The following is a 144,179-nucleotide window of genomic DNA, read 5'->3' on the forward strand; positions in this document are numbered from 1 at the left end:
TGGCAGCTCAGAGCATAGGTTTTTGAGACAGACCTCAGGTCGCTCACCACTAAAAGTCTTTTGGTTTCTCTTTTGGTCTCAAAAGAGACCAAAAGTCTGAGCCTTTTGTTTTCTCACCTGAAAATGAGATGATATTGAAACTCTTCTGAGAAAGTGAGCAAATGGACACCATGGGACATGCATGCTTTACAAAGCATCTGCTACATCGGCAAGTGCTTGTCTCGGTTATCCATGCTGCTAAATAAACCACTACAGAGCTTCCTGGATTACAACAATGATTTATGATTTATGATTTCTCACAGTTCTCTGAGTCAGAAATACAGGAAGGGTCTTTCTGCTACACATAGTATCAGTTGGGGTCACTCACTTGGCTGCATTCAGCTGGTAGCTAAGCTGGGTTGGAAGGTCCCAAAGGGCTTTATGCATGCGCCTGGGCCTCTCTGCTCCTGCACCCATCATGACCTGCCTACCTTGCTCTTCCTCACAGCATGGTGGGCTCAAGGCAGTAGGCTTTCATCTGTGACCACTGGTTTCTGAGAGCAAAAGAGGAATTGGCCAGCCCTCCTTAAGGCTAAGCCCCAAATTGCACAGGGTCACTCTACCAACAGTCTGTTGGACAAAGCAGGTCACGAAGCCAGCTCTGATTTAAGGGGAGGGGAAAGAGCCTCCTCCTAGAATGGAAGAGTGGCCTGTGCCTACAGGTGAGTAAGAATTGTGGCTGCCATCTTTGGAGACAACCACAGTGCTCAAATTCTTTCTTTCCTGTGAATTTGTTTGTCATCTTGCCTAACAGGCTTCCTTCTATCTTCTACAGCTAAATGGCATGCTGCAAGGCAGACAGAGGTAGTCTAGTTGCTGTGGGAACTAAAGTATGGGTGTGGCCAAGGCACTGTTCTAACTTGGCCACTGTATTTCCTTGTTATGCCAAAGAGGGCTCAAGACATTTTTAGTATTGTTCTGTCAATACTATGTCCTCACTTAAGCATATTATCTACTGTGTATTTTATTTTCTGTCATGAGATTATTTTGAGACTTTTTAAATAAGAGATCACTAACACAAACATAGACATTATTTGAACGTGACATTTTACATTTTTGGTAATACCATAGAAAACCTACTATTTTTCCCCCCAAGATTTATTAACTTATTTCTGAGAGACACAGACTGAGAGATTGAGGAAGAGACCCAGGTAGAGGGAGAAGCAGGTTCCTCGCAGGAAGCCCGATGTGGGACTCGACCCCAGATCTTGGGATCATGACCTGAGCCCAAGGCAGGCACCAACTGCTGAGCCACCCAGGCATCCCGAAAACCTACTACTAACACCACAGAAGAAGAAAAGTTGAAGCCACACTGGCTTCTGTATTTGAGTTTTTGTTGTTTCTCCTTTTGACTAGTATGTCCTTTTCCCCTCCTTGCCTCCTGCCTTCTGTGGGCAAAAGAGCACTTATCTTTCAAAACCGTTTATATGTCACTTCCTTAATGAAGCCCCTATTGACACACCTGCCACCAAGTAAACTTGATCACTCCCTCTTTTTTGTTGGTCCCACTGCACCCTGAAAGCTTCTATCTTGGTAATCATAATTTTTATTGCACTAATATATTTATAAAGGCTAATCAGGTCGCCATATGGCTGCTGGCACAGGGAAACTAATTCCTAAGTGCCTACCATGTGTTATGTGGGGGATACAAAGAGGGATAAGAGGAATCCTTTGCTCATTGTCGATTGGAGGGGATGACTATAAAATGCATTTTCAAACACGGTCTTAATTTTGGCACTAGAGATCTGTACCTGGTATGTGGAAGCACTTTAATCACTTGAGAGTGGGTTTCATTTGTCAGAATACTAGGAGGGTCCTCTAGAGGTTTTGCTTCCTAATAAAAGTAGATTTAAGAAGCCTCACTATAATGATCCCATGTTCCAATGGTAGCCTTTGTCATTTTGGTGCTAGAAGTAGGGCCCCGTACATAAGTGGTATGATCTCAGAGAAGTGAAGAGTTTTGGCACGTGTTTACTTAGAGCAGACGGGGATTTCTGATGGATAAGGGCTTTCTCGCCCTGTGGTAAGGCTGTGAGGATCCTACCTAGCACAAGGGCTTCTAAAAACTTCACGAGGTAGGATAAGGGCCCTGCCTAAGACTCTTCATTTCCTTGCAGGCCAGAGAGGTACTTTTAAGCTGAAGAAAAAGATGAAAAAAGCACTTGAGGAAATGAAAATTACCCTTGAACTGGCCTTTACCTGATGAGCTACTGTAACAGCGAGGTTGTACTAGGTTATGCTGCTTAGCAGACGATCCCAAAATTTCAGCGGCTTATAAAACAAAGCCTTACTGGGCAGCCCGGGTGGCTCAGCGGTTTAGCGCCGCCTTCGGCCCAGGGCTTGATCCTGGAGTCCCGGGGTCGAGTCCCAAGTCAGGCTCCCTGCATGGAGCCTGCTTCTCCTCTGTCTGTGTCTCTGCCTCTCTCTGTGTGTGTCTCTATGAATAAATAAATTAAAACAAACAAACAAAACCAAACTTCTCATTGACATAACATGTCAACTCCTGGTTGCCTGATGGCTCTGATCAAGGAGTCTTCTTCATGCCAGGATCCACACTGACTGAAGAAGCAGTGCTTTTCTTGGACTGTGTAATCTGGGGACAGAGGAACAAATAATGATGGCAGAACCACATGACAACTCCTGAGGCTTCTATTAGAAGTGGCTTGTGTTGGGGGGAGATGCCTGGGTGGCTCAGCAGTTGGGCCTTCGGCTCAGGTCGTGATCCTGGAGTCCGGGATCAAGTCCTGCATCTGGCTCCTGCAAGGAGCCTGCTTCTCCCTCTGCCTATGTCTCTGCCTCTCTCTCTCTCTCTCTCTCTCTCTGTCTCTTATGTATAAATAAATAAATCTTTTTTTTTTTTTTTTAAAGAAGTGGCTTGTGCATAGCTACCCATATTTAGTTGATCATAGTGGGTCCTATGGTCAGTCAGTGAAGTATGATCTCGAAGAGAGGGGTAGCAAATGGCAGGAACATAAAACCAATCTGTTACAGCTGTACCAAGCCTGAAAACTAAAAGCTGGTGTTCGGAAGACAAAGCCCGAGAAGAGGTCAAACCAAAGTAGATTCATAAACAAAACTTTAAGCAGGCAAAGTATGAGACCAGATCATCTGATAAGAAAAAAAATACAAAAGAATCAGAATGTCTTGCCTTATAAGCAAAGCTTGAAAGTTTCAGAAATCAAAATGTACATAATGAAAATTTTGACATCGTGAAATTTAATAAAGGGAAACCTCACTCAGATGGAGTTGGGAGGCCAGAGGGGGAGACAGCAGAGGGAGCCTAATCTCTCAAACCTCTGTAATAGGAAGAATTGTCAGCAGCAAAGAATTATTAATTAATCCCCTCCCAATAGAGAATGACGTCCATTGTATCTCCTACAAAAAATAAGCCACCCCTGCAACTCTGCTAATGAGAAACCATTATCACCCTGAACTCTTGCTCTTCTCTGATGAACGACCCCTTCCAACCTCCTTCTTCTCTATAAAATAATATCCCTCTCCTTTATGTGTTGGATTTGTCTATGGTTTGCTGTAGTTTACATGTTCTGAATTGCAGTTCTCTGATATTCCTGAGTAATTCTATTTTTTCCTGTAAAAATTGCTGACTGCTTTGTTTTTAAGGTTAACAATGTGTTTACTGACAAAACAAAAATCAGACTAACAAACAAAACCAAAGAAATGTCTTAGTTCAGACATAATCCTACTGAAGCCCATGTTTTTTTGAGTAATCTAGGTTAGTCTTGGCAGGTCATGGAGGTACTTTGTGGAGAAATGGATCCACAGTGAGCACACTTCCATGTATTTGGCATCATTACTTGTGCTCGAAATGCTGTTTGCTCATTCACTGGCCTCTAAATCCTACTCATCCTTTTGCATTTGCCTTAAAAGTCATCTTTTCCAAGAAACTTTTCTTGATTATTCCCATCTGTATGAACTGCATCTTCCTTAGACATAATGGTGCTTGCATCTCTATTAACTACATTGCCTTTATTATAGTTACTTATTCACTCCCCCCTTCCCAATCCCAAGAGAAATGTGAATTCCTTGCAGCCAGAAGGGGTGTTGTTCATTTTGGGGGGGTCTCCCACAGTGCACAATGCAGAGCACTGCATGTGAAGGAATATAGTTCATTGTTGAAATTTAGAAATTTGCAATCTGGTTAGAAGCCGTTTGACATACATATATTAGCTCTGTCCTTGAGGTCCTCCCAGAGCATAAGATGCACACAAGAAGAAAATAATAATTGTTCATGACTACTGTAGGGCCGAAACTCACCAACACAAGAAAGCCTTCATAAGGTTGGGAAAAGATGGGGAAAGATTGGGAGGAGAGAGATGTGTAAGTTAGGGATGCTGGGGAGCAATCTTAGTGTCTCTTCGTCCCTGTGACATCTAGATCAGTCTGTCCCTTTTAGGTATTTCTATTTTCTTAGTATCCCTCTGCTGATGTGGTTTGACCTCAGGCAAACACTAAAAGTGAGCAATATAAAGTGAATTTAAGGAATTGAATATGATATTAGGTTGAAATATCTTAAAAATTACATACAGGGATATGTGGAGTACTTGTGTTCATAATATAGAGCACAGATATTTTTAGATTCTCTGATATTAGATTTAGGTGTGCTTGTTCTAGTTTATAAATCAAAGAATTGGCCTATATCTTCGGTCTGTGTGTTTAGGTTTTATAGTGACAGATATCTTATAATAACTAGAAATAGAAATTCCATCTTTAGTGATAATATAGTACAGGGACCTGAGAAGAGAAGGTCTTAAGGTGCTGTTAATTAGCAGAAATCTGAAGCACACAGTCTCAAAGCAATTAAGGCTGTTAATTGAATACTTGGATGCATAGTGGAATGGTTCATATGTTGCTGGGTAGGCTATCCTAGCCTTACAGTGGGGAGCTACATTATACACATGATGGCGAATAATTTAGAAAGAACAAATATGGGTAAACATATGTTTGTCTAGTAGTTAACTGAATTTATGAATAGTGATATATTGTTGGCTATATACAAAATGGCCCATTAGCTGCAAAATTCAATATTGATAATTCAATCTTTCTGCCTGTCTGCTATAAATATGGCACACCATTTACTCATGGAACGTTGAGTTTTTCTGCCAGGGTAATTTTGCTGTCCTCTGGTTTGGTAAACATCTCTATAATTCATGTGATATTTTAAACGAAATTGGTGGTCACACAATGGCTGCAGTTTGGCACCTATGCATGTTTGGGCAGAGCGGAATGGACATTGCTTATGAGCTCAGGGTGGCAAAATGATTTTATTATTTTCTACAGATTCCATTAGCTGCAGCATTTGATTCATGTGTGAATATCCTTCTAGAAGGAGACTTTAATGAAAACTTCAAGATTGTGAAAAAGTTTTCAGCAATGGGAAAAGTGAAATGTTCCTTTTAGAAGAACTTCAATAAAAATGGTTAATACTTTGGGTAGTGCTTATTACTTTTAAAAATGATAGCTTTAGGGTAGACTTACCCTTCTGTCAATCTCAGGCTTATTAGGGAGCAGAGGAGAGAGGGTATCCACTAAACAACACCCAAAAGGCAGTGAGTGAAGAATGAATTTCATCTCCCTTAGACTGTGGCTCAAGTCCTCATAATGGTAGACTTTCTAGTCTCTATCTTAAGGGGAAACATTTTTTTTTTTTTTTTTTAGTGAATGCTTAGAACCCTCAAAGCTAAAGCTGACCAATAGTTTTCATCTATTTTGTCGAATGTTCCAGAAAGTGTCAGAATTGAGTGATTTGAGCTGCCTGCCCCCCCCCCCCCCCCCCTTCAATCCCAACTCTCTTTCTGGGCTAATTTCTAACAACCTGTTAGGTGGCTTTTTTAAAAAGTGGAGGGCTGAGCAGGCAGTGAAGATTAGGAGCACAGAACCTAAAAATCCCCAGGAGGAGAATCTCCATCCCTCTCTAAGGATTTAAGCATTCATACAGATGGTGTGATTTAGGAACTGGCTATTCGAACTGCTAACAGACATTTTGGTGCGTGCACGGAGCATATAAAAACAAATTTCGCTTAAGGTCCAAATCTGAGTTTATTACGTATATACACCTTCTAAAAATGCAGAGTAAACTTGCTCAGGGGTTTTCAGCTTGGGGCTTTTCAAACGCATTGAAACGGGGGGGCAGAAGGCATTAAGTCACTGGGTACATGTTTAAGAGGTAACAATGCGACCTCTTTGATCGGGAAAGTTCCTGTTTGTTATGCAATGTGTGCATTTCATTATTTACACGATTTCACTAGGCCTTTGGGAACTGTGTACACAGCAAGCTGTGCCTGCAGCAGCACCCAGGCTCCGCAGCTAAAACCAAACGCCCTTTCTGTTTTGCTTTCCACTCCTCTTGCTTTTCAGGTAAAAAAAAAAAAAAAAAAAAAAAAAAAATTTTAATGGGAAAAAAAAAAATCCAAAAAGCCAAAACCCAAATAGTATCTACTTCTCCAAAACAATTTTGTCTTACGTGTTTTAGGAAGAGCAAGTTTCTCGGGAATTTTTCCATGCTCCTTTCCACTGTCCTCTAAGGACGAACTGTAAAGTAAATAGCCGGTGATAAAAATCCAGAGTGGAAAACTTGCGCGGTCCTTCCAGCCCTCTCTTTTCTCTTACCGGTGGCAATGAATCTCTCTCCTCCCGGACCTGCCCGTCGGCTTTTTTTTTTCTTTTTTTCTTTTTTCTTTCTTTTTTTTTTTTTTGTATTTCCTGCAGTAAAGCCGAAAGCAGATAAGGTGGCAAGCCCCGGGTCGAGGGCCCGCGCACTGGGGTCCCGGGGGCAGGTGAGCCCGGGCGGGGGGTCCCCGCAGGCAGGGCGCGGCGGCTCGCGCGGCTCCAGGGCCGGGGTACCCGGGAGCCCGGGGCCGCTCCCCCCGGTGCAGCCCCGCGCGGGGGCCGCGGAGCGCAGGGGCGGGTCCTCCCGCGCCAGACACGCCCCGGCCGGGTTTATAAGCCGCGGGAGCCGCTGCCCGCGCCGCGGTCCGCTCGCGCTCCCCGGGTGTCGGGACGCGCCCCCCGCGCACTCCCGCCCCAGCACCTTCCCCGCGGGGGCGCCCCGGGGACCCTCGGCCTGCCCATGGCTGACCTGAGCTTCATCGAGGATTCCGTCGCCTTCCCGGAGAAGGAGGAGGATGAAGAGGAGGAGGAGGAGGGGGTGGAGTGGGGCTACGAGGAAGGTAACCGGCCGCGGCGGGCGGGTGGCCGGGGTCCCCGCGGCTGCCCCGCTCCGTGCGCCGCCGCGCGCCTGCTCCCCACGCGCGCCCCCCCCAGCCCGGTCCCCCCGCCCCAGCCCGGCCCGGCCCTTTGGGGATCGCGGGCGGCGGTTCGCCCCGGGAGCCCGGCCTCGCCTCGCCTCTCCTCGCCGCGCCCGCCGGGGGCCTCCTGCCGCGGCCCTGGGCGGAGGATGCTGGCGACGCCCCGCGCGGAGGGGTCCTGCATCGCCAGCGGAATCAGCGGGTTTGGCCCGGAGGGGGTGGGTGGACTTTTCAAAAAGTTGTGTCGGCTACGTGGACCCCGGGCCATGCAGGACTCTCAAGAGGTCTGGCCCCTGGGGGTGCTGCCGCCGACACAAATGTGGAATTGATGACTCTGATCATGAAATATGGCAAGAGGATGTAGGTACCTGCTTTGAGGACGTGTCGTGTGCGCGTATATGCATATGCCCGCTCCAAATGCGCACTTCTGATAAGAGGTGTTCGTTCATTCACTAGCCCCAGATTCACGGTTTTTGGCTCCTATCAAGCAAAGTCAGAGTTTCAGCTATTTCCCAGTAGGTGAACGAACGGGCAGAGGAAATTGTTGTGGAACTATTAATTCTTTTTCGATCCCTTAAAGATGACCTAAACTTCCCAGGGTCATAAATTATTATTACGTCCACGTGGACACATACAAATGGAATATTTTGTTAGCACACGATTCTGTATGTGGTATTAGGTCGCTGGAAATATGAATGCAGAAATTCACACCCATTTGGCACGTTTCACCTACAAACAGACAATAGTCACGACTTTAACGATGTCAAGGATCATAGACAGTGTCTAAACTAGCTTTTCCATGTTAAATCTTACTGCAACTTTCTAAAACCTGTTCTAAATTTGCTTCATTTTGTGCTTAGGTGTTGAGTGGGGCTTGGTGTTTCCTGATGCTAATGGGGAATACCAGTCTCCCATCAACTTAAACTCAAGAGAAGCTAGATATGACCCCTCGCTGCTGGATGTCCGCCTTTCCCCAAATTATGTGGTCTGCCGAGACTGCGAAGTCACCAACGATGGACATACCATTCAGGTTATCCTGAAGTCAAAATCAGGTATATTAGAAGATGCTTTTGCATGCTTTGTAAATTCGAAGTCCTCCTGGAGCTGTTGAATTGATTTGGCTTGTATGACTTTAAAGGTAGAATAAACATGGTACCGTTATCAGGATAGCTTAATGTACTATAAGATGCATTTTTTGGAATTAATTTCTAAAACATTTTTGAAAGGATAGAAGGATGAAATTATGACGGTGGTAGTTTGGTGGTTCTGTGTTATATGATGTTGTTGGAACAACCTTAGTTGATCAACTTAAACTTTGTGGGATTTGAGGAAAAGTATATGCAAGTGTACTAATCTGTATTTTGTCCTAAACTGTTTATTAGTTTAATTCATTCAGAAAATGATAATGTTCTGTTTCACTACTTTGTAAAACTAAAGATCAGGATTTACGGACATAATCTGGCATTCCAGATAGACTTCTCAAATTAATTTTCTCTACGATATTAACGTGGCAAGAAGAATTTTAACTAAGAGCAATCAAAAATCTCCTCTAAACTTGGTTAAAGATTGAAATGGCCAACAGAACTCATATTAGTATTTATTTATTTTTAGCTCTCCTCTCCTTTGAGCCTGTTTGACATGGATTTGAAATGTTTTGTGGAAAAGGTGTTGGAAATTGGCATAAATGTAGAGGAGAAGAAAGAAGAATTTTTTGAAAATTAGAATTAATGTTATACTTAGTGAATTGTTGGATTTCTCTCTTGGACAGAATATAAAATTAGAGTATGTTGAAATACTAGAAAGTACTAATTGAACAGAGATCACCTATGCTTAAATTAATTCTGAATCAATGACTTGATATTTCAAACCATAAAATCTTTAGGTTTATTATTTGAAACAGACTAGTCATTGATTTCCAACTATGGAATTTTTCTTTTAAAATTCATTGTGAATGTTCCTGAACTTTAATTTAGAATCCACGAGCTAGTCATAGAATCATGTAATCTTCCCTGATGTTCTGACTGTATTCAAAGTATGAGCATCATCCAAAACAGATTCTAGGTGTTACTCTACGGAGTCAAAGAGAGACCCGTTCAGTTGTAAATTTGAACTCAAATAAGATTTTTTTTTTGTGGGGGAGCTATCAGTCAGGGACATTATGCTTTATTTTTATTTTTAAACTATATAGTTAAATTATTAAATATTGGCTGTCTTGGCTTATAAAAAGCATATTAACGTAATATATGTGTACTGTTGTGTTGACATGCCTTTGTATTTCTGGAAATAAACATTTATGTATCTATAAAACAAAAATGCATTTCACATCAGGCACCATGGTGAGTGGGTATTGGTTGCATACAAATGCGTAAGACTATTCTTGAGGAGTCATAGTTTAGTGAGAATACAATCCTTTAAAATACTAGTGTAAAATGTTATGAAAATGTTATGAAATATGGAAGCATGGAGGAATGACTGAGTACAAATACTCTCCGCACTAGGATCCAATTAACTCGACCAACTTGAATTTAACATTTCCTTCTGGTACCTTCTCAAACATTCATGATTTTCCTCGGCCCCCTCTCTCATCCCCAAAACAGACTATCTAGCAGTGCCTCGACTCTCTGATCATATGGTTTTCCCTTGCAGTCTCCTCTGTCCTCCACCCCTGACCAGTAGGGAAGAGGTCTCTTGTCTGTCTCAGCCTAACTTGGATACACATGTTCCAGACCCCTTACTCCTGCCTCCTTAGACAGCTTGCCCCTTTAGATGTCCTGTCTCCCTCATGCTGCTGGAATAATTTCTTCTTTGTTGTTTCCGCCTTTTCAGTATTTCTCAAACTTAAAAAATGAGTAACAAAAAATACCGTGCCTGGACCATTTATTTTCCTAGGATATTTAAGCTTCTCAAAGGAGTAGTCTGCAAGCCCTGAACATCCTGCCCTTCATTTATTTAATTCAAGTGTTAATTTTATCAAAATAGAATATAAACACAATTTAAATAGTTGACTGGTAAGTACTATATGTTTCTCTCTATCCTGGTTAGGTCCCACCCCCCATCTCCTACCACTCCCCCCCCCCGCAAAAAACTTTTTGCACTGGTGACAACCACTTTCAACTCTGAGCTGTTTCTCCTGTCTCCATCCCTTATGGATATGTTCATACTGTCATGTCTGACATATAGGGTATCTAAATGTCATAACTCCTTGCTATGGAAAATTAGGCTGGTTCTCTTATTACCTTCCCCCATTGTGGTTTTGCCTCTCTCGTCCCTGTATACTTAAATGATAATTTTTATTTAAATTAATCGTACTTTTATCATTATGATGACATAGCTGTTGTTTCCAGCTGGGACTATATTCTACTACCTTTATTAAAAGACATGGAGTTTTTCTTCTCTGGAGTGAATGCATTTTTATTTAATTTCTTATTTATCTATCATGATTTTATTTCCAGACTCTGACAGATGGCAGAGCTACGTGGAGAAGCCCTTCCCTTCCTTCGCTTGGTCCTTCCCACCTCCCTCTGGAGGCCTCTCCCTTTGATCTCTAGGCCTGCCCTATAGCCCTATCACCTGCAGCTCCCTGGACCTTATGCCTGGGAAGTCCCTTTACTTGTCTCTCGAGTCCAATCACATGTTTCCTGGATGCTGTGCAGCCACTATTGAGGTTAATCCCTCATTTCAGGGAATTTCTTGGTTTATTCCCTCCTAAAATTCATCTTGAAGTAATTCACTGAGAAGAAAGGCATGTGAGGGCTAATGTTTGGATACCCAATATGGCTCTGTGCTGGGTGATTAGTGGGCCTTTTCCTCAGGAAAATTGTGTCTTCCATCTCTTAGAAATTTTCTAGCATTATTTAATTGATAGTTTTCTGTTTTTCCTTTTTTTTCTTCTTTTATAGCTCCTATTTTTGTCTTTTTGTTCTACTTCCTGGTAGATTTCCTTAGCTTCTTTCTATTAAACTTTTATTTTCTGCTTTTACATTTTTAACTTCTAAAAAAGTTGTGCTTATTCTGTGGTTTTTTTTTTCTTTTTTTTAGTTTTTCAAGTACAGCTTCTGGTATTTACTTCATAAATGCAGACTCTTTCTCCATTCTTTTCTGTATTGCTTTTTTTCTTTTCTCTTTATGTCTCGGTTTATTCTGGGTTTTTCCTTCTATTCTTTTCAAATGTCTACTTATCTTTGGCTCTTTGTTCATATTTAGGAATGGGTCTAAAAATTGGATTAGAGGCTCTGTGCACCTGGGCAGGGATTGAGGTCTGGTGGATGTCACAGTAACATGATTATGTAATCTGGCCATGTTGTAGAAGGAGCTTTTGTAGGTTTATCCATTTTTCTGGAGAAAGGGATATGGTGCCTCACACCTGGCTCTCAGCATTCTGATTGTTGAGCCACAGGCAAAAGAGTCTAATCAGAGTGGTACATTTGTTACAGCTGATGAACCTGTGTTGACTCATCATTGTCACCTAAAACTTACAGTTTACATCAGTGTTCACTCTTGGTGTTGTACATCCTATGGGCTTCAACAAATGGGTAATGACATGTCTTCACCATTATACTGTCCTACAGAATAGTTTCATCATCTTAAAAATTCTCTGTGCTCATCGGTTCTTCTTTCCTCTCCATCTCCTGGCAATCACTGATCTGTTTACTATCACCATAGTTTCATATTTTTCAGAATGTCATATAGTTGGAAGCTTACATTGACTTCTTTCACTTAGAAATGCCCATTGGCTCTTTTTACTGGTTTTCTTTGGCTTGCAAGATTCAGTTGGCAATCTTTGTTTTACCTCCTGCAAGGTGTTACTGGCTTTGGAATCAGGTAAATAGAAATCAGGCCCACAACCTGCCCTCAAGAAGGTTACAGTGGTGTGCTATGAAAGATAAGTGTACAGGAAGAGATTATTTTTGGGTGACATTATTAGGGGAGGATTGACAGAGGAAGTAGCATTTGCAGTCATCACCGAAGAGTGAAGAGTATTTGGATTGGAAATATTGGAATATATGGGAAGAGAGGGCAATAAGCAAGAAAGACACAGATATGGGAAGGTCTAAACATTGGATGAGGAAAAGTGAATCCTGAGGTATATCTGGAAGAAAAGATTGATTCATGTTACACAAGGTTTAAATGGAGAGGTTGTGTTGGAGCAAACTCATGAGGGATCTTGAATCAAGTCTGAAAGGTATAACCTTTCTTTTTTCCTCCTATAAAATATGTTGTTTTAGGAAAATTAACCTGGCTTTACTGAATAAGGCGGGATCTGGGAGAGAGTGGGAGCTGTTGTGTTGGCAGTGCTGTGGAAAGGCAGGGATGACACAGTGAGATTTCTGAGATGCTATCCACAGGAAGTCAGTGATTGGTTATGTGGAACAGGGGAGAGGAGGAAACCATTGGAGGGATGCACTGGGGTGGAGACCCTGTGACCGGACCCATCCTGTCACTGTGCTTCACCCTCTGCTCTGAACATATTTCAAGGTGAAGGATGCCTCTTAACATGGAGTTGAGCCAAGCATCACATTCCAGGTGCTGGTGTCTCCTTGAGTATGGAGAAATGTTATGAGGGCTGCCAAATTATTTAATTTCTCTGCAAGATGTGAATCGCTGTACCACTGCAATCTCAACATTAAGTATTCAAATAAAAATCAAACATACTGGGATCCCTGGGTGGCACAGTGGTTTGGCGCCTGCCTTTGGCCCAGGGCGCGATCCTGGAGACCCGGGATCGAGTCCCACGTCGGGCTCCCGGTGCATGGAGCCTGCTTCTCCCTCTGCCTGTGTCTCTGCCTCTCTCTCTCTCTCTCTGTGACTATCATAAAAAAAAAAAAAATCAAACATTATTACAGTGGTATAAAGAATAGCTTAAATATAAAGATATAACTATAGATTTCTGGTCTAAGTGGTTTCGATACTTAAGTCATGAGAAAGTGTGAGACTGGCCAAGCTTCTGCGATGGAATGTCATTCCATATGACTACCATCAGGGTGTTAAGGGTAATGCCATTTTTAATGGACCCATCAGAATGGGAGAAATTGCTAATCAGGATAGGTCATTTGTGCCCTTCACTGTAACTTATTATAGAAACCCTAATTAGACAATTTTATTTCTGGGTCTTTTATAATTCTCAATATTAAATTTAGGCTAGATTACTTTTATTATTAATCATACCTTTTTTTTTTCCCAAAACGTGACAACTTTTTATAGTGCTTCTTAATAGCTTTGCTGATTTTAAGATGAAGTCAAAAATATCTTAAAATTATTTTCACTTAGGAAGTAGCTCGGTATTGCTTATTTATATGAGATATCAGGGTTGAATTTCTTTATGATTGTCCTTATTATTAGCTAACTTTGGGGGTCTTGCATTCCTTGGACAAGTGCCTTAATCTGCTTCACTTTGTGTATATAGACTCAGGCTAACTGGCCTCCTCCCCATACTCTTGGGGAGGAGTTGATGATATTTGTTCTTCAATATGAAATGAAACCGTATGTTAAAAACTAAAGACAGTAAAATAATTGATTTCGGCTTTTAAGATCTCAAATGCTTTTTTAGAAGGACTAATTTATACTACTTTTAGAATGTTTTATGAATACATTTTGGATTCCTTAAAAGTTAAACTGAGGTTATAAAATCTTTAGATCCATCAAGAATGACCTGTTTGGGTCTTTAGATCATTTAGGGGACACATCAGACCAGTAACAGTTTCCCTCCATGTCGGAGACATGGCTCTGGAGGACTCTTGTCTCCTGGCCTTAACCATCCATGCCTGGGTTATGACAGCCAACCAGTTAGGCTTGCCCTTTGATGGTCCACCGTCCATGAAGATATGGGAGTAATATTTTAAAATGCAAAAAATATCAGTTGTCTGATTAAAAGCTATTGGTGATTCCCTGTGTAATAAACTCCAGCTTTTAGGCATAGCCTGCAAGTCCTTTATCTTGGTGCTCACATCTCAAAGCCTACCTTTATTTTCCTGAAGCACACTCAGGCCTTTCTCAGCCCCTTCTTTCTGTGATGATTGTACTTAATCACTTCTCTTAGCTTACTTTTCCAAGTTCTGCTTAGTTATCTCCTCCCGGAAAGTCCTCTCTGACTTTCCAATGCCCCCTTGGTTTTGGCATGGCCCTTGCTGGGTGCCCTCCTGGTTCCTTGGCACTTTCCCTTACTGCTCCCAATGTAATCTGTTTAAACTACAGTATTAAGTTTCTTAAGCACTGAGAATGCCCTGCCGACACTGAGACTGTGTCCTTCTTTTTACAAAAATCCTTGGTGGACAGCACAGGGCTGGGCATGGAGTCTATCTTAAAATAAGTGTTGGACTCAAATGAAATGAGGGGAATAAGCCTTGATCAGCAGCCTTCGAACTACCTGGCAAATTTGTTTTCGGCAAAGGCTTGTGGAAGCTTAGCTAGATTTAGGTAAATGCCTGTATTTTGTGTCTTTATGGGGTTCTCAGATTTTTCAGAGGCTTTTGAAAGGAGCTCTTTTTATATGTACAAGCATAATAGCCATGCCTCTTAAAGAACATTAAAGAAAATGCAGGCAGTGGCAGTGGCATCAGTTTATTTTATATTCTTTTCACAAGTGTGTTATTCTAAGGAAATGTGGCGTTGTCATCAGTGGGAGTTTCATTGTAATTTTATTGAACACAATGACATCACAACTAATAAACCTGCCACATGGTGACAAAATATCACTCAGCAAAATTTGATACTCATAAATGTAGGAAAAGTTGTACCCCTTTTAGTATTAGTTGTTTCCCTATAAAAAAAATAAGCTGTGAAAAGGGAGAATAATACTTTAAGAGGATGTTGCCAAAAGGGTAAAACAGAGCTGCTATTTATTTTAGGTCTATAAATGCAATCATTCTTGGGAGATGAACAGGTAATGCTTTTAGCTGGCACCTCATAAAATTTTGAATTCAGTATTTTGTTATTTTTTTATGGCTTTGTACAGCCTTGCGATTTCGGTGTGGTTTAACTTTGGAGTGTTCATCTGCAGCAAAGGGAAAGGTACCTAGAGCCTTGATTGCTGGCTGCATCTTTGTCACCTCTCCCTGGGGACCAGGCCTGGGCAAAATGCTTGCCTTCTTTGTGTTTATTTTCAACCCGACAGAGGGTAAGACCCGTGAGGATCTTATTTCATTATAATTTTATTAAACATAATGGCATCATGGCTGACAAATCTGCCAGGTAGTGACCAAATACCACTCAGCAAAACCTTGATCTTCATAAATGTGCGAATTTTCATTTCACTCTAATAGAATGTAAGATCCATAAGGCTAGTGAATTTTGTTGGTTTTATCAAATTCAGTGTATCTTACGCATTTAATACGGTACCTGGTATAAAAATATTAGTTGAAAGGATGAGTACAGGAAACCCAGTGGGCCTGGCACTGCTTCCTGTCAACACAAAGATCAGCAAACTCAACACACAGTTTGAGTTTCTAGGGCAGTTAATATATCAGCTCGGTCCTCAAGTTCTATACTAAAGGCTTCATTCCTAGGAAAGAAATATTGGGCATCAGTCAGATGGGAGTTGTATTTTGGTTTCCTGAAATCACTGTCAAGGTCATTTTCCTCCATCTCTATAGGAAGGTATTGGTAGACAGCTCTCTAACAGCTCAGAAATACTGTGTGCTTGTGTGTGTGTGTGCACCCTACAAAGAGGTTTGGGGCAAAGATTTTTCAAATCCTCTTTCCCATTTAACACGTGCTTCATTTCACAATGCTCTCCTTTCTCTTTCCCCAGTAATGTGGAGCTCAGCCTCCTCTAAGACAGTTTCCAACTTCTTTTGAAAGTAGAGTGTTGGACAACCGGCCCCCAAGCCCCAGGTCAGGCCTGGCTGCCATGGGGAGGGGTGTGTTTTCGAGTTTTGATGATGCAGGCTGGGGTGTGGCATGGGATGTATAAGAAGCTTTTTCCCATTTATTCTTTTTGGTTTGGGAGGTGGGATACATTCCACCTTTGGGAGTGGGAACAGTCCGGACTTCCTTCCTGGTTTTTCTTTTTTTTTTTTTATTTTTATTTTTTTCTTCCTGGTTTTTCTTAAGACCAGCATTGGGCAGCCAGGGGAAAGGAGTGATTTTTGAGGTTATTCACAAACTGTGGCATGTTGGTTGAAATAAAAGCATTTTACCCACCGTATGGATGATTATTGGAGAAGATGCAGTGCCTTTGCTCTGCAATTTGGGATATCTGTAAACCTGTGTGATCCATGTATTTACTTTTTTTTTTCTTTATTGTTTTGGGAAGTAGGATGAAGTGTAGTACTCAAAGGAGGGACTGTAATTTAGAAATCCAGGCTTAAAGAACTCACTGTTTTTTATCTGCTCACGGATACGGAGATCTGAACTTCCATGTCCTGTCTAAGTGTGAGATGTGGGTCAGAAGATTGGAGTTCCAGGCTCCTGAAGTCCATCCTAGCCCATCCCAGCCACATTTCCTCCCCTTTCTGTGGTAATGGCGACTGACTGACCCCTCCAATTTTTTTTTGAAGATTTATTTATTTATTAGAGAGAGACTGAGCATACAAGCGGAAGGGGCAGGGAGAGGAACAATCTCAAGCAGACTCTGCACTGAGCACCAAGCCTGATGCAGAGCTCGAAGTTAAGACCCTGAGATCAACTACTTGAGCTGAAACCAAGAGTTGGGTGTTTAACCGACTGTGCCACCCAGGTGCCCCTGACCCCTCTGATTTGTTGTATAACTTAAAATAAGACCAAGCATTAAGAAAACATAAAAATCGTGTGAGATAGTATTACCCTAAAAGTCACGTGTCTCACTACCTTTCTGCTTAGATGTGAGGTTTACACCCTTGGAAAATTTTAATTGTGTTTTGCTGCTGGTACTATTTTTCTTCTTTGGGCTGATAGAAAGCTTCAAACCAAACTTTTGGAGGGTACTTTTTGTAAGGACTTCACTTTTCCATCTGTTTCTGTCTCTTGTCTGCCTTTTCCCTCTGCTTTTCTAATTTATGTCTTCTGGCTGTATGACAGGTACTTGATAGAAGAAACCTTAAATTCTTTTTGCAACAAGGAATGAGATGAAGAACCAGGCAAACAAATAAATTTTGCTGCACCAATTTCCAATCCTCTCAGGTTTAGAATAGGGATGGACAAGCGGACTGTCCCTCTGGGTAGTGCTCGGCTTGGGGTACCACTGCCTCCTCCACACTGGTGGCCCAAGTGCGAATGCTAATCTCTTTCAGAGACTGATTCTTGGGGGAGGAGATAAATTTTGTCAGCTCCTTGGCTAAAAAGAACTTACAATTCTTAGCTGGTGCCATTTGGAATGAAGTTTTTGTAGGAAGAACACAAACAACGTTTATTTGTGTCAAAGTGGATCATCTGTCATAAAGGAGGTTTTTCTCCTTGACATCGGCAAGTGTTTAACTTAGGAAAGTGTTTTATTGCTTCAAGACGGGTTCTTACACAAATGTATTTTTCATCCTCCTTTAGAGTTATTCTTGTTTGGGACAAAGTTCTGGGTCATATCCGGAATTGAGAAATAGAGACAGGGCCCTGTCGGACAAAATGTTAACATTTTTTCCCCCAAAGGTTAACATTTTAAGTATTGTTAATATTTTACTGTAATTTTATTCCATTTGCATTTCTGGGGTACTAAGTGGGAAATCGCTAAGTGTGATTTCTTTGTCTAAAAATCGTATTGGTGTAAGCATTCTTGTCATGGGTGACTTTGTTAGCTTACACTTATTCTCTAAACTGAGAGTATGGTACACATGGGGGATCTATAAACAAAATTTAATTTATTGATAGGTCGATAGCAAATTACCAGACCCTGTTCTTGTCTCCTGAGCAGTGCTAAGTGTAAGCCTCAGGGAGAATTAAGTGCTGTGTGTTTTCTGACCACTCCTTTACCTGTAACACACAGGAGGTTGATGGTATGCAATATTAGCAAGTATTTCAGAGCTTTTAAACTTCTACTGTATCAATAGGACAATGTAAACGCATCCCACAGTTAGAATATATTTCTTATTTGGGCACATAAATGTAATCTATAGAGCTCACGAGATCTTTCTGGCCGAAAATGTGCTCCGTGTTGAGAATGCTGTACTGCTGAATATGTTTTCTCTTAATTAAACAGAACTTACTTTCTTTTTTCAGTTCTATCAGGAGGTCCATTGCCTCAAGGGCATGAATTTGAACTGTATGAAGTTAGATTTCATTGGGGGAGAGAAAACCAGCGTGGTTCTGAGCACACAGTTAATTTCAAAGCTTTTCCCATGGAGGTAAGAATAACAAATCATCTTGTGAAAATCTTATTGTTCATGTACAGTATTCAGCGATCTGCTGAGAACGGTTTAGTTTAGAAGTAGAAGCACAGCATTTAAATTTTACCAGTTTATATTAAAATAACAAATGCTTAAGGAAATGTATGCTTGGGCAGCAAATGACACTGCCCATTGACTTTGTTGAGTTTGGAGAATGCACAAGGGTGATTGGTCATAAAGGTAATCTACACTATTTTCATTTCAGTATTGTTACTGTTCTAAAATTTTGCCTTTGCAAATTCAGTAGGTCATTTTTGTAGATGCTATGAATAGATGATAAACTGCAAACCGGTTGTCAACATTAGTGAAAAGTCTAGTTTAGTTCTGATTAAAATTGGTAAGTTGGTTTGAATCGCCCCAGGCAATTAGAGGGAGAGGGACAGGAAGAGGGAGAGAGGAGGAGAGAGAGAGAAGGAGAGGGAGAGAGGAGGAGGAGGAGGAGAGAGAGAAAGAGAGAGATTGATTTTGAGAGAGAGAGAGAAAGAAACAGAAATTTTAAGAGAGTCATTCTTTTGTCTAAGAATTCACTGCTTGCTTACCTTCTTAGTCAATTCCTGTTCTTTCTTCGATACCTACCTGAAGTATCATTTCTTCTGTGGGGCTTTTCCTGAGTCCTTTCCCCTAAGCAGAATTAATTTCTCTCTCTTCTTTGTGCCCAGTCTGCTTGACAGATTGTTGCCTTGGCACTCATGGATTGTAACTTTTAGTGTCCCCAGTGTCTTTCTCACTGATCCTCTGGGTTCCTGTTATGGACCAGAGTGTTAGTACCCCTCCCTCCATGCATATGTTGAATATGATGGTATTAAGAGGGTGGGGCCTTTGGGATGTAATTAGGGTTAGATGAGGTCACGGGGTGGAATCCTTGTGAATGGAATTAGTGCCCTTATAAGAGTCCCAATAGAGCTTGCTCCTCCCTGCTCATTGCATGTGAGGACTCAACCAAGAAGGTGACTCCCTACCATGCAGGAAGTGGGTCCTCACCAGACATCAGTTGTGCCAGCATCAGATCTTGGGTCGCCCAACCTCCAGAACTGTGAGAAATAAATGTCTGTATAAGCCACTCCATCTGTGGTAGTTTATTATAGCGGTTGACGTTGACTAAAACAGCTCCTTAAGATGAGTCTCCCTCCCGTTCTTCTCTTTACACCCATCATTTAGTCCATAGCTGGGTACCTCAGAGACTATCCATGTTGGTGAACTTCAGACAATGTTGCTGTTGGTCCAGGCTATGTTGATACCTCTTTCTGTAAGGACCTGCAGTTCTCTCCAGGAAACAGCACTTTGGTGACACTTGACAGTGTATTTTGGGGGGATGCTGGAGTGCCTGTCTTCCTTCCCAGTTCTCAAGTACCCATATCCTTAATGAAGCGTGGGATTGAGCATGGCTAGGTACCGTGCCCAGTTCCATTTCAGTAACTGGAAATCACTGTGTAGTTCACAGGAGTGATACATATACTTCGCAGAACGAAGATAGAGGAAGTATTTCTCTATGTTACTTTAATTACACTTTAAGAAAATCCCTTTGAAATCTCAGGATATCCCTTTTATTAAAAAGACTCGAGTCTGTTTTTGTCTTTGTTTTTAAGATTCTGTTTATTTATTTGAGAGAGAGCACGTGCAAACACAAATGGGGGGCCAGGGCAGAGGGAGAGAGAGAGAAGCAGACTCCCTGCTGAGCAGGGAGCCCAGGACCATGAGATCATGACCTGAGCTGAAAGTAGATGCTTAACTGACTGAGCCGCTCAGGCTGCCTCAAGACTAGAGTCTTAAAAGTGAAATATTAAATGTCTTTTATAGGAGGGCGAAGGAGGGGAAACTGCATTAAGTTGAGGAGCACCCGAGTATGTGATTGTGGCCTTGTGATTGGGATTGAGGTCTTGTTGGGGAAGGTTGGGCCTTCACATGTTACCACCCTGGGGGCATTTTTTCTCAGTGCCTATAGGCATCGTCTTACTTGCACTGACTTAAAACACCTCTATGCCATCTCTGTGTCACCTCTGGCGACTGTGCCATCCCCACCAGCACGAGAAGGAAAAGTGCACACCAGGACGTGTCAGAAAGGAGAGAGGACACAAAACAGTCCCAAACCGTTCAACTTGCAGGGTAGTGGAGGGCAAGGTGTGGGGGAGGAGGACACTGAGTGGGCAGGGCTGCTTTGGATTTGAAAGATCTTTCATCATCTCTTCTAAACTGGTCTTCAAAGACCTACTATAACATAAAAAAATTTACGGAGAGATGGGAGTAATCGTGTAGGCAACAACTTCCGGATGAGACTTTAGTGGCTTTGCTTGCAACACACAGAATTTACAGCCTTGGGAAAGCTTAATTAGATTACGTGAGTCAGTGGTGTGTGCTCTTTGCTCTGTGGTTGAATAGAGTTTCCAGACCACATGCTCAGGCTGGTCCTGTTATTTGGTGGCGTTTTGCCTGCTCTGGTCCATTAAACACAGGTAATGGTTTGTTTTGAGTGAAGATTAGACTCTGATAGGCTTTGTTTCTGTAGAAATATTTATATTTAGGATAATGGAATTACTGGCTGTAATTTTTCCAAAATAAGTGATGAATAATATTTGTGGTCTTCGTTATCCCAGATCATCCCTGATTCAGTCCTAGAGAAAATGCTTGTATCATCATCCCAGGTTTGTTTAGTGCCGTACTGAGTGCATAAATGTGGGGCTTTGCAGAAGTACAAGGAGAGATCTATAGGCACGTGTTTTCTGTTTATTTTGTTTTGTTTTAATGGATGCTGTGAATACTGAACTGGGTTTTATTTTACTTTATTTTAGAGATTTTATTTATTAATTTGAGAGAGAGGGCTAGAGGGAGAGCATGAGTGGTGGGGAGGAGAAGAGACAGAAGGAGAAGCAGACTCTTGGCTGAGCAGGGAGTCCCACATGGGGGTTGATTGCAGGATCCTGAGGTCAAGGCCTGAGCCAAAGGCAGACACTTAACTGACAGAGCCACTTGGGTGCCCCTGGGCTGGGTTTTAGGGAGGAGATGGTTCATGTGGTGTGCTGACAGAAGAGAGACTCTCCGTAGCATAGTCCAGGAGGGAATGAGATTGCTGACATGGAGCTAAGTAGGGAACTTGCCACTGGTCCCCTGGTCTGAACTGCCCTCGAGGGTCACACTGAACACAGGGACATTGCCAACAGAATAGTGGAGAGTGAGGGGAATCAAGTAGGTACCTCCTTGGGAATGTGATTAAAAATTTTTTTTAAGACTCTTTCCATATTGTATTTACATTTTAACTCTATTATTTCCAATCTCATATGTATACATGTTTCCTTTTTGTTTTTAAAGATTTATTTACTCCTTTGGTGGGAGATGGGCAGAAGGAGAGAAAGTCTTAAGCAGACTCCCTGGAGAGTGCGGAGCCCATCGTGGGGCTCCATCCCACGTTCCTAAGATCAGGACCTGAGCCAAAACCAAAAGATAGAAGCTTTAACTGTGCCACCCAGGTGCCTCTACGTATTTCACTTGATTTCACCTAAACTTAAATGAATGGCTTACTAAACTCTGCAGAGAAATAATTACCATGTCTGTTATATGTGGCACAGGAATGGCTATTGGTAGTAATTCATGAGCCTCCCTCAACTTTTTAAAACTGTAAATACAGTAAAAGCAATCCTGAATATAATTTTGATACTGCTAGTAGTCAGCACCCACATCATTTAAAAAATTAACACAGTTTATGACTTTAAACAGTTTAAACTGCTGCTCTTTTGCTAAGCAAGATGGATTAGATGTGCCATTTCTGTTTTTTCTTCCTGCGATTTTTAGTTTTGAGAAACGCACAAGCTTTCACGGCATCTGACATTCTCACTGTGCTTTCATCTTGTAAACCTGAATCCTATTATTAATATTCCGGGTTTATGCTTACATGACAGTGCCTTAGCAAGAGAAGAATAAATTGTGCTGCATTTTTCTTCCTGTTAACCTGAAAACCTAATGGGTTTGCATGTATTAACTATATTCTTACAAATGTCTGAGTCATGTCTACCGGCTGGAATTCTCTTATTTAACATGCAGATATTTTGCATTGAGCTATTTAATCAAGATGGCAAGAGGAGTAGAAGGTTGTTGATTTAAGATAAGACTGAGATCCAGTCAAATTAATTCCTGTGTCTTGGTCCTTCTGGGGGCTGCAGAAGCTTCATATTTTCTTTGGACATCATTAGATACCATAGCTCATGACGTCCAACTTTAATGCTCTCTGAATTTTGTCATTTTGCTCACAGTAGTGTGCTGCATGCATCTGCCATCCCACTGGATTTATTCCATTCATATTGATTTTTATTACAAACCTAACTGATAGAGGAACTTCTAAGTATTTAGGTTCGCATTGAGCTTTCAGGCTGTATATTTTGTTTTTGTCACTTGTCTCAGAAGACTGTCAGCTTCTTTGCTGCTTCGAGGTAGCCTTACTCTGTGGTCTGTATAACTCTCAGAAATTATGATTAATCTCTACACTTGAATTGCTACTTCCATACTTCTATGGCAGAGTGCTTCCCAGGCATTCAGATTTTATGCTGGCGCAGTAAAATTAAAAAAAAAATTAGAAGGGTGCCTGGGTGGCTTGGTCAGTTAAGTGTCTGACTCTTGATTTTAACTCAGGTCATGATCTTGAGGGATTGAGCTCCACATCTGGCTCCATGCTCAGCACTGAATCTGTTTGAGTTTCTCTCCCTCTGCCCATCCCTCTACTCTCTGTCTCTCAAATAAATAAATAACTCTTTAAAAAAGGTTAGAGGATGAGGAAACCAATAGTGTGGCCAAGTTTTACTTTTTCTATCAATAAGAACACATTAACTATGCTGACCCCATCATTTTATAGAGAGAGCATCTTTTACTAGCTAAATGTAGGAAGGATACAGTCTGAGAATAAACATAAAGTTGTAAGTTGAACAGATTTTAGTATTTAAAAAACTCACTACATTACTTCTGTTTTCTTAGATGAATGATAGTCTTGTCAGGATGGACACTGATCCTGCCCACAGACCAGCAGGAGAACATGCATGGTGGATCTGGCTTTCTTGCCCTTTGGGGCTAAAAGTTTATAATTTTCGAGTGAATGACCCAGAAGGAGCCTGTCATAGGACACATTCTTATCTTTATATTGTTATTGAAAGAGCAGCTATTGCTCTGTATACTCTGAAAGGGCTCAGCGGTAACCGAGCCACATACCAGCTGTTTGTGGGAAGTTGAGTGCATTAGGTAAATATTTAAAAAAAGAAAAAGTAAGTTTGATTGTGCAGAGCAGGATTCTTCAGTTGTGAAGAATCTAGGCCTTGGTTGCAAAATAGGCCAACAGAACACTTGTGAAGAATGTATCTCATGATGCTGTGCCAGTTTCGAATATCCCATTCCCCACACTCCAAATCTCAGGTCTTCCAAGTTATGCTAGATTTCCCTCTCCTTTTCAGGCAAATACTAGTGTCTACCACTTAAATTTTCTTTTAGTGAAAATGATCTGGCCTTTTGCTTCACTGCCTCCCAAGTCATTTGCATATTTAACTCACTGAAGGACATTTATTGTGTATTCATTTGTTTTACTATGGGGAGATACCAGGAAGAGTTTGCCTGGTTAACAGTGAAATGAGGATCTTTTCAAGTTACTTTATTTCCACAGGTATCTCAAGTAGAGCGTCATGTTTGTGAATGGCTCCCAAAGTAGAGACTTCCTTTGACTTTCCTTGACTTTGGTGTGAGAATGTGATGAGATTAGATCTGTAAGATACATAATCATCATCATTATTATGTTTTATAAGATAGATGATTAAATCATTTATTTTCAAAAGGAGCTTTAGAGCTCACCCAGCAGAAACTTCTGTTTAACAGAGGACAGATCTGAAGCTCCAAAAGGTTAAGGGTCACAGGGAAACTTCAAGGAAGCCATAATGTATATGGCCTGGGTAGAGAAGGGTTTTTTTTGCTTAATTAAATATTACATTTAAGAAAGAATTATCCTTTAATATTGGTCTTTTCCCTAATGAGTTAGATTGAAAGAGATAATACAACAGTCTTTGTCTCCCTACCTCCCCCGACCCCCACACCCCTGTGAGGAGCTTTTCAGTCTGCTTGCACCCCCATCCAGAGATGGGCAAGCTGTAGCCTTTGTGGAGGATGGTAGGGACGCTGTGGCATAGTGCCCTGTCTTTACAGGCTGTGAAGACAAAGCTCAGTGGCTTTGTGAAGATAACAGGAGTGTGATGTCACGAAGGTAGAATTCCTGCTGCCCCCTGGGAAGTGGGGTGGATTTAATGGATTCTGTAGTCTCCCCCCACTTTACTGGGGTGCTCACCATGGTCTGGAATTGGAGACTAGCTGAGGGTCGTACACCTAGGAAGTATCAGGGGCCATACAAGACCTGTGAACTGACTTCTCCAAGGAGAGCTTTGTTTTTCACGTTCCAAAGCTAATTCTTAGCAGGACAATCAATGATAATGTTGAGATTTTATTTGCAGTGATGGTTACCACTGTGGATAGAGGTAGCTTGAGGAGAAAAAGAAGAGGAGTTAAGACTGATACTAAAGGAAATGATTTGAAATTTGAATGTTCAGCTTCTCTGGGAGGTTTTATTATTTTGATCAGAAAAAGGAACAAATTGTCAATAAAATGATTATTATGATTACAGTTTGGCATCCTGGAATCCTCCACAGGGCTAGCAGATTGAGCCTCATAGATAAACAGATGAAGGAGTTAGAATCTTTGCTATGGCCTTGCTGTGGTCATAATTGCGGAAACTCCCTCTCTGGGTTAAAAAAACAAAAAAAACAAAAAAAACAAATTTTATGTTTCCTGAGTTCTGATGAACACTTGCATTTTTACTTCATAAAAATCACAGTTCCTGCTTTGAATTAGCATGTTTATTTTCTCATTTGTGAAAATGTATTTAGTGTAGAAACTTCACAGTTTACTGAGTAGGAAATAAATTACAGTGTTGAACAAACAGAAGTGTTCTTTTAGCTGGTACCACATGATGTGGCAATCTGCCATTCCCACTTAGAAATAGAAGTGTATAAAGCCAACTTGACCTTTGAGTAGTCTTTGAACCTACCTTTGATTTTATATTTGTAAGTTTTTGTTGTTGTTGTTGTTGATTATTCTTTGTTGTTTGAAGATGTATAAAATGTTTTTGGCAAACTAAATTTTGAAAGGATCATTTATATGTTTTTTTATAGTTTAAGGCAAATTTGTATGAAATGAAAAATTGTTTCTATAAATGTGCATGATGTGTAATTAATTTGTAGGTGATTAAAAAAATTTATAGGTGATTATAGACTTGCAGGTAGAAAATATTTTAAATTGGGTTCTAACAGATCTAAAGTCTACAATAAAATATATCTCCTCTTAATATGTCTTTAGATAGGGGCACCTGGGTGGCTTAGTCGGTTAGGCATCTGACTTGATTTTGGCTGAGGTCGTGATCTCAGGTTTGTGAGATGAGCCCGTTGTCAGGCTCCATGCTGGGTATGGAACCTGCTGAAGATTCTCTCTCTCCCTCTATTGCTTACCTACCCTCTAGAAAAAAAAATATATGTCTTCAGATAAAAGATAGACTCTGATTTAAATATATAGTCCATAACCAAGTGGCTGTCTTATTTATTTATTCATAAAGATTTTATTTATTTATTTGAAAGACAGCATATGCAAATAAGAACACGAGTAGTGGGGAGAGGGAGAAGCAGGCTTCCCGCTGAGCAGGGAGCCTGACTCCATGTGGAGCTCTATCCCAGGACCTTGGGATAGTGACCTGAGCTGAAGGCAGAAACTTAACCCTCTGAGTGCCCTGAAGTGGTCATCTTTAAAATAACTCTTCATCTATTCATCCATTTTTCCATCTGTTGTTTGTTCATCCATGTGTCCATCCATCCAGGCATCCATGCATCTGATCAAGTATTTCTTGGGGAATCCACTGTTCAGACTCTGGGCTAATAGCGATACAACAATGAGTGGGAAAGACAACCAGTGGGGCGTATTACATTGAGGGAGTACAAATGCACTGTAAGTTGTCAACTCCCAGCTTTTCCCCTAAATTGATGAGCATTTAAATAGAGTGTTTCCATGGCAGTTAAAGGCCTCATCCCCTCTATCCTGTCTATGTAGTATTCAAGCTCTGGCTGTCAGAAGCTAATTAGAGTAAGGTTTTGAAGATGCTTACTAGAAAGCAAATACATTATTTAAGATGTAAATGATTGTCAACCAAAAAAAAATATTTATTAACTAGTATGTAGAAGGTTCTGTGTCAGGTGTAACTCTGCTACAGGGTGAATTTAACTTTAACAACTTAAAACCAAACTCAGTGAGACACAGGATAGGAAAATTTTTATGATTATGGTGTGTGGACACACAGCAGAATTTATACTTATTTTGCAGTGAAAATCAAATAGCTATATCCTGTATAAGATAGTTGAGTGACATGATAAAACTTCTAATCAAACAGAAGAGGATTAAGAGATTTTTAACTCTGTAAGATCTTGATTAGTATAAAAACTATGTGAGCATGTTTCATTCTGTTTTTTTTAAGATTATTTATTTAATTTTTAAAAAAGATTTTATTTATTTATTCATTCATGAGAGACACAGGCTCCATGCAGAGAGCCTGACATGGGACTCGATCCTGGGTCTCCTGGATCAGGCCCTGGGCTGAAGGCAGCGCTAAACCGCTGAGCCACCCAGGCTGCCCTTATTTCTTATTTATTTATTCATGAGAGACACATGAGAGAGGCGGAGACCTAAGCAGAGGCTCCCCACAGGGAGCCTGATGTGGGACTCGATCCCTGGACACTGGGATCATGACCTGAGCCAAAGGCACTCAACCACTGAGCCACCCAGGTGCCCCTTGTTCTGTTTTTTTTTTTTTTTTTTTTTTTTAATATATTTAAGAATGACAGCTTGAAATGGCACAGTGATGTTGGTAAGATAATTGTGCCCTGGTCACAGCTTTGCTGTGCTTGGATGCATTTTTTTCTTTCAGCTTCTTAGGGTTGCACACAGTAGGTGCTTACTGTGGAAACTGAGAACCACATGCCTGCAACCCTAGGGGAAACTGGAGTTTTGCATGCCATGGTTTTCCAGGAGGAAGCCTGTCCTGGTGACAGGCAGGCACGGTTGGTCAGGGGGAGCCACTCTGATTTCACTTCACTGTCGTATTTGCTGTGGGACTTAACATGTAGCCATTTAAGCTTAATTCCTTCGCTGGTACGTAAGGAGAATACTTTTGTACCTACCCTTATGAAACTTAGGGAGAGGCCATAAAAATTAATGGTGTAATATTGGAGACACCATGCACTAAGTGTTTCCTATGGTGGTTTAAACACAATCTGGTGTTCACTTAAAGTACTTTGTAAAAGCATTTTAAGGGCATAATTAGCTGCATTGGGTGTAAATCTTGCAATTTATGGCCATGTAGTTGTTTTGTTTTTGTTTTTTTAGAAGCCTTGAATAGAAAGGAAATCCTGATTTTAAACTGTTGAATATCAACATTATAAATAGAAGGAAGACATTTATGCTTCTAAGACCTGATGGATGAAAGAGGGACCTTTTTTTCATCAATTAGTGTTTTCTCTTGGGGACCCTGAAGCAGTACGTTCTCTAAACCCATCTTAACAAGTCACTTAGAGCTCCAGATGATAGAGCTTATTCAGTGGAACCGATTGATTGGGCCTCAGAGTTAATGCATTTCTCCCGAACATTCCTTGATAAGTTCTCTAAATTGATGAGTTCTCTGAGATCCATAAAAGGATCCCTTTCTCCAGCCTGAATTTTGAGCAAATGAGGAAATAGGGCATTATTGGAGTCATCACACATCACATAGAGAACAAAAACATCACCTCTGTTGTGACTAGAACTACACAGCAGCTTTGTGGGAGAGAGAAAAGGCTCTGCCCACTTAGTTATAGGCAGGGGGGTAGGGCAAGGGGGAGGACCCAGCTGATCTCCGTAGGGAGGTCCAGGTAGGGTTGGTTAGCCAGCTGTCTAAGGGTAGCTCAGATTTCAAAAGAGGAAAAAAAAAAAAAGAGGAGTTAGTTGACAGAGTATAGAGGAACGCCAGTCTTGTTTAGGGAAAATCCCTCTTTATAGGAACTGGGAACAGGGAAGAGGCATTTCCCGTTAATAAGATACACTCTTCAAAAAATTCTCCCACGTACCCTTAAAAATTCGATGGCACTAGATGCTTGCCTGAGACCAACTATGTTTGGGAATCAGTGGAGGAAGTTCTGTTTCCTTTTATTGCAGGTTTGCTCATTTTAACCATCTGGGACCAAATCCCTTTTTGCTTGCTGCTCCTTTGTGCTGAAGATAGTCACACAGTTTCCCACTTTCTAGAAGGAGCTAGGTGATGGAGTGAGCAAGGATTCTGATGCATGTGCAGGCTTTAATTTTTTTTTTCTCCTTTCTAATTTACTTGGCTGGGTTTTTGTCCAGTGCAGCATCTCAGCTTGGGCCACTCATTGTTTCACACGAAGATATAATTGTGTTTATATGTATAAATAACTGTTGCACTTTGCAAAAATTGTGAGCTGAGTCCAGGGCTTAAATGATTAATCCTGGGATTGTGCTGAAACTATTTTGCAATAATTTTTAAGAACAAATGTCACTTAGCCACCTTGTCATGGAGAACAAATATCACAGATTTTTATCAGCAGGCATTGTTTCTGATTACCTTATTCGCCCTGACGTGCTGTAACTATACTCCCAATCTTGCTGTTTTCCAGAAGATCCAGAGCTTGCCTGTGTCAGTCAGTGGCTTGGGTCTAGTGGAAGAAAGGCTGTACCAGTAGTAATGTGTGCTGTGCTACCTTTTCCTTAGCTGAGCTCCAGTGGGTTACCTCCTATGAGGCTTTCCCTTCTAGAGGCTGTTTGCCCCATGAGCAAGTGAAAAGAAAGCTACAACTGGATTTTGAGTCTCTCAGGAAGGCAAGATAAGATGGTGGAGGGGTATATACTGTTCAGTGAACAAACGTTTGTTAAGTATTTGTATTTAAAGCCCAAGCCTGTGAGATACACAACCCATAAGACAATGGTATTTGTGTTTAATGACTCTGGAATGTGGTTGGAAGAAGTGGGATTAAGTGACGAGATAACAATTGGAGGGTTAGTTGTAAGATGATTCAAAAACCACACTTAGGGAGCAACTACTGTGTGTTTGCTGTTGTGTGTGGTGCCGATACATGACAATAAATGAAAAATAATCCAGATCTAGAAGAAGTTTGTATTCCCAATAGGGTGGCAGACCTATTAAAAATGGCTATTAGGGGGTGCCTGGTGGGTCATTTGGTTGGGTGGCTGACTCTGGATTTTGGCTCAGGTCATGATCTCAGGGTGGTGAGATGGAGCCCCACGTCATGTTCCACACTCAGTGGGGAGTCTGCTTGAGATTCTCTCTCCCTCTGCCCCTCCCACCATGTGCTCGAGCTTTCTTTTTCTTCCTCTCTCAAATAAATAAATAAATTCTTTTAAAAATTGGCTATAATATGAAAAAAGCTTTAGGGGATGATATATAAAAAGGGAACATGTATCACAGAATAGTGGATTTCTGCTAAGCTTGGAGAAAGCTGTGGAAAGAATGGATTTTGGAGCTGGGACTTGACAACTGGGTAGGAATTTTGCTGGAAAAAGTGATATAGAAAAAGAAAGGTGGATGCAAGGCCTGTCATAAAGGACAAGTGGGATAGGGCTTGATGAGTGATTCTAAAAGGCCAATATGATACTGAGAAATGGAATGTGAGTAATTGAATTAGTCATGGGACGATTAGTAGGACAATGAGGGAGTCAGAAAGTGAGATACCATGGTGGGGAGAGGCTGATGAATTTGGGTTAATAAATGATACTCTTTTTTTTTCTTTTTAAAAGATTCCATTTATTTATTCATGAGAAACACAGAGAGGAAAGAGAGAGAGGCCGAGACACAGGCAGAGGGAGAAGCAGGCTCCACGCAGGGAGCCGGATGCGGGACTTGATCCCGGGTCCCCAGGATGACACTCTGGGCCGAAGGCAGCGCTAAACCGCTGAGCCACCCCGGCTGCCCAATGAATGATACTATTTTAAGAAGTGTCACTTTACTTCCATCCATACTGTTTTAAATCCCAGAACACTCTCAAATTAGGTAAAAAACAGCATGAGTTGGGGTTGCCGTACCTTGAAACGTTGTAAAGATGCTCTCAGCTGTAGGTAAGGTGAAGAGAGAAAGATATTTGAAGTTCTCCTAAGCCTTGTACAATTAGAATCTGAGTGAAAGCAGCGCTAATCTTTCTCCACACAACAGGAAAGTGCATTAAATGGAGGATTGTCAGATTTTAGTTTGCATTTATTGTTAATTGGAGGTGATTTGTTTTCTCAGGAAAATAATTTTCAGCTTTGGGATTTTCATCCCCTCTTTTTAGTTTGATGATCTGAATGTATTGATCTTCGCAAGGTAACATGTATTTCTGCCTTGGGTTTCCTAGGCAACACCCTAGCAGAACCTCTCCTTTCTGGTGGTGTTTTTGAAGAGACTCTCTTGATATCAGTGCTCCTTGGAATTGCTACAGCTTGTCATTTTCAGTTGCTGTTTCTGGAGTGTCTCCTCATCCTACCTTTCCTCTGGCCATGTTATTTGTTAACATGGATATCCATGCCTTGTCAGTGCACCTGATGGCTCTAGAAGTTTCTGTATTTTAAAAAGTAAAGTGGTAGAAATAGAAAGGATGAGTGAAATAAGTCAATCGGAGAAGGACAAACATTATATGGTCTCATTCATTTGGGGAATATAAATAATAGTGAAAGGGAATAGAGGGGAAGGGAGAAGAAATGGGTAGGAAATATCAGAAAGGGAGACAGAACATGAGAGACTCCTAACTCTGGGAAATGAACTAGGGGTGGTGGAAGGGGAGGAGGGCAGGGGGTGGGGGTGACTGGGTGGCAGGCACTTAGGGGGGCACTTGACGGGATGAGCACTGGGTGTTATTCTGTATGTCGGTAAATTGAACACCAATAAAAAATAAATTTATTATTAAAAAAAAAAGAAAGGATAGTGATTGGGAATAGCATAAATGAAGGTGCATCAAGTTACGCTGATATTTACATTTCCATATGTCTAAATTTTATTAGAGACTATTTTGAATTCGGTGTGAAAACCATATTTGCATAAACAACACAGAATTTTGTTTTTGGTTATTAGGGTTTGCGTTGCTGGCATTACTGCTCTGGTGAGTCAGAAGGCTCTAGAGAACTAGACTTTGTGCTGCTAAATTCTGGTCAAGTTTGAACTGCCTTTACAGGAATAATTATCCTTGGTTATTTGAGTCTAATGCCAAAAACATCTTGGTTGCATCTCATTGAATAAATATTGAATCCTGTAGGGACAAAGATTTGAGATAATGGCTTTGCCTTTCTCTTCCCAGCCTTCTTTTTTTGGGGTGGAGTTGGGGAAGATGGTATAAAATTGGCTGCCCAAATACTATAATTGGGGAGGGGGGCGGAAAATCTTCAGTAAGCGCGTACATAGTATCATGTTTGTCAAAAAGAAAGTGACATTTTGAGCAGGGCGGAGGGGGGCGGCTTGGGAGCACTGTGCGTTGTGAGATGACATAGGGATGCCTGAAGGAAGAGGGAATTTTGGAGGAAAGTTGTCAGGGACGACTGAAGTCATGCTGAATCTGAGATTGGTTGAGATTTGTATACAATTAAACTAAAAGATAAATTCTAGGAATTTTCACATTGGGAAGTTTGATTTCTAATAGAAATCTGATTCAGTTCCTGGTTTAGTGAGGGCTGTATATAAATATAGACAAGTGAGTGTGAAAGAATATATGGGAAAGTTCTAGGCCATCTGAGGATATATGGGAAAGTTCTAGGCCATCTGAGGATGTAAATAGGACAGTTCTAGGCCATCTGAGAATATATGGGAAAGTTCTAGGCCAGATTCTGAGGATGTAAATAGGACAGTTATGACCCTCTCCCACTTGGAGGACTTTGTCCTTGCAGTCCCCCAGTCTGGAATATTCTCCTACTGCAGAGCCATGTAGCTTGCTCCTTCAGCACCTTCGCCTCTCTATTCCAATGTCATGGAATCAGTGAGGCTAACTTTAGCTTTCCTTAGCCTGCTGTGTTTTTCTCCATTGTATTTCACAGTGACTTAGTAGTATATATAATTATTTGTGTGTGTGTGTGTGTGTGTATGCCATATGTATAAACATATAACTACAGTGATTTTGCAGTCATCTCTTGCAGCTGGAGTTTAGGGGATCTAGAAATTAAGTCGCTGGAGATAAATTTTGAATGTCAGGTTAATATTGATAAGCTCTTCTTTGGTCAGGTGTATGATGTCCATGTGGCAGTTCACTAAAGGATCGCTGTTCTACATTTTCACAGTTATACATTTTTTTCATGTACTCCCTAAATATTTATTGAGCACCGACTATGCATGTGGCAGGCTGTCTTAGCGAGTAGGAACACACCAACGGCAAAGTATGCAAAAATCGCTTCCGTGATAAAACTATACATGTAATCGTTTTCATTGATCAGAAAGTTGATTTGGGGAGCTCGTTTTAAACACCAGATGTGATACAACTGGGACGATGGCCTTGATAGGAAAAAGGAGGAAGTGTGAGGAACAATGTGGAGAAAGAACATTCAGAGCTTACTGATGGCTTTGATAGCTTTTCTGGAGATCAGTTGAAACGAGGGGAGTCTGATTCCTTGAAGATTTGAGCCTCGGGGCACCTGGTGGCTCAGTGGTTGAGCGTCTGTCTTTGGCTCAGGTTGTGATCCTGGGGTCCTTGGATGAGTCTCGCACCTGGCTCCCTGCGGGGAGCCGGATTCTCCCTGTGCCTATGTTTCTGCCTCTCTGTGTCTCTCCTGAATAAATGGATAAAATCTTTAAAAAAAAAAAAAAAGTTTTGAGCCTCAGTAACTGGAAAAATGATGGGCATCTTAAGGAATGTCAGAAAAGAGGACTATTGTGGTGGGCAGTTGTGGTGCATACTTTGTTGTGTGTTGAATTTGACATCTGGGGGGATTGTTGTGGTGGAAAATCGTGGTGTATACTTTGATAGGTCTTGAATTGACAGCTGCCTTTCCTCCAAGTGGGGATGCCCAGGAAGGGGCTGGAAATGCAGATTTGAAACTCAGGAGAGAGGTCACCAACCAGGATTTATTGCAGCAGCTGATATTATTTACTTTATGTATCTATTTGAATCTGGCTCTAGGTAAATGAGTTAATATAAGAACACACTGTATCTTTTCTTCTTGCAATGTCATGGGAAAACAGTTGCAATTTTAATTTGGTATCCTATCACTACTGCTTATTGGTATCACAGGAGTATGTAGTGCTCCTGAGTAAGCCTAATGATACTTTACCAAGGGGAAATTATATTCTTAATCCTGGTAATGGCTATTTATGCCCTTAGTTTACATATTATGATTGTAGCTGCCGTAGTAGCATATGTTGTCTTCATCCACATCAATAATTAATCCATTCTTGAAACTCACTAAGCTACTCACCTCAATAATAAACTAGTGATAAAATCCAGTGCTTTTATTAAGAAATACCAATGTAAGCATAAGAGATTTAAGACTAGATTTATACTCCTAAAATTGCTTCAGCTGATGATACATTTTCTGCTCACTGATAACTGGTTTACATTTTTCATGTCTTTATTTTGCAAGGTATTAAAAATGATGGTATAGAAAATGCCTCTTGGAATATTTTTGTGAAAAGCTCTATGTCAGAGCAAAAAGCTCAATCCACTTCTGTCCGTTTTTAGACCTAACTTTATTTTCAGGAAATATTGCATTTTGTCTACCAGAAGACCAAATTTGCATTGTAATAAAATTTCTCTTTTATTTATTGAGTTATTATGCTACACATGCATCGAAGAGATTTGATGTGAGAAAGCAACAGAGTGCTTTCATTTAGCATCCTGCAGTTCTTTTAGATGAGTGCCTTAGTTTCAGGCAAGTAATAGGAGACATAACTAAGAAATGATCAGATGCTTTTCCTTCCACATTACAGAAGGTCCCAAAGGGCAGCTCCAGGGTTGGTAATTGAATGGCTAAGCCATGTTTCTAAGGGCCAGTTGCTTTGTTTTCTGCTAAGTCATTTTAGGAGTCTGGCTTTTCACCTTTGTTGATTCATGGTTGCAAGATGGCCATATCACCTCTAAGTGTCACGTCCTCACAAATTAATGATTTAAAGTTGTATTTTCTTGCATCAGAAAATAGTTTTACTGAGAGAAAATTTCCATACCATAAAATTTACCCATCTAAAGTGTACAGGTCAATGGCATGAGCATATTTACTGTGTCGCATAGCCATTAACCATGGTCTGGTTTCACAACACTTCAATCACCCCAAAAAGAAAGAAACTATTCCCCATCCCCTACCCTCAGCCCCTCGTCCTAGGCCACCACTGATTGGCTTTCTGTCTATAGACTTTCTGATTCTAGACATTTCATGTATATGGAACCGCTCAAAGTTTTCAAGGTTCATTTATTCATGTTGTGACCTGAATCAGTACTTTATAACTTTTATTGCTGGAGAGTGTTCCATTGTATGGATATACCACATGCTGCCAGTTGATGGATCCTTCATTTGTATCCACTTTTTGGCTGTTGTGAGTAAAGTAGCTATGGACAATTGCATACAGGTTATGTGGAGACTTATGTTTTCATTTCTTTTGGGCATATACCTAGGTGTGAGGCTACTGGGTCATATGGTAGCTCTGGGTTTAACATTTTAGGATTGCTAACTTGTTTTCCAAAGGGGCTGCAACATTTTACTAGTCCCACTGGCACTGTGTGAGGGTGTCGGTTTTTCCACAACACTTATTATTGTCTGCCTTTTTATGTAGCCATTCCAGTGGGTTTGAAGTGCATCTCATTGTGGTTTGATTTGCGCTTCCCTGATGATTAGTGATGTTGAGCATCTTTTCATGTGGTTGCTGGCCCACAAATACAAATATGAATATGTATCATGTTTCATTCTGTTGAAGGTGTTGCTTGATGTCCAAAACTTTTTTATTTGGATGAAATCTAATTCATCAATTTTTTCTCTCACCTTTGTGCTTTTGGTCCCATTTCTATTTTTTTTTTACAGCAAAAGTATTTTTATAGGTAAATAACATATGCACAGAAAGGTACCCAAACTACAAATAGACAATTCGTTAGATTTTCAGAAAGTAAACATACTTCTGAAAAACTGGCACTGAGATTAATAAACAGAAATAACCAGTATCCCAGAGGCTCCCTTCATGGTTCCTCCAAGGTTAACCATATTCTTGACTTCTAGCATCATAGAGAAGTTTTACCTGTTTGGGGACTTTATATAAATTGAGTCATATAGTGGTTGTTATTTTGTGTCTCAGATTTTTTAAATTCTGCATTGTTTGTAGAGTATTATGCCATGTTGTGTACTTTTTGTTTGTCTACTTTATCTTCGTGCATAGTATTTCATTATATTAATTCTCCAAAGTTTATTTTTCTACTGTTGATAGACATTTGGATCACATTCAGATCTGGTCTGTTAGAATGGAGCTTCTGTGAATATTCTAGCCTTTTGCTATGCATAGTTAGAGGGGTAGCATGAGTAGTAGGAAGGGCATAGTTTGGCTATAGTGGATGATGCCAAGTAATTAACCAAAATATTTGCCCTATTGAATATCATTACCAGTCTTATGAATCTCTTTTTAATAACCAGGAGATGTTTTTCCAGAAGTCATCCTCACCCCTACCATTCAGCCGAATTCACCTCGTGTATCATTGTCCAGAATTTCTGGACATGCAGGTTCCATTCCCTTGAATGACAAGGCTGTAGGTTTCATTAGGTACACCCTGTGGGGCTGAGGAGGGATGTAGCCTTCCCATAAGCCTTTGGCCTCCTGATAACATAAATACAATTGAGGTTCTGTCCTCATGGAGGCAAGGGGAGGGGAACGGATGGCAAGTGGAAGTCATCTGTGTCTGCCAAAAGTAGGAACATCTAGTCAAACCAATTAGATGCATCAGTAAAGTGGCTTTTTGCTCCAGAAGATAGCTCTTCTGGAATTACTTTCAAAATTTAACAGGCCTTTTGGTTCAGGGTAGCTCAGTACAGCAAGTCTCAATAAGTATTTTCCATAGTGGTTGTGCTTTTCTCATTTTAATTTGTATTTTTCTAACATTACATTTTCATTAGGCCTGCTATAATAAATTGAAGTCGACCTTTGCACAGGGTAGTGAGTCCTCTTATCTTCATCTCAGAGCCTTACTGAAAATGTGCTGAGAAGTGCTCACTGTAAACCCACAGAAACAGGATTGCCATTAAGTTTTCATTACTGTTTAAGGCTTAACTGCAAATTAATTAAAAATATCACATACGGTATTATATAAAGGCAAAAATAATAAAGTACCTGTACACCTGTCAAATAATTTTAGATAGCAAAATTATCTTCTGAGATATTTTACTGTGGAGCATGGAGGGTCTTTGCTTTTCTAAGGGGCCCATCTCTATGACTGCATATACGCACAAAATAGTTTTACTCACATATTTCAGTTGTCTAAGACAAATACGCTACCTATAATAAAGACTTCTAGAAAAAACTATTTTGTTTCTATTTGAAATTATATAGGTTTTTTTGAGAATGTTTTTGGATGGCCAAGATGATAAAGGCACTGAGTCGTCCAGTAAAAGTAGGAGTTTGACGACTGTGATTGTGCACATCAGTGGAATAAATGTAAAACAGAGACTCTGGTCAGTACTGGAGAGACAGGTCCCACTGGTAGGCAAATTCAGGCATAGGCAAGGTTTCTCGTTTTTTTTTTTTTTATTTTTATTTTTTTAAAGATTTTATTTATTTGTTTATTCATGAGAGACACAGAGAGGCAGAGACACAGGCAGAGGGAGAGGCAGGCTCCCTGTAGGGAGCCTGATGAGGGACTCCATCCAGGGACTCCAGGATCATGCCCTAGGCTGAAGGGAGGCTCTCAACCACTGAGCCACCCAGGTGTCCCAGTTTTTCCTTTTCTGATTGGTGTTCCCCTCTCTGCCATATCTGCCTTCTGACCACTTAAAGCACTGTGGTCATTGGTGATTATTCAGTTTGGATTATGTACAAAGTGTAATCATCTTGTTTTAGAAATGTTTTTCCCCTAAGTCAGTGTGAGCTGTACAAAATTGAAGTGCACTGCCATACAAACGTAGGTTAAATTTCCTATCTGAATTGTTGTGCTTTTTCTGGTTCACACCCATTCATGCCTTTCCTGTTCCTAGTTGACCTTTTTTTAAAATTTTTTTATTTTTAATTTTTTACCCGAGGTGCTTTGGTACAAGTTCCATCTCAGTCAAACAGAGTGATACTTTACCTTGTCACAGCATTGAAAAGAAACTTGGACTCCATAGTTTAGGTCAGTAGTAGGCTAAAAGCCACTTTTTGAAATGCCCTTTAAGATAATTTGATCCACATTTGGTTCCCTGTAGCGTTGTTCCTGTGTTAACGGGAGAGTCTTAACACATTTCAGGGAAACATGGTCCCCTTTCATTAGCACTAGAAGTGATGTGGTTTACAGTGAGTTTCTTGAAGAATGGTTCTTTGTGCTCTCTTGAGCAACAAGTGAGTTGGATTAGTTTGTTATAATATTAAAGTGAATTAAAAACTTACATAAATAAGGAAGTACTCTGTGGGAAAAGCCTAGGTGCAGATTTTTGCAGAGCATTTTGTCTTAAGGATGGCAGCAGTCCTCAGTTTTCATTTAGCTGTAGAGCCACATTCCTGTATCGGGGGGAGTGTTTTGCTGAAAATCTGTGACTTGCGTTTCTGTGTATACATTTATTTCTTCAGCCTGTTGAAGTTCACTTTCCTCAAAGTATTTCGAAGACACAGATGTTTTTATTGGAAAGTTTTATGTCCCTTGCATCATCTCACGTCCATGGAGTTAATGCAGGATTCGTTTTACTGCAGTCCTCAGGGAATTGTGGAGATGGCATTAAGGCTTGTGAAGACCATCCATGTGTCAGGCATATGCTATGTCTTATTTAATCATTAAAATATCCCTTAGAGGAAGATGTTATGTGTATTTTTCAACTGAATGATCTGGTCAAGAGGCGTTAAATAAGTTGCCCCAGGTATGTCGGTAATGGCTAAGACTCAGACCAAGTAGCATTCTTTACCTTCTACCATATATGCCTTCTCATATTTCTAATAGAATGGTTCTGATTTTTGCTCTAGATAATTGCAATTCAAAAGTAAAAGTGAAAGCCTCTGAATATGCTGTGTTAATAGACAAGTACCTTTTGAGGATTAGAGTGGATTTTCTTTAACGTTTTCAGATAAATGCACTTTATTGTGAATTGGAATATTTTAATTGGATTTAAAATATATTTCCTGAAAATTAGGTTAATAGGCAATGTAGTAGGTATATAAAGTTGGAATATGAAATTGGCAGGTATTTTACAGAGAAATGAAATAGTGTGAGTTTTAAGCCTAATTAAAATCATTTTATGTTCATTCTTATTACTAAAAAGAGCTTAATACTGTAATTGTTACCACCAACATACGTGAACAATTAATATATAATAAACAAAGTTGGCACACTTTGAAGATTATAGAAAGACCTCCTTGTAGTGCACTATGTTTTAAAGAGTGTGGGCTATATGCTGGGGGCAGTTAGAAAACTTAGATGAGCTTTCCTAAGGAGGATGACATCACATTTGCACCTTATAACTGCAAGGTGGGGAATGAATTTGAAATGCCAACTTTGGAGGCATGGAGATTAATTAAGAGACCTGGGCCATAATTCTAGCAATAGATTATGGATATCTTAAACTAAAGTAGCTTGGGAATAAGTCAAGTGGATGGATTTTAAGGAAGTAGAAAATGGCAGGACATAGCTCTTGGTTATTTGTAAGGGAAGAAGATGATGAAAGAGATTTCTGGCGTGGGTCCATTAACAGAGCTAGAAGCAAAGAGAGGGTGACATAGCTCTAAGGAATGGTGGAGGGACTTCAATGATAAAATGCTAATTTTATAATATTTCAGTAGGCCGTTTAGTAAAGGAATCTAGACTTGGGACAGATTTTGGCGAAATATGTTGATTGTGGAATCATGGGCATCTAGATGGCCAGTGAAGACCTGGGAGTGTATAGAATTACCCAACAACAATATGCTCAATGGGGAGAGAAGAGACAAGAGGATATTTTTTCTAGCTCTCTCTCCCTGTTCATCACATGCTTTCTCTCATTGATTAGCCTGCTTCCTGGAAGCATTTGAATTTGTAACCCTGATAGAAGTGACCCAGCTTTCTATAATGGAAAATAAATAGATGAGTTCAGCAGCATAATGAGAAAATAACCAAAAGGAAGGTAGATGAGCATCCCTTTGTTTTCCAAGACTTTTTTTTTTTTTAAGATTTTATTTATTTGAGAGAGAGAGAGCATTAGTGGGGGAGTGGGGTGTCAGGGAAGGGAGAAGCCAGCTCCTCGCTGAGCAAAGATCCCCATGGGCTCGATCCAGGATCCTGGGATCATGACCTGAACCAAAGGCAAATGCTCAATTGATTGAGTCACCCAGGCACCCCTTCTAAGACTTTTAATACAATTTTAATACAATATCTTTCTCTTGGCCCCTCCTCTTTCTCCCCAGTCTCATTGGCTCTGGCCAGCACTTGATATTTTCCAGGAGCTTTCCAGGTAATATCTCTTGTTCTTGTAATGGCCTTAAGAGGTAATAGTATGATCTCTCTTTTATAGCAGAGACTCCGAGAGCTCAGATAAGTTCCCCAGGAGCTCAGAGTGAGTGAGAGTGTTCATTCACACTGGGTGTGCACCTTGGCACTGTGTGCGCTGTTGGCATCAGGCACAGCCCAGCAAACCATTTCTTGGTTTGTACACTCTTCCTTCTTTCTCCTTGGTTTCCCTTGTCTCAGGAGAGCAGGGGAAGTGTCATTCTTCCACGCACTGTGTGAGGACTTATGCTGTGACAGCTACCCTGACCAGTGTTGTTCTACCCTCCCTCTTTGGAGCACAGAGCTGCCCTAGAGGTCGTGGAGCCCAGCCACCCTGGCCACATCCTGGCTCTGTCACTGGTTAGCTGTGTGCCCTTGGGCAGGCTACTTTACCTTCTGTGCCTCCATTCCCTTCTCATTAAGATGGGGTGTTGGTGACAGTCATAGCATCTGTCATGATAAAGATGATGGCAAGGACTGGAGTGAGGTCATGTTCGTAACGAACAGCGCCTGGTGCAGAATGTCCCGGTAGTACATATTAAATAAATACGGATACCCAAAGCCTCCTCCATAATTTATATTGCAGCTGCCCCTTTTCACTCATCCTTTTCTTCTGTTGAATTAGAAATTTTATATTTTTATTTATTCATACCCTAATGTATTATAAAAAGATTTGAGGTCTTTTGTGCTTCCAGTGTTGAAAGCAGTGAACGCTAAAACCCAGGTATTACTGGTGCTCAGTAAACGTTTTGTTGAATGCTGCCGTGACTTCAGAACTCTTTGGTCAAATGTGTTTTTTATTCGGGGCTCTGGGGAAAGAACACAGACATTATTTACTGATTCACCATACAGAGCGAACAGATGCAAGTATTAAATGACTTCTGTTCTGTAACACCAAGACCCTTTGACAGCTCCTTGCCTTCTTTATTTTATAGAATAACAAATGAAATATAGAGGTTTAGTTACAGCAATTTAATTGCAGCCATAACCCACAGTTCAGATTTTTTTCCCTTGTAAAATAAAAGGGAAATTAAAAAAAAAAAAGATGGGATATTTCTTGGAAAACAAAGAGACTAATGTCAAAGAATCAATTTTAATTGCTTCTCATCTTTTGTTAAATAGAAATTATTTCAAAATGATGTGTTTGATTTCTTTGATTTGTATGACTGCCCCAACAAGCCTTTTCCAACCTTTCCTAGTGATTTTCCTGAAGGAAGCTTCCATTTTTAAGAGCCCTCACAGCATCAAGATACCCTCTTCCAAAGAGGACAGCAGTATCAAAGCAAACAAAAGGAAATTAGCATTCAAAGAGGAGGTCATTCTGTTTAAAAAAAAAAAAAAAATCTTTTTAGAAACTACAGAGAATTCCAGTGCCTTTTGAATTGAGAATTCTGAATATGAAGAACACTATAAATAGCTTTTGATATTAATATATTAATAGATGAAGTTGCCCTGAAATGTTTTAACAGACCCTCCTATTTTTCTTCTACCTATGTAAGAGGATACATAATTAAGTTTAGGCAAACAGAATAAGTAAGTGACAGTCAGAGATGGAATTTGAAATAATTTATTTTCCATTTCATGCTTTACAGCGCTTTGTCACTATTATATCTGTCTGCACCTTGGATGTCCTCTGAATAATCGCTGCATAATATATTGAGAGTGACATCTTAAAGTGCAGCAGCACCTGAAAATAATACACATTAAATCTCAGTTTATCTGCAGATGAATGGCCGCTTCAAATAAGGAGGAGTGGATCTGGAGAGAGGGGCTGCTTTCTTGCTCTTCAGTTAATTACTGCTCCAGTTTTGTTACTTAAAACATTTCACTTCCAATTTCCCTGTTGTTTTTAAAATTTGAGTACTTAACGTCAGTCTTTGGTTCAACCCTCTCAGTATAAGTGTAGCTGGAACATTGTCTTTTCTTTAACTTTTTCTCATTTCATGGCTCTTCCTGAGTGCTCTGGAAATGGATGTTCAGAGTGCAGTAGAGCACTGGTGAGGTGACATTCTTGGCTTCTGAAACTAGCAGCATCTAGTGGGAAATGGGCTACAACTCTTCACGGTTACATTTCTTTGGGACCAAGGAAAGCAGTTAAGCAAAATCAGGACACAGAAACCAGGATCCTTTCTTGATGAATCTACAATAGGTAGTGGCCCAGCTCAGAGGACAGACTTGGTGACTATGGTTTGGCAGAAAATGGTTTTCAGGTACAATTGCATCTGAGTTCATAGATGCACTGATTTGTCAAAACTTACAGCAGCTTGTGATTCTCTCAGGTTTACTTTTGCCCATTGCAAGAATGGATTAAAAGAATATTAAAGGCGCAATATGACTTTGATTTAAATTCGAGCACACTGTGTCTCCTTGTTTAAAATAAAGGAATCATTGAGCGCTCACTTCAGCTACCTTTTGATTTTGATTTGTTTTCTGATACTCCCTGCTCACCTTCTTGGATGAGTGGCCTTGCCTGACTGGTTTTATCCTAATGTCTTTATATTCTCTTTCTGCTTCTTTTCTCTATTTCCACCGCCTTCTCAATAATCTTTAAAGAGAAAGAAATCCCAAATCTCTTCCTTCCCTCATTTTATTTTGTTTCTTTGTAGCTTTGTTGGGAGCAGAGCTTTGACACTGTGGACCACACTTTCTTCTAGAAAGCTTTTTCTCTTTTGTCCAAACAGGACTTTGAAATTTCCTGGGTTTCCTCTTGCATATTTGATGTTCCTCCTTTTCTCATCTCGCCATTTCTGAAAGCTCAGTCTTCATACTTTTGTCACTCTGTTTTGTGACTGGATCTATGGGTGAATGGACTCTGTAGGTCTAGCTCTCTAGATATCTAAGGCTATCTGCACTCAGTACCAGCAGCCCCTCTTTTTAAGGCAGTTCTTCATTCTGCATCACTTACTCAAGGGAAACCAGTTGGACCACTGTGATGTAACTTTCAACTCTTCTCTACTACTGAACCCCTCTTTCTTTTGGTAGGTGGTCCAAGATGGAAACCCAGTTCTTCCTTTCCCTTTGTATCTGTTGGTTCAAGTTGTATCTATTTCCATCTCCATCATCTGCGTCTTCAGCCTATCAAATGCCTGTCGAGGCCCAGGAGGATAGGTAGAGTTTGGCTAAGTCTCAGGATAGGATAGGGAATGGCATTCCAATTGAATGGAACATAAAGTAGGGAGGCTGTTGTGAATGGTCAGGAGTCATATTTGAGTATTTTGGAGATAGGATGGGGAGGGATGGGGTAAGAGAAATGTAATTTTGTGTGGGCAGGAAATAAAGCAAATTAGACATTTTGGAACAGAGGAAATGTGGTGGAAGCTGCATGAAATAGACCTCAGTTGAGCTTTATAATGCAAACAATTAGGAGCCAGGAAAGGCGTTGGTGAGTTGGAGATAAAGGGGTGAGTGGGGGGGGTTCAAGGTCTCAAGCCCAGGAGGTTGGGGCTCCGCGGTGAGACAGTAAGAGGGCACCTCTGAAAGGAGCTGATGTCGGCTCTTAGAGATACGTAGCTTGAGCTGACAGGAAGCCATCTGAAAGGGATTGTCCATCAAACATCTGAGGGTAGGAGATTTCACAGAACTTGGGTGAGCGAGTGCATAGGGCTGGAGAACGAACTTTGTGAGTCATAAGTGCCTTTTCTGCTTTTTCCATTCCTTGTGATTCATTCTTTTGTACTTTAATGCTGTCGTGTTATTTATGTTAATAATAAACCTCATTTATCTTGAAGATAGCTTTCTGTTAGGCTGCCATGAAATCTTCAAACTTATTTTTCTCGGTGACAAATAAGTGATTATAAGGCTATGGCTTGTCACAGTTTCATAACTTTGGACAAATTTATCTGTTGCTGTGAGTTAAGTACATTAAGATTAACGTTTCACGGGTACTAATGGCATAGTGGCATAATCAATTGCAGGAAATTTGAATTTGTGAGCCCTATAGCAAAAGCTTAAAGATTTTTCTCTGAAACTATAAAAGAATGCTTTACAGTTATCATATGGTTAGGTTTTTTTTTTTTTTTAATAGGAAGGAATGATAGTCATGATGCTGATAAGAGTAATAATGTCTCTTTGTTTTTTTTATTTCTCTATAATATGCACATTGTTAACTCACATGAGGCCACATACATGGGCAGTGGTGAGGGCTGGGGGGAGAACAGTAAGAAGTGAGGAAAGACTCGGCTTTGATAGAGAAAGCCATTTCTACTTGGACATACCCAAATTGGGAGAAAGCCAACACCTTTTGTCCTTTGAGGGAGAGTCTCTGAAGGGAGAGCTGAGAACTGCCCTGTTGCCCTGTTGTTTCGGTTGAAGAATTCTCCTCTCTTTTTCAACTACTGTCTTCAGGAGCCGTAGCAGGAGTTGGGGTTCAAAGGGCAGGAGGCAGGCTATCTGCCACCTGCCGTGCTGTGTGTTTAGGCCTCAGAAGGCCATAGTGAGGCTGAGGTCTGCAGTCCCCTTCAGTGCCATGGACCCTGATGGAGCAAGGCAGGCCTGCAGAGTGGGCCTGTCCTGAGTCCAGGCAGCAGATGTAGTGATAATGCTGCCCAACCCCTACTATACTCCTTGGAAACGCTAAGGGGCATTTATATACTTGAGCTTCACTATCAAGTAAGCTGCTCTCCATTCTCAGAATTCCTCACCCTGCTTCTCTGCATTTGCTGCCTGCATATAATTAATGCTAATGAGCACAAAACGTGCTAGAAATCTAGGAATAGTGAGAGTACTCGGGGCGGGCAGAGAGAGGTGTGAAGAAGCCAAGCTGGGAAGATCCAGCTCTCCTTATGTTACAGATCCTGATGCTCAGACGAGTTAGTGACTTGTGAAGTTTGCAGAGCTAAAGAGCTATGAACTGAACCAAGAGTCTAATAAGACTTGGGATTGCTGGCTCAGAGACCTTTTAGGAAAGCATGTTGCCTCTAAGAATTTATCAGTAGGGTTGCCAAAGTGCCCTGTGTCCCTGCCTCTGCACTCTGTAAAGTCCTGTGGACCAGACACAGCCCCCAGAGCCTGTCTCGACTGTCACACTTGGAAACTAGCTTCCGAGTTCCCTTCAGTGGTAACAATTATCTGCTTGGACTTCTACTAAAGCTTCCCTTTGGCTTGTTGGGTGGCTTCATCATTTTCTAAAACCATGTTCTTTAGTGTCAGAAGGCTTTCCCTTCAGACTCATTTGTCCCTCAGCAAATTTTGGAATATATAATTTTACTCCTGTGCATGTATAGTATATCATGCACTAATACTTATTTTATCTTCTGTCTTTTTCTGTATATATAATTATTTTGTGAAGCATAGGGAAACTGAAATTTTTAAAAGGATAAAGAAAAAAAGAGTAGAAGTTCTGCTATGTATTTTCTGAGCATCTGTGAATTGTTTTGTATCTCCATTCCCCTTCCCTACAGGAACCATGCTTAGGCTTAGGAGGGTAAATTCCAAATACTGTCACTTTGTTAGAGTTCCTTGTCTTTATTCCTGTTGCTACTAGTCTTGTTCATATTTCAACCTCCATTTGTCTTCACACTTTTGGTTTGTTCATTTGTTTGTACATCCTGTTTATTGGTCAAGATTCTCTAGTGAAACAAAATATATATTGAAAATACACATGTGAGACACACACAGAGAGAAAGAGACAGAGAAACTAAGATTTGTTTTAAGGAACTGGCTCAAGTGATCATGGGAACTGGCCAGTCCAAAACCTGCAGGGCAGGCCAAAGATTGGAAACTCAGGTAGAGTTTGTAAATGTCATAATCTGGAAGTATTATTTCTTCTTCTTCAGAGGACCTCAATCTTTGCTCATAGGCCTTCACCTCATTGGATGAGGCCCACCCACATTATGGGGATTAATCTGACTTAAATGTTAGCACATCTTTAAAAACTACCTTCCCAGCCATCTAGACTGTTTGACAAAACAACTGGGCACCATAGCCTAGCCATGTTGACCCATAAAATTAACCGTCATGTACATCTGGCATGATTTTACAGCTAGAGCTTTTGTAATGTCCTCCTGGCTTATCTTCCAGCCTCCTATGCCTGTCTTCCACTTCTTTTCCACCCTCATACTGCCACAGGACCTTAGAAGGACAGACAGTGGCATGGGTGAATTTGATTCTAAGCAGAAAAAATAATAATATTATTGGCTAATGTATTCTTTAGTATTCCCCAAAATACAGTTAGGAAAAAATTTAAAGTTATGTGCCACCTGAACCTCTCTAGCTTCTAGCTTCATCTTTCTCGTCACAGTCAGATACCCATATACTCTAGCTACCCTCCGAGGAAGAGGTACTTTTAGTTCTTTGTATACACTGATAATTTCCCATCTCAATGGCTTTGCTTTATGAAATAAAATCAAGATTAATATGAGGCAAAATATAAGATGATAGGAATAAGGAGGGGGTATGGGAGAATCAATATGAATAATTCAAAATTTTGAGATCTGAAAAAACTTTTTTGAGGTCAGGGGAGAGGAAACAACGCGATAGAGGGTGTTATGGGCTGAATTATGCCCTCCTTCCCTGTATATGTTGAAGTCTTCACTCCCGCTACACCAGGAAGTAATATTTGGAGACAGGATCTTTATCGAGGTAATTAGTCTAAAATGAGGTTGTTCGGGTGGGCCATCATCCAGTATGGCCGGTGTCTTTATATAAGAGGAGGATATTTGGACACGGCCACACACAGGGGAAAGATGATGTGAGGACACAGGGAGAAGGTGGCCATCCACAAGCTAAGGAAAGAGGCCTCAGAAGAAACCAAACCTGCTGCACTTTGATCTTGGACTTAACAGCCTCCAGAACTGTGAGAAGATAAGTTTCTGTTGTTTGCACTGCCTGGTCTGTGGTGCTTTGTTACTGTGGCCCTAGCAAACCAATACAGATGGAGTGGGGGCTTGGGGAGCACAGAGTGAACTGGAGCGGAGAGGCCCCAGAAATGTGGAGTGTTAGGTTAGTGGATTGTGCCTCTCAGTTACTACTACTAGGTTACAGCTGATTTCCAAACGTGTTGGAAATTTGCCTGGTCCTTGAGTAGACCCCATTCTAATGGTGTGGAAAGGGGATTTCTAATGATATTTGGCCTTTTTAAAGTGAGAGCAAGAGCCTCCACACGAAGAGGGTTTCCAGTAAGTAGGAGAACAGAGCTGTGTTTCCAAATTTTGGGTCCCTTGTTGATTGTGAGGCAGGGGGGGGATCTCTTCTGCCACTGAACTGCCAAGTCCCAGGTGATCATTTAAGACCCAGATGGTAGAAGGAAAACAGGTGGTAGAGGACCTCTATTTCGTTTTGTGTTATGTGCTAGTCACACAAGAGTCTTAGTGATCTTCCAATTATCCTTTTTTAGCTGAGTGCCAGCATTTCCTTTTTTTTTTTTTAATAGAATGTTTCTTTAGAATACTTTTAACTTTATAGGAAGATCATGGAAATAGTACAGAAAGTTCCCATATAACCCATACCTGGTTCCCTTGTTATTGACATCTTACCTTGGCATGTTACATTTGTTATAATTAGTGGACCAAAAATTATACATAAAGCTTTAATTTTATTTAATTTTCTTGGTTTTAAACTAACTTATTTTCCAAAAGCTCCCCATGATACTGTTACATTTAGTTCTTATGTCTCCTTAGGCTCCTTTTGTCAGTGACATTTTCTCAGGCTTTCTCGGTTTTTGTTGACCTTGACAGTTTTGAGAAGTACTGGTCAGGTATTTTGTAGAATGTCCCTCTTCTGAGATCTGTGTGATGTTTTTTCATAATTAGGCTGGGGTTATAGGTTGTTGGGGGGGAAGACTACAGGGATAAAATGTCATTTTCACCACATCATGTCAAGGGTGCACTCGATCAACACGACTTAGGGCTGTTGACGCCGATTTTGCACACCCGGCCCAGGGAGTGTTTGTCTGGTTTTTTTCCCACTGTGAATCTACTCTCTCAGACAAAGTTACCATGTGCAGCATCCACTTAAGGAGTGAGGACCCTCAGTTTTTTAAACACAAAAAAATCATGAAGCAGGTTTTGAAGATTGGGTGTGAGTAATGATGCTGCTGAATTCTAAGGAGTGGCAAGGCAAAGCACAAAAACAAATCATGGGTATTTTTGGGTTGTTTCGTTTCAGAAAAAATACTCCATAATGTTGCTATGAGAAGTAAGAAAAATGTTGATTTGAACTTTGCGATTTGTCAAATAAAAATAGATTTCAACCTTGGGCCTCCTTTGTTTATTTAATTAAGGCAATCAGTTCTTATCTGTACACTGTACACTTATCTCTACCACTGGGACTCCGAGCTATTGTTGCAGCCAGAAGAGGAAAGATTAAAATTGGTCTGTCTTTCGTTATTAATTGAAATGTTATAGAGCATTGTTTTCTCAAAGGCAGTGCCTTGACAGTTACATTTAGTGGGTGGTCACGGTCCATGTGGGTTTTTCATAGCCTGTCCTAGCTTGGCCTTGAATGTGGTCTTTTTCTAGGTTAGGGTTTCTGTTACAGGCAGAGGACTTCATTACCTCCCTCTAGCGGTCAGCTTTGCAATTTTGAGTTCTAATTGGAGAAATTCAGTAGTAGAAGAATCAAATTAGTGACTATTCTCATAATGATTTTCCTCCACGTTTTAATACGGATGCTAAAATGACATGGTGATTGAATTTTAGCTATGTCCTTTTGGATTAGAACTAATTTTTAAATGAGGCAGTGTTTTGGAGTGGTAAGTAATTATAACTTGATTAAAAGCTATAGTGATGAAGATAGCATTCTAGGCAGAAGGTTTACCTAGCTACTGTTTTACTAAGAACCTCAGTGGGCATTTGATTTTAACCAGGGAATTGAATTTGCCTTCTTGCAAGTGTTTTATCAGTGCTGTAGGAGCAAGTGCATATTCTAGATAAACTTGAAAGCTACGAAGCTTTATGAAGCTAGGAGTGAGGGAGTCCTCTAGAGCATTGTTTGTCATTCCTTCACAGATAAAATTTTATCTCCGGTGCAGGAAATGGCCTTCTTTTAGGGCTCTACATCAACATTCATTATATTACCATGACTTTAAGAAGATGCAGCATTATAGGGAGCTATCTCTGTATATCCTTAGAGAACTGAAATAATTTACCAGAATTTGAGGCTGGCTTTGTCTTATTTTTGATGGAAATACTGGGTGACACAGTATTCAATTTTGCAGGTACTAATCCCTGGCACTCATGGTGTTTATGCCCAAACCCAGAGTTTTGTTCTATTGAGAGCCAGATGGGATAGTATTTAAGGAAAGGCAACTAAATCAATGTGAAATCTGCCAGTCGCGTTAGTTATGCTCCTGATTAGGCCCTAAAGCAAGAAGCAGCGGTCCCCTGAGCATCACCTCTGTTCAGAAATAAGGAAAAAACCTCATACAGAGAACCTGTGTTAAAGCAGTGGTCTGGGGGATCCCTGGGTGGCTCAGCGGTTTGGCGCCTGCCTTCGGCCTAGGGAGTGATCCTGGGGTCCCGGGGTCTAGTCCTGCATCGGGCTTCCTGCGTGGAGCCTGCTTCTCCCTCTGTCTGTGTCTCTGCCTCTCTCTGTGTCTCTCATGAATAAATAAGTAAAATCTTAAAAAAAAAAAAAAAAAAGAAAAGCAGTGGTCTGTTTGTGTCGACTTGGGATACTTTTGTTGTATGTGATACCATAGAGATGTAATAGATACAATTAAGGAGAATTAATCTATCTTTGTTTTTCTAACTGGAAATACATTAATAATGAGGTGACCTGTGTGTTTACTCAGCTCCATCTTATCCACTGGAACTCGACCCTGTTTGGCAGTATCGATGAGGCCGTGGGGAAGCCGCATGGCATTGCCATCATTGCTTTGTTTGTTCAGGTAAATGGTCTCCTCCTGTGGTTATTGTATTGTTCAGAGATGCTTATTTCTAATTCCTTTGCACAATATTTTCTGTTCTCTCTCCATTTTATTACTTTTTAAACTCCTGTACAGAGAACACAGATAATTTAAAAAGAGAAAACTTGATTTTTCTGGCTTGTGAGAGAGCAGCCATATTCATTGGTAGAAGATGGTTTATTTAGTTAGTAGAAATTTTCTTCATGCTGGCCTTTAGGGTCTTTGGAAAAATGATGTCGAAAATGTCTCCTGAAGGTAGGAGTTCATTTTATTAATGAAAAAGAATTTTTGAAAATGTTTTTGGACTCTGGCTTACTGCAAAATTGAAGAAAAATCAATGATGTAATCATGTAGCAGATTCTTTTGCCTCTTTGTTATTAATAATTTTCACTCTTAGGATGATTTGAAGTGTCCAATAGAAAACACTGATAAAATAAGACTGGCAAAGATCTTGGTGGGTATAGTCAATTTAAAGTTTAGATTTGAGCTCTGTGCTGGGCAGAGGATATTAATTAAATTTTGTGAAACATACAAAAACAGACCACATACTTTCAAAAGTAAAAATTTAATCTAGTTCCTCGCCACCCCCCCACCGCCCACCGTGAATCTCTTTACCTTTGTCTTATCATCTGTTGGATGTCCTAAAAGATGAAGCGATGGAAGAGACCCTGCTTTCCCCCTGCCTTCCCTATCCAACAGGAGAGAAACCAGGGGCCAGAGAGGTCAGTCACTGTTCACAGTCCCACACAGTCACTGTCAAGGGTCAGAAACCATTGCTGTAACTCTGTAACTCTGTGTGGTTCCAGGCTGCTTCCTGGAAAACGTGGCCCTGGAGTAGTAATATTAGCATAGTGATCATTAGTAACTTAATTTTCCAAAGAGAATTGGGCCTTTGCAAACCTGCTTTCTTTTGTGTGGTACATATTTCAATAGTATTATTAAGTACAACAATTTTCCATTATAAATTTCTTTCTCAGGTATTTGTCTATTGATGGTTGGAAGCAGTCACCTGGTTTTAGCCTTTTAATATTTTACAACCGGTATCTTGAAAGTATGACAGGTCATAGAATTTCAAAGCAAATTCTTAGAGTTTTAAATGAAACTTCTTAATGTTCACTTCATGGCTTTTATTTATTTATTTTTTAAGCAAGGGCCTATATTCCTTCTACATTATATAAATAGAGTGGAATCACAGTATCAAGGTATTGGTAAAAATGTTTTAAAATATACACATACATTTTGATAATCTTTAGTGCACAAAAGTAGTAACTGCTGAAGTCCATTTTTGTGACCTGAAGAAGTTAATAAAGTACCCAAAATTGAGAAGTTGAGGCTATAGAAGTAGAAGGCAATGTCTTGTTATTAAAAAATAATAAAATAAGAATAAAATAGTACAAATAACTGAGCAGTCGTATCTAGAACGAACACAAACATGTTAGTTTCATCTCTGGAGTTGGTATTCAATAAATATTTGTGGATGGAATTAAGTATTAGAATATTTTCACTTAGTGATCCTTAGCCTATTACAGGTGGGGACTGATGGAGCACTAGATTGGAAAGCCAGGATTCTGGAGACTTGCATCACTAGTCCAGGAAGAAGCACATCGTTGTAGGCAAGGGGAAGCCTGAGAGCATGCACACTTGTTCTAATTGGCCCCAGGTTTGCTGTGAGGAGACGTTCCGGTAATCTAGGAGAGAGGAAGGTTTCAGAAACTCTGAGAGTGGAAGTTCATGAAGGAAAGGAGGACTGATAAGGAGGGTCCACTGAAGCAGAGCGGAGTGGGTCTGACGTCCATCTGGGGCTCCCACACTTGGGCAGGAGAAGGGGAATGGGAGCGGGGAGGCAGAGGCGATGTGCACAGGTTTCCCTTTTGAGAAGTGTGGCTCAAGAAAAGAAACACAGATGGGGTAATAACTCGTGCTGATGTACAGGAATGTCCTCTTTGTTTCTTTTAAAAATCTGAGATCTGCCTGTATTTTTATTCTGAGCAAAAAGCACTAGTGCAGACTCAGAGTTTAAAAATACTGGGGGGAAATAGGGATAGTTGATGTGAAAGAGTCCTAGAGGAGACAGGAGGATGCTGAATGGAGAGTTTTGTGGCTAGCCTAATCCTGGATAGGAGGGGGCACCCACCCTTTCTCCAAAATAGAGGGTCAGGAAGAAAACATGGGTAGAAATGGGATGAATTTAAAGGTGAAGAAAGGCAGGAAATTAGAAGAGCTCATGCCTAATGGCCTTATCTCTGAGACCTACAAAGCAAAATTATTTATAGTGTAAGGGGGAAGCATGGGTGGATGATTGGGTTTTGAAATAGCCCAGGAAGGGAACGATGATAGACTTGACAGTCAGTGTGGGAGACCCACTTGGGACTGAACAACATAGACTGTACAGAACAGGATACTGTAGATTGTTCTCTATCCAAGTTAAAGAGTAGAAGATTCTAGCAAATTGTTGCATTGATCTCTTGCAGAGCAGATGATTTGGGAAGACACAGGGTTAGAGACTTGAGGGTGGTTGGAGAGGTGTCGTTCAGGTAGGTGGGAAGGGAAGAAGACAAAGCCCAGATGCTCCTGAACCGTGGCTCCTTAGATCAGTGAGTGGAGAGAGAGAAAAGAGGGTAAGAGCTGATGCATGAGAAGCTGTGCTCAGAGGGAACGGTCTTCGGAGCTGAAGTTTTCAGAGTGAAAACAAATTCAGGGTGTGTTCCCAGGTTGGGTGCTGAGGTGGAATGGAGCTGAAAGCCACGAACTGAGGGGCGGTCAAGCTGCATTCCAGGGTGTTGAAGTCCTCTATAGTAGCAGCGGGAGGTGATGACTATCAGGGAGTGGCCAGCAGGTCATTTTTTAAAAACTTGGTGACAACATTATTTTGCAACAAGTAGAGCGTGGTGGTATCTGAGGAGGATGGTCCACCCAGAGAAGGACGGCCTTGTGCCCGTGGGGCAGAGTATCCACCAGTGGGTGACAGCAGGCCACTGACCACAGCCTTCAGCCCTGTCCCTGGAGGAAATGGCCCAGTGTCCGCTCTTAAGGCCCGGGAGAGCTGTGCCTTGAGCAGACATGAGGGGTTCGCGCAGACCAACAGGTGGTGGTAGAGCTTGGCAGAGATGGGCAGCATCCTGTTCCAGAGGGCACAGCGGAATGAGGTGAGATAGAGTGAGAAGTTGAAAAACACAGGGCCAGGGCTGGGCAGGGCTGATGGTTTGTGTTTTGGATGGCAGCGAAGGATGGCCAAGGTGAGAGGGAAGGAGGTGTTGGTCTCATGGTTGTTGGCACATGCTTGCCTCCAGGCTGTTATCACCTGGACTGCTCTAGAATTCTGGGGACTGGGCTCTACAGAGTTTCATCTGTACTTGCTCTTCGGTGTTTATAACCTCTTCCTAAAGCAATCTGGCAAAGAAGGAAAGAGAAGAGATGGAACAATAGCTGGAGTTTGTTGCAGGTTTAAAACTCTTGCCCACAAAGTATGGAATCTTTATAGAAGGAGGAGCCAGTGGTAGTTAAGTGTTACTCTATGTAAAAACTGTACCTGATGCTGTTTGGCATGCCAAGTAAGGATAATAATGGATGATATTAATTGAATTAGGAAGGTCCATGCCCTCTTCTAAGGTCCTTGTTAGAGTCTTACCTTCAACCCCTGTCACTTTACCCGCCTGCCTGCTCTCCCCCACTGTATAGATGAGGAAGCAGAAGGACATAGAAGTTAACTTGCTTAAGGCTAAAAACTTGAGTCCAGATCAGAACCCTGGGCATCCAGTGTAAGTGGCCTTGCCCCCAAACTACTACAGTATGTGGCCTTACAACATTCAGATAAGGATTCTTCAAAGAGCTGTAATCTGACAGAAGATACATGAAAGGAAAACAGATGCCAACTGAGGCGTCATCCTCCAAATGCTACATCATGGTTAAAGCAGTACAATGAAGAGAGGTCCATTGCCCTTGCAGATTGGCAGAGGCTTCTGCTAATGCCTAGGCTTCTGCACTCAAGAGTACATTTGCCTCACATGTTACTTTTTTAACTTCAGAGAATTCATTTTCCATCTTTAACGCCAGTCTGAGGGATTGCAGACACTTGAGAAACAGTAGAAGTCTTGACTGTTTTTGAATTGCTTATCTTAGATTATGTAAGTTTCTTGTCTCTTTTCCTTCCTCTCTGCTGCCCCTTCGGCTGGCACATTTCACATTTGGTGCATGTGGAGAGAAACTGAGAGTGTGGACACGTTGGCAGCTTTTCTAGCTCCTATAGGTCATCCTGCACTATAGGATGCCTATAGGCATCCTTCCAATTTATATGGAAGAGAAAAAGCAAATGATAACATTGTTTCTCTAAGATTTTAAAATATTTCTTATTATTGTCCTCCATTGTCAGGGACCATTGAAACCTGGTTGAAACATAGAAATCAGGTGGCCTTTAGAATTTTCACAGTTAAAGTCAAGAATACTTAGTGTCAAATTTCTTTGAAGTCTCACACACTTTGGAGCATTTTATACGCTAAAAATATGTAATGATATATAGTATTTTAAAATAGAAGGCTATGAACAGCATATTCTGATGTATTTAAGAATAAAATTATACAGTTATATCCAGTAGTAATCAAGAGATGTCCTGATGTTGGTGACTTTGACATATGAAATCACAATCTTTTCTGAATTATTAAATATTTCAGCATAGATACAGTCTTTATAACAATGGTCTAGAAATGCCAAAGGTAAAAATGAAAGGGTTTGGAATGTGGTGAGCAATTTTAATTCAGAAATATCCTTGAAATGTTTATATCACAGTATTATATCATCTGATACACAATTGACCCTTGAACAAACATGGCTTTGAACTGCATGGATCCACTTACACATGAATTTTTTTTACAGTAGTGTAAATGTATTTTCTCCTTCTTCTGACTTTCCTAATAACATTTTTTTTCTATCTCACTTTTTTGTAAGAACGTGGCCTATGATACATAATAATATTCAAAATATGTGTTAATTGACTAGTGTTATCAGTAAGGCATTCGGTCAACAATAAGCTATCAGTAGTTAAGTTTTTGGGAATCAGACATTATATATATGTAATTTTCTTTCTTTCTCTTTTTTTAGGTTTTATTTATTTATTTATGAGAGACACAGAGAGAGAGAGGCAGAGACATAGGCAGAGGGAGAAGCAGGCTCCCTGTAAGGAGCCTGATGTGGGACTTGATCCCGGATCCTGGGATCACTCCCTGAGCTGAAGGCAGACACTCAACCGCTGCGCCACCCAGGCATCCCTATATATGTGATTTTCAATGGCACAGAAGTCAGTGCCCCTAACTCCCTCATTGGTCAGGGGTTACCTGTATATAGCACAGTGGGTGATAATCTATACACAGCAAGGTGTATTTAGAATGAATTCTTAAAGCTGTCTAAGAACTAATACGTTCTTATATTAGCCTCTCTTACACCTTCAATTGCCTTATGTAGCTATTGATGTGGTTATTAATAAAATGGTCATTTACTTATTCCCTGAGAAGGCAATTCAGGAAGACTTGAGCTTCACTTTCTGTTAGTTATTTTGAATGAAAGCTAAGTATTTAAAAATTGTTGTGGTATGGTTTATACTTTATGCATTTCAGATAGGAAAAGAACACGTAGGCTTGAAGGCTGTGACGGAAATCCTCCAGGATATTCAGTACAAGGTAAGTTACTGTTTAAAAGCAAATAGAAACACTGGTCTTGAAAGAGGTCCCCAAGATCACTCTCAGATATGATGATTCACTCAGAGGGTAGCTATTCTCATGGTTGTACTTTATTCCAGAGGAAGGACCCACGTGTAAAAATGAGGTCAGTGCAAAAGTACGTGGGGTAAAGTCCAAGAGAAGCCAGGCAGGAGCTTCCAGCTGTCTCCTCCCAGTGGAATCACACGGGGATGAACCTCAGTCTTTTGGCAGTGATAATGCCACGATATGTGTGAAATGTTACCAACCAGAGAAGCCTTGCTTCGTGTACAGGGATTTTATTAGGGGTCAGCTATAAGAGCACGCAGTGTCTGTGTAATGACCCTCAGCTGCTCTGACACCATCCCTCCTACTCCCAGCCCCAGCAAAACCAAGCTGTCATCATAAGTCACATTGTCAGGATAAACCAATCTGGTCCAACATAGCCCAAGCATAGCCCAAGGCCTTAGGATACAAAAACACTCTTGTCAGACAGAATGTTGTGAGACCTCGGAGCCAGTCCTCAAGACAGACATCTTTTTGAACAACCCAAGCCTGCTGAGTTAATCCTTCCTGCCCACTGGTTATAGGAAAGTTGTGTAAATGAAACAAATTAAAATTATGGCAGCTATACTTCAAAGCATTTATGTTAAAAAAAGAAAAAAAGACAAATATATGTAGGCTGTAAGCTCCTATATCTCAGAGAAAGTGATTTGGTTTGATGCGACTCTGGTGTGATTCAGCCCAACTTTGCCTGGAAGCCCAGTTCTGTTACAACCAGTACTTTCTATGCTTATATTGGATGGATTGAATCAGAGAGTCCTTGGGGGGCAGTAGTTTAATCCTGAATGGCTACGAGAGATACAGTGCAGAGATCCAAAGACCCAAGGCCGATCCAAAAATCAATGAGAATGAAGTTTGATTAGCTCTAAGCCAGAACAAGCCCAGGGCGTCTTGGACCAGGCAAGAACATCCACCATAGATTTCCCAGGCAGGCTTAGAATAAATCCAGCTACCAAGAGAAGGCACAGACTAGTCAAAAACCTGGTAAGGAGGGGGAAGGGTACATTTTGACTGACATTTGTCTTAATGGCCTGAGAAACGTTCTTTTATTCCTTTAGCTCATACAACATTCTTTTTTATGGAATATAGGGGGCTGGTGGGAAGCAAGTGAGCTGGATTCTTTAATGTGTCAAGTGGAAGTAAGAAAGAGACTGAGGTTACACATTCACTTGCCCTGTTATGTCTGCATTGATAGAGTAATCTTAAAAGAGATCTCCAACTACCGTGACAAATCTTTTTTGTCTCAAGGGCCTGAGCAATTTAAGTGGCACTATTTAAAATAGTGATTGCAAATGTGAACTGTTGAGTAATGGCACAAATATTTTATTGAAGTTATTTTTATTTTTTAAGATATTATTTCTAGAGATATTATCTCTAAGAGAGACATAGCACAAGCAGGAGGAGTAGCAGGCAGAGGAAGAGGGCGAAGCAGGCCCTCTGAGGAGCAGGGAGCCTGATGTGGGGCCCAATCCCAGGATCCCGGGGCATGACCTGAGCCGAAGGCAGACACTTAACTGAGCCACCCAGGTGCCCCTGGAGTTATTTATTTTAATTTTATTGAAGTTTAAATGCAGCTTTGATAAAAGTTGATTAGAATTGAATTTTTTTTTTTAAAGGTTTCTTTATTTACATGAGAGAGAGAGAGTGCAGGCTGGAGGCGCAGAGAGAGGGAGAGAGAATCTCAAGCTGACTCCATGCCCAGTGCACAGTGCAGCGTGGGCTGAACCAAATACAAGAGTCAGACACTTAAGCGACTGCACCACCCAGGCGCCCATAGAATGGAATGTTTTCATTCAGGTGTTAGTTTTCACTCTCTGGAGGACAGGACATCTAGAACATAGAGACAAGTTATCAAATGCAAATGAAACAAAATGCAAATTTAGGAGACAAGTTGTGATGCCAAGAAGGTTAGGAGTGGAGGTCAGAGTAGCAGGAGGAAGGTCATTTCAAAAGAATTCTCTGAACCAGGGTTCAGGCATTTTACACCAAAAGCCCAAGTTTCTGGTGTGGATGAGCTCAGAGCAGGAAAAGTAGCTGGCGTGGGCCAGATAGACACTAGGCAGACAACTGGAAGTTTTACTCCAGGAATTATAGGGAAAATCAAACTGTAGTAGCAAAGAAATAGCCACAGACTCAGAACAGGAGTGTCTTGTTGGAACCAGGTGCTTTGGCTCTGGTGAGAGGACAGAGTGAGGTACCTACAGACCCATCTGGTCCAGGATGTTACTCAGAAACGGCATCAATCTGGGTTTTTAGTGCTAGTAATTTTTTTTATTCTAAAATTAAGAAATTTTATGTTAACATAGGGTGATTTTTTTTTTCTTTTTCAGGGGAAGTCCAAAACAATACCCTGCTTTAATCCTAACACTTTATTACCAGGTTCGTGTTATCTTTATCGCATAAGATGAATTGTAATTGGGTGAATATGATTGCATTGTTTCCCTCAAAATGCATGTAATGATATATTATTAGTTAATAAAGTTTCTTTACAATTTGCCTTCTCTGTAGTAGGTATCAGTTTCTGATTGGTCTAAACATGAGAGTAAACATTTTGAAGTAATAAATGTTTTGTCACTTTTGCCATTATTCTCTGAAGAGTTTCCTTTGGATTTTCATTTGCAAAAATCGCTACCTCTGTGTAGAGCATGAGTGTAATAACAATACTTTGATATACTTCTAGGATTGGTCAGTGAGGTTCTTACTAATCTCTAGAGTGAAATAAAGTTTATATCATTTTATAAGGTAAACCCTTTACAGTGATGCTATCATATAAGTGTTAGTCTAATTACCTCGGCATACCTAAACGTATAAGAATTGTGTATAAAATATTCGAAACATAGTTTGTAGTTAAAGATTGTTTTGTGCAAGATTTTGGTCTTCACTTTGTTCTGCCTAAATTATGTGCTGTAACTTAGTTTTTTGATCAAAACCAAATGTGCTGATGCATTGTATCTTCTATGCCCTATGTTTCATTGCTCTAGAACAAACCAGTTTTTGTCATGTGTTGAACATTTATCCATCGTATTGGATTGTGAATGCCTCTAATGCAGAGCTAAAAGATTTCTTAGGAATGCCTTCTTTTGTCCTATCATACTAGGACTTTAATATTTTAATAATATTTAAAATATTATTTTAATATTTTAATTATTTTTAATTATCTCAGAGATAACTAGAACCGAATAGTTAGAAAAACAGAGTCTGAAGTCAGACTGCTTGGGTTTGGATCCTGGCTCTGCCAGTTATTAGTTGAGTGACCTTGGGTAAATTATGTAACCCTCTGTCGTTCAGTTTCCCCATCTGAAAAATGGGGCTGATAATAGTACCTGTCTTGTGGGTTTGTTGTGAGGGTTAAATGAGTTCATGTAAAATGCTTAGAATGGTGCCTCACATGTAGTAAGTATTGGATTAGGTGTGAATAAGTCAAGTAAATCCTTCAATAAAGTAAAAAATATCACAGATACACTTTTTCCAAAGTGACTAAACTTGATACATACTTACACACATATATGTATATGTCAAGTTTTATAGCCACCTTTGGATTACATAGTGATACCTAGATGGAAGTCACTATAAATAATAGAGGGTTCATCATATTTTCCCATTGGTTATTTTCTCGGTGATGATTAGTTTAAGAATTCATGTGCGAGGCTGTAATTTAAGATGACCTCATCCTGAAAAGTGTTGTTCAGACAATTTGTAACTTTGAGAATTATTGTTGAAATATTCACAATTATTGTTAATTAACTAACTTTTCTGTGACATGTCCACATGGTTGCACAGATCCTTTGCTGCGGGATTATTGGGTGTATGAAGGTTCTCTTACCATTCCACCTTGCAGCGAAGGTGTTACCTGGATATTATTCCGATACCCTTTAACTATATCCCAGCTGCAGGTGAGTACAGCACTTTAAATCCTTCAGAAGTTCTGAGTTAAAGGTTAAATATTGTTTCTGCAAAAGGGAAACGTCTGTTGTATGCTTTAGTTTCCTTTAGATCAGTCATGTCTTTGCAGATGAAAGTTAGATGTCTTGAACCAGTGAAAGCAATGGAAAGGTCAGAGATGAATAAAACCCAGCTGTCATTTATGATCTGTATTTTAAAAGTTTTTATAGAGTAAATATAAGTCACTGAAATAGTCAGACTTTTGATTAGTCTAGTTATTTCTTTATGTGGGATTTCCCAGGATTGGAGAGGAGAGAGTTTTGGAAGTGAAAATATTGGTTATTTCTGAGTCGTGTAGGCTTTGTAATATTTCTTTGGCTTGCCCAGGAAAGTTCTGGAGGCAGGAAGGTGAAGGAGGTAAAAAGAATGCTCTGCAAAGAGCTGGGTGGCTCTCTAGCCCCCTTTTTGGTCACCTACTTCCCACTTTGGGCTTTGCATAGGTGCTCTAAATGCTGATGCACAGTGGGTGGGGGCACTGAGTTGAATTGTCATGGGACGTTAACTGGTGGAATATGAAGCAACATCATCACTATAATATGTTTATGTAATGATATGATATCATTACAAAAGAAGTGCTTTATTTTTTTTTAAAGATTTTATTTATTTATTCATGAGAGATACAGAGGAGAGAGAGAGAGAGAGAGAGAGAGAGAGGGAGAGAGAGAGGGAGAGAGAGAGAGAGAGAGAGAGACTGCAGAGGGAGAAGCAGGCTCCATATAGGGAGCCTGATGTGGGACTCGATCCCGGGTCTCCAGGATCATGCCCTGGGCTGAAGGCGGCACTAAACTACTGAGCCACCCGGGCTGCCCAAAAGAGGTCCTTTAAATGTCTCCTGTCCTCCAGGGATCTAAAGGATACATTCTTTTATTTTTTTTTAAAGATTTTATTTATTCATGAGAGACACAGAAAGAGAGAGGCAGAGACATAGGAAGAGGGAGAAGCAGGCTCCATGTGGGGAGCCCGATGCAAGACTCAATCCTAGGACCCCTGGGATCATGACCTGAGCCAAAGGCAGATGCTCAACTACTGAGCTACCCAGGCGTCCCTAAGGGATGTGTTCTAAAAGGCTCAATGTTTTTCTTTATGATCAGCCTCAGCAGATTTAGGCTGTACTCTAAACAAACCAAGTTACCTTTAGTGACTTTTTACCAATTTTTTTTATATCCCCTATCACTTTCTAAGAACTTTAAATTTATTAAATTACTCAGTAAAGCCTTCTTTTGCTTGTCCTTAAATCTTCAAAACCCTTTCAACCTTTAACAGTTTCTTCTTATTTTTCTTTTTCTAAGGATTAATTTTAAAAGTTCCCAATATAGCTTCTCCATCCTTTTAAAGACTTGGATCACATCACCTTTAGGCCTTCATATTTTTAATATGAAAAATCCCTATTTATTCATTCATCCCTATGTTCTTATAAGAGACTCCTCCTGAGTGCCAGGCAGACACACAAAGGATACAGAGATTAAAACACAGTCTTTACCCTCAAAATGTTGACCATAGAGTTGAGGAGGCAAACAATCATATGGTTATGTTAATTATGAGAAGTAAGGTGCTCCAGAAACGCATAGGAAAGAAACTCAACTTGGCCCGGGAGGGACAGGAAATAATTCCTGATAAATAGTGGGAATAAGTCTGGTAAAGGAGAAGGAGGAAATGAGAAATTTGAGTTTTTTATTTATTTTTTTTAAGATTTTATTTATTTATTCATGGGAGACACAGAGAGGCAGAGACACAGGCAGAGGAAGAAGCAGGCTGCATGCAGGGAGCCTGATGTGGGACTCGATCCTGGGTCTCCAGGATCACACCCTGGGCCAAAGGCAGGCGCTAAACTGCCAAGCCACCCAGGGATCCCCGAGAAATTTGAGTTTAATGTTAGGAATAGATGTTTGGACTAATGATTATGGGTTCGGATTTTGACCACAAAGATGGTAGCTGCTGTTAGAGATAAATCTCAACATTTCAGTGACTTATCACAGAAGAAATTTATTTATTTATTTAAAAATGATTTATTTTTTTTTTTTTGAGAGGGTGAGTGTACAATTGCACCAGTGTGGGGGGTTGGTGGGGGCAGAGGCAGAGGGAGAGAGAGTCTTTTTTCTTGGGTGGGGGTGGGGGGAGAGAGTCTTAAGCAGACTCCATGCTGAGTCCAGAGTCCAATGTGGGGCTCAGTGTTATTACCCTGAGATCACGACCTGAGCCGAAACCAGGAATCAGATGCTTACCTGACTGCACCACCCAGGTGCCCCAGAAGAAATTTATTTTTTATTCAGAATCCAGCAAGTGGGTTTCTTTTTTTTTTTTAAATTTTATGACAGTCACACAGAGAGAGAGAGAGAGAGAGGCAGAGACATAGGCAGAGGGAGAAGCAGGCTCCATGCACCGGGAGCCCGATGTGGGATTCGATCCTGGGTCTCCAGGATTGCGCCCTGGGCCAAAGGCAGGCGCCAAACCGCTGCGCCACCCAGGGATCCCTCCAGCAAGTGGGTTTCTGATTCACAGTGAAGGCTTCTCTCTTTGCAGTTGTTCTGGGAACCAGGTTTTCCTGAGGGCATCATGTCTTTTATAAGAGAACTCTTCTAAGCTGGTAGGGTCCTACAGGACTTACTACTCCCCATTTGCCATCTGGTTACTCCAAATCCCTTCTTTCACTGGCATCACATTTCCAAGCAGGGAAAAACGTGTGGGATTAGCAGGTGGGCATGGGAAGGCTGTGCTTATTGTTGGCTGCCCCATCCAGCTCAAAACTGAGAGAAGCTGCAACCTTGGCCACCCTGAGCTGGGGTAGGAGAGTTGTGATTGTTCTGGGAATGACCTATATCAAAGATCAAACATTCATTTATTTGCATTTACTTTTCTTACAACTTGCTTCTAGGACAGTTATGCATATTTCTTCATTGTTGCTGTGTGTAGCACAGAATCTTAGATGACACAGTTTCAAAGCAACGAGGCTTAATATGCAGTATGTTTTGTGATGCTGAGGATTCATTCATTGGCCTTTATATGTCACTGATTCTATTAACACAAGCAATTAATGATAAGGTAATATGTTGTCATAGTCCTGTCTTCCTTTACCCTTGCCATAGGCAGATGTTAGTATGTGGAATTTCTCCTTTGAGAATAATTTGGGTAATTTATTCATTAATAAATGCATTTATTGATTGATTTGGTAATTAATTTGGTAAGAAAAAAATTTTCTATATTCCAGAGGCTGTAGTAGGCACTGAAAGTGGGAAGACCAATAAAATATGGTTCTCATCTCAAGGAATTCACCATCTAGGGGAAAGGCAAATATATTCACATTTAAAGAACAGTAATTTCATGTGAACACTGCCTTGGTATAACATGAATATGTCCTAGCACATAGGACAGGCACCTGATAAGATTTAGCCAACTGGTAGACCTTCACCAGTCCAGAATTTGGGTGTGGTGTGTTAGTGGGCATTGCCAACTGGGGAAGAAGTGTCTGCATGGGTACAGAGGCATTTGAAGATGCCCACTGTTAGTGTAAAGGGCCAGTGTCATGAAATAAAATTGGGGAGGTAATCATGGGCCTGACATTCATCAGGGAGCCTGATGTTGTGCTGTGGAGGTTTCTTGAAGGCGGCAAGGAATTACTGAATGTTGTGAGAAAGAGAGAGAGAGAAACAAGGCCAAGTCTGAGTTTGAGAAACCTCTCTGTAGCTACAGTATTAAGATGTAAATCTGAGTTAAGATTGTGACAGTGCGATGAAAGGAGAGGAATGGCTTCAGAAATACTAAAGTAGTAGAATCAGTACAATTGGTGACTGACGACATGGGAGGAGTTCCAGAGAGGACACACCTGCATATTATTCCCTGGATTTTGGCTTGAGTGATTGGTGCGTATAACATATCACTCTTCACCATGACGGAATAAAAATGGAAGAGCAGGCTTTATGGAGAGTATTAGGAGTTTATGATTTTAAATACTGAGAGTATGAAATGCCTCCGAGACATCCAAGAAAGAAGTATAATACATAGGTGATAGTAGAAGCCATCCAGGTAGAAGAGGAAGTCCTTTAAGGAGAGAAAAGAAAGGATGCAAAGCATGGAGAGTGGCAGCTGATAGGTGCATGCATTGGGAGAGTTGTCTCCATGGACTGACTCAAGGGTGGGAAGAGTAGTCAGGAGGTTGATGGGGTGTAATGTCTGGAAGCCAAGGGGAGTGTGGGTTTTAAGGAGGAGGGAGTGGAGAGATGAAAAGTATCAGATTCTGCACACAGTAAGTGAAGGGTGGAGAAGTATTAATTGGATTGAGCCACAAAGAGACATGGTATCTCAGACATGGAGATGAAATAGGAGCAGCTGAGTCTACGGTCCCATTTGTTCAGCATTGCTTTGTTTAGGAGTATTTTTCTAAAAATAGATCAAACCTTTTAGTGAAAAATAAAACTTTATTACCACAATAAATTTCTGTTTATTGAAAGTTAGCTGGGATTAACCTTGTTGAGCCACAGAAGAGAAGATTCTCAATTCCTCTTAGAATGCCATTAAGGACTCCCTTGCTAGCATGTTAAAGCGTGGGAATGTTACAGTTGAACTATACCGTGAATGTTAAGTGATATTCTGTAAATGTGAGAAATAATGTTTCACTCCCCTGTTGACTAGCGCGCTATGCTAAAATTCAGGGACAAATCACTGTGCCTGCCTTTGTGTCTGTTTGGCTGTCTTCAAGGGGAAACTTGCTTTCTGTTATCCCTCTGAGTAAAGCCAATGACAAACTCTAATAATAACCCTGACCCACCAAAAGTAATGTTTCTTCATTGTTGTTGGGAAAAGCCATATCTTCCTAATTGGGAGTCAAAACCAAAGGAATGTGTATTGGAAGGAATAACATCAACTGCTCTTGAGAATAGATGACTTTCCAGCTAGCTACAGCTTTTTAAGAAAAAAAAAGGTTTAGGTACTTTAAGAAAAAAAGATTTAGGAACTATTAGCACAAAGTTCCATTATAGCATCTGTTCAGAGGGCAGCAGTGGTAAAATGCCCACACACACATATTAAAATGCAATTTAGAGTGGTTATGGAAAAAAAATATAATTTTAGGAGAATATAAATTAGTCTGTCCTTGAATGTTTCACTGTTGCTGCTCATATAACTTCAGAGAAAGCAGAGCAAAAATAGAAAAGGTCCAGAGAGGGCAGTAAAAAATGAGAAGGACCACAGGGAGGGATGGGATTCTAGAATCTAGACCAAGAAAAATGGAGACATCTCCTATTACTGCCCTTAAAGAGGAGCAGACAGAGGCAGTCTGTCAATTATAAAATATTACTTGTATGTAGAATAACAAAAGGTATGGCAAATAGTAGATAGTCTTTGCATAGCTGAGTAGATTGAGAAATAGAAAACTTTATATTGAAGGAAAAACATTTCCTTTTAGATCACAAGGTTAACATAGTAAATTAAGCTGCTGGGCATTATTATGGAAACAGTTGGTATCCTGAAATATACCATCTGCCATAGGAAATGGCAGTAGCCACATTAAAGAAAAGGCTCTAAATCATCGCAGTATTTTAATGAAATGCACAGCAACTTAATTTCAGGAGGAGTCTTCTGTTCACTGTAGTGTTGATGATTAAGCCTATTTATTCTGGAACATTTACATTTTCCTGGGTACTCAGAATTCTAGAGTATGCAACTGGAAGCCTCTGCTCAGTTGAATTTTTCGTCTTATTCTTGGTTAGCATACCATTTGCTAGAGAAAAAAAAGCATGCGATCAGATAGATTTGAATAAGTATAATTTTCTTTTATTTTGCTATCATCCCTAACTGTTAAATTACTTTTCGGTAAACGGTGGTCCAAGTATGAGGAAGCTGAAGGAAAAAACTTTCTCAGCTGAATTGTTATGTTTGGAGATGAGATTCCAAGAACAGAATGAAAAATACCAAATTTCAGCAAATATGTCAACAGATTGTAAGACACATCCTAATTTCCGGAGACATTAAAATGTGAACAATATTCGGAATTGATAAAATGTGGTATTTTGGTACTGTGGCATGTGTACAAGTATGCACACATACAGAGAAATGATTAAATTTTACTCTCCTTTTCTTTTGTCTCTTTTTCTGTTCCCCTCTTACTCATCTATTCCTATTTCTTAATTTACCTGCTTTCTCAGGTTAGATGCGCCTGTCTTTGTTTTTTTCTTTCTCTTTCAACTTCAGTAAGTAACACCAGTGAAGCAAAGGACTGTGCTTATTGTTTTACGCCATGTGGATCTATGTCTGTTAGAACTTGGAAGACCAGTTTAAATTTTTTTTTTCTCAGTTTTGCCTCCTCTTCATCCTTCCCCATTCCATGTTTCCTAGAGGTTGAAAAGTGTGACTCTTCACAGCCCCAAGCCCCAGTCAGGGCATGGTGTGTGCTTGGCCGGTGGGACCTGGGAGCCCACCTGGTCCTGAGCGACTGACAAATGAGGTCTCATTAGGTTCAGGACTCGGCATTAGGGCCTTTCTTGTCTGTGTGCTCCACATGAGTTTTGAGGGTCTGTTAACCCTAAAGACCCAAGTTGTTGTGGGACCATGGCATGGTCATGTCTGAAAATGATTTCAAGTGATTTGGAACACTTGTGAATTTTCTTCTGTATCCGTGATTCTCAAACTTGGGTGGGCTTGTTAGAACACAGATTGCTGCCCCATCCCTCCACCCCCCGCCCCCCCCAGCCCCTAGTTGCTGACTCTGTAGGACTGAGTAGGGATTTATTCCAGGAAGCACACTTTGAGTACCCTTATTTCTTGCCCATTTGTATTTCCCTCCATGTATAATTTAGAGCAGCACTCTTAACACCAGAATGCCAAGTTTCTCAAGGTAAGCATTGGCGATCCAGTGGAAACAATGATGTGAGCCACATATATAAGATTAACATTTCTAGTAGCCACAATAAAAAAAAAAAAACACTAAACAAACAGCTGAAATTAATTTTTAAAAGATTTTTATTTATTTATTTGAGAGAGTGCAGAGAGAGAGGGGGGGAGGGGCAGAGGGAGAAGAAGCAGGCTCCCCACAGAGCAGGGAACCCAATGTGGGGCTTGATCCCAGGAGCATGGGATCATGACCTGAGCTAAAGGCAGATGCTTAACCAACTGAGCCATGCCAGCACCCCATGAAATTGATTTAAAGATTGTATTTTAACTTAATGTACCCCAAACACCATTTTAACATGTAATGAATATAAAAAATCCTGGGTGGGATATTTTTATACTGTTCCTTCTTGCTAAGTCTGACTTCCAGTGTGTGTCCTGCACTTGTAGCACATCTCCAGTCGGACCAGCCACATTTCAAATGCTCAGTGGCCACAGGAGACTGGTGATTACTGTACTGGATAGTGCAACTCTAGATTTTCTCTCCTGGGACTGCTCCCTCTTCCCTTTCTTAAAATGTGTTGTTTTTAGGCACCTGTGGGGAATTTTTTTTTTCCTGTGGGGAATTTTGGATGTATTTCCTCAGTGACTTCTCTGATAGAGAGCACTTGCCCTGTGGTCACGAACTCTGGACTGTAATTCTTTTTTTTTTTAATATTTTATTTAAATTCAGTTTGCCAACATGTAGTATAACACCCAGTGCTCATTGGATCAAGTGCCCTCTTAGTGCCCGTCACCCAGTCTGGACTGTAATTCTTGACTACGTTTGCTTATGTGTAACTCATCAGTAACTGTTCTCATGTGAAGATGGGAAGAGACCAGGACTTGGGATTGGAATAAGGGAGGGTTGACATCAGTCTTAACTGGGTAGAGGGTATTGTCTTCTCCAAACTCTTCCTCAGAAGAATTAGAAAAGACCAGACTAAGGAGTCAATGACAGATGAGTTGGTTTATGGATGAAAAGTCTTAAAAAAAAAAAAAAAAGCAGTGATTTTAGAAAAGAAGTGAAATACTGGGCTGAAGAAGAAGATGAAATAAAAACAATAAGACCAAATATATGAAAGGTGGAGAGACATATAAATGACATATAATCTCAGTGTATATACATGTGTTTATGGGCTATTTAAGCATAGCTTGCTTTTCATGCTTACTTGATTGCTGCCATAAGGAATTATATTGCTCTAATTCATGTATTGTCGTTGCCTGATGATAAAAGAAAATAAAATGAGAACATTGACTTTCATGTGTCCTTTTTTCTCTTTTAACATGGTAACAGAGATGCAAGTCAAAAAAAGTCTGTTAAGAGGACATGCATAGGAACTTGGGAATTTTTAAAATTAATTAGTGCCAAACGCCAAGCCCTGTAAATTAGCACTTTCAATGCACTCCTAAAGAAAGTGGTTTTAAAGCTGAACTTGGAGTGAATAACCTGATTCTTGAGTCAGTGAGGGTTGGAGTCAGTGCCTTAGACCAAGTAGAGTGCATGCCTGGTTCAGAGAACAGTAGCTATTCAACTCTGCTACTTTCAGAAGACCAACATTTCTCCCTGAAGCTTGGGTCTCTGTTCTCTCTCTCTTTTATATTGGTTAAAAACAAATAGCCGTGTTTAAGTAGAGTGGCATTAAAAATTGACAAAATCATCCCTACTGATCTGTGTGATAGTGATAGTCTCTATACTGCCCTGACATTTGAATTTCGTTGCAGACTTTTATCCTGAAATATTATTCTGCTCATTTCTCACTACCTCTCTTTTTGGTGGGAGATAATGCAGGATGCGCTTGAAACCATTTGAAGTGACTAAAGGTTCTGAGGGGTGGTTACTTCAGAAAAATTGGCATTTCAGAAAGACGTGTTCTTCCCTCGATCTCTGTTGATGTTTGAAGTCTTCAAAGTGTTGCTATGATCAGAGAAAAACATTCCTTGTGAAATAGTTCTCTCCAAGAATGCAGCGATTTGAGACTGGCTGGCTGTGGATTCAGATCGTCTGTTCTAGAAGAAGCAGTTTTCACAGAATTTGCTTCAGGCTGAGGTCTGGGGCTTGAAAGATTTACTGTCAGTTCAGAATATGTAAATATAAAATTAACCTGGCTTTAAAATAAGCTTCAAAGTCATTCCAAAATGTAGTATTTCTTAAGTTCTGCTTAGGCAGTACACTTTATAGTCCGCATTGCTCAGCAGTGACCCCATGCACGGTTTGTAGATTCTTCTTGTTGCCATTACGTGTGATTACATGTAAAATGGGTGCGAGGAGGGAGGACTGTTTTCTCAGTCAGTTGGTTTATTGTTTCCAGTCTACCTTTTGTGTAGAAAATTGTAGCTAAATATTTATCTCAAGGTGCTGAAGGTTTGACTTCAAAAGAAGGGCTAGTACCTACTGAACACTTCTGTGTGCTGCAAGGACGCTGAATGATTCTCATTAATTATCTCACTTCTTAAACTGTCCTTGCAAATATGGTTACTATCATCTCTTTTACACATGTGAAAACTGAGGCTTAAGGAGGTGACATAATCTGGCCATTTGGGTCTTAAGTGTCTGAGGCTGAACACTTTTGATGAAGAGCCCAGCTGCCTTCACCTTCATAAGTCTCTCGTTTGAAAAAGCCTGACTAGGTTCCTTTCTACTCCAGACTTAGAGAAAAAGTCAGTAAAAATACATTCAACAAATAATGACAGGGGATTCTCTTGCAGCCTTGGCTATAGAAATTTTCCAGGTGCAACAAACGATAGGTGATGCCCGTATTTCCAACCTAAGATCCCAAGAAGATCTAGGGAAAAACCACTGTGTCGCTTAAACAGCTAATTGCTTGTGTCACTGGCACTTGTGTACAAGTACAGAACGTAGGTATTATAGAAAAGCAAACAAACAGGACAGTGCCAGGTTAGGGTCAGTCTTACCCCATTTAGGGAAAACATGTGGAGACACAAGAAAATAAGGCCTTAGATATTAGATTTCTAACTTGTGTGCTGATCTAACAAGTGACTTCCTTTCCCCTCAGCTTGGTTTCCCCACACATATATGAGTGGTTGGAATATTAGAATCCTGTGTGATTCAGTTCTTTTGTGATCCAGGAACCCCTTCTTAGGAAATGCACGTGTAAAATTTTGCATATCATTTGGGGGTTTCATGAGCCCCTTAAGTCTCTAGGGGTTTCTAGACTTTGATTAGAACCCCCTGAATTGATTTGCATTTCATTTTAGTTCATGAACAACAAAATTCTGTGGCTGTGCTGTATGAAGCACTTTTGTAGTTAAAACCCTATGATAGGGGCACCTGGGTGGCTCAGTGGCTGAGCGTCTGCCTTTGGCTCAGGTCGTGATCCCAAGGTCCTGGGATCGAGTTCCGCATCGGGCTCCTCAAGGGAGCCTGCTTCTTCCTCTGCCTATGTCTCTGCCTCTCTCTCTGTCTCTCTGGGTTCTCATGAATGAACAAATAAATAAAATCCTAAAAAATAAAAAAACCCCTATGATACACACTTGGTGGACTTTTGGTGGATTGGTGCTGTTTAAAGCACGTTTGTTCCACATTCTGGGGTATATGGAGGCGACAGGTTATACTGAGTTGATTAGAATTTCTGAAGTGGCAGCAGTGAAGCTGGGAGAAGAGTGGACTTGGCCTGTCAGACCTCGCTAATGTGGAAACTTTCTTAAATCTTTCAGTTTCTTCTTTTGTGAAAGGAATGAAGACTGTCATATGACTATGTGGCATTTAAGCAAAATGCCAGATGATGAGTCCTGTAGATAAACTGATGAATGGGAATGAGCCTGGCGAATGTTCATCATGTTTGCTTGTTGCTCAACTACAGCTTGGAGGATCGTAGAGGCTTATGGGTTCTTAGGAGGCACGGACCTGGCAAGTCAGAGAAACTGACCCTTGGGACTCTGGGAATCTTTTTCACGTGTAATGAGAATCCATGGGATCTGGGGAGGCCACCTGAGAAAGGGAAATGAACTTGAAAATTGATACTGCTAAAGGAGGAAGTTGCACTTAACATTTTTGGAAAGTCAGGAGTATTCATTGGACCTGTGCTCTCCAAAAGTCTAGAGGAGCAGCGGAGAGGGTCTTGTGATGAAGGACACCTCCATCTGATAAATCTGACATCTAATCAGTGTTACCATACAGTTAGACTAGAATTCATTAATTAAAGCTGTGCTTGGAGCACTTACCCGTTTGTTCAGTTCTTCTTTCTATGTTACAGACAGGCATAAAAACTTTTGGAGGGAGATGTATTTCATTTTTGCATGAGCCACATCCAGCAGGTTTCTGTGGCTGTTTGGGTTTTCTGGAGATCTTGGTATTTCTACTTCTGCTGTCTCCATTTCTTGAGCAGCAGTTCTGTCCAGTGTCTTGGGTTTGGAAGAAATTAAGTCTGTTTTACTCTTCTTGAAGATTAATTTCAATTTTCTTTTTACAAATTGTTATAATTCGTGCATATTTTAAGCCACTTATGAAACTCCAGTCTTGTTCATGTCCAGTAAATAATGACTCTGTTTTGTTCTGTTCTTCTTTTCAGATCGAAGAGTTTCGAAGGCTGAGGACACATGTTAAGGGGGCAGAACTTGTGGAAGGCTGTGATGGGATTTTGGGAGACAATTTTAGACCTACTCAGCCACTTAGTGACAGAGTCATTAGAGCTGCCTTTCAGTAGTCAAAGAGAACAGGAACAAGACTGTCTTCATCTGGGTATGTGCAGATTATGTAAGGAAATGGGGCTCACAATTACGTATACCTGTCATGCCAGAGTTATTCTCACGGTGATCCTGATAATTTAGCAGTATGAAGGTACTTCATTTTGATAAAAGTGATGACACATTCTCAAGCCCTATTAATTAGGGCTTGAGTCAGGTGGCTTTAAAAATTTCATGCAGTGTTGATAAAGAACCTACAACCCTTACGTTTTCCTACCAGAGCAGCCTTTAATTCTCATTTTGCTTTAATACTGGCCTTTATATGGTAGGGAGCCCCAAGGCAGAGAGGCAGCCCCTCTTTATTCAAGGTAAAGAGGTAAAGTCTTTGTTAGTACTCACCCTTGAAATGGCAGCAGTCACCTCCTGATGATTGAGGAACATAAGGAACATAAAGAAAGCCACTGGAGCCTCAGAGCTGACCCCTGTCTAAAGCAGATTCGATCTATCTTCTTTATTAGGGTAGGTGAGGGTAGATCTGACATGTATTAAAATCCTTGTCCAACGGAAGTGTTTTTATTTGATCAAGAAGCACTTATTAGGTATGTGAGTATGGTACGTTTCTTTATTGACTGAAATATGATCTCTGCATTTTAATATATTGAATTCAATATATGTATACCTTCTCCCTAAAGAGCTAACAAAATAAAACACCACAGACATGGGAAAGATCAAATACGAATAAATGACTGGAAAATGAAATACTGGATTATTTCTTTACCTTGTGAATTGCCTAAGAGTGCATATAGGTCAGCACACGTAGCTGGCCACCCACTGCTTTCCACAAGAGGAAGGCATCTGTTGGAAGTTACATAGGTATATAGGACAGAGCTTGGACTTGGTTTAATGGGTCTTGGTGAGTATGAGCTCACATACTGTATGAGTGGAACAGTATAGACTAGGAGTCACAGATGAATAGAAATCTCTGGCCTTGAGAGACTCACAGTCTCTTGAGCTAGACAGTTGACATGGGAATTTTAAAGGGTGACCATTTTGTCTGTGTGTTCCTCAATCCATTTTTCTTGCCTCTCTATTATTACTATACCATATATACCCAGTACTCCATCCAAACTGTCTTTTTTTTTCATATGAATGTGCTTTGCTCATACAGTCCTTCCCACCCCTTTTATTGCCTATTAAAATCTTTGCTACCCTGTAGGCCCAACTCAAATACAGTTCTCAGCATCAATTCTCTTCTTCTCCCTTAAATTGTGCCTCTCTATTCACACTGTCTCTTCCATTTAGCTATTTGTGTATTTCTTTCTGTGTTACGGTCAAGCTTTTAAAGGGTTGAAATCTGTAACTTTGAATCTGTCACAACACATCACACTTTGTGTCTTGAGTGTCTGCTGGTCAATTAGAAGTTCTTCAGAGCTACACATAGTGTCTGTCAGCCAGCCACTGCTGGTCATTCCCCGACTCTCCATTTCTGAGCTAGCCAGTATGGTTCTTCCTCTTCAGATTTTGGAGATGGTGGGCAGCCTTGGTGGCTCAGCGGTTTAGCGCCACCTTCAGCCCAGGGTGCGATCCTGGGAGACCCGGGATCGAGTCCCATGTCAGCCTCCCTGCATGGAGCCTGCTTCTCCCTCTACCTGTGTCTCTGCCTCTTTCTCTCTCTCTCTATGTCTCTCATGAATGAATAAATAAAATCTTAAAAAAAAAAAAGATTTTGGAGATGGTGAGGGCTAGGCAAAGTTGCTTTGGTATGAATGAGAAGGGACTTTTAGTAATTCATATGTGGTAACGACAGAGAATCCAAGACTACTTTAAGTTGAGCCTTATAATGGAAGAACCAAATAATAAAATTATATTTGACCAAAAATCATTACTTGGTTGTGTGATTGGTTCGGGGTATCCAACGGTCAGAAGGACAGTTAAGGTCTCTGCTCTCAGAAAACGTAGAATCTAATGTGGGGAGCCTGACCATGGAAAAATAAATACTTCCAAAGCATTACAGCTACAACTTAGAATGAGAAGAACAAAAATATGCAGTGAATGAGATTTCAGCTAGAGGGAATGTCTTTTGCAAAGATCCTGAGGGGCTATGCCCTGTGGAGGAGGTAAGAATTTGATGCATTGAGGTCAATGGGAAGCTCCTGTGAGTGTGGGATGTAGTAATCAAAGAGCCCGGGCTCTTATCTTGGAGGCCCTGTGAGCCACATTAAGGCATCTTTATTTTGCCATTAGTGCATTGAGAACCTATAAAGACTTCTGCTCTGGGGAGTGGCCTGATCTCATGTACGTTTTTAGTAGATCACAGTAGCTTTGGAATGAACAGATTGGATTATAATGGGCCAGGAGCAGGAGTAGGGAGATATTTTAGAAGTCTGTTGGGTAGCCAAGATGAAAGACAGAGAAGCTCAGATGTCAGAATAGGAGTGGTGGAGATGGGAAAAAGTTAAAATATGTTAAATAGACATTGAAAGTGATATTTAGGGGTGCCTAGGTGGCTCAGTCAGTTAAGCATCTGCCTCAGGTCATGACCCAGGGTCCAGGGATTGAGCCCTGTGTTGGGCTCCCTGCTGAGCTCCCTCTGTAAGCTCCCCGCCTCAAGCTCCCCCTGCTTGTATTTCTCTCTGTCAAATAAATAAAATCTTTTTTTTTTTTTTTAAAGAAAAAGTGATACCTAGTTGACAAATTGGATGATGGCAGAGAGGAATGGAAATCTCAGAGATAACCTCTGGGATTTGGGGGCTTTAGAAACTGTGTGGATGAAGTGCCATCACTGAATGACAGCAGGAAAGTGGGAGGAGACTTTTGGAAAGTTAAAGAGTTGAGTTGGAGCTTGTTGAATGAGAGATGTCTGTCAATTAGTGGACCCATCGTGCAGCCAGCTGGAATTTCAAAAGTGGAGATCAGAAAGGAGGTCTGAACTGAATCTGGGAGTCATTGGCATGGAGATTATATATACATGTGTCATGTTCTAATGCTGCATGGGACCATCTCATTAAGCATTCACAAAATTTAATGTGAGTCTTTATAGATAAGTTAATGGAAGCATGGAGAAGTTAGATCACTGGCCAAAATAATGCAGTCATAGAGCAGTAGAGCTGGAAATTGGACCCAGGCAGCCTGACTGGTAGAGCCCTTTTTCTTATCCACTGCCTGGCACAGGCCAGAGAGCATCAGCATGCTGACGGTGAGGTTGGTGTGATATGGAGGCATGCGTGTTGGCAACAGGCTGAAGTTGAGTGGGAAGGGAGGATGGGAGGAACCCTGCGATGACAGCTGTTGATGGGCTGGGTGGTAGGAGAGCAGAAGGCTGCAGCAGTGAGGGGGATAGGGAATTGAGGGACACTTTTCTTTCTTTTTTTAATTTAAAGATTTAAAAATTTTTTATTCATGAGAGATAGAGAGGCAGAGACATAGGCAGAGGGAGAAGACAGAGGCAGAGACAGAGGGAGAGAAGGCAGAGACATCAGGCAAGGGAGCCTGATGTGGGACACAATCCTAGGATCCAGAGCCAAAGACAGAAGCTCAACCACTGAGCCACCCAGGCATCCCAGGACACTTCTTTTTGAAAAAACCCCACTAGCACTTGTCTGTATGTTGGGGTAATGAGCCAGTAGAGATGGGAAGTGATGAAGGTGCCATTTCTCAGAGGGATTAATCCTAGCAGTGAAGTCTCTAAAGACTTGGAAGGGGACAATCTGAAACATCTTGCTGGGTCAGTTGGAACAGCATGCACCTCTTGATCTGGGGATCTTGAGATGAGCCCCACATTGGGTGTAGAGATTACTAAAAAAGAAAGGCAACAAAATCCTGAGCAAATGTTAAGACTGCCTTTGTTATGAGAATGGTGACCTTCTGGGCTGTACTAGGAAGGGAAACAGAGGGTGGCTTATGGATTTAGTATTTCCATTACTTGCTTTTATTATTTCAGGAAGAATGGGGCTGCAGCTAGGAGAGGTGACAGGAGGAGACAAGGGGGAGAGGGTGGGCTTGCAGTAGCGACCCAGTAGACCCAGTAGGAGGGGCGGGCGGGGAGGTGCAGTGAGGTTTGGTGAATGTGTACTTATTAATTCCTCCAGTCTGGGTTTAGTGTACTCTGTGAATATCAGTAACTGTAAATTACACTTTTTATGAAATCAGATTATTATCTTGAATTTTTGATCCATATCTAGTCCTAGACCAGAGTTGCCTTTCTCCAACTATCTAAATAACCATCACTCTTTTCTTTCTCTCCCACACATGCACACAGACTGAAATCTTGTGTTGGTGAGATGATGTGTATTTCAGAAGCCTCATATTCTTTGTATGATAGGAAGATAGTGTATAATTTTTCAAAGCTTTAAATTAATTATGATCTAGGTCTTTTAAAAGGAGGATGGATTTGTGTCCTTACCTTGGTGCCTGAGGTAACTTAAAAGGGGTCACTTTCCCCCAAATTTCCTAAGACCGATGCAGGAATTCTTTCAAAGGCAACTCCAGTTCTGACTTCATCCTTCTATGAATACATTTTTTGACCCTTTTATCTTGAAATGTGTAATACAAATCTAGTCATAGTTCTACATAAAAATTATATTGGGAAATCAGACTTATGGATGTGTGCTTTTTATTTGATATTTAATAATGCCCTAAGGCAGGTAATTCAAATTTTTATTAAAGTGAAATGATTTGACAGTCAGACTTTGAGTTTAATGCATGAATGTTTCATTTAAGCTCTTGGAACTGAAAAGGCAAAAAAAAATTCTGGTGGTTCTCTAAAAAAATGTTTAAAATAATTCAGATTTATTTTAGCTATGTCTTACTAAAATAACTTTAGTTTTTGGACTTAAAATGACTTTTTTTTCCTTTTTTTGCATGACATGTCTAGACATCTGGAGGGCTTTGATAACCAAGACTTATTATTTCCATGAATAATCTGTGACTTTTTATATTACCATTTAAGAAGTGTGAAGTAAGGTTTTATACTTGTTTAAAGAACTAGGACATACTCATCCAGGTGCTAGAAATTATTTAGTTTGGCAGCACTAGTTCAGATTTCTGGGAGCTAATGGACATGAAATGATCCTTTACCCATTGAATTTTCTGTGTGAAAACCAAATCTTAATAATAACAAACAAAAAACAAGACCAAAATTTTGGTCCGGTTTACTTGTTGCTCTCGGTATCTGAATATTGGTACTTATGTTCTGATGACATAATTACTTGCCTGTTTTTTTCATGAAGTATTAGCTCATTATTTAAAGCTTTTCTGACTGTTCAAAGACTTATCTGTTTCCCCTGCAACTCAAATATTGTTAAGCTGAACATGTGTACAGTAACTATACTTGATTATAATTATTTATTTTCTGTAAAACCAATGCCACGGGGCTCTTTAAATAGTTTCCTTTCTTCCCCTCTTAAAAGGGGGGAAAAATCTAAGTATGTCCCCAAGTAAATTTGGGGAAAAAAATAAAACAGTAAAGGAAGAAGAAAAAAGAGGGTTATTAACTAAACAGCTCTGATAGGTCCCTTTGTTAGGCTTGCCCTCATTTTTCTTTTTGGGTCTTTGAAGCCATCCTTGACTGTGTTGAACTCTCCCACCCCCTAATATACGTTTGCAATTAAAACTTTTTTTAGCTTCAATAACGCTATCGCAAGCATCAGTTTCTTATCTGTTCTCTTTTATAACCTAAACAGTTACAGGTTAGAGAAGGATAAGGCATTCTAGAAAAGGAGGGGGGGAGAGTGTCAACTCTGAATGACCAAGTAGGGAAAAGCTATTATCCTTCCCAAACAAATGGAAAGCTCAAAGCCATATTTTCAGTCAATAGAACTTGGACTTTCCCTCACTCTAATAATTTAACTTGATGCACAGCATTAGGGTGAGAAATGAAAACTCGATGGATATAGCTGTTTTCTATTTACTGTATCATATAGAATTTCTTGAAAATGGAATGGATTTCCTAAAGGATTTCAAAATGATTTCAGGAAAAGGCCAAAATATCAAGGGTGCTCAACCTATTATATTATGTTTTGATTATGTGATATAAAACTTGTTATTAACCCAAGAAGGAAAAACATCAAAGTTGTATAGGCATTTCTTCAAGATTACTCAACAAGGAAAATAATCATCACCTCTATGTTTATCCTTTTTTCCTTTTTTTTTTTTAATGTTTTAGAAATGTTAATGATTTATTGTGTATAAAAATTGCAGAATGATTTAGTTTTTTTCTCCCTCTGAATTCAAACAAAATTGTGTTTGGGAAGAAGAAAAGAGAACATTTTATTTGTAGTCATGGGTCAACCTGTATGCTCAACATTCATATATCTGATATCTTAAATATGGTAGGTTTCATGATTTTAAACCTAGAGGCTATATTTTTCATAAGAAAATTACCAAGAGCAGGTTATCTTCTTTAAACATTTTCTCTTATGCCTTTGGCATCATGCCTTTGGTGCTCATTTTTGGTAATTTCCTCAAATCAATTTTTTAGCTTGACTAGTTATTAAGAAAACTAGTTCTTAAGAAAACCATATTCAAGAGGCACTCCTTTCCATTTCCTCCTCGTTTATTTGCTGTCTATTCTCTCAAGTTTCTCTTTTTTTCATGATGAAGTTCACAGAGATTTAGGAAAGCAGTCATCCTCAACCTGGGGAAGTATAAAAGTTCAGCACTCAAATGGACCTTCATGGAGGCCACTTACTGTTAAGAGTCCTCACAGCTCAGCCTGAGGCATGCTCTCTTTATAGGTCTTATCCATACCTACAGTTTCTGTTCCCACCAAATGCAGATGACCCATGCATTTATAGGCCAAGACTAGGTCTCTGTATTAAGTTCTAGTGTTAAATACATATGACTTTCTCTTTGGATGTGTCAGAGACATCTTAAACTCAGTATGTAAAAGAGTGAATTTATGATCTTGCTCCACAGAACTGGCTCTTCTCCAGTTTTCTTAGAAACACAAGTAATACTTGACAACTCTTTTCCTCACCTCACCTCACATTTCCAGTTTATCATCTGGTTTTGAGATTTGCCTTCTGATAACTCCCAAATCTGTCTCTGTGTCTCCATCCCCAACATCACATCCCATGAAGTTAGCCCTGTCTCTCACATAGACTGTCACAAGAGCATCCCCCCTCTCTTCTACATAGGATTATTTTTTAAAGATTTATAAAAATAAAAGACCTGTCTGTTAGCTGTGCTTGGTTGAAAAGAATACTGAATCCACCTATGAGTATAGGGGGATGGAGTGCTATGACTAATTGGCAGCATCTGCCATTGGAGTTTGATGATGGTATTGTAGTTTTTCATTGCCATCCATAATGAAAGTTACTCTTCTTGGCATCTGATTGAAATGTCCACTCTTAAGGTGCAGAGTCTCCTGAAAATGGGGTTTGGAAAACCTATCTGCATTAGATCTACTGATATTTAATATAGAAGCATGAGGGAATGACTGAAGTCTTCTTTTTAATATTTTCATTTCTTTATGCAATAGTTATGGTCCTGATGATTATATATAGCAAATTTCTTACATTATAGCTAAACCTAGGGAATCTGAAATCTCAACATGGAAATGAAATGGCATGAGGGTGAGGAAAGAATTATGACATGATAATGTGGAGGAATCTACCCCAGACCTCTTTATTAGAAATTTCTCTTTATTAGGGATAAAAGCCATCTCTTGAAGAAGGGAAAAGGGTAAAATAGAGAAGAAACCATGCAAGAGAAAGTTGGATATTGACATGACCCTCAAAGGGTGAGAAACAAGGATACCCAGGTGGCTCAGTGATTGAGTATCTGCCTTTGGCTGAGGGCATGATCCCAGAGTCCTGGGATTGAGTCCTACATCAGGCTCCCCATAGGAAGCATGATTCTTCCTCTGCCTATGTCTCTCATGAATAAATAAATAATAAAATCTTTTTTAAAAAATGTGAGAAACAACATATTTTAAAATATTTCTAGTAAAAATTTGCCATAAAAAGTTATTCATTTAACTGCAAGGTCTTGGATGTGTGTGTGTGTGTCTAAGTTTGCCTTATTTTTTGGTAACATATAAAGCTAAATAATCTAGATAATACCCAGTATCTTGGGCAGAATCTGATGTCTTTCTTAGGTGATGGGGAAGTTTCTCCAGTCAAGAAATTTGCCACTAGGTTGGTAACACATTCTCAAAATGAATTAGTTGTTAAAACAAGAAAACCACATTGGTTTTGTTATAAGTCCATTTTCTATTACAATGTTTCTTTAACCCCCTTCAAAATTTCTGCATTTTTGTACTTTCAGTGGTTAGACACTCCTAAAGGTCTTTAGGGCTTGTCTACAGAAAATCTTTTTAGAACATCTTGTAAACACGGAGTTGAACTGAACCTTAATAAATCGCTTAATCCAGTCAGTCAACTGCCGGAAGAAGTCTTCAAATCAGTTATTTCAGATAGTTGGTCTCCTCATCTATATAAAGAAGCAAGCAAACCTTTGTTGTTGGAGAATATCTACTTCAGATGTTTTTTTTTTACTTCTGTATAATGCAAAAAGGGAAAAAAACTCCTTATGAAATAGTCTCTCTATAACGTATTAACTGAATTTGGAATGCCATTTTGATACTAAAATTTTTATGGCTTGCCATAAATAAGTATTTTTTTGTTAATGTAACTATATTCCAAGATTTATATTTCTCTTCTTTTGGCAGTGTGTGAGAATTCCTATAACTTTTATGCTGCAGAGAAACTCATCTCGTTTTTTACAGATGTGAATGTTCATTCTGATTTTGGTACAACTAATGATTCTCTAATGGTATCTTTTCTTTAAAGAAATGATTATATTTAGTGGGTTCCAACAATAAAATCACTGTAATGAGGAATAAAAGATTGTAAATAAGAATAACAATGTTATTAATCATCTAAATTAGTCAGTTATGGCACATTCCTGTACCTGAAATATTTCCATAGGAAATAATGCTAAAATCCACATTTACTTATAATTAGACATAATACAAACCTTCTCTCATTATAATAGTTGCCCAAATCCCAATTCAACTTAATTTCATTGACTTTGATTTCTAGACTAAGAGCATTAAGCTTGAACTAGTGAAAAATGTATAATATGTGCATTCAATTAAGAAGTAATTAGATACTCAATCACCCTTACAACACACCAGGGATTAGAGAAGAAGAAAGAAAAATGTGACTCACTGTAGTGTGTAAAAGTTTTGTTAATTGGTTTACTGCTAATTGAGATTGAGAAAGTGTCAAAGTATCATAACATAGGTTTACTACTGAACAACCTTAAAAGCTAAGTTTAATATTTTATGGTACTCTGATGCAGAATAATGTAGAAATTACCAAGCTGTATGATTTATCTTAGAGTTCTGATTAAAGTTTATGTATTCATTCTAAGTTACGCATATTAGTGAGTAGTGGGAAGAAAAAGAGTGAGTGCTTTGTTATAGTTTGGACACGATGCTGTATTTTATGTCATTTAATCCCCACAAGGATCCTGTGAGGCCTGTGTTTTGATTGACATGTTAGAGATAAACTGAGGCTGAGAGAAGTTGAGTAACATACTCAAGGTCATAGTAAAGTGCAGAGCAGGGATTCAGACCCAGGTAGGTTTCGCTGCAAACCCGGAGCTCTTGTCACTACAACCACATTTCAAATAACAAAGGGCAGAAAGTCATGTAGTCCTTGTATATATTTGCCTCCTTATCTTTTTCAGATAATTTCCTGGAAATGAGATTTCTGGGAAGAAAGGACACATATGTTTTCATATTTGGCAACATATTGCTAAATACAGGGTTATGATAATAAGGGTTATGCTAATGATGCAGGCTGGCTGGATCCCTGAGGACCCAGAGTGGCTCCTGCAGGACCAGCCAACCTAGTTTTTGGCTTAGCGCAGGACAGAAATCAAACTCGAGCCAAGAAGAAGTGAGAGCAGAGTATATTGGAGAAAGATTAAGTGCAGATTCACACGGAGTATCTGGGAAACTGGAAAAGGAGAAGAGAGGAGAGTGAATCTCATCTTTGCTTGGGGCCTGGGGTTTTTACTGGGGATTGTGGTCCAGTGCACATGTCTTCCCCAGCATCCAGGAACAAAGATGAGTGTTCAGGTGTCCCCCTTTAGTCATGTATGCCCTGGAACCAGGGCTCTTGGTGAATCAGTGGTCTTGGAAAACGTTCATGATGACCCTGCTTGGTCACTCCTAAGATGTTATCTATTGTGCTGGAAGACTCCAAAGAAATCCCTAACTCCTTGACCTCTGCAAGGGTAACATACATTAACTGTGTAGTGGGCAGGGGGAGGTATAGGGCTTAGTAAGAATAAAAGCAGGACAAGAGAAAAAAAATGCAGGTTTTTTTTGGTCCCTTTATGTATATCTGTATGTATGCTTGCACCACTGATTAAATATTTTATAGAAGGTCTTTCTGCCATTTTTTTTAAATCACTCATTTAATCACTTTCTACCTCCTCCTCATCTTTTTCTTCCTCAATTTCTTGAAATGTGTTCATCTCCATCTACCTCTTGAAATTGCTGTGGCAAGACTCACCTTTGATTTCTTTCTTTTTCTGTTCATTGTTCCCATGTTTCTTAATGATACAGGTTCATGACAGAAACTTCAAACAATATAGAACAAAGTAAAGAAGCAGCAGCGATTTCTCAAACCCTCCTGCCAGTGACAGCTGTCACGAGCTCTGGGGTGCATGTGGAGGCCCCATTGCGTAGTGGGGATGTTTCGGGTTCCATTTTGACTCCACCAAATTAGTGTGTGATCTTGGAAAAGTTACTAATTTCTCTAAGTTATTTTTTTTCATCAATTAAAAGATGTCCATAAGTACCTCATAGTGTGATTGTGAAGGTAAAATGAGAGGATATAATGTGCTTAACATGTTTTTGGCCTACAGTGTAAGTATTCAGTGAAAACTTTAGTCTTTTTTTTTTTTTTTTTGTCTTTTTGGTCTCTCTTTATACATTTATCTCCTATGGATATGTAGACATATAAAGTTCCCATAAGAAACTAAGGCTATTTTTCTTTTTCTTTTATTTTTTCTTAGAGATTTTATTTTTAAGTAATCTCTATACCCAGCATGGGGCTTGAACTTAGAACCCCCTGAGATCAAGAGTCACATGTTCTGAGCCAGGCAGGCGGCCTGGAGAATCTGGTCATCGTCATCGTTGTTGTTGTTCTTAAGTAGGCCTACATCCAGTGCGGAGTTTGAACTCACAACCCTGAGATCAAGAGTTGCATGCCCTACCAATTGAGCCAGGCAGGTGCCCCAGGCTGTTTTCATATCTGCTTACTAATGTATCTTTTTATGCCATTGAGTAGATCTATGCCATACTTATAAATGATTACCTTTTAAATAAGTTACCTTTAAGAATGTACCAAAATTTTACTGAGCTGTTCCTCTATTATTATACATTTAGATTATTTACAGTATTTGATATCATCAGTGCTACTGTGGCTGATTTATGAATCTATTTCCTTAAAATTCTTAGTAATGAGATTACTGTGTCAGAGAGTTTCAATTATAGTGTATGTGTGTGTGTATATATATATAGTATATAGTATGTATATGTATATATATGCAAATTGCTCTTCCCAGGAGTTATGTCCATTTATGCTTCCACTAACCATAGTTCTCCTCACCTTCACCAACATAAACTCTTTTCACATTTTTCATCCATACCCATCAGGCTAAAAGGAAAAAAATATGTTGCAGCATTAAATCCCGTGACTATTTGGTTCTATTCCTGAAGTCCCTCTCCTGTTCCATGGGTCCACCTATTCATGACCCACAGTGTTGGTGGCATTAGTGTATGTTTCAGCATTTGGTGGGTCAATATCCCTTACTAGTCCCTTCAGCAGAATTTTTCTCGCTATGCACAGAATTAATTCTTCCAGATAAACTGGAGGATCATTCTATCAAAAGGATGGAAATAAAGAGTAAAAGAAAGAGGGGGTGCAAAAAAGAGAGTTCAAGAAAAGAAAAAAAACCTGCTAGAATATTTCATTTGGATTGCATTGAATAGATAGTATTCAGTATTTAGTATTGAATATTTCTATCAAGGACCAATGCATAGGTCAGTATTTATTAAAATTTTTATGTTCTTCATTCATTGGATGGCTCTCTCTTATCACTAGACTTAACTACGGGATGTGCATTTGGGCTCTAGAATCAGCCTTGGGTGGGGAGCACGGCAGCGTCACCTGTTCCATGACTTGGGCAAATTTATGATATTCTATCAGCCTCAGTGTCCTCATCTATGAAGTAAAGATACTAAGAGTAATACCTCCTAGAAATGTGCAGGTGAAGTGAAATAAGGTAAATGGGCAGCGTGTGCTTAGCAGAGGGTTAGCGTTCAACAAATGTGAACTATTATTAGTTCACAAATAATAAATAATGTGAACTATTATTATTTTTTCTTTTTTTTTTACTATTGTTATTGCTACTGCTGTCATTATCAATATTGATTAGTACTATTTTCCATTATATTTTTCTATGGGTTAATATTTCTTCATTGATCAAATAATTGCTTAGGTTTGTCTTTGGCTTTTTTTTAAAAGACTTTATTTATTTATGAGACACACACACACACAGAGAGAGAGAGAGAGAGAGAGGCAGAGACACAGGCAGAGGGAGAAGCAGGCTCCACGAGGGGAGCCCGACGTGGGACTCGATCCCAGGTCTCCAGGATCACACCCTGGGCTGAAGGTGGCGCCAAACCGCTAAGCCACCCAGGCTGCCCTTGTCCTTGGCTTTCTTATCTAACCTTTCACATAGTTTCCAGTAACATTTTAGCTGATTATTTTGAATTTCCTAAACAGACCATGATCACATATGTAAATAATGACAATCTTCTCCTTTCTAATTTCAGTACTTATTGCACCATAGAGTAATTTCAGAATAATGTCGAGAATCTGGCACCCTTTTCTTATTTCTGATATGCTTTGACTTCTCTTTCCAAATACAGTGGCATTTTCCTCACTCTCTATTCTTTGAATCTTCAGATGCAGTGGACATTCCTGACCTCTTCCTTTCTCTTCATCTTTTCTCCCTTTACTTTCCTTCCTCATGACCTGATGTTGTTATCAATGGGTATGTTGGGGGGGGGGGGGGGAAGAAAAGGTGGCCATGCACCCTTTCTTGTCATGGAAGGACATTTATTTTTAACCTTCTGTTCTGGGTATGGTGTTATTCTAGGGGCTGTGTGAAAATATAAACATAATCAGACACAGACTCTCCCAGCCTAGAGTTGGGAGTAAATCAGGTACATGGCTAACTCCAAATTAAAGCAGCATGTGAAAACTTTCCCAAGAAGATGTTCCTCTAATGTACAGGACAAAGAGACCATTCTGAAAGAGAATCCTCAAGTCTGATATGTTTCTTTCTTTCTTTCTTTCTTTCTTTCTTTCTTTCTTTCTTTCTTTCTTTCTTCTTTCTTTCTTTCTTTCTTTCTTTCTTTCTTTCTTTCTTTCTTTCTTCTTTTTCTTTTTTAAGATCTATTTATTTATTTATTTGAGAGAGGGAAGGAGAGCACAAGGGAGGGGAAGCAGAAGAAGAAGGAGCAGCAGGCTACCCACTGAGCAGGGAGACTGATGCAGGGCTGGATCCCAGGATTTGGGATCATGACCGGAGTTGAAGGCAGACACCCAACCAACTAAGCCACCGTGGAACCCCCGTATCCCTATTTCTTACAGGATTCTTTTTTTTAAGGTTTTATTTATTTATTCATGAGAGAGAGAGAGAGAGAGAGAAGCAGAGACGTAGGCAGAGGGAGAAGCAGGCTCCCCGTGGGGAGCCTGATGCAGGACTCGATCCCAGGACTCTGGGATCACACCCTCAGCTAAAGGCAGATGCTCAACCACTGAGCCACCCAGAGATCACCTCTTACAAGATTCTTATTTTGGAGATTTTATCCTGAGTTATCTTAGTTAGAGAGGGAAACTTTAATGGGTTGTCAGTGAGCTGAACCAGACTCACTAGAACTTAGGTCAGCCCTGGGACCTGCCGTGGCCTCTGAGAAGTAGAGCATGTGTGCACACGTGTCTTTTTATTATTTTACTATTTGTTATCATTTCTTTTAATTTTAAATGTTTGTTTATTTTTGATAGCTTTTCAGGAAATTCTCCCAGTAGTGATTTGATTTGCACTCATTCCCATTCCCAAGGGTCTCTTCACAGAAAGTAATTTAAGGTTCAGAAAAAGTCACATGTGAAAGATAGCATCTGTTACAATTATAATGAAATAGCAGATGATTTAGAGGACTGCGTAGGACATGGCCATACTTCAGGTTCTCATTATTAACAGTGATTATTGTATAATAGAACATTATTTTTTAGAGTTAAGCTTTATATATATATATATACATACATACACACACACACATACACACATAAATGGGTATTTGGAGGAAGTCCCAAAGGGGAGCGAGTCAGCCTGATTACCTTGGTATATTGAAAATATTATTTCTTTTCTGATTAAGTTTATATTCTGATTATCAAGTAATGCAGTTTATGGTAGAAGCTTGAGAAAGTCCACAAATGTATAAAAAGGAACTTTTGTATCAAATAATGATAATCCATTGAACATGGGCAATTAATTTTGTTTCCACCACAAATTGCATTAAAATAACAGGAAAGTTGTTTTTTTTTTTTTTTTTTTTTTTTTAAGTGCACAGAGTTACAAGGAGAGAAGAAACAAAAGAGACAGTAGCAAAAACATTTTGGAAGCTGGAAGCAGATGGTTGTGAGGTAACAGATTTAGCAGATGTGAGGAATAAGCCTGTTTACGTGACAAAGTCAAAGTCTCAGGAATTGGTGGCAATGGATAATCTCTAGAAGTTGGAGTGAGAGGAGGCTGAAATCATATGTAGTGGCTAAAAGCTGATGAGGAGAGAGTCTCCCTATTAGGGGACATAGGTGCAATGGAGTATCAAGATACCTCACTGAACAATAAGGTAATTAAATAACATCCTTATATCTTATGTTCTCTCCTCCCCCACTTGGCCTTCAGGACACTGACAGAAAGGCCTCTACTCTTTAGACAGGGGCATGGAAGGGTCTTTCTGGAGAATCTGAGCAACTCCAGGGACTTCTTTAATGAAATGGCCCAGCTGGTGCATTCTATGGTGAAGGCAGGACAGATGAATAAGTGTCTGCTCTGTGCTTAGAGCCTCCACTCTGGTTTTGTTTGTTGTTGCTTTAATAGTGGTCATTCCCATTCTTTTTTTTTAAATTACTTTTTTAAATTTAAATTCAATATTCCAGCATATAGTATAGCACCCAGTGCTAATCCCATCAACTGCCCTCCTAAGCAATTGCACTACTGGGTATTTACCCAAGGATACTGATGTGGTCATTCCCATTCTTAGGTACAGTCAGTTAAGGACATTTGAAGAAGGTGGATAACATGTAAGAGCCCAAAACAAACTGAAGAAGACAAGATATAAGAAATAAATATTTAGGAAAAGAGAAACATTAAAAAAAGTGATCATTAATATCTTTAGAGAGGTAAAGGAAGAAACTGCAACCATGAAATGAGAATTGGATGTTATGAAGAAAAGGAATATTCCAAAAAGCTTTTGGAAATCAAAAACATGATAGCAGAAATGAAAACTTTTATGGTAGGATCAGAAGGCAGAACTGAAATCTCAAAGTAGAGCAAAAAAAAAAAAAAAAAAAAAAAAAGAGATTAAAAAAAAATTAAGAAAATTAGAGAAGCAGTCCAGAGGTCCATTATCTGAATAATAGGAAAACTCAATATAGAGAACAGAGACAATGGAGGAGAGGTAGCAGCAACAAAATCATGTAAACATTTTCTCAGGACTCATGGACATACATTTACAGTTTGAAAAGACCTGTTGAATTTCCAGCACGGTTAATCAAAATACACCCGTTATCACTGTGAAATTTCTAGACACTGAGGGAGGAATTACAGGGAGAAAAAAAAAAATCAAAATCAAAGAACCTGGAATTTGAACTTCTAAATAAACATCAGCACCGGAAGCTGAATGTCAAACATGAATTCTGAGGGAAAATTATACCTCACCTAGAGTTTTTTACCCAAACTTCAAGTAGTCATTTCTAAAATCAAGGTCATTGAAAATTATTTCCTAGGGAGTACTAGAAAATATACCTCACCAAAGTAGAGAGAACAGGTGGAGGATTCAAGAAACTGAGATCCAGCAAAGGAGATGCCTGAAATGACTGAGAAGTAGAGTTGTAGGGATAGAGGTTGTGAGACCAGATGTGAGCAATGAGAAGGTTCTAGAACTTCCTCCAGAAAGATGAAATTGATAGACTGCATGATATGCCTTTAATGTCTTGAGAGTCAGATGGTTGGGAAGTAGTTTTGGATTGAATACATAGAAAACTATGGTGGAAAAAACCCAAGATAATTATTCACTCCAGAGGAAAAAAAAGTACAGAGAAAAAAATGATACATTAGTACACACAATTCAGCTCTGAATAATATTTACATTATCACAATAATAGAAATAATAGAAACTGATCCAGCCAAAATTCAATATAACCATATTGGAAGGTTGGAGTGAAGGAAGGGTTTATATGCATGTAGGGGGTGTGTGTATGTGTGTAGGGTGTCTGACAGAAGGAAGAAGGGACTCCTCTTCATTCTCCATAAGGAAAGTCAACAATCCTAAAAATTGAATCACATTATTTAGCTCTATGGTGTTAATAAAATGATCAGTTAAAAGAGTTGAGGAAATCGGTGGCATAAGAGACAGGGGCCTGCTAGTTTTCATAAGAAACCTTTTAGAGCTCTTTAACCTATTATATGAATGTGTAATTTTGATACGAATTTTAAAAATTAAATAAAATTATATAATAAAGTTGCCACTGTCCTTTTGTTATATTTTTTAATGTATTTACATGCAAGTGCGTATGCACACATTTTTTGCAATGTTTGCTATGGGTCAGATACTGCTTTGGACTTTGGGAACAGAGTGCAAATGAGATCAAATATAATTTCATCCCATAAAAACTTTCTCTGAAATTCTGAAAAGTAAATTTTGAACACATGCTATGGAAAATAATAGGCCATGGTGTGGTTCAATTTTCAGCTAGTAAAATGTCCGTAAATCAGCTGAAATCCTCATTAGTAGCTCAGTTATGTGCCTGGGACTCACTGCTGTCACGTTTTATTTGTTGTCTCACTACATTCTCTATACGAACCCTATGAAGATTGTATCTGGTTCAGTTATCATCTGAAGCTCAGAAGGGGCAAGTAGGCTACCTAAAATCTCACCGAAAGTTTGTGGGCAGCTGGCATTTGAACATCCATTTCCCTGATTCCAAATCCATACTCCAGGTTGTGATTGATTGAAATATTTCCCCAAGTAACTCAGTCTCTGCAGTGAACAAGGTCAAACATCCATTTTTGGGGGGAGCTAATAGAAAGATCATCCTCACAGTGCCTTATAGAGGAAAAAAAGTCCAGTAAGCATGGGGCATTATTATCTTTACTTTCTTCTTAAGGGAGATTTTAGCAGAGTGAGTACTAAATTCACCAGGAGAGTCCACACTCTGATAGATTAGAATTCACTTGGCACCTGTTGAGAACTATTTACATCAGACCCTTAGAACCTCAGAATGAATGAGACACCAATGAGCATGTGCATCTGTTGCATTTTGGATGTACAGTGTTAAAATGCATTGGGCTAAGACTTGCATTTGTATGATTAGGGAGACTGCATATTAACTATCTTTTATTTAATTGATGTTTGGAACCACGGTAGTTAAATTTTTAGAATGATTTTATATACTCTTAAAATGAAATTTCATTACTTTAAACTGGGAATATATGTGCCTGTAGACTAGCCTTTTCCAAATGTGTTCTGCAGAGCCAATAAGATAGCCATTAAGGATCTCTGTTAAGTCAAGAGCTGATTGTCAACAGAGTTGGGGATTCATGGATTTATTAGTCTCCTCTCGGAGATTTACAGTGCACATAAGCATGTTCAAGACTCTGATATGGTCTTGTATGGAAGAACCATTTTTACTGTATTTGACCAGGGTTTCCACAGATTTTTGAACATAGTTTCATTTTTTTCCAACTGATTTTTAGTTATGCAGAACACATTTAGGAAATGGGGGACTCCAGGTTATTTTTCTTTTGCAGAAAATGCTTACATCATGACCTTTAGGTTTATTTTAGCTTCAAAATGCTGTGGCTTCACAATTTTGGTCATCAGTTTCATGTGAGTCACCTTGAGTTACAATTTGCTCGGTTGTAATTGTCAAATATACACACAAAGTCCTATTTTTACCGTTAAAGTTCTGAGATTGTAAAGATTTGATTATGACTCAACTATCTTTGAAATGTAGTTTGGAAAAATATACCCCAGCATTACAAATACTTTCTAATAAATTGTTCCAGAAGTTGCATGTATCTATATGTACACATGCATACATGGGCAGACACATGTATGTGTATGTGAAATATATCCACACACACACCACATGTGGCCATTTTTCAAGTACTCTGTAATGTCCCTCTTTATTCAGGAAAAGTCATTTAATTGCTTCAGTGAATATCCTTACATATAAAATCTTGGTATGATTGGATGGTTCTATCTGTATGGTAAGCTTCTAGGAATATAATTTCAGGTCAGAGAATATATGCATCTGAATTTTAATAGGTATTTATTGTCCAAAGGATTGGACAGTTCACATGCAGCAACTGTATGAAAGTTGGATTTGCCACTCCCATTGTTGGCAACATGAGTAGATGTTCTTGAACTAAAATCTTAGCAGAATTTGTTTTCCTAAATGGGAAATGCACTATCTCAAAAAAGCTCATTGTTTCATGTGTTATTTTGTATTTATTATTTATCCATGTATTTAGTAGGACTGCAAAGTTATTTGGGGGGGACAAGAAGAAGTCTGTGTGCAAGCAGTTACCATCTGTGATTAATACACATGAAATTAATGACAATAATTTAAAGCTTAATTTTATCCTTAAGCATGTTCCATACATTTTTTGTTCAGCTTAAGCATTGCCTTCAGTTGAAAACACTCAGTTCTGTGAAATTTTGCCCTAGTAGCTTCTGCCACAGAAATAAAATGATGGCAGAGTTTATGGGAAAAACGCAGAGATTACAAACTTGAGTGTGAAGATATTTTTGAAATTTCCACATTGTCTTATGAAATCTTTGGTTTTCACTGTCTCTTGTTGGACTGCAAGAAAGCCTTTTCAGTTGGCTATGAAGGGATGTCAGTAACATAATTGATTCATTCTCTTTGCCTCAAGGAGGAAGACAATGATTCCACAGTGCCCTTGGATGAGAAACGGAAACTTTTGAGCTGCAGCTTCAGTTTATCCTCAAAGCCTGCATTGTTTGTCTTCATCTAATCCAGCTTTGATGGACATCTGTGACAGTTGCCTGTACACTTGCTCTAATGAAATATTAGAAATGGCTGTACATTCAAAGGAAACCCAATACTCTATCTCCACACCACTACTGCTAGGATTCAGATTTTGCACATACTGTTTATTGCTTATGTGTAGAAGAAATGAAACTGGTTTTCAGAGTTGTTATTAATATGAATATATATCATGTATTAATACTGAGACAGGAAAAATACATTCCCAGTGTTAGCGATCCTTCATTTCCTGTCTCCAAGAGAAAAATTCACTCATTCGGAGAATAATGTAATTCTTGATAATAAATAAGAGTTTTGATCAGGAATAGCATATGGCTTGAAAATGGAATGTGAAAGATTAGTAAAAGTCGTATCTCATGTTGTTTTTCAGCCCTCATACCACAATTAATGTCAGGCTGGTTATTACGCAAAACAATTTGGGAGTTAATGCAAGAACAAAATCACTTTATATATTTCTCAAAGGATCAAACTGAATGTATGAATCTAATTGTATTTATTTGACATATTAGAAGCTCTGGTTTCTAGGAGTTTGAGAAAGGCATAAAAATTGGAGAAAAAATAAGTGGGTACAACATACCAGAAATGCTGTATTTTCCGTGATAGTAACATAAATTGTATAGTAACCTATAATAATTTAGTGCTGTACATTTTGTAAGACCTTAAAATATTTTATTCTATGGAGTTTACTTTAGTATACTGAGACCTTGCTTTCTAAGATAACAATATCTTTATTTTAATTAATTTTAAGTGCTACTGGCAAATGTAAGCATATGCTTAGAAGCAGTTAGATGTGACAGAATGAGATAATTTATGTAAAGCAGTAGAGTGGCACAAAGCAAGTACTTAATAAATGTTATTTGTTGTTATACTTATTGTTGTAAAACTAAAGACTTTGTAGTCCTAATTTGGAGGGATTTTGTGATGCAAAATGTTTTAAGTTAGAGATAACACAGGTACAATAAGTATGTGTTGTGAGATTTTACATGTGTTGGGTAGGTAGAGGCTGTAATAATGAAAGCATTAAACACAAATAAAAAGGACACCAAGTATCCCTGAAAATAGCAGCAAAGGAAGATCCTGGTAGAGCCTTGAGCAGGGAGAGAAAGGACTGGCATGGCAGCAGAGTGAGGAAAAGCGGGGGCTTGCAAAGGTTTGGGGTCTGCCCTTAGCCCTGGATCACGAGGGCAGCATTGGACAGAGCCCCTGAGAAGCGGAGAGAAGCCCTGGATTCATCCTTCCCGTAGTTTCTTGTATACAAAAATGAAGAAATGGCAAAGCATGGTTGCAAAAACTGAAGCATATTTAAACACTTCTATCTCCCAAACTAAAGCATGCCACACACATGCAAACATGGGTTGTAGCTTTAGCCTCAGTTGTAGCTGACCTCCAAAGATGACCTCTGAAGATTTAATTTTCTTGTGGATGAGAAGCCAGTCAAAAGATGCCCTGGCATTCTTTTGGGAGAGCCTGTATTTGGTCCTTGAAAGCAGTATGCACCCCGCCTCTGCTCTGAGACAGTTGGTACTGAGCATCCAAGGGATCTTCCTGGACTTGATTTCTGGTGCTTCTTAGAGTCTCCAACCAGCTGTCCCTGAAAAACACAGAATAAACATAACAACTCAAAGTGACCGTTAGGGAGATACCTAGTTGCCCATATCCTCCCTTCCAATGTCTTTTAATTGAAGCAATCAATTTTATTTACCATGTATTTTTTGAGTCAAAAGACTGAAATGAACTACTTGATCCAGCTTGTGGCGTCTGTTGGCGGTGAGGTTGTGTGTGTGGAGATTTACTAAGCTTTAATCTAGGAAACACGTACTTCAGGCTCAGAATATGAATGCTGGTGAGAGTGATGCTTATGTAGGAATAAATTTGAAAGCGTAATTTGTAAATCAACACAAGTGCAAATAACTGGTCTCCAATCTATTCTGTTTTGATGATGTCATGGGAAAGAATAGTGAAAGGTATGTCATGGGTCCTAAAATTGAGGAGGGAGCCTCCCGAGGCCAAAGTGTGTGTGTGTGTGTGTCTGTGTTGGGGGAAAATAAATGACACATTTCACGAATCTTGAAATGTAATTTAGGGTGGAATTGTTTACCTAACAGGAAAAAAAGCAACAAACTGAAGTGCTTTTCCACAGAGATTACACATCTAAAAGCTCCTCTAATTCATGGTAATTAATGTACCTGATGCTGTGTTAAGTAATACTGTCCTCAGAAGGTTTGTCAATTTAGATGATTTGATCTTTAAAAGAGGATTTGAGACTTTTTTTCCCCCTTGTTGTTGGTCATTTGAGTGAAAGACTTGCCAATAATTTCAATCCTTTCAAAGACTGACCAGTGTTTGATTTTCTTGGTTGTCTCTACTGTGTTTCTATTCTCTATTTCAATAAGTTCTTCTTTAATCTTTAATTTCCTTCCTGCTTGCTTTGGGTTTGGTTTGTGATTTTTCTAGTATCTTAAGGTAGAAAATTAAGTTATTGGTTGGAGGTTTTTTTTTTCTCCAATAAAGCCAGTTACCGTTGTAAAATTTTCTTTAAGCATTGCTTTCTGTTGCATCTTATAAGTTTTGTTAGCTATGTTTTTGCTCTTTTATCTCAAAGTATTTCCTAATTTGCCTTGTGATTTCTTGATTTAATGATTATTTAGGTTTGTGTTGGTTAATTCTTATATATTTATGAATTCCCAAATTTCTGTTATTGATCTGTAATTTCTCTCCATTGTGGTCAGAGAACTTACTCTGCATGTTTTCAATTCTTTTAAATCTGTTGAGGCTTGTCTTATGGGCTAGCATATGGTTTATCCTGGAATGTGTTCTATGTGAACTTGGCAAGAATGTGTAATATACTGCTGTTGGTGTGTTCTATAGATGTCTGTCAAGTCTAGTTGGTGTATGATGTTCAAGTATTATATTTTGTTGATCTTCCTATTTCTATTATTGAAAATAGGATATTGATGGCTCCAACTATTATTATTGAATTATCTACTTCTCCTTTCATTTGTCAACTTTTTCTTTAGGCATTTTGGACTCTGTTGTTAGGTGCATACATGTTTGTAATTTTTATATCTTTCTGAAGGACTTATCCTTTTATTATTATAAAATGTCCTTCTTTATCTCTAAAAACATTTTTTCCTTTAAAAAGTACCTTGTAAGATATTAGTATAGCCACTGCAGTTTTCTTATGGTTGCTATTTGCATGATTTGTATTTTCCATTCTCATACTTTCAGTCTATTTGTATTTTTGAATTTAAAGTGTGTCTCCTGTAGACATTTAAAGTTGGATCTTGTTTTTTTTCATGCAGCCTAACAAGCTCTGATATTTGATTGGATTGTTTAACCCATTTACGTTTAGTGTTATTGCTGATATAGTTAGATATGTGCCCACCATGGCATTTTATTCTTTGTTTCCTGTAGGTCTCATGTCTTTGTTGTTGTTCTAGCCCTCCTTAATGGTCTTTTTTCTTTTTCTTTTCTTTTTTTTTTGCATTAAGTGAATATTTTCCATTGTACTATTTCAATTGCTTTGATTTTTTTTCTTATACTTTCTTTGGATTTTATTTTCTTAGTGCTTGCTCTAGAGCTTACTATATACATATTTTTAAGGTTTGCTTGTTTGTTTGTTTGTTAAAGAGTGTGAGCAGAGGGAGGAGCAGAAGAAGAGGGAGGTAAGAATCCCAAGCAGACTACATGCTGAACTCAGAGCCTGAAGCAGAGCTCAATCCCACGACCCTGTGATCACAAACTGAGCCAAAGTCAAGAGTCTCATACTTAACCAACTGAGCCACTGAGGCACCCCATAGAGCTTACTATATATATGTAATTCATCAGAATCTGCTTTAGATTTATACTAACTTGATTACAGTGAGGTCAGAAATATCACCTCTATATTTCTCTATTCTCTCTCCTTTCCTTTTGTGCTACTATTGTTTTATAAATTACATACATATATGCTACAAGCCGAACAACACATTGTTATGATCATCATTTTATAGAATTGTTTGTCTATTAAAGCAGTTAGGCAAAGGAAGGACAAGTAGAATTTCTTATTCATACAATTTCTTATATTAGCTTTCTTATTTGTCATTTCTGGTTCTTTTAATTTGGCCTTGTGCGTTCATGTTGCCATCTGTGTCGTTTTCTTTTCTTTTTTTTAAATTTTTATTTATTCATGAGAGACACAGAGAGAGAGAGGCAGAGATACAGGCAGAGGGAGAAGCAGGCTCCATGCAGAAAGCCTGATATGGGACTTGATCCCAGGACCCCAGGATCATGACCTGAGCCAAAGGCAGACGCTCAACCCCTGAGCCACCCAGGGACCCCATGTATCATTTTCTTACTTTGTCTTCAGCTATGTTATTGTCAAATGTAATATGGTTTTATACAATTGCTTTTCAAATAAGAGACACAAGAAATATGTACTTACACTATCTTTTATAGTTACATAATTACTTTTACCAGTGGTCTTTGGTTTTTGGTGTGGATTCATATTACTGTCTGGGGTCACTGTGTTTCACGCTGAAGAATTTTATGTAAGGCAAGCCTACTAGCAAAAAATTCTTTTTGCTTATGTAGGAATGTATTTATTTTACCTTTGTGTAAAATATAGTTTGCTGTAAATAAGATTCTTGATTGACAGTTTTTTTTCCTTTAGAACTTTGAATATGATATCTCTGCCTTTTGGCCTCCACTGTTTCCATTGTTTCTCATGAGATGTCAGCCATTAAATTTAATGGGGTTCCCTTCTATATGAAAAGTCATTTTTATGTTGCTACTGTCAAATTATTCTTTTTTTGCCCTTCCTGTTACCTGCCCTCTCCTCCCCATTTTTCTTTCTTTCTTTCTTTCTTTCTTTCTTTCTTTCTTTCTTTCTTTCTTTCTTTCTTTCTTTCTTTCTTTCTTCTTTCTTTCCTTTCTTTATTTCTTTTTTTTTCTTTCTTTCTTCGTGAGAGACACAGAGGCAGAGACATAGGCAGAGGGAGAAGCAGACTCCCTGTGGGGAACCCAGTGCAGGACTTGATCTCTGGACCCCAGGATCACAACCATGCACCCCTACCTATTATTCTTATTAGGATGTGTCTGAGTGTAGATCTGTTTGTGTTTATCTTACTTAGAGTTTGTTGTGCTTCTTAGGTATATAGATTAGTATTTAATCAAATTTGGGATGTTTTTGTTCATTGCTTCTTTAATTTTTTTTCTGTATCTCTCCCTTCTCTTTCTCTAATACTCCCATTCTGTAAATGTTAGTGCACTTGATAGTGTCCCATATTTCTCTGATCCTATGTTCACTTTCTCCCCTTTCCATCCATTCCATCCCCTGTTTGTTTTTGTTGTTTGCTTTGTTCATTTGTTTAATGACTTGACTGGACTATTTTTTTTTTTTTATCACATCTATTACTCCATGCACTGTGAAGCCTATGATGTGGCTCCTCAGAGAACCGCAACTCTGGGCATATGTACAGTGATCCTGGGATGACAGTGATGTAACAGGACTCTCTCTGGTGGCCTCTTTCCTTGATCTCTCCAGTAAGCTCTTTGCCTCACAAACACACCTAGCTGTTAGGTCCACTAATTCCAGTTGACTTCATTGTTTTTGACAATGCCCTGGGATATAAGTTTCTTTACATCTGGTTCAATTAAATTTGGAATGGTTTTGAGGTCAGCTTTGAGATTTGTTCCCATCCTAGGAGGGTTCTTGGCTGTCACTTTCCATGGTTCTCTCTGATAAACTAGCTAGTGATTGAACTTGTAATCCTCATACAATTAATAGTCTCCTCTTAATTACTTGCCATCAGAATCTCCATTGTTTTCTAGACAGCTTTAGGCTTGAACTTCCCCAGACTCTGTTACTAATCAAGTTAGTTCTTTGAGAGAAAGTTTTGGTGCTCTTTGCTCTTACCAACTGCCTCTTGCCCTAGGCAAAATCTTTAAGTTTCAGCTCTTGAGCTGTGGGTGGGTCAGTGGCTTGCTTCTGGAGTAACACTCCTGCTTTGCAAATAGGGCTCTGGGTAGGGGCAGTAGCCTCTGATCTTTGTGGCTTGCCTCTCCCAGAATGGAACTGCCAGTGTATGTGTGAGCTGGGACAAAGATGACAAAGGCTGCAGGATTCTCACTTTGCTGTACTTGGCGTAGAACCTCTGCTCTGTTAGTGGGGGCTGTAGAAGAAAGGGGCCTGTGAGCCCTTGGCTGGAGTCTTCAAGGGCTTAGCCTCTGCAACTTTTTTTGGTGTTCCTTGATTGGGAATTGAGAGGGAACCCCATCTTCCTGCTCATCTCCACCATGAGAGGAGATTTAATCGTGCTAAGCCTGGTGTAAGGGAAGGGAAGGAATGGGTTTATGGCTCAAATTCCAAATATTCTTACTGTTCTTGCTGAGATGTAGATTTTCTTGATTAAATGCTTCTTTTTTTGCTGTATGTCCTGAGAAAATTTTTGAGACTTTTAATTTCTTTCTCTCTTTCTTTCTTTTCTTTTTCTCCCTAATTCTATCAGTTATGGTTGTTTTGCTGGAGAGCAGGTCTGTGGAGCTCCTCATGTTGTCATTCTGGATATAATTTTCTCTCACTTAAGATAGTGTATTGCTTGAAATGTCTGGCTATCAGTTTCCCTTTTGGAATTTTCACTTGAGGGAGCATATTTTTCAGAATTTTGTGTCAAATATCATCATTGTGATTGAGGGTAGACTTGTGGTTTTTTGGGAAAATTTCTTGAAATGATGGACATGATATTGGTCATTAACTTATTGAGTTAATTACTCTGAGATTTTCTTTCTCAATTTCTCCAACTAATTAAAAGCAGGTAACTAGCATTTGCTGATGATTTTCAAGTTTTAACTCTACAAACTTAATCCTAGGGTGGATGTGCATAGATTCCTGATAAATCTCATTTTCCTTAGAATCTATTCTTCTTTTAGAACATATTAATATAGCAAATACTTCTATGATAAAAAGCAGCCTACAATTAATTAAATTTAATTAATAGTATATAGAATGTTATGCAAAGATGAGGTATTGTACACCAATGATGTAATGCGACCCCTAAGGATATGCACACGGAAACATTCTTTCCTTCTTTTCTATGTTCTCTTCCTTTGTTTAGAGTTGTTTCCGGTGTTACTTTTGTGTGCAAGTCTTAACTGGCACTCACTGAGGTAGTGAGGTGGTGAAACATGACCCTTCAGACATTTTTGAGAAAGATAAAAACAACACAGAAGAAAGGATTTTAATTGGAAATTTTGTGTTGTATCAGGCTTAGATGTATTTTATTAAAGCATACTAGAAGTTTTCTACTTCATGTTGTACAGGAATGCCCATTTGGAAATGACATTATCGAGATTTAAGAAACTTTTCAGTTTCTGAAACTAAATGAATCTGTATAAAACTGCCTTATAGGCCTTTGTCCTCCCTCCTTCCACTGGAACACTATAGTTTTAGTAAGTGAATAGAACTTAAGAAATTTCTCAGAGCTACTCCAAAGACCTAATATGCTTGTTTTACTGCCTTTGGGCCTGATTCATTTCCAGAATAACTCTACTGCATAATTCCTTTGATAAACTTTAATTGCTTTCAAATTATATTGGAATTCAGTCAGCCTCAATAGGAATTTTCCTGTGAAATTGTATTAGAATCTGGCCCAAAGGGATTTTCTTAAAATGCAGATTAAAGTCTATACATTGCATGAAAAACATGTTATCTTTTATAACATAAAGATGCTTCTTTATGGCATAAAAGAGAACTACAGTATTATTGTAGCACAAGACAGGATGAAAATTGATCCCTTCAAATTTTAGTCATATTAAATAAATTTCCTTATGAATACTTTTTTGAATGAATCTCATTTGAATGGAATGGTCTTAGTACAAAAAAACTCCTATAATATCCGTGATTTCTTCTGCTTTTTTCTATTCATACTTAGAAATTATTTTCATATGAAATAGTTACAAATATTCAATAAATACATTTGAGGCACTTAAAATAATTCACATGCAAGTCTACTGAAGTGTTTTATGATGGCTTTGCGGCCTCTGCTCTTAGGCTCAATAGTCAAGATGACCAAGCTCAGCCTTCACCCATAACCAGAAATGTAAGGCAGTCTGGAAAAAGCAGATACCAGGTCAAAGAAACCTATAATTCCAGAGGTTTTTATTTTCTAAGTCCCCACAAAGGAAATGTAACTATAGTTCTTCTTGTGAGTAGATTGGTCTTCCCAGGAAGAGAAATTAATACTTCAGAGCACCAAGGAGGTGATTTTCTCATTTATGGAAGTGTGAGAAAATGTCCTAAGTGGTACTGTCTTGTGTGAGACAAGTAGCAGATGAGCAGTTAGCTCCAGGAATGGTACATCACACATAGGTTAGGACCATTATTACTACTAGTCCTTGCACAAAACCACATATTTGAGAGTATTTTATGAAATTGATTACTCCTATTATATTTCTCACTGCAGGTCTGACCCTTGGGTTCCAGTCTTGTGTCCCTCTGTTCTCAGAGCCTCCCTGAGACTATAGGATACATAGTTGCTAACTTATACATCTTTGGCAGGATGATACATATTTTCAGTACTATTTTTGGAGAAGTTTTCTTTCTTCTGGGTTATTGACAATTGGTCTGTATTTTTATATTCTCATACATTTGTATTAAATGTATCTTACATTGTAATCCCTCTATTATAGGAGTTAGTTCAAAGGAGGCAGACAGTGTTGAAGCCAGAAGAAACTTTTTTTTCCTCTCTTTATAAATCACCTTTTAAAAACTGTTTAGAGAGGATGACATAATTGATTTCTGGAGTTTCTTAATTCTATCCTTTGATTTAGCCAAGAGAAACTTTCTTTCCTGTTTTTGACCAGAAAGAAAAAAAATATGTCAAGTACCTATGGTCAGACCTCTGCATCTGATGCAGATGTTCTTTTTTGTATTTTTGATTTCCTTTAGAATATTTCCAGTGTGTTGCACGATACTCTTAACAAGACAGACTTGCCTCAACAGCATTATTTCCCACCATTACTCTATGAGGTGGGAAAGTCAGGAAGCTGTGGCACATCTCTTCTGGCTGATGAATGGAAAGGAAGCCCCAGCATAGCCAAAGGGAGGGAAAACAGGGCCTTCAAGTAGAAAGTGACATTTCATAAGATAACACACCTGGGGCAGGTACATGAATGAAAGGAGCTGTGAAGACTTCACAAGAAGAACAAAGAATTTCAGTGAAGCCAGACCCACAGTAAAGTAATGGCTGTAGTAGATACGGGTAAGTACCTTAGATAATTCAAGGTGGCATTCATAACACCATTCTCTGGGCAGGGTTTTGGACTGACTCCAAGTTATGTGCTCACATCATATCGTGTGGCCAGATGGTCAGGTATTCAAGAGGTTCAAGGCATAGACGAAAGCCAGGCTCCTTGATTTGAATTCTGAGTCTGAGCCTGCCAGTGATGTGTGACCTTGGGCAATGTGCTTAATCTCATTGGGTATCAGTTTCTTTGTCTTTGGGTCTGTCTCAAGATTTAAATCTTAAGTTGTTCGTTTTTAAGACTTCGGTGCTCATGGGAATATATGAATGAGCGTTTGTTATTATTACCCATCACTTACAGGAATGTCTAAGACATTAGAGAATCCCTTTTACACTATAGTTGTTTTGATAGTATATAAAAGATGTATCCACTTGTCCAATAACTGTTTATTATGCCATTTTACAAGTTCCAGGCATTGTGCTAGGTGATAGGGATATAGTGATGAATGAGTCAGAACAATCCTTGTGTTTGTAGAATGACAGGCATTAAGTGCAAAGGCTGCCTGGCAACCTCAGCTTGCCAATCCATTCTTCAGTCTTTCTGGAGACTTTGCAGAGTATACACCTCTGTGTTCAGCCTCTCTGCATACCAAGACTACATAGATCTCCCCAGATCCCATTTCATATCCAAGATGATTGATAACCAGTTCCAGGTTTTCATTTCTCGGTCAGAACACCAAGAGGTGGGTTGTCTTGTTATGATATATATTAACTCTGTCATGAGATTGGAATGGACCATCCTTATGGTTCTGCTCTCCTAGTGATGGTTGGCAGGTCTGTGTGTCCATGGATGAAGGAGGCACTCTACCTCCAGTGGCCAAGAACCCTGGGACACTGGAACAGGACTGCCCAATGCAGTCCCCTTCCTTCTCTTCTTTATCACTCACTTCTGCCTTTTTGGAAGGATCACCAGTTTCATGGCGGCTGGCTCTACCTGGGCTTCCGCACAGACGGTCATGGACCTCTTACTCCCTAAGGCAAAATCTCCTGAGGTTCCTCTCATCATTTTTCACCTTCACACATCCTGGGCACTAAAAGTAGCTCTAGTCCTTAGGAAGGGTCAACCTCAAATAGGTGCCTGAATATCAAAATACTTGAAGGAAGATGATGAAATAATTTGTGGAGGGAAGCCATACTCTGAAATGAAGAGTGAATATGTTTACAAAGTGTAATTTGGTCGGTCGGTCCTTGTCTGTTGACACAGACACATAATTTAAAGAGCTGGCCATGCCTTCTTCTTGTATTAGGTAGAGATTCAGTCTCCCAAGGGTAACTTCTTTGTGTTTTAGAGTTGCTGAGGGACCCCCTCTCAGAGATGCAAACATAGACACCTAGGCACCCATCACTTGGCAGAAGGGCACAGAGGAGTGTGACAAGAGGGAGGCTCCTTTCGGTAAGGAGAGCTTAGGGGTAGAGTTGACACTATTTCCATAGAGTTACGGTCCTTCTGGGAAGGGAAGAAGCTAAGTGTCTCAAGTGAGTGTGAAAGTTAGCGAAACCTATGGGAGTTCACTGTTTGGGAAGGGCACCCCGAGGCCCAGCAGAGCAATGCACCACATGGGGAGGACCAGGCTGATCTGGGGACACTGGATGAAAGCCAAAGCCTAAGGGTTGGAGGTTAGGACTGGTTGCAGTATTTTGGGGGCTGAGGCTGGAATCTTCTCAAGATCCCTCCACCCTTCACAGCCTTGGATAACAATGTGGAATGTGAGTGACCCTGAAGGCTATGGGAGAAACATGAAGTGTCCAGACTGGTTCTCTTGGAATGCAAATGCTGGCTGCTGGGACCGCGTTCCTCGAGGGGGTACTTAGACTTTCTGCGAATGAGGATATATGGAGATGAAAGTGCCACATTACAAAACGAGTTATGTGATGCGTTTTGATGCCCACGCTGGTAAAGGAAGTCCTACTCAGTATTTATACACAACAAACTATAAAGAAAGATACTGAGGACTCAGATACGGTTCCTCCTCATGAAGGAAGTGTTTTTAGTCCTTAAGCAGGGTAGCAAAAAGAACAGACATCATCCTCTCTGGATCTTGCCCTTGTGTTGCAGATTGTTCTCTTCCAAGCCAACTCCCTTTTCCCTCATTATAATTTTTTCCTCAGCACTGACAATTCTTAGAGTTTTGCTTATGTACTTGCTCAAAGTGCGGTTGTTAAGTTCTGAGTCTTTCTCAGCAGATCCTTTGAAGGCTGTCTTCCCGCCATAATGTTCTGTGAGATGATGGCTGCTACCCAGACTTGTTAATGAATGTGGCCACTAGAAGCCACAGCTCTCTGCTCTTCCCATCTCACAGTTGCTCTTCGTGTCCTCTATGGCAGCTTCTTCCTCTCTTGATATCATTCTCCACTATGTCATGATAGATATCATACTTAGCACCAGTCTGGTTGGAAAAAGTGACTTTCTGCTTGGAATCTGACTGGGATCATCTCCCACATTCCATCACAGCACACCAGACTTCCTATGCAGTAACATGAAGTCTGGGTAGCGTGGGGATTTTTTTAATCCCTTAATTCGCAGGTTGGTGTGTGCTAGGTAAAGGTTAGGTTAAGAATTTTTAGCTTGTTAAGAATTTTGAGCTTGTCTTATCTCAAATGGAAGTAGAATTTTAATTTCCAAGAGCCACTTACATGAGAGAGTTGAAAATTCTGTGAAGGTAAGTGAAATAGTTATTTGAAGAACTTCTGTATTCACTAAATATCAACACTCATTGCTTTTCCTTCCAGTGGTGAGTCAGCATTTGTTTTGTCTGTGGTCTGTTCATTGCCCACATAAATGAGGCCTCTCTTGGGGCCAAATGCCTGAATGAAAGTAAACTCCTCGATTGTCCGTCTACATTGATAAATCGAACTTCTTCATAATGATAGAGCACCAAAGGCAAACAGCTGCAATGCTTGGGCTGTTTGCTTCATCTTGGTGTGTGCAAAAAAGTGAACAAACCTGCACAGACGTAGATTTTCAGTTGCTCTTCATCCACCAAGGAAATGTAAAATGCGAACAGAACTTTCTTAAGTTTCTGCCTGAAAACGGTCTAGCAAGAGAATCTGAAGCAGATAAAAATAGATGGTCATTTGATACCTGTGAACTTGAAGCTACTGAATTTGATCTAGTTCTAGTACATTACAATTTTAATAGCTTTGTTTTAACTCGGTTTTAGACAAGGTTCTAAAAAAAATCAGCAATTACTGAATTATTGAATTGCACAGTTAGGAAATGGGCAGGGCTCTTTGCAGTAGCACATGGAGTACAGAATTAAGTGACAAGGAGACTTGAGGGTCACCCTGGGACTAAAAGTCTCATTCACTTACACAATAGACAAGTCCCTTCTTGGACAGGATGTCAGTTTGTGGGAGGTGATCCAGAATATAAGTGTGAGTTAACAGTAGTCCTTTGAATTCCATTCTCCCATATTTCTAATTATCCCACTCTATTAGAACACTACCTTATTGTATTCCTTTATAAATTTCTACCACAAAACCCCAATTTATGATATCACCATTGGTTAAGTTTTCTTGAGGTACATATTCCATTTCTTTCCATGCCCACTCTGTAGTCAGGACTGGTGAAATTTATGTAACAGTACATTATTATATTCTTCTCAACTTTCACTCATCAGAAATATTTAACAAATGCCCTGTGTAATACTGTGAAAACTATTCCTAAGGGAAGTTATTTTTGTGGATGCATTTAGATGATGCATTATCTCTTTTGGAAATGTAGAGCTTTCTAGAGAGGGGCCCCTAACTGATTGGGGTAAGTGGTACTGCTCACTGAGATGCCTCCTGGGATGAGGGCCAGACTCACTTTGAAGCTGAAGGCAGAATAAAATAAGGTTTACATGTTATTGGGGTCAGACAGGTGATGATTAATGATGATTAATTTAATGCTTATCATATAGTCTATAGTTATCTTTAATATAATGCATGTCCTGATGCAGATTTTGTGTTTTGGTGAGCTGGCATCTCTATGCACAAGGGCAAGGGCTGTTGCATGGTAGGAAGGGAATAGACAAGATGGCTGTGGATGGCATGGAAACGTGGGCAATGTCAAGTGCAGTGGTTAGGCTCCTCCTTCTGTTTCTTTCTCCTCTTCTATTGTTGTAATTAAACATGATTGGTAACATCTGACATTTCTCCCTTGGCACTGAGAGTGACAGCATGCAAGTATATCATTTATTTATTCAATGAATACTTACTGAGTTCTTACTTGTGTCAATTAGAGTGCTGTGCTAAGGGAAATTCAATTCTTGCCCAAAACAAATCTAAATATAATTCAGAGCATCTTCTAAAGCCAGATGGATGGTGCAAAGAGTATGTTCAAAAAAGAAAAAAAAAGAACATTCTGAGGTGAGCAGGGACTGCTTCATGGGGAAGGTGCACAGGACTTGAAAGCTGGAGAGGAAGGTTAGAGAGGCAGGTGGGAAGGCATCCAGGGACGTAGACCAGCAGGAAGAGAGGGGTGAGGAGGGTGGAACAGGTGGCCGGGTGCAGAGTTGGTGATGGGCCATTTTGGCTGAATCTAAATATATTCAAGAAAGTGGAGAAATTTTACAATAAAAGGCAGGTGAAGGAATCACACTGAGTACTTTGAGAGCTGGATTATGAAATTTGACCTTTATCTATCTACTGGAGATAATGGACTCATTATGCAAGTTAATTATGAGCTCGTAAGTAGCATGCACTATAATAGGCACTGGAGACAATGGAGGATAAATGATCCAGAGCCAGCAACAAGGCCCAGAAGAATTTCGAATACTGGCTTGATGTTTCTGGAGATTAGACCCCACATTATTCGTGGTGGTCTGGAATGGGGGAAACTGGGGACTGGCAGGCCTGTGCCCTAGAAATGGGGGCAGGCCAAGACAGATCAGAGCCAAGAGGCAAGATGGAGAAGCAGATGAGATAGGACAGGTGCCTGCTCCACCTCCTGGCTTGCGAGCTGAGGTCTGAGGCTGCCTCCTCACATGTACAAGCTTATGTCCTTATGAGTCACTCATCTAACAAGTGGATGAGTCTAGATGTAAGTGAGCTGCTACCCCTCAGCTGACTTTGTGGGGCGAGTCATGCGAACATTTTACATTACTCCTTAGACTCCGAGAAATAGAACCGAGCTCTCATGTGCTTTCAATGTCTTACTTGCAATTACCTTCCAAAACATTGTATTGGGTCTATGTCTGCTCCTCTCAGGCAGCGTTTAATACCTCAAAAATAAGGACTATTTTCAATCTCTTTGATGGGTTCCCCCAGCGTGTTTTGTACCAGACACTTTGATTCCTGACAGGTTCTCCAATGAGGTAAAGATTCTGAACTTACTACCAGATGCAAACAAACCTCAGTAACAACTAAATACAAACTTATTTAACTTACTTATCTTTTCGGAAATGTAAAGCATAACCTCGGTGTGTGTGTGTGTTCCTCCCCGCCCCCCAGCTCTTCCCTGCAATCCTTGCTGAATCCATGATTTCATGGTAAAAATATTTGCCATCTGGAAAACACCCAGCAGCTTCCTGGCCTTTCACATTATCCTAAAACCACATCACCCTTCTTCTTTTTGCCTTGCTGACAACACAGTTGTTCAGGGTCGTACACTCAGGATGGGCGTGTCTTCTTGATAAAAACTAATGCACATGTGGTTGTTCTATCAGCTTCTGACCTTGTTTCTATTTTCTAAAAGTGTTCTCTAAGAGGATGCACAGGCCCGGCCCCTCGGCTCCTCCTCAGCATCCTGTAACCCTATAGGTTCCCCATTTTCTCCAGACCCAGCAGACTTATCCCTGCTACAGAGGACAAATCCAAAAAGACTTTAGGTGGGCATCCACCAGACAAAGCAGAGGAGGTGGGTGCTGGGCGCTCCTCTGCTGGTCCATGGGCAGGTTGCTTGAACCGAGTGGTGCCAGGCTGAGGGGTACTGGATAGGGAGATGAAAGCAAACCCAAAGGATGGGTAAACTCACCGTGGTGGTCTCATAGGCCCATCCTTTACCTGGTCAACATCCGATCTTCTACTCTCTTTTCTGCTTGTTTTTGAACAGGGCTCCTTTGCATATTTGTATTCCTTTAAAAATAGATTTATTCTATCTACTTTATGCCACATGAGTGATTTTTCATTTAATGTAAGCTAGTGCACTATTTCTCATTTTGATGGGGATTTGTCTTCAGAATTAATTTCAGTCATTTCTTCGTCTCTTCATATCTTTAGCAACTTGCAAACATTCCCTGGAAAGACTAGTTTATATGATTTATTGGATCTTTAAAAAACCATTAATATCTCTTCCTCTTCCATAATTATTTTACTTAGAAGGTTATAAAGTTATGCTTCTTTCCTCATTTAGAAGTGAAACATAAAAAAACAGCGTCATTCTGTTTATGTGGTAAATACAGGATAAAAAAAAATTACCAGGATTAGCTTGTTGTGTCCATGTGTCCTTCAGTGGATTTTCTTCAGCCTTTGCAATCACAGGAGCAATGCTATTATTTTTCTTTTACTTTAAACCTACCAGAGAAAATATAGAGCCCTAAGCAGTTTTTCAATTAACTTAGGTTTTTTGTTTTCACAATTGTCTAACAAGAGTGTTGTTGCCTGAAAGCTTTGTCACCTAAATGTTGCAGTGAAGAGCCATGCCTGGCACATTGCATTGCTTTGCCATGACATCTTTCTCTGCAGGGGCATTCTGCAATGACCCTGGATGGATGAACTGTCTTAAAAGGACAGCCTACCGTGATTCGTGATTCGTAATCCTGGTCCTGCAACAGTGGGCATAGCTGCATAAGACAAAAAGGCTTTTCCCAGCTTTGTGTGAATCATCACTCAAGCATTTAAAAACATGGAGTCTGTTCTTTTCAGCGAAGCACTCCCGTTAATGTTAATGAAAAGTCACACGTTTACCTCAAAGCCAGAAAGGATGCCTCAATCTTTCCCCAGGAATCCTAGATTATAAAGAAAGAAGATCTGTCCTTTTTGTAGTGGAGCGGAATGGAATAATGGAGTTTAGGAAGAATTTCAGCAACATTTAAAATAGAGCTCTCCATTTGTTGACACTAGAAAAATACTTTAGTGTCAGAACAGAAATGCAAATATCTCCCACCTGTGCCTGAAGCTTTTTAGGTTTGTCTCTCTTTTTCTCCTTGAAGTGAAAATAAAAATAATTTTGATTTTTGCAAGATAAAGGGGAGGTTTAAAGACATTTTACAGACACCAGCCACTTATTTTCTCACTAATTCAAATCAAGTGTCTTATCAATCAGAAAAGGAGAAGAGATAAGACATAATGGATGAAAGAAATAGTAGTGACACGATGGTCCTGTTCCTCCTCTCTTAAGGGAGGGCTGTCTCTCATTCCTATCCAGCTAAACTACCTCTGATGTTGGCTGACTAGGTTCACAGAAAATGAAACATTTTCAAACTGTTAGATCAATTAGCAAATCCTTACAAACCAAGAGTAATAGAAAGCATCGGACAATAGGGCAATATTATGTAGCATTGTTCTTCTAAGAATGACAGTAATTCGATTTTCTATGTCAATCCACATGGTCAATCCTATTCACTTTGAGAATTTGGGGATAGTTCTGTATTTTGCTTAAAATACAGGAGACATGGGCACTAAGGAGGGCACTTGATGGGATAAGCACTGGATGTACCACTGTATGTTGGCAAAATGAATTTAAATAAAATATTAAAAAATAATACAGGAGACTCGCCGTGTAGTTAGTGGAAGGTTATGGGTTTAGGGGTTAGAACACAGGCTCATATTTATTTCGTTACTCAGGAAATGCATGTTAAGCACTCAGGCGCTCAGCCTCATAGTGGCTATGGAATTTTGTGTATGGAACTCAATTTTTTAAGCTTTGGTGTGGTGGATAGTCTATCACATTTAGTCTTCCCAGCAGTTTTCTGTAGGAACTCTGTTCTACCTAACGAGGTTGCCAATATCTGACCTCCTCCATAATATGATGTGGGATGGGGCAATCTAAACACTCAATTTACTTGCCACAGTGATTAGCAAAGGATGGAAGGACACGTGGCTCAAAGTGGGCCACCTGGGAACGTTCCTGGAGTTTCCTGGAAAGAGGAATAAGTGAGTTATTCTTCCCCAGGATCATAAGCTATAATGGATGGTATTAACTTAGTTTCCAGATATTAATTTACCCAAGAATAAACTTTAACCCACAGAGAAGGAAGCCCACAGAGCTGGAGAGAGCTTACCTGAGAGATCCCTGATATGTTTGAGTTACAGACTCTAAACTTCCCTTGGATCCAGTTCTGGATGTTTCAGTTATTTGGAATCAATTTTCTTTTAACCTTTTTGTGTTTCATTTTGATTAGACTAGTTTGAGTCCTGACAAGAACACTTTGGTTCTGCTTTGGTAAAATTGGAGTGATGCTTTTCTTCTTAAAGATTCGTTGTGATAATTGAATGAGGTAAGGTAGGTGAAAGCAAAATATATACATTACCTATGGTATGCATCACTGACCATAGGTGAAGGACTCGGAAAGGCCTCGGTCTTGAGATGGAAAAGGTAAGGGAGTGACCGCTAATCCTGAAGCTCTCAGATACTCTAGTGAGATTAGCAGTTCTTAAGATGGATCTTGGTCTTCTGCTCAGAGGTATTATCATTATTACAGGTGAATTATGTTTATAATTTATACTAACAAGACAGGAATAAAAATCCCCACAGCTACTAGTATCCATTTATTTAACAAATATTTGAGTGCCTCTGTGTCTCAGGCACTGTTCCACATGCTGGTGCTGGGGATATAGCGGTAGGGATATGTGAATCCCATGGTGCTTGCATTTCAATATAGATGCAGGACTGTACCCATACTCCAAATGAGAGTCAGCATTTGGATCCTGGAAATATGACTAAGGATTTCACTTTCATTGCTCAGCTGCTCATGTTCCTGGCCAGGATGTTAAACACCGGGTGACTTGATTCCTTTCTTCAGTTAAATATTTGTACATTTGATCCAGGTCTACCCTGACTCTCTTTTTGCTAAAATTGGAAAAATGGAAAGACAGTTTTTATAGTGGGTCTTAGGATCCATGAGTGAGGCATCCATAGATACAGAAGAGTAAGACAAGGATTATTGCCCATTCAGCAGTGCCCTGCCCACATTGCCAGATTGCCTCACTGATGTACCAGGTTGGTTTGCTCAGCCATATATTCCCAGGAAAGATCTTGGTTGGATTGATGAAAAATAACTTTCTACCAATCTAATATATCAACTGATTTATCTAAAGTTTAAGTCTTCACTTTAGGACTTGTGTCGAGCTTGGCTTTAACTGTGTTTTACTCATTCTAGTTGGGTACAAAATGCAGTGTTCAAAAAGTGGTGTTGTGTGTTGGGTAGAAGGAGCGCAAGCTTTGGAATCAATCAGATTAATCTGAGTCCTGGCTCTGCCACTTAGCATTTAGCAACTAAGCTTTCTTAATCCATTTCTAAGTCCACAGAAATCTCGGCTGAACTCAAGTCACAAATTTCTGTAGAGTTGTTTTTCCATTTATTCTAATCATTTAACACCTAAAACCAGAGGTTATATTCAGATTAATGTTGCCACAATCTGAAGGAAGGAGGAAGGGCTCTACAAAATTGTTATAGGGCTCCACAGAATCAGAGATACTTCAAATATTACCTATAAGCAAAAATAGTATGCTACTATTTTTCAAGTATCTAAAGATAATTTTGAATTACTAATTAAATAAATCCTCTTTAGAAATATTGCCTAGTTCAAAACAGCTTTTTGCAATTATTTTTTTCAATCAGTGGATTTTAAGTGCATAAATAATACCGTATATGACTTTTTAGAGTTTTTAAACTTCAAAAGGAAGTCTAAAAAGTTGGGAACATTTACAATATTTTTTCCCTCTATTTATTTTGTTCTGATTGTTTTGACCACTTCCAAGTTCTGTAGTTCTTCCTGCCTTCCTCCTCTCACCTTTCTTTCTCTCCAACTAAGGGTGTCTAACTTCTGTGTCCTAAACTACTATTGGTCAGCGTTATAAAAACAGGCCCCCTGTAAAACAAATGTTGGCTGCTGCTGCTTTCCTTGGAGTTTCTTTTAAAGAGCCCTGCTGAAGTATATAAATTGTACAAATACTTCCATCCCGCGCTACTGAAATGTTGGTTTTTAAATGGCTTTTTATCCCCTTAGCCAAGATTTTCTTTGGCAGTTCACAGTGCACATCTCAGCATACCAGTTTTGTATGTACACATAATACACATAAATATATATAAAATATATTATATATTATGTATAGTATATATAAGACAAATATATTTGATTTGATTTCAGGGTACGTGGTACCACAGCTTGAGAAGGAGATGGTATAAAGTCACATTTACTCTGATCCACTCATGATTCCAGTGTCTTGTCTCCATCACCACTCCAAGCAAGCTGCTGAAAACTACTGCTTTATTCTCAGGCTTGGAGTCTCTTTTTATTTTGCTTTTATTTTAGACAATAAATTTATAAATTTAAAATTTATAAAAAGCTAAAACAATGATAACAAAATTAAGAATACCAACTTTTTTTTTTAAAGATTTTATTTATTGGGATCCCTGGGTGGCGCAGCGGTTTGGCGCCTGCCTTTGGCCCAGGGCGCGATCCTGGAGACCCGGGATCGAATCCCACGTCGGGCTCCCGGTGCATGGAGCCTGCTTCTCCCTCTGCCTGTGTCTCTGCCTGTCTCTCTCTCTCTCTGTGTGACTATCATAAATTAAAAAAAAATAAAGATTTTATTTATTTATTCACGACAGACACACACACAGAGAGAGAGGCAGAGACACAGGCAGAGGGAGAAGCAGGCTCCATGCAGGGAGCTTGATGTGTGGGACTCGATCCCGGGACTCCAGGATCACACCCTGGGCTGAAGACAGTGCTAAACTGCTGGGCCACCCAGGCTGCTCCAAGAATACCAACTTCTTATAAAAGAAAAATCTGCCATATCTGTGTTCCCCGCTTGTTAAAGATGTGAAGCATAACATGAAGCTAACATCTCCTTTGACCACGTAACTAGTCCCACTACCTGACCTGTTTTTCTGAGGCAGTTGCTACAATTAGTATGTAGTTTTCCAATTCATTTCAACGCATATATCTATATATATAGATATATATCACTACATAATATTACTTTTGCATGTTTTTATTAACACATTTATTATGTTAGTATCATTTTATCTTGCCTTTTTTTTTTTTACCCAATATTATGTTTTTGTTGTCTCTGCATGTTGTAGAGTGTTCTATCTTATGTCTCTATTGTGTTCATTTGTTCACAATTTGGTGGCCATTTAGATTGCTTCTCTCTCTAAAGATGTCAGAAATATCCATCTTTGTAACCGTATGAGACTTTTCTAACATATAGCATTTTTTAAAGGACTTTTTAAAAGATTTATTTAGAGAGAAAGAGTGCAAGCAGGGGGAGAGAGCGATTGAGAGAGAGAATCCCTGAGCAGAATTTCAGCTGAGTGGGGAGACCAATGTGGGGTTTGATCCCGGGACTCTCAGATCATGGGCTGAACTGAAATCAAGAGTCAGATACTCAACCAACTGAGCCATTCAGGGGCCCCTAACATATAGCATATGTAAATTTTGTACTATAGGAAAGACTGTGGCGCAGTGTTAAAATCTTAGAATTCCTTCTGTGATAGAGTTATATTGATGCCAGAATTCTTACTTTTTCCACATTGATAGCATTGCTTTGTTTTGCCAAGTTTTCAAAATTTCTTTCTCTCTCTTCCCCCTTGATTATCTGCACCCTTCCACCTAACTCCTGCCTCTCCTCACAGATCTACTCATAAGCCAACATCTCATTAATGCTTTATCCAGTGTGGTGGCTCAGAGGATGTACATAATATTGCTTTCCTGTGACACTTTCCTTAGAAATAGCAAAAATAAGTCCAGTGGAAAAAATAATCACAGAGAAAGATCTATTCCTTAAAATGTCACCTCTCAGGGTGATATGAATGACTCAGATTTAGGAAGTGACAAGGACTGTATTGTCATTTTTGAAACAGAAATTACTAATCCTTAACCCTTGACCAGCCAGATCATCACAGGTAAGATTCCTTGTTAGTCTGTAAATGAGGGCGGCAGGCAGCCTACTCAGTACAATGCATAGTCATTCCTCCATATATCAAGCCTCATCTGTGAATATTTTATGATGATAGCCAGGTAATTAAACAAATATTTGAAGGAGCAAAAGGGTCAAGTGACAGAATGAGGAGGAGGGAAAGAGGCATTAGATGCTCGCACCTTATGTCCTGGAATTTCATTAGCTTAAAGCTCTTATGACATAACTAGAAGAAGTATTGTACATATGAGGAACTTTTATATTTCACTTCTCTGGTTATGCATGGTTCTTGAGGTAGAAACCAAGGCCTCAACAGAGGCCACAGAGATCTCACCTGTGGCAAGATGACACTGAATGCATGGGAGTGTTCCATGGTTGGAGTCTCTTTTTATTTTAGACAATAAATTTATAAATTTAAAATTTATAAAAAGCTAAAACAATGATAACAAAATTAAGCTCCCAGGTTCAGAGCTCTCCCCATTGCATGACTACGTGGGCTGCAGCAGTTGTCTTAGAAGAGAAATACTTCACTTTTCTGAGCATGTTCTAAGTGCTAATTGTCATTGCAATGAACAGGAGCACAGAGCACTCAGTGTAGACAACATGATGGTTTAGAAAGAGTTTGAACTTGCAGTCAGAATCATCATGGTCTCTAATTAGCCAGGTGGTCTGGGGCAAGTGCTCCTCTTTCCCTATCAATAAGTGAGCTAGTATTACACACATACACACACGAAACTCTCAGATTTCACCATTGCCAAACATCAGTGTCCTTTCTTCTGGCTTTTTTTCCCCCTTATAGAACTCCAACAAGTAGCAAATGTAGTTGAAGTTTCAGGCATAAAAATCAGTGGTATTTAGAAAAGTTGGGGTTGGGTGAATGAATGAAAGCTTTGTAAGATAATTTTAAAAATCCAGATGAATACATTTACACAAATAACAGAATATGTCTGATATCTTTTTTTAGAGATGCTTTGCTAGATGGAAAACATGACTTGTGATGATTTTTATAATCCTGGAACTAAATATCTGTTGCTGTATGTTGTTTAACTAGATTTAAGTGTGGGTTGCATTTGCACTATTAACTCCCAAGAAAGCATAAAATAATAGTTAATGCAGGACTTCCACTTCTTCCCTTGAAGAGTCAAATGCTTTTGGAAATTGCTGTCCTTCTGTTAAATCTAGAAAATGGAACTGTGATCCCCAGAGAACGAAAACCATGGAGTGGGCTATGCCTTACAACCACCTCAGGTTGCTGCTCAGGGCCAGTTTCCAGGCTGTGGCGTGGACAGAGAACCCAAGTGGTGCTGGTGGTTTGCTGACTGGAGGAGACAGAGACTAGTTTGGAGAGGCAGCAGGTAGTCACAGTTTGTAGGCAGAGAGGGTGCTGCACAGACAGAGAGCTCTGGAGATCTGCAGAGTCTGCACTCAAATGTGAATTGAAGGCAGTGGGCCAAATGATTCCCAGAGTTCAAATGGGTCTGAGGGGGGGTTGCACTCTCACCACCCTGGGTGAAGAAATCTGATAAGACTTGGAGTGAGGCAGAAACCTCAGAGAGGTCATAATATTGTTTCCAGCAAATTAGCTCTAAAGCAAGTGCTCTAGGCCAACCCTGATAAAGCTTAAGCAAGCCTTGAAAAGATCAAAATGATGTGCAAGTAAAATTCCATCAAAGCCAAATACTAAAGGAAAACAACAAAATCCAACACCCAGTGACATGAAATCCACAACGGCCAGGAAATGATTTAAAAAGATCACTCTGCTTGCAAATAAGTAGGAAAAATATTCCTGATACCCAGATCCATCAGTACAAAAGAATCAAAACCGACAGAGATAAAGGAATTAGGAGATAAGGATCTTAAGGCAACATTTATAAATCTTAAGTATGCTCAAGGATGTAAAAGAAAACATGAAAAAGATGAGGAAAGAAATGGTAGATATGATAAAGAACCAACAGGAACTGGGATGTGAAAAATACGATATCCACAAAGAAAAACAGACTGAATGAGATTAACATGAGATCAGACACTGCAGAAGATCAATGGCCTTGAAGAATAAACAATAGGAAGGATCCAGAATAAAGTGTGAGAGAGAATATCAAGCAGTGTAATGTATGTTCAATTAGGGTGTCAGTTAGAGGAAATAGAGGGTGGTACAGAGTAGTTTTTTAGAATCCAAGAAAATCAACAAACCCCAGGAAAAATGAAAATAGAGAAAACCACATGTGTCAGTCTGTGTCCAGTTAGAAGAAGGAAACCACATGGTAATTTGAAAGGAAAAAGAGTTTGAAAGGGAACTGTAATAGGGGATTGGCATAATGAGAGATTACTAGGAAGGAATAAAGAGGATTCTAAGGAATACAGGAGCAGTAGTGTAAGGAGCAGCTGCTACCCCTAGGGTAGAGTGCTCAAGGACGATGCTCTCCAGGGTTGAGATCTAGATCTTGATGCAGAGGCACAGCTGTGGCTCACTGATGGCAGAGAAGTCACCATGGTGCCATGCTATGGAACTTGCTGGAAATGTGCCCTCTGGAGAACTTGCTAAAATTCCATACTCCAGGGCACTGGAGAAAGCTGTTCATGGGGAGGTGTTTCACTGAAGGCATTCTGCTACAAAGCCACTTGAGTAAGGTGCCAGGGGAAGTTGCTGGCAATGGACTGCTGCCACCTTCGTACACTGCAGAGTCTTGCCAAATGAGCACACCGGAACCCGATGGAAAGCCCCTTCCTCTTTCCTAGCACCCTTTATTGACAAAACTTAACAGCCATTGCCAAAGGGAAAAAAAGAAGGGTCCAGATCTTTTTTTTTTTTTTTCCAGAGTAGACAGTGAAATGTGAATTTGGAGCTGAGAGACAATAATTGATAACTGGCACAGTCCACCTATTGACTACCTATTGAGCTTCCATATGCACTCTTCTATGTACATATGAGCTTTCTTACATCATCAAAACGATTCTATCTTTGTACCTAAGATACCTCCATCCATCTGACACATAAAAGTTCCTATCCTTTCCTGAAAAGGATAAACATCACAGTCCCAATAATCATTGCATCAGTTGCTGACTATATTAATTCCTCCCCAAATTTAGCTACAGATGGTTCTATTCTTGAAAAACCGAAATCTAAATGCAATTTCTAATAACATATAAAATAGGAATGGGAAGAAAGAAGTAGGTGGCTAGAGTTTATACAAATTTATGCAACAACAACAAAGAGAAAATATGTAAAGCTCTGACAGTCATCACTTCTGTAATTGGTCACAAGGTTGTGGTTGTTAGCTATGTCTTCCTTCTTCAACTGCCTGTTCTGTATCTCCCTTGCTCTCAGCCAGACTCTCAGCTGCCCTGGGTTCTTTATCTGGTGAAGTGAACCAAACAAACTTTCCTGAATGGCTTGACCTCACCCATTCTGTTTCTTGTTGCATTTTCTAAGTAATTTTTACTATGGGGCATGGAAGTACTAAGAGGCATCGCTGAGGATCCCCTGGGTTGTTGACATAATTTGACATAATTGTCCTTGCTTCCACTGTCTCAATATTCGTTTGGTGATCGAGAATAATCACTTCAATTTGTAAACCAACATCTTTTTTTACCTATTGGCTCATTGGTGTAAGGATCCCCAAATGGCCAGGTAGAGGTTTTTGTGATGTCATTGTTGTATTCCTGACAGAAGCATTTTCGCCTTTGAGAACCTTTGCCAGAATTCTATACCCAGCAAAATAGTCTTCAGAAATAAAAGCAAAATAAAGAACTTTTCAGACCAATAAAAACTGAGAGTCATTGATTATTTGTTCTTTTGTATGTGTCATTTAAATAAATCTATCTTATGGGCAGCCCAGTTGGCTCAGCGGTTTAGTGCCACCTTCAGCCCAGGGTGTGATCCTGGAGACCCCGGATCCAAGTCCCATGTTGGGCTCCCTGCATGAACCCTTTTTCTCCCTCTGCCTGTGTCTCTGCCTCTCTCTCTCTCTCTGTGTCTCTCATGAATAAATAAATAAAATCTTAAATAAATAAATAAATAAATAAATAAATAAATAAATAAACCTAACCTTCATTCACTGGCTTCTCTTAAAAGTTGTAGATTTGTTTTGATTTCTTTCAGTTTCACTATAAGTATACATGTGTATTTCTTTTATATTTTCCTGCTTAGCATTCACTGGGTCTCACAAATAGGTGGGATGATATCTGCCATCAGAAAATGGAAAATGTATAGTCATTTTTTAAAGATTTTATTTATTTATTCATAAGAGACACACAGAGAGAAGCAGAGCCACAGGCAGAGGGTGAAGCAGGCTCGCGGTAGGGAGCTTGATGTGGGACTCGATACCAGGACCCGAGGATCACAACCTGAGCCAAAGGGAGATGCTCAACCACTGAGCCACCCAGGTGTCCCTAGCCATTGTTTTTTTGGTTATTGCTTCTGCTTCATTTTTCCTGTTCTCTCCTGAGCCTCCAACTAAACACATAGTATATACACTTTTGTGTATCCCACAGTTAAAAAATATCTTCTATCTTTTCTTCATGTTTCTTTCAGCTAATTTCTTCCATCTTCTTTTTTTTTTTAATTTCTTCCATCTTCTGATTCACTCTCCCTGAATGTAATCTGATAGACTCTTCCATTGAGTTCTTAATTTTTCAATTTTATAATTTCTACTTGGATTTTCTCCAAATCATCTATGTCACTGTTTAGTAGTTTCCATTTTGGTGCTGATAATTTTAAACTTGGCTTTATTATAATACTAGTTGTTTCAGTCTGTAGTCTGATAATTCCACTGTCTATAATTCTTGTGGATCTGTTTCAGTTTTCTGTTGCTTCTGCTGATTTTTGTTTATGGGGTCTTATTTTTTATATGCTTAGCTGTCTTTGACTCTATTGGACACCAAAGTCATAGGAATAATTTGAGACTTCAGATGATAAAATATTTTCTTGAATATCTTTAGGGTCTTTATATATTATAAAGTTCTGTGGTATTGGGATACTTGGGTGGCTCAGTCAGTCAAGTGGCTGACTCTTGATTTCCACTCAGGTCATGATCTCAGGGTCCTAGGATCAAGCCCTGAATCAGGCTCTGAGCTCAGTGAGGACCCTGCTTGAGGATTCTCTCCCTCCCTCTCCTTCTGCCTCTCCCCCTGCTCTCTTTCAAATAAATAATCTTAAAAAAAAAATTCTGTGATATTTATCTGAATTAATTAGTGAGCTACAAATTGAGATTCCATTGTGTTGTTAAGATATGTATATGTGCATCTGCTTATATCTATTCATATTATGTAATCTGTTAATTTGGGGAAGCTAACTTGATCTTATAGCTAACTTTGGGCCAGGGATTTATAGTCCTGTCTTTTGTGTACTTGATTAAAACTTATTTGATTAATGTCCATTTAAGCTCCTTGTCGTGTATTTTAAACATTAAATAAAATTATTCTAGATTTAATATTTTGAGTCATATGACTTTTAGAGTTTTAATTGATTAATATGTATATTGCCTGAGTTTAAAAATATCTTTTTTTTTTTTTTTTAAAGAAAGTTCTATATGTGATCTCTATTTGTTTCTACTACTTCAGAAGATAGTCTGGAGTACAAGTAATGAAACATTAGCAGTGCACAAGAATAGCTACACAGATACTACACTATAATTTGTCCTGATTATATTGACAGAATCTGAGAGATTTGATCACAGTAATATGGTCCCTGAAAAGCTTTATCCAATAGCTACTTGTCTGTATTACAAACTAGATTTAAAAAATAGCATTAAAAGTTACTTTGAAATAATTTAAGTACATTAATTGTTAAGTATGGAACTCACTCTTTTCTAAGAGCTTCTAATATTGTACTTTCTTAAATTCAATATTCATTCCAACAAGAAGATAAAACCAAACTGCAGCAAGTCATAAGAATTCCTTTTCCCTTCTCACCCTCATTTCTAACCATAAATATCTTATAGTTATCCCTCGGATTTTAACATTGTCCCTTTGGGGAAAGTGAGGCTTTGAAGTATACTATTTTTCCAAATGCTTCTAGGATTAGGAATATAATGTTACTCAAATAAGTAATATGGATATCGGTTTACTTCAAATTTATATCTTCTGAAATGAGAGGATAAATATTGCTCTATTTACAGCTGGATTGCCAGATCTATTTCTCTTTTTTCACAGGGGAAAAAAAATCATACTCAAGCTTAGATAGAAGAATAAGTATACACGAGGGAATTAAAGTTATTTTGAATCTATTATGTACCTTTTTGCCCCATACTTCTTTTCTTCATAGAGACTCTATGTTTAAAGAAAAGAAAAGAAAAATGACATGGTAGATGCAGAAATACATTTTACCCTCAATCATACACGAAACCCCCTGTATTTTGATCTGCTTTGGGGAGAAAGCAATTTAGCTTTTCTTTGATTATATTTCCTTATTTGAAGTATAGTCTAGAAATTTCTCACTTCAGTGTTTTTTAGACTTTAACGTTCTTTTTTAAAGTAGAGATAAGTCACAACATCTTTGCATTAGCTTTCTCAAACATTTAAGTACTTTTTTTGTTGTTGCAAAGTTTGTACTTTAAGATAATTTTAATACTTTAGTTTTTCCCAAAACAAGGATTCCCCAGAAAGCTTGAAGGGGTACAAAAAGGAGGGGGAATAAGAGAACAAATCCAAATCATTTTAACCTAAAATGATATTTCATAAGTCTTCTTAGTTTCTTTCTTTTTCTTTTTAAGATTTTATTTATTTATTCATGAGAGACACAGAGAGAAAGGCAGAAAGGCAGAGACATAGGCAGAGGGAGAAGCAGGCTGCCTGTGGGGAGCCTGATACGGGACTTTATCCCAGGGCCCCGAGATCAGTCCTGAGCCAAAGGCAGATGCTCAATCGCTGAGCCACCCAGGTGCCCTTCTCTTAGGTTCTGTAACTGTGTAAGTTTCCCTGAGTATTTGGGATAAAGCCACACCTGTAGCCCTGGGTCGGCAGAGTAGATGCCAAGTCAAGCATCTGAGCCTTAACACCATGTGACAGCTCCTGAGCTCATGATCTGATCCTCACCATCCAACAACTAAACTGAAAACACTTTGAGTATTTTAGCCAAACTACTATCACACTAAATTAGGTAAAGAAACAAACAAACAAACAACTCATCAGAAGGCCTAGATTATATTATGGTGTATGTATCAATGGGCCAAAAATATAAAATAGTATCTTTTTATTTTTAATTTTTATTTACTTAATTTATTTTTTTAGGCAATGTATAAATTTTTCCTTTCATTACTCCAGAAGCGATGCAGTGCTGCATGTTATTTTAGTGCTGGAAGCTACATTGTCACTGCTTGTGCTTTGGGTTTGTCTTGCAGCAGATGCACCAGTGCCTGCGCCTCTTCATGGGGTAACAGTCCCTACAGTTCTCCTTGATGATGCCCTTGGTCTTGAACCCCAAAGCAGGCTGCAGGCCCGGCAGTAGGCAGCCGTGCAGGGGCAAGGGCCCCATGGGCCCCCACACCGTGGACTTCGCACCAGCGGCACCTGCAGCGCCAAGGGGTTCCTGCAGGGGAGTGGAGCACGCGGGGCATCTGCAGGTGGAGCAGCGGGCTTGGGGCTGACGCCAGCCCCTTGGGCACAGCACAGAGGCTGTGCTGCGGCCACCCTGGGAGGAAGGCATCCACACAGCCGGCTAAAGTCGTATTTTAAAGAACCAAATTCCTTCTCTCTGTGGAAGGAATAATATTAGTGTTTTTTCCTTCTTATGTGACTGACCTCCCTGTATCCTACCTACTGTCTAAGTCAGTGTGTACTCATCAGATTGGTACTGAACGTGTCTTGAAACCTTCAATTATATCCTGTTCCCCTTGGTGCTTTCATAAATACAACATTGATTTCCTATTTCATGCAGTTAAAGCTTTTGTTGTTTAATTTTTGTCTTTGTAGAGCCCATTGTTAATAGCATCATAATGCCTTTGGTACTTAAAATCTGAACAAAACATTCCTTCTTTCTATTGTGTTAAAGAATAATTAACAGGCAGGGAATATACAGGCTTCGACACTTCACTGGCTTAAGATCTCCACTGAGCAATTTAGTCTAAGTGCTCATAGGATAGATTCAAAGGTGGGAAGTGCCCGCTAATTCAACCCAGCATCTGTGGGAGCCAGACCAAGACCACTGCTTCTCTTTGACTCTTAAGTATTATTGAGTGAATTAACCAAAAAAATGTCAGTACCAAATGACTCCAGAGATAATTCTGATACTGCTGTTACATTGCTATTATTGCTTTCATCAGAAACAAAAGTCTTGGTTGTTGGGGTTACCATTGCTATCCATGTCTGGTTGAAACCTTGAATCACAAAGTTCCGACCAACTTCATCTTCCCAGAGAAACTAATCCTCTCATTACAAATGGTCGGCAACCCCTGCACCATCACTTTTGTAACCCTTCATCCAAGACTGAAAAGGAAGCAGCAAATCTGTGGACTGTCAGGTTGGCTGGAATAGGAAGCAGGAAGGTCATACTGATCATTGGTGGCATTCTTCCAACACTTCTCTTCCCGACTCTTTAGGCAAATCAATAGTCTCCCAAAGATGTCTGTGTCCGAATCCCAGAACTGGTGAATGTGTTATGGCCCATGGCAAATGGAATTAAGGTCACAAATGGAATTATGCCTGCTAATCAGCTGACCTTGAAATGGAGGGATTATCCTGGATTCTCCAAGTGGGCCCAGTGCAATCTTAAAGTCCTTAAAATGTGGAAAGGGGAGACTGGAGAGAAGTTTGAGGAATGCAAGGTAAGAAGGGCTGCTATTGCTGGCTTTGAAGATGGAGGATGGGGACAACCAGCTAAGGAATGCAGGTGGCTTCTAGAAGCTGAAAATGGCAAGTAGTAGATTCTCTTCTTGAGCTTCCAGAAAGGAATACAGCCCTGCTGACACCTTCATTTTAGCCCATGGAGGCCCATTTCAGACTTGTGAATTGCAGAACTGTAAGATAAATTTATGTTGTTTTAAGCCACTAAATTTGTGGTGATCTGTTACAACGGAAGTGTGAAACTAACACAACAGCCTTAAGTATCTTGTCATTCATGAAGCTTAATGATGAAAAGCAGATAATACTAGATGAGAGAGACAACGTCTACCATCCAAACACCCCAAAGCCATTGTTTGTGGGCACAGAAATTTTCAATGACATCCGGAGTACTTTGTGGCATTTAGAGGTTTTAATATAATTCAGGAAATTTCTGCCTTTGGAAAGTCCTTGAATAACTCGAATAGAATATTTTCTCTTTATTGAGAAAACTACATAACTTCTAAGTTAAAAAAAAAAGAGGTTAGGTCTGGAGTCAGTGATGTGCTAGAGCAGGCTTGTACTGGCTAGGAAGAAACAGTTAACATTTTAGGAATTTTGTGAAGTCTGTATTTACTCCTCAGAAATCAGCAGACACTACCATGAGAGAGCTGGTGACAAACCTCTGTCAGCACAGCACCAACTAGATTTCTCTTGGGGCAAGCTTCCTTAACAAATGTCATACCTGTCGGTGTTAAGCTTTACCACCACTATCAATATGGTATGAATCTTCCAGATTACTTTCCATGTATTTAAGTATTTGGGGGTTCCAGGTAAAAGATATAATTTTGTTGACATTTTTTTCTCTTTAGTTTTTAAAGTGTCATGATAAACTTACTGTTCTGTAGTTTGCTTTTTTTCCCCCTCAGCAAAATCTTGGACATCTGTCCATGTTAGTTTACATAGGTCTGCCTCATTTTTCACATCATGATAGATCATGTAGCATACACATAGGATGCATATACTATCACATTGTTTAATTTATGTAATGATCGCTCCATTTATGAATATGTGCATAGTTTTAAATTTTTTACCACTACAAACACTGCCCCAGTGGATGGCCTTGTACTTGCTTTCTGGCCATATAGCGTGCCGAAGATAAATAATGACATTTGGAATTTCTGGGTTTAAGGGCATGAGCATTTATAATTGTAATACATACTGTCAAATTGTTTCCCAAAGAGGTCATAATATCATACAGATCTACCAGCAGCGTGTGGCAATGGAGTTTCTCTAATTTTGACCTAGATGTAGTTAATTTACATTTGCCAACAAAATGGATAAAAAGTAGTCATTTTAATTTGTGTTTCGCTTAACATCATTTTATGTTTACTGGATATTTTATATATTTTCAGGCAATTACCTCTCCTGGTGTTCTTCTCACTTTTCTTTTTTTGTCTCTTTTCTAATCAATTGGGAAGCTATATTCTGGATGTTAATTATTTGTTTATTATCATGCTACAAATATTTTCTAACAGGTCGTCTTTTAATATTATTATTATTTTTTCATCTGTAAATGATCTTTTGATTTTAAAGTAGTGCTTAATATGCAGAGAAGTTGCCAAAATAATACACGTTCCCATACCCCCTTCACTTAGAACCCGCCCCCCCCCTATTAACATTTGACTCCGTTATGGTACGTTTGTCACAACTAACAAACCAGTGTTGATACATCACCATTAATCAAAGCCCATGCTAAATTCACATTTTATTAATTTTCTGCAAAACTGGGGCTTCTGGGTGGCTCAGTGGTTGAACGTTTGCCTTTGGCTCAGGTTGTGATCCCGGAGTCCTGGGATCGAATCCTGCATCAGTCTCCCCCAGGGAGCCTGTTTCTCCCTCTGCCTGTCTCTGGCTCTCTCTCTCTCTGTATCTTTCATGAATAAGTAAAAAATAAAATCTTAAAAAAAATTTTTCTGCAAAACCCCCTTTTCTGGTTCAGCTTCTATTCAGGATTCCAGCTTACATTTACTGGTCAAGATTTCTTAGCCTCCTCTGATATGTGTCTCTTGACAGTTTAATGACCTTGACAGTTTTGAGGAGGACTAGTCAGGTGTTCGGTAGATTGTCCTTCAGTTCAGGTTTCTCTGGTGTTTTCTCATGGTTTGGCTGGCTTGTGATTTGGGGAAGAAGATCACAGAAGATCACGGAGGTGAAGTGTCATCGCACCACATCCTCTCAATGGTGCAGGCTCTCATTATGATTTACCCTTAATCTCCTGGAGGAGGGAGTGTTTTAAGTAGGAGGTATTAGGTGAATCATAGACTTGCAACCATAAGCCTGCTTTTCACTTTCCATCTATAGAAATTGAGACTCACCTTAGCAAGAGCTAATTGGCACAAAAGGAGAAATTAGAATATAGATACTTGTTTTTTGAATAATCCCAAGTAATTGCATGTTTAATATTTATAAAGTCGGAGGGCTTTTGTTTGTTTGTTTGTTTATTTAGAAAAGATGGATTTTGCCCACAGGATTACACTGGTTAAACTCTCTCTGAGGCTATTGGTAAAAAGAGATGGTTTCTTATGTGTTGTTTATTAATAGTAATAATAAGTAATATGACAGGAAATAAACAAAGTAAAGAACAGTACATATTGCGTTTATAATAGTATAAATTTGCAATTACATCTAATGACCAACATTAAGTACAGTGTATTAAATTATTCAAATTGCTCTTCGGTATAAATTACGCCATTGATTAGATTTACGGTGGTAGCTATGAGATGTAAACTAAATATTGTGACATTCTTTAATTGAAATAAATGCTTGTACTTCAATTAATGGCAATTTTTTAGCTCATTAACTCTAGAAATTTGTTTTTATAGTCTATTCAGAATTCTACAATCAAATGAATTGAGGCATAAACAGCATGGGTTTATTAAGAACAAATCAATGTCATATAAACCTGATAATATTTTTTTCAATATAATGATAAGGCAGGACATAAAATTTGCAATGCAAAGAAGTGAAAATGTCTGTGTTGGTCTCTCCTAAATCTTGTTATGTCAGATATGTCTACTTCTTTCTAAATAATGATTTGTAAGCAAATGATATGTAGGCCTTAATAGTGTATGACGTTTGCTCTTCTGTTGCTTAACACACCTTAGAATTCTTTATTATAGCCCCATTAAAATGCAGCCCCATTTTTTCCTAAAGTACAGAGTAGGCCAAGTTAGCATGGTTGTGACCCATGGGTGTCACCTGAGGGAAGGGCAGTACCTGTATAAAATATCTTATAAAACTCTCCCATATCCCTACCATTCACTTTAGTAATGGTAAAGGAATACAAACTTCAAAGGACACTGAACAAAATGTCAACATGTGGATGACATTAAAGTATAGGCCAAGGATCCATATCAAAATCACCTTGAGTACACATTAAAATGCAGACCCACTGAATTAGATGCTTAGGAATGGGGGGCAGAGTCTGCATGTTTACCATCTCCTTAGCTTATGTAAACCAAAGTTCAAGGTCCACTAGTATGAAGACCATTGTTTTATTTATAATATGTGAGGGAGAATAAGAATGAGGCATGAAGTTCTCAATTAAATAGGGCTTCCTACCAGATGGAATATTTGTAACAAGCTGTTTTGTTTTCTGAGGATATCATATTCCATATGGCTCATCTTCTCTTTGTTCCCTTAACACTTTGCAGTTAAAGGGTTAACCTGTGGCATTCTACTTCGTAGTTATGATGTATTCCTATTGTTCCAGACTATAACCTTCTTGAGGACAGGAATCATGTGACCTCATCTCTACATCCTTACAGCCCCTATTTGATTGGGGGTACATACATATTGGATGATCTGAATTGAGGACAACTAGCTAATTTGATCGAGATAAAGTATAACCATTGCTGAACATTTGTGTTATTATCGGGCCCAATGGCAGATTGTGATAAATAACACTAAGGACAATAGGCATAGTTTCTGCCCACCAGAAGTTAATATGGTCAGTTCTGGTTATTTCCTAACATTTTCTTCATTTCTTCTATGGCAAACCTCTTCCATCACTTTGCTTTACATTTATACAACAATTTTGCCCCCAGCCTTGAGGGACAATTTTCTGAGGCACACAAAGGAATGTCCATGAGGCTTGACAAGGGAATCAATGTTTGGATTAAATGTACTGACTCCTATAAATATTATTTATGGTTATTAAGGGAATAATAATAATAAAAAAGTAATACAGAAAGACATATTAAAGACACTTAATTCATTCTCACCTAGTAATAACTGGTGGATAAGTATTGATTCCCACATCTACCTCTTACTTATTAGAAAATTATGAGCTCTCTTTCCCCTCAATGGACTTAAAATGCTTTTCTTGTTCCTTGGGTTGGGGGTGGTGGGCTTGGGCTAAAGAGACACCATGATTGTGTTATTTTATGATTTCATCAGTCCAGGCCATACAAATAACTAGTGAATGGGCAAGATGATAGCACCCATTTGATAGGTCACCTACCTCTGGAGATGTTATCACATAGGGAATTATAACTTTGTAAATTTAATTATTTTTAGCTACTAACATCAAAGAATTGCCTTCCACAAGCTCAGCTCTGAGTAGTCCTGTCCAGCCACTATAGGTCACACTGTGAAGTGTGTTCCAATTGCAGTCCTTCCAACAGGGGTGCTCTAACTTTAATGTCCTTCACTTGGTCTCAGTATCTGGTATGAAAGGTGTGTCCTTTTCCCTTGGCTTTCTGTGTGTGCTCAGTGCCTAGACTTTGGTATGGTATATACTCTGGCTCTCTGGTGGACTGGGCATCTTTTCATAAATCCTGTCTTTCTTGCCTGGGACCCTAGGCCAGGCTCAATTCTTTATTTGAATTGTGTATCATCCCAGAGATTAAGCAGGGGCATGGTCAACGTGCTGTGGACTTGGTTGGCTTTGTCAGTCATGGGAGATGTCATCTTTGTCCTATGTACTTCTTCCTGACACCCTGAATTATGAAGCAAGCCTTAGCTGAGAATTTTATCTATCTTTTTCTTTCTAGGATTAAAAACTAAATTACATTTTTGAAAATGTACAATTAAAAAAAAGGCAAAACATTGAAAATGTACACACAAAGGATTTTCAGTAGAGTCACATGGACATGGTGCTCCAAATCTAATACCAGTTGAAGAGTGGAAAGGCACATGCTAAGGTGGGATCACCATGGCTTGGGTGATGGGTAGTTGCCATCTTTTCTGCCATACATTACCCTTTCTCACTCAATTTCTCTTTAGAGAAATGTTTCTCCCTTAGTATGCATTGTCTGAGTGGGATGATAAATTCAGGTGCCTGCCGTTTGTGAGGGAAGCCAGTGAGGTCCCTGTGTCTCTTTCCTCCAGTCTTGTCACCATCATCCTGGACATGGCAAAGGTAAACCCAAAAGCCCAACTGCAGAGCTGCCTTTTCTTGACTTTTCCAACCTGGGTTTTTCAGTTTGTCCTCCAGACTTGGGAGATTTTCCAGATTTTTCTAATAAATTACCTTTTGCTGCATCTAGCCAGAGTTCAACTTTTGTTGCTTGAGATTGAAGAAATGCCAACCAGTAGAAAGCATAAGTGGTAGGGGGCATTGTGTTGTCTAGGATGTACTGTCACTTACCTATTTTGTTCCAAATAGAGCAAGGGAGAGTTCCATCTTTGCTGTCATAGTATTGTTGTTTTCAACCAATGATTACTTTAATAATGTTCTGGCCCATGAATCAGGAACACATGTTCACATTTATCTTCTTTACATCCTAAAGAATTTACAAAGGAAACATTTACAAAGTAGTAATTCAGTTGGATGACAACATCTCTGGGAGCCAGAGGCCCCAAAAATGTTGTCAATGCCATGACATTCAACAGCTAGTCATGTGCCACATCCTTTAAACTTTACATTAATCAAAGTCATTAATGAAATTAGCAACACAAGCCAGCCTCATTAGTTCTAATTCATTCTATGGTGTGTAATAAAATACAAAGAACACGTGGTCTGTATCAGGAGGCCTGGTGATCCCAATAGCTCTCATTCTGGTTTAAATAAGGCTGCTTCTCACCTAATTCACAGGTTTCAATTGCCACATAAGCTTAATTAATTCATAATTGACACCTTAGCCCTCCCATTCCTGGAAAGACTGTCATTGTTTACTGATTTCTATAATTTACTCTTGGGAAAAAAACCCCACAGTCTCTGTGGGGTTTGCAGTTTTGAAGCAAAGCACTCAAGACCACAATCATCAAGTGAGGAAATGTCACTTTGCAGCTTTTGAATCCCCAACGGTGATGATTGCACAGCTTTTATTAAACTTTCATTTTTGTGACAAGGAAATCCAAATAATGCATTTTGTTTATTTCTGTGGAATAATTTTTCATTTTTATTCATAAAAATTTAGTTTTTTTCCAGCTTTATTGAGATATAATTGACAAATAAAATGGTATGTATTTAAAATATACAGTGTGGTGGGTTGATATATGTATACCTTTGAAGTGATAACTGTAATGAAATTGTTCATAGCTACTGTGTGTGAGTGAGTGTGATTGATTGATAAACATGCTTAAGACTTTACTTTGTTAGCAAATTTCAAGTAGACAATACAGTGTTTTAGTTATAGAGCTCTTTAGTTATAGTCTCCATGCAGTGTATACACTCCATGCTGAGTTCTCCAAAACTCATTTGTCTTACAACTGAAGGTTTATGCCCTTTGGCCAGTGTCTCCACTTTCTCCCCATCCCCTAAGGCCCTGGCAACATCATTCTATTTGCTGTTTTCATGAGTTAGAATTTTTTTTAAAGATTTTATTTATTTATTCATGAGAGATACAGACAGAGAGGCAAAGACACAGGCAGAGAGAAGCAGGCTTCTTGCAGGGAGCCCGACGAGGGACTCAATTCCGGGACCAGGATCGTGCCCTGAGCTAAAGGCAGAGGCTCAACACCTGAGCCACCCAGGCATCCCAGAATTTTTTTTTTCAGTACAGAATAACTTTAAATACTAACTTTTGTAGAATAATAATTTGTGTATCTTTGTGGCAATTTGTAAAGAAGTATCATAAGAGAATTTGCCTTTCTAAAAATAGACCTGTAAAGTCTCTTTACAGATTTATACCTGTGGTAGAAAAAAGTGAAAAGCAAGCCCTGTGGCAGGATGATGCCACCATGTGTTAAGAACTTTGACAGCAGAGTGACTAAAATATGTGGCTGGGTAGTTGAAATGTGTTGAAAGCAGCAGATTTCTCTGTCATTATGTATGTTTTCTGGGAAGTGCTGGTGGTGAGGAATAGGGCTGGCAGTGAACCTTTAGTTGTGTGGAAGCTGATGATTCACACTATCACCACCAGAGGATGTTCTAGGCACGTTTTTGTCAGAGCAACAACTGACTAAAATAGCCAGTCCTTCCAACAGAAATAGCATAACAGCTCTGAGGATGTGGAAAATCTCAATGTCAACAGCAGCTTATAAAATGGAAAAGAACATGGGATCCACTGTGTTTAGAAAAGTCTGAGGCATTTAGCCTAACTGTTCTTGAATCATTACCATGATACTGATAAGCAGAGATATTCCTGAGAAATCTGTCAGAGTTAGTCCTTGACTACATGGTTAATAGAGAAAATAGCTAGGCTACCCAGATTACAATTCTTTTGAGTTTTGGGAAAGCAGCCATTTTGGTGGTTAGATGGTGATGATGATGATGATGATTACTGTAATTCTTGTGGGGAGACCAGGGTAGGAAGAGACACAGGGAAGTGAAAAAATATGTTTTTAGGGGAATTTTAGTGTAGTGTTCCTTAGATAGAAGAGGGAAGGATAGAGAAATATACCTTACATTCACTGGAAAAATCACCTATAAAATACTATCAAAAGAATGGTGAGAGCACCTGTTGTAGATAAGAGCTTTAAAAACTGAAATCTTAGCAAGGTCTGCTATCAAATGTCAAATGTCAAAAACTACTTAGAGGTTGATCTCATGTCAGCTCAAAGGATATACAGTAAAGTTGAAAAGCAATGTGTTTCCCATCAGTTTACTTCATTATAGAAATTACATCCTTTTTACATGCTGCAATAATACTTGAGAATATGTGATGTAAATTAAAATATTTAATATAAAATGTAATATGTTGTTAAAAGTAAATCATTTATTTGTGCGCATATGTGTGCATGAACATACATAACACTAAAAAGCCCAAAAAATGTTTTCCAAGTTTAAGGGTGATTTAATATAATATTTTAAAGCTCATTCTCTGCTTTTAATAAAAATATATTTTTTTCACATTTATTTTTTATTGTGGTAAGAATATTTAAGATCTACTCTCTAACAGATTATTAAGGGCCCAGTATAGTGTTGTTATAGCCTATAGGCACAATATCATACAGCAGTTCTCTAGAGCTTATTCATATTGAATAACTAGAAGTTTATGCTGGCTGATTAGCAACTTCCCGTATCTCCCCATATCTCCAAGACCCTGACACACCATTCTATTCTTTGCTTCTATGAATTTGACTACTTTAGATGCCTTATGTAAATATATTGATGCAGAATTTGCCCTTTTGAGCTTATTTCACTTGTTTCACTTAGCATAATGTCCACAAAACACATCCATGTTGTTACGTATGGCAGGATGTCCTTTGTTAAGGCTGAATAGTATTTCATTGTATGCATGTCCCACATTTTCTTTAGCCATTTATCCATCAATGAACCTTTAAGTTATTCCCATATCTTGGCTATTGTGAACGGAGCTGCAATATATATATATTATTATAACATTCTGATTTATTTTTTATAAGATTCTCATAGTAAAATAATGAAATAATTTGTATAACTCATAGTGACAGCTACAATTTGTATAACAAAAATAATTGGCAAATAAACTCCCATAGGCATGGAACATAACAGGCAGGTGGACTTTGTGTACAAGTCAAGATCATGGCTGCAATCTTATGGGACTTGAATGGAATTGCAAATACTTACTTAAAAATATTGGGGGACAGGTAAACAATATAGTCTCTGGAGTTCCACTGCCACTCTAGCTACCTCCTACACATCTCTTTATTATGTAAACATAGACTATGCAGACAATAGGGAACTGTCAGAGCTCACATGATTAATGTGGGAATAGAAGGAAATAGAATGTCATGTGAGTGGCCAATGCCTGGCCCACAGTAGGCATTGAATAAATGTCAACTGATATTAATTCATTATTTCAATTTCTTGTCAGCCAGAGTTATACCCTAAAAACCCAAATTTCATTGAGTTTGGAAGGGAAACAGAAACCCTCATCTTTGGAAAATTTGAAGAATCACGTGAATTAATTGGAAAGTCCCATGAGAAACCTTTCTGGTCTCCTTCCTAGAGCACATCTCACCAGAATCACTGATTGTATCATTTAATTGTTACTACCTTAATGATTCAGGATAGGTGGATTTTAATAAAAGGGATATTAACATCCCTCAATCTCTATCAAAGGTGACTAACAGCAGAAAATCTTGGTTTATTAGGGCCAGTGGGGGCAGTCCATGGCAAAATAAGCCTGAATGGGGATCATCCAGGAAGTGCTGGTGTCAGGCAGCACAGATTTTAGAAAACATGCTAAATGACAGAGCACTTGATAGGAGTTGTAGGAGGAGTGAAATGGAAGGGAGAGATAATAGAATAAACTTCCCCTCTGCCCATGGTGAATTGGTATCCCAACTAGACTGTGGTGCCGATATTTATCATTATTGAACAGCTCAGTTTTTTTTTAAGATTTTATTTACTTATTCATGAAAGACACAGAGAGAAGCAGAGACAAAGACAGAAGGAGAAGCAGGCTCCTTGCAGGGAGCCCCTTGCAGGACTTGATCCCTGAACTAGGATCACGCCTGAGCCAAAGGCAGATGCTCAACTGCTGAGCTACCCAGGCGTCCCAACAACTCAGTTTTCTAAAAAAAAGTATTTAAGAAGCCATCTGGAGAAAATATCTGAACCTTGTCACTACTTATTAGAAACAAAGGCATTTATCAAGTCTTTCATGTCACATCCTTCTTTAATTTATTTCCTGAAATTATGCCAATTAAGTCACTGCAACCAAAAGTTGCTAGATTTTGCCAGAAATCCATGTGAAGGTCGTTTCCAATTAAATTGCTACAGTAAAATAATTTGGGTCTCAAATTAAGGACAGACATTACTTTGTTTAAGTGTATTTTGGTAGGGAATCAAGCCTAAAACCTGATTTTTTAACATAAATACATAAAGCAGAAAGGAATTTGGTACATGGCTTCATAATATATATAGTAAAAACACAGTGAATAATTCAGTTTGCCTTCTCTCTACTTCAGCAGTTCTCTGTGACTTCCTCTATTGCCTCTTCCTTTATTCTCACTTTCAAGTCTAGATATTCTCTGACAAGCCCCACACTCTTGTTCTGTTGCCTTCTCATTTCTTGACTGAATTTTTCTCTCTCTTCTACATCCATAGTCCTTCTGTCATCCTTGGTTTCTTTCCCTCAGCCATCAGTTATTCTCAAACTTACTGTCTTAATGCCCTAGAATGCCTTCCACTGGTCTTGCAGCTTCCACGATTACTCCTTGTGGTCACCCTCCAACATGCTGGCAGTATAAATAACCTGGGCCTGTCCATCAGGACTGCAGAACACAAGGGTGAAAAGGTAGGAAGACAGCCTTGCCTTCAAGAAACTTAGAGGTCAGTATTATGAGACAAACTATATAACTGCACTGGGACTTTCAGTGCTGTAAGGGTAAGCTGTCAATGAGTCAAGACTGCTTTCTCAGAGGTAAGATATGAATGCCTGCTTAACAATGAGTTGATATTTGCCAGCTGGATAATAGTGGCAGCAAGAAGGACATTCCACACAGAGGTCTGAATAAGACCTCAGTCGGAAAGAGCATGAAGCCACAGGCATGTAGGGAAAGCTACAAGTGACTGTATCACCGGAGTATGATGTACAAGGGACATGGTTGGTAAGAAATAAGACTGAGAAGCACAAGACACATGGCCAACTGAACTCTTTTTCCAGGCATCCAAAGCATCTCGAAGAAGGTTCTCATCTAAGGTATTCCCTTTGCATTTTCTCATTTGGGGACAAGCAGACTTTATATAAATTGGGCTTTTCACTAAATTCCCCTTTCCTAATATTGTACCTTTGGATACTGTCAATGACAGTCTGCTAATCAGGAAGTGTTAATGTGTAGTCTCTGGATAGGTGACTATCAGATGCCTACCAGCACTCTTTTCCCTGTCTGTAGTAATAGGACTACAGGATACATGGCCACTCACTAGAGATCTCATCTCCTAGCTTCTCTTATAGGTTGGTGTGTTCTATGTGACTGATTTCTGCACAATGGGGTATAAGCAGAAGCGACGTCATATCTCCAGCACATGTCCCTAAAAAGGGATGTTCGTACATACCTCTGACCCTTCCACCGTTGGGCAATAGCAAGATCCAGAGTGACTGCTCTGGACGTGTGATAGAAGCTGTGCACCGAACATGGCTGAGGCATCCAACCAGCTCTAGAAAACTCTTCATTGGGCTGCTATATAAGCAAGAAGTAAAGTTCAGTTTAAGCCATGTTTGCATATTGTTATAGTTGTGTAGCCTATTCTGAAACTAATATAATTACAGAGTGCTATACTGGGTTCTAAAGCATTGATTCAAGATTATATAAATGACTTAGGAATATTCAGGAAAAAATGGCTCAATTTAAAGCAATTATCCCAATATTATACATCCCAGATATCCAGGTATGTTCATAGAACAGACCTATTCAGGCAACTGGGGTCTTATACCACTTTTTAAACTGCGATCTCATAAACAGCAAACTCAATATGAAAATACTTACAGAATAACTACCTGTATACTTCAAAAGCATAAAGAGCAAGAAACACAAAGCAAAACTGAGAAAGTATTTCAGATTAAAGGAAGCTAAAGCGACAAGAAAACTAAATGCAATGTCAGGTCATAGACAAGATAAAAAGCAATAAGAGACATTATTGGAACAACTGATAAAATTTGAACATGGACCATCCATTAGATATATCAATTCTAGAAATCTTGATTTTGATAACTGTGATGTAGTTATATAAGAAAATATCCTTATCCTTAGAAAATAAACACTGAAGATTTAAGTTTAAAACATCATGATGGGGATCCCTGGATGGCTCAGTGGTTTAGCGCCTGTCTTTGGCCCAGGGCCTGATCCTGGAGTCCTGGGATGGAGTCCCACATCGGGCTCTCTGCATGGCCTGCTTCTCCCTCTGCCTGTGTCTCTGCCTCTCTCTCCCTCTCTGTGTCTCTCATGAATAAATAAATAAAAATCTAAAAATAAATAAATAAATAAATAAATAAAATAAAACATCATGATGTCTGCAACTTATTCAAAGTTCTAAAAAAATATACAAATGTATATATACATATACAAATCCATGCATATATTACATGCATACCACATGTCACACAGAAAGAGAGAGAAGGGAATGAGAAAGCAAAATGGAGTGAAATGTAAACAATTGGTGAATCGGAACCAGAAATCTCTAAGTTTAAAGTTATGACAAAATAAAAACCTATAAAGAAAAAGAAGTAGAAGATTTTCTTTTCCTCAGTCATCAGTAATATCATCAATAGCCACATGCTTGTATTTGAATATGGCCTGTCAATTAAATCATTGCTGTTGGCAAAACATTTGGCTGGGTACTCATGGATGTGACCCTTCATTTTGGCCCATTTCCAAAGCTCCAAATTTTCCCTGAAGCAAATTTGTCAAAATGATTGTGGAATAAGCTCACATTTTAGAAGTTGGCAGAACAGAACCACTCTCCATCTTTTATCTAAGAGCAGATGTGGACTTTGGGTATGCACAGCAGGTGGAATTAGAGGCTGATTTTAAGCATGTGCCAAAATTCAATGTTTGATTTTGGCGATATACATGTATCCTAAATTTAAGGACATGCTACAAAATAACTGCCTATACCCTTCCACTTTGAAAGTCAAGAAGCAGAAAGTAAGACTGAATAACTATTTCAGAATAAAGGAAACTAGTGACAGGAAAACTAAATGTAATATGTGGTCGCTGGCAAGGGACAAAACTATAAGGGACACCATTAGAACAATTGGAAAATTTGAACATGGGCTAACAATGAGATAATATTAATCCTAAAATTTTTGATTTTGATAACTGTGTGACACACTCATGTGCAGAGGGGGGAGAGAGACAGAGAGAGAGAGAGAGAAAGAGAGAGAGAATGAGAGAGAGAAAGAGGTGGTATTAGGAAGTATGCATTAAGGCCATTTTTATACCACAGAGCTACTATAAATCAGAAGCATCTGGGAATCCAGTAACATCATCTTTCACTTGTTGATGAAAGAAGACACTGCAGATGCATTCATACCAAGACACCTCAGTAATTAATTTTTAGTTCATCAATAAGCCCTGAAAGATGGTTAGATTACCCGGACAGTGGATATTGGGTAGCACCCCAACGAATTTTCTCTGAACCCTGGTTAGAAGAAATTCATTCATTCATTCAACAAGCCATTTTAAGCACTGCTAATTGTCAGCAACTAAGTTAAGTACTGAAATGACAGGTTTGCCCTCCAGCTGCCCACAGTAAAGAGAAAGAATAAGAGAGGTAGGATTACATAAGCATTCATGTTTTGTCATGCAATCTTACTTTCATTTTCTAGCATTTCCTCTTAAGATATATAGGGTAGGTGCGTATATAAAAGCACACAAACATACTGTTTACAGAGGTAATGTATGGAAATCACACATATTTTCCAACTAATGTTAAAGGTAAAGTTAAATGCATATAGGGGAGTTGTTAATCAAAGGCTGCAAACTTCCAGTTAGAAGATGAATGTGTTCTGGGGCTCTAATACACAACATTGTGAATATAGTTAATAATACTGTACCACAGACTTGAAAGTTGCTGAGAGAGTAGATCTTAAATGTTCTCACCATAAGAAGAAATGGTAATTGTGTGACATGATGGTGGTGTTAGCTAAGGCTATGGCGTTAATCATAATGAAGCATATAAGTATATAAAATCAACACGTTGTACATCTTAAATTTACACAATGTTATATGTCCATCCCATCTCAGTAAAGCTGGGAAAAAATTAAATGCATATAGTAACTTTATGATAACACAAATAAATATAAACTTAGTTTTGCTTTCTGGCCTAATGCCATGTTTACAATTCAAAGTACAATTTTGGTAGATTTTTTACTTATTCTTCTTTCCTTCATGGCTTCAAGCAAAGAGACTTATACATAATAATTCTTAATAAAATACAGATTTACTAATAGCTGATCATCATTCCCTCTTTTCCAACACTGTCCTCTTTGGTAATATCTATGCAGGAGAACATGGCTCAGGCTTGAAATCTCTCTTCAGAATCTTGGATGACTGGATCTGAGAAATCCACTTACCGCATAGGGGCAGGGAGTGAAATGAAAGATGGCCTCACTGCATGGGTGCTGGTCCTTCCCATTGGGAAAACAAAGTCCAATGAAAGTCACATGTTTTGGCCAACAGCAACTTCTTTTCATTTGAAGGCAGAAGGGCAAGGAAATGACATTGGTATAGGAGCCCACATCCCCCTTTTTAATATTCTGCATTGTCTTTATTAAAGATTTGTTGGGTGAGCTATAAGTTTCTCTATGGTTCTAAGCTTCCTGAGAACAGAAACCACATTTTAACTCATTTTTGTATTGTCTCTATCTATAATAATAGAGACTAATACAAATTTGCTGACAGATTAATTACTTTGTACTTGGATAACATTTTTTAGAAGGTATTTTGAGATCTCCAGGTGCCTTTAGGACATAATTATGAACCTCAATTTCCATTGTACTGTACACAAGCCTTGGCTAATTGATATTTCTGGATAAAGTAACCTCTATAAGACTATAGAATAGATTATTCATAGTTTTTCAGTATCTGTATCATTATGGAACAATAATATTCAATAGCAGAAGTTATTGAGTTAATTACTCAAAATGAAATATAGTGCTCTCTGTTTTTGAATTGTTTTAATATGAGGCTTATATAATAGGACTAAACAAAAAGAAAATTATGTCTAATGAAGGACAACTTTCAGGAGATTGTGTTTGGTACAATTAATTAATTTTCTCCAGAAAGAGTTCATCAAGCATTAACTTTATATAGTTACTTGGTCCAAAGGTCACACATTTACCAAGAGGCATCTGGGAGATATTCTGAAGGTATTTTATCCATGTCTTAGCCTAGAATTCTAATCACTCATGATCACTTAGTGAGTTTCTTGTGGCTATGTGCTATCTCATACATATTCACATCCTTTAAGTATCTATGCATATTGCTTTGCACATAATAGACACCCAACAAATTCTTATTAAATGAATCCATTGTCTTACCTTGAAGAATTGGCTGAAAAGCAAGATTCCACAAGTATATGAATTTATTCATTCTGTCAACAGAGTTGAACCTAGTTATCTTCAGAGTCAATGTGTTAATCTCCATGATAAAAATTGTGGAGAATTAGATTGGACCACATAGATCTGAATTTCCTGATAAGATTTCCTTGTGGTCAAAACATCTTCTAATAGAATAACATTGCCTTCTGTTTACCGGGCAAGAGAAGGACGTCATCCACACCTTCACAAGTCAGAAAACTCAGTGAGCACATTGATAGTCTGTGCTAAGAACTATGTGATGATTAGATTATTGTATCTTTGCAAAATGGTTAATGATGGACAGACTGTCAGCGGGTTTATTCCTAACTATACATTTGAAATTAATTACCTCTTTAACTTACTAGTTTATGTAGACAAAAATTCATTGCTATTTAACAGTCTCTATGATAATTAATGAGGATACAGCAGTGATAAGTTTACATTATCTTATCCTAAGATAAGGCGGAGTCTCACTAAATTGTAACTGACTAATGTGTAGTTTCTGAAATGTTGTTTCTTGAACTGGGGGGTCTTGGTTCTCTTTCCTAAGGTCCAATACTCCTCTAAGACATTTCTTATTTTGTGTTTGTATTACGAAGATATTTAAAATATAAGCAAAAATAATAACATAAGGCTCTTTTAGATGACCTTTCTGTGTCTGTGAGTATACTTATATTTGAAACAACACTAAAATTTCCACACCAATAATCTTGCCCCTCTGGAGATCTAAAGACATACACTACTTGCTCCTCAATACGTGAACTTGAAAAATATCACTCTAGAATAGAGCACTTGTGAAGAAGTCCTCAATCCTCTTAGGTAAGAGAACCACTATCCACTGCTTACTCTGTGAAGAGAAAAGATTCATTAAAAGAAACTTAAATTGTTAACACCATAGATGCTTCAAGATGCTGCTATTGAGATTAACTGGATAAGAATGGCTTTAGTGTTGTTGAATGAAGTAATCACATCTGCCATAGAAATTCTGGAAAGCAATGTTATCAACTCAGTCACTAGGGGTTCTATACATACCAAAAAGAGCTTTGCTACGACACGCAGGGTGCCTTGAGATTATTGTGTATGAACAATGGAATCTGTTATCTGAGTATCTAAAGAAGTTTTTAATTTTAGATCCTATAATAGGTGAATTTTGAAAAATAAACATTTTTTAAATGGTCTGTTTCAAGATGATCACAAATGAATTTCCCCTCAAGCACATTTCTTCTAGATTTGTTTCCTTCATAGACAGTTAATCTGCATGCCTCTGATTTATTTACACCTGACTCATCAAAATCTGTTTCAAAGTGTTCTTTGATGTCCAAGGAAACGAAATAACTTTGGTAAAAAATGTTTAAGTCTGGAAATAGTGTTTGCAGCACAAAAAAAAAACATGAACAAGCCAATTTGAACCGCCTTGAATATTGCTTCGATAATCTGCTGTGAGGTTCCTTGTAATCATCTTTGTGAGTGACTCGCTCCTGGGATAGAGGCAAACTTGAGTCCAAAAGTCAAAAAACCCTTCATTCTTTTCCTGCCTTGCCACTGACGTTACAATGGAGTGCTATATTTAAAAGTGAGATGGTTTATTTGCAATTAAATTCAAACAGCTCTTTCATTTCTTAAAAGAATCATTATCCAGTACTTTCACCATTAGGGATACTGAGAATATGATTGAAAAGAATATAAGAATTCTTTGAACTTTGGAGTGACAAAGTTCAGGCTAGTTCTGGAACATCTCATCTTGTTTTGATCTGAAATAGATGTGCCTCCTATACCAGGCAAAAAAAAACTTCATGACATATGAAGCTGCCCTTGCCAAAAGAGGGAAATGCCCCTTAGCAGTTGAGGGTTACCGATTGAACAGAAGAGGTGGGCATGCTTTCTGTCACATGAGGTCCCACAGACATGAGAGATGGCCGTGGATTGGGGCAGAATAAGGACCAAAGAGCAGGGGAGTATAACTGGCTCCCATAGGAACCCTATCCATGACTAGACTTTGAAACAGCTCAGCCAATGGACCACAGCACATGCTAAGAGAGAGTTGGAGGACACATCGGGAGGGATGAGCTGTAGGAGGCTGATGGGCTACTTCCAGAAGGTAAATGGCAAAAGCAGAGAATAAGACATCCTGCACTACTCACCCTGCATGGTAGCCATAAGCCACAGAGGGCTCTTTCAATTAGAATTAATTAAAAATTAATTAAGCAAAATTAAAGATGAGCTCCTCAATCACAGTGGCCATGTATTAAGGGTTCAAGACCCACACTTTGGACAGTACACACATAGATATATCACTATGGATATAAACCATCTGGGTTATAACCTCCCATGATGATATTTGCTTCAGGTCCAAAGCAAAATCTCACCTTTGCCCAGTGAAGTATGGTCAGAATAGCCATTTTTCTTGAAAGTGATGGACAAAGGAGAGATGTTGAATTAAGAGAAACAGAGGCACCTGGGTGGCTCACTGGTTGAACATCGGCCTTTGGCTAGGGTGTGATCCCGGGTAGGGTTCCAGAAGTCCTGCATCGGGCTCCCTGCAGATGGAGGGGAACCTGCTCCTCCCTCTAACTATGTCTCTGCCTCTCTCTATGTGTCTTTCATGAATAAATACATAAATAAAATAAAAAAAACCTCTGCCAAATTAAATAGATATCACTGTTTTAAGAATGGATGGCATGGCTAATTTCTGATTTTTCCTTGAGACAAAGTCTCTCTTGAGAGCTTCAAAGTCTCTAAGAACCCTAAATACCTTATTAGTTAAATTATTTAAAAAATACTTTGTGCATATATTAGTTACATTATTAAAAATATATATGCAAGGAGACATGGGGTTCCAAGTCATAATGCAATTGGAACACAGATCAGCTTTTTAAATATGGCCTTCCAAAAGAACAGGGGGGTAGGGGGAGGTGGGCGGGCACTGAGGGGGGCACTTGATGGGATGAGCACTGAGTGTTATACTATATGTTGGCAAATCGAACTCCAATAAAAAAATGTACAAGAATAAATAAATAAATATGGCCTTTCAGGCTCCACGTGATGTGGTTGCTCTTGACGTCTCCACCTCTCTTCATTACTTCCTCCTCTTGTTCATCACGCTCAGAACCGACTGGGGACCCTCTGCCTTCTGAACACAACAAGCTAGTTCATATCCCAGCCGTGTTGCAAATGTTATTTCCTCAGTCTGAAGTTCTCTTCCCTCAGATCTTCCCAGGCCTGCCACATATTGTTTAACACCTGAATGATGACAAGGGCCTCGGTCGTCTGCCATCATCTTGGACGGCCTTCTTTGACACCTGTCTAAAGCACCTGCTTCCAGCTCTGCGCTTCTGTAGCTCTACGCAATTACTCTGTACTAGTTTCTTTGTAGTGCTTTTCACTCCCCAAAGTGACTTTAATTACTTGTTTATTGTTTGTGAGCAAGGAACTTGTCTGTCTTCACTGCTGGATACTCAGTGCCTAGAACAGAACCTGGTAATAAGCATTTGTTTAGAGAAGAAATAAGTGAGTGCCTGAAAAAAGAGTGTTCTTATATCCTAGTGAAACCATAATAGGTAACAAGTGAGCATTTACCACCTAGGAAATACTTCATATAAATTATCTAACTCATATAGAAATCTGATAAAATACTCTTAGTCACCCTGTTTTACAAATTAAAAATATTGGGTCTTAGATCAGTTGCACAAGATTAAAATGCTGTTAATGAGTGAAAGCAGAACAGAACACAAGCAATCTTATCCCAGAACAACGCCTTAATCAGAGGGCTGTCTCTCTCTCTCTTTCTCCTTTCTGTGTACATTTCAAAATTAATTTCCTCAATTGGGTTCCATATCCTCTTGAGTCCTTGATGCTTGAGTCTTACTTCGGATGAATAATAATAATGATGATAATAATCTACAATATTTATAAAACCCTCTCCAGTTTATGGAGCAGATTCACATGTGTTATCTCTTTTTGGATCCTTATAACTATCCTGTGAGCTAGGAAGGAAAGATACTATTATCAGCAGAATCTGTAGCATAAAGGAAGAAATCATTACTTTTGCATGTGAGAAAAACAATGTCACCCTGATTTTAAATGTCACCCCAATTTTGAAAATAGCCTCTGGCTTCTCCGTGAAATCATTGGAATGAATGGGAGAAGACAAGAAGCACCACTCTGCATGAATAAACCATGAAATATATTTGACAATAAAATTTTCAATTAATGTGGAAATATTTGCTCTGAATCTTGGCTCTTGAGGATGTAAGTCTCGGCCAAATATTAAAAATACGTTTTATTTCATTGCACAAAGTACATTGCAGACACTTTGATTACTGAGGAGCCAAAAACTGCCATTTTTGAGCATCCTTAATACGGATTTGGCTGATGGACAGATTGTATTAAGAGAATGGGATCTGCTATGACACTTAAACATGGCCTTTACCCTCACGCAGTGTGGCTCTGTTAAAGAAATAGGGGCTTTACTCTGGCCACGTTTAGATGGCAGTTTACCTGGGCCTCTTGACTCTCTGTGGGATCCTTTCCATTCAGTGAACATGCCAAAAAACAAACAAGCGAACCCAAAACCAAAAAACCTAAAAATAAAAAATGAAGTTAATTAAAAATTATTGTTTTCAAGACTTTGGTGTTAGTATTTTAGTTACTATCTTAGGAGATCTCTAATTTTAAGGGCTCTGCTTTAAGAGTTGGAATTTGCTAGTGATCTTTGCCCAGTTCAGTTTATGAAAAATGCAGTTTGACACACACTGAGGACCTCCTATGTGTAATGCACCACGTGCCAGACAATCAAGGGGACAAGGGGCAGTGGGAAAAGGAGCTAGGATTAGACAGGACACAGTGGCAGCTTTGTCCATTGTACAGTTATCTGCACCACCCCTAAGGCTTTCCTCTATGCCTAAGTGCTACAGAAGACTATTGGCCTCCCATTGTGAACTAACACCTCCCCCAGAAGAACTATAGAATGGAGAGCACTTAGCTTTTATATATAAGCTCATTCTTGCTTTAAGTTTAAGCAAATACAGTTTGTTAAAACCATACAAGATATGTCAACATGAATTTTACAGTTAGAAATTGTATTTTGGGCACATGATATAAAAACACTGTATTGAAATAGATGTCAGATTTTTTTAAAAAAATGATTGTAAAGTAAGTGGCATGCCTGTGGCATCACTTCCCAGCAAGAGCATCACCTGTGCCTCCTCACTCTTGTAAACATGGGTTAGGTAGAGTTGGACCAAGCAGATGATCAAGAGTTTCAACTAATCTGAACTCAACTATGGTTCATAGTGGCCATAAGTGCATTTTTCTGTTTAACAAACATTTTCTCTGTGCGTTCATGCTTGAGATACTTTGGTGAGTGAGAAAATTCCACATCCCACATTCAGAGGGAGATGCAGACAAGTGCTCAGGCCCTTACAAGATAATCTAATCAGTGCCCCATTGATGCATTTCAGGGAAAGGAAAAGGGGGATATCTGGCATGGATATGGGGAGCTACATGTCCAGACCTCTGATGACCTCTGGAATGGAACTGTATGAATAGAGGGTATGGCCTATAACAGCAACAGAGATCAATCAAAAAATTGAATTGTGAAAAAAGAGTGATGAAAATTATGTAGAACACTTATCCCAAATACAAACAAATTGTTGACTGGGAAAGAATATGACAAAGGCAGAAATTTGCATTGAGGTTGCAAAACAAAGTTTCAACCAACCAAATAAAAAACCCCGGTGACTTTGAAGAATATTAATTGCTTCAAAGCCAGATTCATGTAGGGCCTTGCTATTACAACAGCACAAATGGTTCTGCCAAGGGTAAGAGTAGATAAAACAAGGCGATCATGACCAAACAAGAGAATCAGACACATACATTATATTACAGATTGTAAACCTTCTCTGGATTTTTATGCTGCACTTCTTTAATTCAATAAGAATTTTCCAACATTCTTTTATTTTTAATTTATCCCTTATTTTAGCAGCATAGTAGCTCAATGGATGGACATATCACAGTTTCCTTAACTATTACTCTGTTGTTGAATATTTAGGTTATTTAAAAAACAACAACTTTTGAGGGCTCCTGGATGGCTCAGTTAGTTGGGTGGCCAGCTTTTGATTTTAGCTCAGGTCATGATCTCAGGGGCCTGGGGTCAAGCCCCACATCAGGCTCTGTGCTCAGTGGGGAGTCTGTTTGAGAATCTTTCCTTTCCCTCTGCCCCTTTTCCCTCTCTCTTTTTCTCCAAAATAAATAAATACTAAAAAAATTCTCTTTCTCCCTCTCCCTCTGACCCTAACCTCTCTCTCAAAAATAAAAAATATAATTAAAAAATTTAAACAATTTTTAAAAACTTTTGAATTATAAATGACATCTTAATTTTTTTAATATACCATTCATCCCATATCTGAGATTGTTTTCCTTTGTGTGATTGCTAGGTACAAAGCTTTACTTATTTTAGCCTGGCCTTGTAAGGTTCCTTATATATTATATAATAGATAATATATGTATTATCTATTTCCCTAAGTCTGTGATATTTGCTGAAAATATTTTGTTCAAATGACTTTTTGCCCCTTTGAGAAACATAAAAGAACAATTTACATTTTATGGGAATTACTTGTTACTAGAGAGTTTGAAAACACCATCTTTGCCAGGAGTCTTTCATGGATATCTTAATAATTGCATTAATTTACATCTTAATTATTCATTTATTCAATTATTCTAGTGTTAGTGCTTTTAAATAACATGTGATAGTGCAGACTTGAATCAAAGAACTGTCTGCTTGAGACTCAATTCTACTGTTTGCGAGATGTGTGCCTTTTGGAAATTTATTTAACTCCAAGTTAAGCCCAAGTTTTCAAGTTTCTAAATTAGATTCCTGTTACCTAACAAATAGTTGTGAGGATTAAATGAGATCCTAAATATAGAAATTATATATTTTAGTAATACTTAATTCACATTTTCTAAATATATTTATAATTTACAATCAAATAACTAACAAGTATTTATTGATCATATGCCTTATGCTGTTATGCAAGATCTCAAAGACACCAGTCAGACCCAATCTAAGAACACACATTAGTGATGGACAGTATGTGGACAATGAGTGACTTCAATTTCTGGCAATATGAGGGATTAAAAGTATAAAAATCCTCCTGCCATAAAACATTTAGAAATTCTAGAGTTTATAGAAAAGTAAACTAAATCTGTAAGGGCCCCAAATAAGTATAATACAAAAAATGAAATTCTTTGCTCCAGTAGGATGTTGTCTGGCTTGGTAACCGAAGGCTTTGGGTTTATATCCATTAAGAGATAGGGGATGACCACTGTGTCTAAAAGAGGTAGGGTGTTGGGATGAAACCCCAACATAAAGTTAAGAATTTGTGGGTGTCTTATATCTTAGTTAAGGAGTAGAACAGGGAAATAAAGGGTTGCCACACAGGAAGATGAAAGCTCTTCTTGGCCCGAGCATAGAGATGAGATAGGAAGAAATAAATTAGCTAAGATTTGGGTAAGAACTTAGATTGCTTGATCTTGAAGATCTTATACTGCAAATCGACATTTTAAAAAAACATTCCAAGTTGGACATAATCTTCACACATGAGACTGAAATAAAAGGGAAATCTGCCTCCCAGAAAACATCCTCAAGCCAGGCCCATCTGATATGAGTTTACTATACATAATGACAACACACAAGGAAACAATTCACCGTGAGTGAGAGTCATCAGACATAGTAAACAATTGAATTTGATCCTTAGGAACTTCAACTAGAAGTTCAGATAGAAAACATGAAAGAAAACATTTTAAAATGCTTGCAGACATAAAATATGGAATTAAAACAAGAAAGTAACAAGATGCCATAAAAAAAGCAATCAAATTTTCACCAACATTTTATTATAAGAATTTTCAAACACAG

General features: G+C 39.2%; 1 protein-coding gene across 2 annotated transcripts; it reads left to right on the forward strand.

Annotated features, from left to right (window-relative positions):
* Positions 1 to 7,025: 7,025 nt before the first annotated feature.
* On the forward strand, positions 7,026 to 92,956 carry CA8 (carbonic anhydrase 8). Of its 2 annotated transcripts, XM_041769365.1 has the most exons (9): positions 7,026 to 7,226; positions 8,165 to 8,356; positions 18,426 to 18,550; positions 50,006 to 50,101; positions 55,726 to 55,788; positions 58,200 to 58,248; positions 59,650 to 59,762; positions 71,202 to 71,371; positions 90,571 to 92,956. In XM_041769365.1, exons 1-8 carry the CDS (start codon positions 7,127 to 7,129, stop codon positions 71,334 to 71,336), a joined length of 873 nt encoding a protein of 290 aa, XP_041625299.1. In that variant the 5' UTR covers positions 7,026 to 7,126; the 3' UTR covers positions 71,337 to 71,371; positions 90,571 to 92,956. The 2 variants fall into 2 exon arrangements, with proteins under 2 accessions (XP_041625299.1, XP_041625297.1); XM_041769363.1 differs by lacking the exon at positions 90,571 to 92,956 and having other exon boundaries at positions 7,027 to 7,226; positions 71,202 to 72,075.
* Positions 92,957 to 144,179: the final 51,223 nt, after the last annotated feature.

The sequence above is a fragment of the Vulpes lagopus genome, chromosome 9 (assembly GCF_018345385.1).
Source record: "Vulpes lagopus strain Blue_001 chromosome 9, ASM1834538v1, whole genome shotgun sequence".
Lineage (NCBI taxonomy): Eukaryota > Metazoa > Chordata > Mammalia > Carnivora > Canidae > Vulpes > Vulpes lagopus.

Coding starts and splice junctions, on each gene's coding strand:
- CA8 (XM_041769365.1), top strand. CDS start 7,127: ATGGCTGACCTGAGCTTCATCGAGGATTCCGTCGCCTTCCCGGAGAAG. Junction 8,357..18,425: donor TATCCTGAAGTCAAAATCAG/GTATATTAGAAG, acceptor TTCTTTTTTCAG/TTCTATCAGGAGGTCCATTG. Junction 55,789..58,199: donor TCCAGGATATTCAGTACAAG/GTAAGTTACTGT, acceptor TTTCTTTTTCAG/GGGAAGTCCAAAACAATACC.